This window comes from Pteropus medius, unplaced genomic scaffold (assembly GCF_902729225.1).
Source record: "Pteropus medius unplaced genomic scaffold, Ma_sr-lr_union100, whole genome shotgun sequence".
Classification (NCBI taxonomy): Eukaryota; Metazoa; Chordata; class Mammalia; order Chiroptera; family Pteropodidae; genus Pteropus; species Pteropus medius.
The window spans coordinates 6,024,939-6,146,869 of NW_024349519.1; the positions used below are offsets into that span (position 1 = coordinate 6,024,939).

General features: G+C 34.2%; 4 protein-coding genes and 1 pseudogene across 36 annotated transcripts in view; 2 read left to right on the top strand and 3 right to left on the bottom strand.

The window, feature by feature from the left end:
• Window positions 1–14,313, bottom strand: part of PPHLN1 (periphilin 1) — a 109,708-nt gene extending 95,395 nt beyond the window's left edge. For 3 of the 22 annotated variants that reach the window (XM_039882288.1, XM_039882284.1, XM_039882279.1), the window contains exons 1-3: window positions 8,541–8,627; window positions 5,893–5,935; window positions 3,052–3,143 (exon numbers count right to left, since the gene is read on the bottom strand). In XM_039882288.1, coding sequence (XP_039738222.1) covers window positions 3,052–3,143; window position 5,893 — 93 coding nt within the window. In that variant the 5' untranslated portion in view covers window positions 5,894–5,935; window positions 8,541–8,627. Of the gene's footprint in view, window positions 1–3,051; window positions 3,144–5,892; window positions 5,936–8,540; window positions 8,628–9,873; window positions 9,985–10,255; window positions 10,359–13,285; window positions 13,569–14,176 lie in introns of those variants that run through there. The other 19 variants (XM_039882285.1, XM_039882275.1, XM_039882268.1 and 16 more) reach the window with 15 other exon arrangements.
• Window positions 14,281–26,508, top strand: ZCRB1 (zinc finger CCHC-type and RNA binding motif containing 1). 2 transcript variants are annotated; one of them, XM_039882292.1, is made up of 8 exons: window positions 14,281–14,477; window positions 15,537–15,622; window positions 17,620–17,648; window positions 20,404–20,515; window positions 20,860–20,967; window positions 23,746–23,858; window positions 23,958–24,033; window positions 24,812–26,508. In XM_039882292.1, the coding sequence occupies exons 2-8, from the start codon at window positions 15,539–15,541 to the stop codon at window positions 24,941–24,943; spliced, it is 654 nt and encodes a 217-aa protein (XP_039738226.1). In that variant the 5' UTR covers window positions 14,281–14,477; window positions 15,537–15,538; the 3' UTR covers window positions 24,944–26,508. The 2 variants fall into 2 exon arrangements, with proteins under 2 accessions (XP_039738226.1, XP_039738227.1); XM_039882293.1 differs by lacking the exon at window positions 14,281–14,477 and adding an exon at window positions 19,919–20,009.
• A 10,374-nt stretch (window positions 26,509–36,882) lies between these two features.
• On the bottom strand, window positions 36,883–37,233 carry LOC120618605 (oocyte-expressed protein homolog). Its single transcript, XM_039882864.1, has one exon. The coding sequence runs from the start codon at window positions 37,231–37,233 to the stop codon at window positions 36,883–36,885; it is 351 nt and encodes a 116-aa protein (XP_039738798.1).
• A 20,129-nt stretch (window positions 37,234–57,362) lies between these two features.
• YAF2 (YY1 associated factor 2) lies at window positions 57,363–119,725 on the top strand. Of its 11 annotated transcripts, none has more exons than XR_005657203.1 (8): window positions 57,363–57,529; window positions 57,959–58,084; window positions 59,681–60,050; window positions 78,078–78,183; window positions 78,880–79,012; window positions 79,106–79,205; window positions 116,985–117,137; window positions 117,919–119,725. XR_005657203.1 is itself a non-coding variant. In XM_039882296.1 (5 exons), the coding sequence occupies exons 1-5, from the start codon at window positions 57,504–57,506 to the stop codon at window positions 118,154–118,156; spliced, it is 615 nt and encodes a 204-aa protein (XP_039738230.1). In that variant the 5' UTR covers window positions 57,369–57,503; the 3' UTR covers window positions 118,157–119,725. The 11 variants fall into 11 exon arrangements, 3 of the variants coding, with proteins under 3 accessions (XP_039738230.1, XP_039738232.1, XP_039738231.1); XR_005657205.1 differs by having other exon boundaries at window positions 78,941–79,012; XR_005657204.1 differs by lacking the exon at window positions 78,078–78,183.
• On the bottom strand, window positions 80,190–80,308 carry LOC120618756 (uncharacterized; annotated as a pseudogene).
• Window positions 119,726–121,931: the final 2,206 nt, after the last annotated feature.

A 121,931-nucleotide genomic window follows, 5' to 3' on the forward strand; every position in this document is an offset into this window, starting at 1 on the left:
GTTAACTGGGGGATGGAGAAACCAATCTAATTAAATTAAAAGAGGAAAACACAGAGAAATGAACCTGTACAAGGTCTGGGCATGTTCTATGCTCTCAAATGAAGAAAAGCAATCTAGGCTCCTATATCTCTAGGAGAAACAAAGCAGCCAGAGAACTGAAGTGAGATTTCCCTTTAACTGCTTAGTCTGATTTTAAAAGCAATTGCGATATAAAACATCTATCTTACTGCTGTTGAAATTATTTGTACGAAGGGAAAAGAGCATCTGTTTCACATTTACATACACAAAACTGGTATAAAATGAAAAAGTTTGAGTTCGTTTAGATTTCACCACAATATCTTCATTCATTAAGGGCTTCTATCACCTGTCATCTTTACCTCAACTCCTGTCGTCATCATCAGTGACTTCGGTGTTTACTTGCAATCTGCATTTCTTACTTGCATAGAAGAATCACTTGTTGTACTTTTAAACAGCACTAATGTCCAGATCCTACTTGCAGATAATTATGACTTAATTATCTGGAATGGGGCTCAAACATCAGTACATAAGTGCTCCCTAGGGGATTTCAATGTACAGCAAGGATTGAGATCCTCGCATCAAAATCATCCAAAAATCTAGCTTCAAAGTTTTCTGGACCTCAACTCCAATTATCTTGACCCACCCTCTATTCTCGCCACCTTATACTGAACTTTAATCACCCAGAACTGTTCCATCTTGGCAACTCTACATTCCAAAATACCAACTGCCTTTCTGCTGTACCTCAGCTTTCTGGTCTTTGAGCTCACTAAGCCTTTTCTGTCCCTCAGCCCCTTACTTCTTTCAATCCATTTTCACTCTGTCTTACTTCCTTTCTTAAACAGTCCATAACACATAATATAGTATCTCAATAATTCTCTGGGTCAGAACCTTCGATACTCTTATCTCCCTAGGTCTAGCACTCATCCTGCAATCTAAATCAACACAACTTGCTTTCCCCTCTCCTAAACTGGGCACCCAAGGTAATAAAGCACATAATCCTGCTGACTGTGCCTCTATAAAATTCATGGTTCACAAATTTACTGGCCTTCACCAAGTCTTTTTAAACATCCCTGGTCAGGAGATATCTGCAATGGCTATTCCAAAACTTCAATGCTGGCCTCAAGTGTCCCTCCACCTCCTCAACTTTGAACAGATGATCTTCCTACCTCGTACTCCAAAGAAAAACAAAGGCTATTAGACACGAACTTCTCAAATCTATTCTCACTCAAATAATGACCGAACATGATCTGGAGGATGCTTATTAGTCTTTATGACACTGATATTATATATAACTGATTATCCCATCTTAAAACACACTCTTCCCTAGCTTGTTTAAATAGCTCCCTTGCCTAGCATAGCCCCTTGGCAGGCTCTCTCTGCTTCCAGTCTTAACAGCTCTTTAAGCCAACTTCCACTGCAATATGGTCTATAATATAACATAGCATGCACACATAAGGCAGAATGGTGTAATAAAGACTTTATATTGCAACTTCTCCCATTTCATCATATTTCCCATCGTTGTCTGAAATTATATTTCTGTATATAAATCTGCCTACATTTTATGGTATCTAAAACATTTTACTAGGTTCTATAAATGTTGTACCTTTCAACAGTAAGTACTATTTTGAAGATTAGGAAATATATAAAATTCATCACTTGTAAGCAGGCAATAGTTAAATGTGTAAGTATAATAAATTAACATTTAAAGAAAGTCATCCCCTCTCTCAATTACCTTATTTTACAGTTAGGAACCATGTAAATGTGTTAAATTTCAAAAAAAAAAAAAACTAAAAAAGAAAAAAAGGCAATCCCCCAAATTTGAAAACTAAAACAAACCCAACTATATATCGAATTGGTGACATACCCACACTGAAACTTCTTTTAAGTATCTTTGAAAAACAAATTCCTAATGGGACATAAATTTGAGCAGATGGGGTTCTAAAAATTAAATTATTTTCTTGATGTCATCCCTTTTCTCATCTCTGCATTAGTCTTATATTTATCTACATCACTTGTTAGTCGTTCTAGGTATTACGATAAAGTAATTTTATCAAGTTGAAAAAAAATTTGAATTGAGATTTTGATTAGAACCAAAGTCTATAAATTAACCTGGAAATAAATGACGTAGTAATAAGTCTGCTCATTCTGAAATATGGTAGGCCTTTTCATTTTTTCCTTCTTAAGTCATTTTAGATCAACCCCAACTTAAGCTGTAACCTAGGTCAAATGACAACCTTGAAGATAACATCACCCATCTAAGGATTTACTTATAATATGTAAGTTAAAAAATAACCAATATATAAATAAATACTTGTTCTCTTTGACGGTGTATAATGAATCCATAATATATCCACATACCATGACCACAAATCCAATCCCCTGGTGCTTAGAATGGGCCTGTGCAAAACTGTAAGACTGATGGCTTCTTGACCTTCCCCAAACCCTCCTTTGGGTCTTTATAGAGGATTTTAGGGAGAAAGTGCACATACTCATTCAAAAAATACTGGGCTCCTATTATGTGCCAGGTACTAGATATAGTGCTGAGAATACAGTAATAAGCAAAATAGCACACTCCTTGAGAAAAGACCTGGTTCAAAATTCCCAAACTCCCAGAGTGACAAAAGAGACAAGCAGTAGGACTGCCTGCCGCCCCTGAGCTGCCCTTACTTCAGAATTTCATATCCAATTTGCAAACATTTTCAGGAATATAGAGAAATAGGTGACAGCCAACAAGTGCTCAAATACTTTAACTGATGGTCTGACCTTTATCAAATCTAAAATTTTCACTAATTAAATTCAATATAAACCTTCTATTTTAGAAATTTAAACAAGAAATATAAAATATGGATTTTCTACATAAATAGAATGTTGGCTTTCAAACTTTTAACTTTTAAAAGATAAACTTTATCTATCTACATTTCAACCTAGACTTGTATATTTTTGGCACTTGAAGATTTTATTAAGAAGCCTGGCTTTGGTGTACCAAATTCACTTAACACTCTAGGTTTTGAATTACATGTAGAAACAACTTACACCAGGGTGACTTCGAGGAGGTACTCGTTCTCTTGGAAGCCTTTCACAGTCATATCGTCCCCCAGACCACATTTCATCTCTTCTGTAAGCCACTAAAGAACAAAAAAGAAACCAAAGAATTATGTTTTTAGGAAGTGATAGAGAAGATAAAGAAGTAAATGATTACTTTCCAAAGCAAATCTTTTCCAGATACTAAAGAAAAAAAAAATCTAAGTGAGCAAAAGAAAAAAAGAATTAAGGCAAGTCTTCCAATTCTAAAATTTTCTTTAAAACAACACAAGCCCCACCTTCCTTGGATTTCCAAGGCTACATAAAGCTTCAACAAGATTGTTTCCATCAATTGTGGAGGGAGATCCATAAGACCACAAATATTTCTTCATTCTCATATAGTAAAATTTAGAAAAGATTCATTTTAGGAATAGTTAAAAAAGCTATTTTTAAAGTTATTTAAAATTGTCCTGGGGGTGGTTTATACAATATGATTTTTTTTTTGCTTTTCTATATTCTTAGATCTTACATATTATATTATGTTCAATAGTGATTTTAACTGAAAAAAGGTATTAAAAATTCCTATAAAAACAACAAACACTGAAACAAACTACTCAATTTTTGTTTTTAATGTTATAAATTTATCTTAATGCAAAGGCACCTCGTAATACTTGAAATTAAAAGTTCTGTCAGCATTTTTCACGTTTGGGATGCACAGAGAGGCCTCCTACTTTGAGAATTGACACATTCTGGGTAGAAGCTAATGCAGTACATTACAGGACCAGATGAAAACAGAATCTGTGAATAAGTAGAAGACAAGGCAAACAAGAGAGAAGATGAAAACAGGGTACAGGAAACAGCCAAAGGTCATTTATATGAAATGGCAAGACAATAGACCAGGGGTTGGCAAATTTTTTTGTAAAGGACCAGAAAATATTTTCAGCCCTGTAGGTCACAGGTTTCTGTCACAACTACTCAATTCTGCTGCTTTAATATTAAAGAAGCAATAAGCAATGTACATAAATGTATAGGTGTGGCCACATTCCAACAAAGTTTTATTTACCAAATAAATACAGGCAGTACCCTGACAACTCCTAGAGTAGGTGACATAAATGGTTAACAGGGTAGAACCAGGAGAGCATAAAATAATCATGGAACAGGTTCTGAGCCAAGAACTGTGAACCATCTTGTTGTGTAGAAGGATGATCATGAGCAAGAAGTAAATATGGGACTAAGTTAGCTAAGTTGGGTTCTTTTTGTACATTGAAAATAGGGCAACAAGTCCAAATGCATAGGCCAGAGATCTGTGAAGAAAAATATTTCAGAGAAGACATGTCAAAAGATTTTTGGTGGCTCTTTATGATGCAATACTAAGGGTGGGGGAAAAAGGATGGTCAACTCATTTTGGCAGTATAAAATTCTAATAGTTTGGGTTAATGTAGGCTGAGGAAAACATAAAGGCTAGAAGGTAAGAGAGTACTTTTTGACATTATCATAGTACAAACAATCTTAATTTTCTCTGTAAAGCAAATCTTTGATATTTTCTAATACAAACAGACTCCCTAAAATGAATTAACTAACCAAAGATGGCTAGGGAAATCTTAATTTCTTTAAGTTACAAATTAGCTTTTAACAGTATGCATAAATCAACCTGAATTCTAAGTCTGTCATCAGATATCATTAATGATGTTATTTCAAAGTAACCAGTCTATTAGGTACAATAATTGATGGAAGTTTAAAAGTTAAAGAGTTTGTCAACATTACTTCTCTCCCACCTTTACTGAACACATTGAAGGTTTCAGTCTAAAGTGTAAGGTTTATCCTACGTAAGACACAATGCAGAAAAATAGTAACAGCAGCAAATTGAAATTATATCACAGGAAAAAATCAACAACCCAAAAGAAAAATGGACATATGCTATGAAGACAGTTCACAAAAAAAAAAAAAAAAAATACAATGGCTCAATCTTTTGAGATGCTCAACTCTCTTCAAAATAAAGAAGATAAAAACTAAAACTACAATGCAGTACCAATTTTCGCCCAAAGCTCTGCAAAAATACGAAGTGCTTTGAAGAGAGTAAGAAAAGCAACACTCTTATACATTAATGAAGAAAGTATAATTTGGTACAACTGGGAACAATTTGGCAATATTTATTAAAAATGTTAAATGCACATACACTTTTACCAGGCAATTCCACTTCTATGTACAGTTGCATATGTGCACCACAAAGATAGAAAGCAACCTAAAATGTCCTTCAGGAGGACATAGATTGAATAAAGTGTTATATATTCATATAAAGAAATACTGAGCAAACCATTTCAAAGAAAAGTAACCCTATATATAACAATACAGAAAGAATGCCAAGATACACTGCTAAATAAAAAAGAGCAAAGGGCAAATTAACATGTAGAGTATGGTGTCACTTCTAGTGGAAAAAAAAGGCAGGGTATAAATATATATGCTTCTGCACAGACTTCTGGGAGTATAAACAAGAGAATGTCACATAGCCTGTCTCAGGGGAGTACTGAGTGGCTGGGGTATAGCAGGGCAAATATTTTCACTGCATAATATTTTATACATTCTATTGTCCATTATAAAAATAATTGTTTTTAAAGGTCCTGAAAATTATTTAATAAGCATATTGTGTCAAGTGATGGCAAAAATTATAAATATAAATTAATGAACTAATGGAGAACATAAGTAAAAATAAGATTTTGTAATTAATGAAAAAGAAAATTAAACTACAAGAATTCTAAAGAAGTACTACATAGTTTCTTAACTAGATATAACAATAAATTATTAAAATTTATTGGCTTGTCACAAAAATGTAAGAATAACTACTATACTACTTACTTGAGTCCTTTCAGGAGTCAAATTTAAAGTTTTCAACAATCTCCTGTAGGAGGGGAGGAAATACAGACATAAGGATTTGTGTCTGTATAAATCAACCAATGGAGAAAAATAATTAAATCTTCACTATTTGTATAAATAAAATTCACGAAATAAAAAATTGTGGGCATTAACAAGTAAATTCCCTTTAAATACACCTTTGAAAAAATAGAAAATAGAAGATATTATTTTGACCACTAGAGGCCACCTAGTTTTCATAAGAATAAAATTATGTTAGAAGAATTCTAGTCCGAATTTTGCCAGTTGAAAGCTGGGCAGGACATCTCTTATCCTTATCTCTGAAAGGAATGTACTAGATGTTTAAGACCATTTTTATCTAGAATATTAAAAACACTGGCTTTAAATACCACATATTTGAAAAAAAATGTCACCGTTAGTCTGGAAGTCTCTACAGTTTTATATTGGCAGTAAATGGTCCCATGTTTAAAAGTAATTAAGGTGACAATCACCAATTAATCATAGAATACTAACTTAAAAACAAACAAACAAACAAACAAAAACACTTAAACTTATTAGGTAAAAATTTGACAGTGGAAATTTTCCCCCAAATAAATAAAGTGCACTGAACTAGCTTAGGTAAAATAAAAAACAAAACAAAAAAATAGGCAATGTGTGATTCATGATGAAAATTGTGAATCTATGAAATAGTCTTACCTTTAAAAAAAAAAAAAAGTGAATCTAAATCTACTTGACTGTGTAGCTCTACCCAACATTTTATAAGAAATTCAAAGGACAGAGGAGTTTGGCTCTATTACTGAAAGAGTAAACTCACCTAAGCTCACCTAGCTGCTGCAGAGATTTTGTGAAGTGCCTCAGAAGGAGAGTACAGAAATAAAACTATATGTATAGTCTTAAATTTATAGGTCATTCCCAATCTTGTTGCCTTTTTCTGTCTGGCAGTTTGGAAGACAACAATTTTATTGTAATTACCTCAAAGTATTTCAACTCTAATTAATTAATCCACAATTTACAGCTTAAAAAAAAAGCAGCAATAAATTAAAAGTGTATAACTTTGATGAAAACCTAGCAATTGGAAACAAAGCAGCTAGAATAAGGTGAAATAATCATATAGGAATTCAAAATAGGATTGTCTAGAATATATATCGAGAGCCAAGTAACCAATTAAATTCATAGGTGGAAGAGCTAAATATTAACGATTAAAACAAAGAGCTAAAATTCTGAGCTGCTTCAACAAATGGAGGCAGAAAAAAACCTAAAGTAAATTTATCTGATGTGGATTTAAATGGGTATGTTGTTTCAGTTTGGGAAGATGCAACGTGTTGAATGGTGATTGTTGTACAATATGAATGTACTTAATACCACTGAACACTTAATGGTTAAAATGGTAAATTTTATGTACGTTTTACCAATAATTTTTTTAAGTGAACTTCTCTAGTATTAAACTCCTAACTAAATTTTCTAAATTTTCTATAATGAACTTAATTTCTACAAGAAACAAACAGTATCCACAAAACAGCTAGATACTGCACTATTGTTACCACATTTCCAAGTCCTACAGTTAATCCTATAACAACTTTGCATATTTGACTCCATACCTGATGATTTCCCAATGGAGTACTGATCTTACATGAGCTATGGAAATCACAGTTTCAAGTAGAAATGTTTAGTAAATTCTATTTACTTTAAAAAGCTGACAATTTTTAAAGATCTTAATTTAAATTTTCAATTACTGTATATATGGTGAATAATTTTATAAAGAGAAATTAGTCTCCTCTACAAATAACAATAAATGACTTAAATGTCTATAATAGTGATTAAATGTACACATTAGGCTATAAAGTAATCCTCTTTAATCAATTATTTCATTCTTTTAAGTTATCTCTTACTGGTGAGTATACTAAAATATTAATATCTTTACAGAATCTGCAGGTAGTTTCTAAATGTCCTCTCACCATACCTATGCTGTTTTTAAAAAATGGCAATATCAGAATATGATGCTTAACTGTTATATAAATTACTGTATTTTCACGGTAAAGAATATAAAAATAGAACACAATATAATGTTCTATTATTATAAATTAGAGAATGGTGTAGCAAAATAATTAGCATTCAAGAGTATAAAACACCAAAAAAAAACAAACAGCACTGGTGAGGTCCACATCAAATTATTAAACTTCCCTCATCCTTAACAAATCTATATAATTGGGTCAAGAATATAAATAGAAGATTCCATATCAACTTTGTATTGTTAGTGAAACAGAAGACACAGTTTGGGGATTGCATACAAAAGAAAGAACACTGGACTGTAAAGATGAGTATTAAGCTGGATCTTAAAATTAAGACAACAAAAGGGAAAAGGTATTAGATAGAGGAGGAGGATATGATGATGAAAGCACTGCAGAGTAATCAAGAGAGAGAATATGTTATATCATCTAAAATTCAAATAGCACCTAGTAATTTTTGAAGGATTTTAAAATAGCTGATGAGTACTGTAATCTTCTGATTAGTAGTACATGTTGTTTATGATATTATCCAGATTTAGGAAATTGACCCATCCTGCAACTAGAAGCCACATCAGCTAAATTTAAAAAAAGGTTTCCTATGTCCGGTGAAGTGATCATGTTACTTACCTTGTCATCACTTCACTAATTTCCTCCCATTAGTGGAGTCTCAGAAGTACTCCAGTAAAGTTGTCTGATCCAACAAGATATAAAAACTGAAGAATACAAGTGAAAAATGAAAGGACCCTCTACATCACAATTAGGTAGATAACAGATTTAGAATACAGTGTCCAGAATGTAAGCTTCATTTAGAAGTTTGCTAATAACTGGTTCTAGATTTTTAAAAAACCTCATTCTCTTATGTCATATTCAATAATACTTAATATACCATCATGGTATATTTAATCCAGAAAAAAAAAAATAAGTCTTTCTTAGAACACTCCATTGAGCTACTCAACCATTCTTATATTAAATTCAACTGAGGGCTCAGAGGATAGGGAGGACTTGAATTGTGAGATAAGCCTGGAAATCAAGAAAACAGTCACAGACAATATCTTTCTGTCAAACCAATCAATCACACTTTGAATCTACAGACAAGGCGACAGTGAAAGATCTGTCGTTCATTTTATCCAAACTAGTTATAGCAGCAGCTTAGACTATAGAGTAACTGCACATTGCTCTAGTCAGTTTCTAGTATTAAATACACTCAGGATCAATAGCTTTCCCTCCTCCCCAAACCCAATCCTTTCTCTCTTTATATTCACTCAAAAACTATTTTGATAGCCCATCATGGCTATCAAATAAATAGAAAGGTCACATTTGACTTCATACTTTAGATGAGCAACAGGCCATTGCAATGGCAATTCCCCACCAAAAATGCTTTCCTCCAGGTATCTGCATGGTTAATTCTTCACCCTTCAAGGTCACCTTAACATCTTTTTGATATAACCTACCTACCAGATTCAAAAATCTTGCTATTTTTTTTCATAGCACTAATCATCTAAGATATCATTTAATTTACATTTGATGTATATTATTGGTCCCTTACTACTAGTATTACTAGCTATATGAAAGCAGGTATCTCTATGTTGTTCATTAACATCAAGCAACTAGAACAACTTGCACAACCTATGTGCTCAGTACTCATGGAGTGAATTTATTAATGCTGGTAACATGCTCCCTTTAGATAAACTATTCCTACATCTCCACTTCCATCCTGAGTCCTTTCAAGAGTATGTCTCACAGACACATCTAACTCAAAATGCCAAAACAGTTCTTCACATCTCAGAAGCCTGCTTTATCTCCTGTCTTCCTCATTTTGGTCAATGACACCACCAAGTACCCAAAGGCCCAAATCAGAAACCGGAGTCATACGAGACCTAAAACTTTTCATATCTAACTATTCACTAAATCCAGTTATTTCTGTCATCTCAATACATAAAGCACGTGTATCCACACTTACCTATCCCTGCTGCCAATGTCTTTGTTCAGGTTCTCTTAACTTAGCCATTGGACACCCCAGTAGTGAAACACTGGTCTCCCTCCTTCTGGGGTCACCTTCCCACCCTGCAAGCTACAGCCAGAGTGTTCATTATGATAAGACATCTGATTTAAAAATCCATGGTTCTCCTTATCCTAAAGAATGAAGTCTCAATCCTAAAACTTGAAAAAGGCTTATTTATGACCTTGCTCCTGCCTTTCCAGCTTCAACTCCTACCACTTCCTCATCAGTCTCCAGAACCTCCAGACATATCACCTACTTCTTGTTCTGCAAGAGTGCCACGGTTTCTCACCACACCTTGGCATGTTTCTCCCCTATCTAGAATTATCTTTCTTCTACTTACCTGCCTTCATCCTCTAATCTTCCTCATTCAGCTCAAAGGTCAGTTCTTGTTATACTCTTTAGAAACAATAAAGTTGTTCCTTCCTTAGGCCTCTTAAAACACCCTGCAGTAATAGTACAATATAATATCATATTCAATTTACTTTTCTTCCTCTTTTCCTTCCCAAACTAAATACCACTTGCAAAGGCACATTCTGTGTACCTCTTACTCCTATTGCTTAGCAAAGGTACTTATTAAATGTTGTCCAAATAAATAAACATAATATTCATATGAGCGCCATTCTAGGAAACATCAATATTATGTACCTTTCAATTATTCAGAAAACTTCCAATGAGCACTATTAGATTATAGTTCCTGTCACACTTCTCATGACACTTGTCATTTCATTTTTGAGCAAAAGGTAGTAGTGAGACTCTTTTAGCTCTACCACCTAAAGCAGTAATTCTGAACCTTGGCTACACACCTAAAGAGCTATAAAAAATACTGATGCACAGGCTCTATCCTGACATTCCTATGTAATTGGCCTGGGGTAGGACCTTGTCACTTTTTAAAAATCTTATCTCATCTCAAGATGAGATCCAATGATCTATAAAGCAAGGTAAACAGATTCCTAACATATTAAATTGAAACAAGAAGCTTTTAAGGGCTGTCTTGAACCTAAAAACTACATAATTCTATTTCTATTGGAAAATGTTTAAAATTCCAGTCAACTAAATTAAAAATGAACTTTAGAACATAATTATTTAAAGTCTGTGGAAAAAACTAACATTGATGCCAATTAAAATGATCAGAACAGATCAAAGTATCGACTAGAATCACTGCTCAGTGCTCAGAGATAACTGTAGGCAATGGAAGTTAAGAAAGCCAAGAAAATTTAAATAGAATCTTGATAGATTGCTTAAATGTGGATAACAATAGCGAACAGCATCCAAGAAAAGGGAAAGGAATTAAGGAAGACAATGTGTACATAAGAAAGATGGAACTGACAAGAGAAGATTCTCATTGCAAAGAAGTAGGAAATAGATCTGCATAGGTATTCAACAAGCTTTCATTTCTTTCCCTAAAGTAGGTATTCTCTCTCTCACTCTAGATAAAACATGGAGGTTCTGAAAAACTCAAATCCCAGAACCAAATGGAGCCTGGAATCAGACTGAGGCCTGCATGACTTTAAAGTCTAAGCCCTTTCCAACATATCACATTGTTTTACAAATGACACAGGTAAGACCAGAGAGAACAAATTCCAGAGCATTAAATGATACAACATAGCAAAAAAAAAAAAAAAAAAAAAGCTAGAGGCGCTCTCTACAGGCTTTTAAGTTTAGAAATAAGGTATGAGGTGCACTATGTCATTCCAGAAGATTATCCTGGCAGTAAACAAGATGGATTAGAACAGAAAGAGGTTAGAGCAAAGGAGACCATTAACCGCTTCATAAGGAACCACATATCAGCACTGAAAGTACTGCATTCTCTACTAGTTTCACAAGTTACTTGAATTTTCAATGCTTTTTAATACTTCTAAGATCCACATTGCATTAAATACTTATAGTAGATTTTTGATTGTCTATTGTAAATGATCAAGTAACTAAAATTATACAAGTAGACAGAAATACCAGATGTTTGATTATAGATATTTACAAATCAAAATCTTATTTCACATCTAGATGGAGGCTGGTCTTAATTGGTCAGCCTCTTTCTAGTTTTTTACCCGCCATTTCACCCTTAAAAAGGATACTCAATTCACTTTGCTAATACATCGTTTATATCTGGTTTCCCTGATCGAGAATAACAAACCCAAACTTCTCTGCCCTCCATACGCCCCCTCTATTATTTCACTTAACCTCCTGTTTTCTCCAGAAGGATCATTCATATGAGCCTTCTCACTGTGCCACAAAGTAACACACAACTACCCTGGAGTTGTATGACTTATTTCCCAAACTAGAATATCTCTTTCCATTCTCTCATTCAACTTCCAATCATCTATCAAGGCCCAGTTCGAAATCTACTATTCTCTACAAAGCCTATTTCTAAACCCTGAAACACTTAAAAGATTCCAAACTGGTGACTGATAAACCATATGTGACTTGTGTTTGCCCCAAGTTTTTTTTTAATAAAATTTTATTACTCTGGCAAAACTTAAAAACTAGAAGGTATCACTTAAAATAAAAACTGTATTTCCAACTTTCCTTGAAAAAACTGGATGCCCTGCCAGTACTGGGATCATATACTCACATAGCTACAATGAGCTGTAAATGACTAGTAGCTGACCATTTCAAATGGTTTTTATATCTTAAAGTCAGGAGATGACACTCAACTGCCTAACTTCTGAGACTGTAACTGCAACATTACAATCACTCAAGAAATACCTGACTGCCTATTAAGCACTGGAGTTACAAAAATAAACAACAAAAATAAATAAAACAAATACGGTCCCTCCCCTACGTCCAGCTTCATAGGAAAAGGCAGAGACAAGCAATTAAGATACATGTGATAAGTGCTATGATGAGGGATATAGAGGGCACTTAGCACATGGCTAGGTTGCCTAACTCTGCCTACGGGAAGTCAGGGAACATCCCTGAGAGAAACTGACAGCTGCAGTGATCTTTAGCAGGCACAGGAATGATCCAGAAAGAGATAGGGGAGGTCAGGGAAAACAAATGCCACAGAGAGAGAAGCACCTTTGCAAAGACCCTGAGGGGAGACAAAAGTATTTTGAGGAAGTGAAATCAGTTCAGTATGGCTACAGCCATCACCTAACCTTCAATACAGGTGTCAGAGAGAGGCTCAATTGAAACGGCTGGAGGGAAAAGCCAAGTATTAAGGTCAGGAGATGAAAGACAATTTTAGTAAACTGGGTGAATTACTATGTAAGAGTTTGTCAAGCAGGGAATAGAGGTTTTGGAGAGCACAACTGTGTTGAAGGGTGAAATATGGAAGAAAAGGAGGGAGAAGCAGTGATAGCCTAGATCACGGAAAAGGGAAGCACAAAGCAGCATGGGGAAGAGTAAAGCATAGAAGACCAAAGGGGCTTACATCTTGGGCGGTAACCAAGGATAACAGGGATAGGTAGCATGGTAGTTTTGGCTCGCCACAAGTTTGCCAATTGAATTAGTTCCAGCGGTCCCCTTGTGGACGTGGAGGCATTCAGGCCTCTCAAAATTCAGCTGCACCCTGGCTGGATTGCACTTCCGTCTCTCTAGAAGACATCATCAGCTTCAGTCTGGATTGATTGTGCAGTCTCCAGGATAGGCTCTGGGTTCCAGGCCGCTGGCACGCAGGCTCCCTTGGAGTGGTTAGAGGCCTGGTCTGTAATGTGCTGGTGGGTAGAAGTTAAGTATAAACTACCTTGCATTATTTTCTGATTTTTCTTTAGGAATGATGGGCCTGTCTGTATACAGCCTCTTAAGGGAAAAAAAGCAGTGCGTGCCCATTATAGATTTACAGGAAGAAAAAGGGTGCCAAGAAGTTCAACATTTGTCCATACCAATACTTAAGATGAATCATTCCTGAATCCAAGTCTCCCTAACTAGATTAAGATATACACCGGAAAAAGGCCTGCTGTACACTTTTTTGTAACTCTCAAAGTGCCTAAAACCGAACTGGGTTACGTCGAACACATTCTGTGAATTTACCGACTTCCTAACTAATCTGGGGTCATTGAAGTTACCTAGTTAAGGCTTCTTTTTGCACAGTAAGGCGCTAAAGAGAAGTGAACCTAGATCTCAGACTTAACACTTTCCTTTATTCCAAACTCTACTGCACCTCTCCGCCCTCAACCGCAGGGGCAGAATTGTTACACGATTCAAATGCAGCGGGAGACTCCAGGTCCCACCGCGGGAGGCGCCCGCCTGCCCACCGCCACCCCCACTAGTCTCCCCTCACGCCTGTCACCGACAACCTGTCGCAAAGGTAAAACGCGCTCACCAACTCTAGGTTATGGGGAGACTCCGTAAAAGTGATAATCCGCTCGTCGCCGTTCTCCGGGCAGGCACTTCCGGCGCACAAAAAGACGTCAGCAAAAGCGCCCGCCTCTGGGCCCGCCTCCGGGGCCTGGGTCTAACGAGAGCCGGGAAGCGGTATGCTACCATTTCGTCTGCGGCGCATGACCCCTCCCAGTACCCGTGATGCCAAGGCCGATGCCAGGGGCGAGGAATAGTCGGGGTTGAGTCCCAACGGAGCGGAGGGTTCACGCTCTTCTGATCTCCCGGGCTCGCCCCACCTGAAGGTAAACGGCTCCTCAGCTGCGGCCTTTCCTCCTGCGGGCCCCTCTCCAGACCCAGCCACCGAAACGATGTGTCCTTTCTCGTGCCACCCTTTTTATTCCAGCACCTTTGCCGTTGGCTGCCCTCGCAGTTCTTCCTAAAAGGGCTAACGTGTAGAATTTCAAATGGGAAAATTTCAAAAACGACCTATCAATGTTGAGTTTCTGAAGTTGTCTAATTCCCCAAAAGCATCCCATGTATCAAGCAGTTTTCGCATTACTTTGCGAATTGGCACGCCTTAGACTCAATATTTTGCCTTTTGTGATAGACTGTACCCCTATCTTAAATAATATCACACACGCTTTTTAAATCGAAACTTTGAATTTGGTTGAACCAGATATAACTTTAAGATAATTTTCTGACTTTGTATAATTAGGTATGAAAATTACGGATTATATTTGTAAACTTAAATATACAGGTCAGTATCCTTCAAAGTATTGAAACCTATTCATATAACAAAATGTATAATTCCATAAATTAGGAATAATCTGCAAAATTAGTGATTTGAAAGAACTATGTGTAAATCAAAATGTGGGGCTAAAGTTTCCTCTTAACACCACGCCAGAGAAAAATATAAAGACAACCAAGAAGTTACCCAACCATCGTATTAGTGAAAATCATGGCTAAGGTTCTTTCTGAGGTTCCAGGCTCTTTCTGATGTGTATAGGCAAGGTATTATGCATATTTGAAAGCACTTTCCTGCTCTTAGCCTTAGAGGTTAAGAGTAACCTCGGAGTCTTCATCCGTTTAAATCTCATCCCTCTATTCATGCCATAGATCAGCACTGAAAAGGTTAGAGTGAAGAATCCACATGAAAGGACCAGAAAATTCTTTTAATTGGTGTCTGGAAAAAAGGAATTTCTTAATTCACCCAGCTGGAATCCTTGTTCTTAACTACTAGTAAGAAGTGAGGAAGGTGTGTGAATCTGGCATAATTAGAACGGTGACTGACTGTATTGATTTTATTTGAAATGAAGAATACCTGGCTTAGATTGCTACTGGGTCTGTTTTTTCTTTTTTAGAAATGAGTGGTGGATTGGCCCCAAGTAAAAGTACAGTGTATGTATCCAACTTACCCTTTTCTCTGACCAACAATGACTTATACCGGGTAAGTAAGTTTTAGTCTAAGTACTGTTATCTTCTGAAATCTCTATTTGAGAAACATATAATTTAAGCATACAGTTCTCCTTGGCAAAAATTCTTAATAAGTATATTCCAAAGCACTTAAACTGTTAATACCAAACACCTATATTGCAATCAGGAGTAAGTGAAAAAAAATTATATACTCATAATTTCCAGAGAAAATCTGCAGTGCTTTTAGAGGATAACAAGTTCTTTATAAACACAGAAGACACAGCTAACATAATAGAGTGGGAGCAACTTCTGATAGGTTGATTTTTCCTGATTGCTTACTTTTAAAATTCGTAGTGGGGTGGAGGTTTTGGAGGAAAAAGATGTTGAAAGCAAACATCCTTTTCCCAACCCTCAGATTTTGAAAGTGTATCTTAATTTCCATATGTGGCAGAAACTTAACAGTTTAATAAATTTTGTTTTCAAATTGGACAAGTGTGATTGAGAAGGAAAAAAATCCCTTCCAAAGTCTTTTTTCACTTCTTCACCTTAGAACAAAAATTCCTGTAAAGTCTGTCCTGCAGATTGGAGTTTGAGAGGAACTGGAAAGAATGACATGAATCCTTTCTTCAAAGTGTGTCCTCTTCTCTCTGCCGACATCTTTAGGTAGATGTTAAGTAGAGAGATGCTGCATAGTTGATCCATAGTACTTGATTAATTAAGAGAGATTGAGTCTCAAAGAACAGGAGAAAATGAACTTTAGTTTCCTTCCTTGTTACAAAATAGACATTTCTGTATTTTTTGAACATTTACTGTATCCTGAGCACTCTTACAGGTACTAGGAACTCATCAGTGAACAAAAAGATTAAAATCTTTGGCACTCACGATAAGCAAGATAGAGAAATAATGTGAACTATATAAAAGTCAAATGATGTTATTTGTTAGATACTCAGTTAATGTTAAGATGTTAGGTGCTAAGGAAGAAAAACAAAGCAGGAAAGGAGGGTTATTAAATGATAGGTTGAGAATGGAGGTAAAATTTTACATGGTGGTCTGAAGCCTTATTGAGAAGGTGACTTTGGAAGAAAGACCTGAAGGAAGTAAGATAGCTGCGCAGATGTCTAAGAGACAAGCATTTTAGACACAGAGTAAATCAAGTGGAGAGAAGAGGCAGGGTAGTCAGAGGTAAACCCATGCAGGGGTACCTTATAGGGCCTACATGGGTAATGGTAAGGACTGAGTGAAATGAGAGAAAGTGTAACATGGAAAGCAGTCTGTTACTGATTTTCAGAATTCAGTGTGGCTAACACTGTGATCTAGTTATACTACATTCCAGCATTATACAAGTTAATCAAAGAACTCAAAATTTATTATTGTATATATTGCATATATTAATGTATTCTAAAGACTTTTCTAAGAAGCATTATATAATAAATAGGAACTATTGGTATTTAGGTAGTGGTTGAAATGGAAGTAGATGAGATTGACAGTGCAGTGGTAAAAGAGAAGAAAGGGCCCACTATAAAGTTCCACTAACATATTAAGGGTAGGCAGAAGAAGGAAACTGATGGGAATGGGTTTTTCATTATAGAAGTTATTTATTTGTTTTATAAGCATTCTAATGATCTGTCTTCATGAGACAGTGATTGCTTGATGGGGATGGGAGGTAAGCTAGAAATAGTGATATTTGAAGCACAAGGTTTTGCTGTGCTGGAGCTATGACGAGGTCGATAGTTGCCACGAATATACCATAGGAGCACAGCAGTTGTGCAGTGCGTGTCCCTTTGATCTACCACACATGAAGTGTGTATGTGCATGTTATGCAATTTAAGAACTGAGGCAGATACTCTGATTCCAATAACAACAAAAAAAGAATAGTCACTAAAAAAAAATATATCTTCTAGGGCATGCCTTATAGAGTTAAGGCTAAAATTTTTCATAAACTAACAATATGGTGAGTGTATACAACCTGAAATTTTAATTTTTTATGATTTTAAACTAAATTGTGAATTACTATGTGGTATTTTGTTTCAGATATTTTCCAAGTATGGCAAAGTTGTAAAGTAAGTATTCACATCAAATTTTGAAACTTTAATTTAGTTTATCTTAATTTACTTCTCTATTATTTTTTAATGGAAGTAGAATTACTATTTTTTATAAAATAAATATTTGATATGACAAAGAAAAAAATACTCCTGTTAACATTTTTATGTATATTTCAGTCACTTTTCTATGCATATAAACATGTATAGACAATTTTTTTAAAGACTCAGTTCAATATGCATACAATTTTATTGTCTTTTTTTAACTTGACACATAAATATCATTCCTTGTACTATAAAGATACATCCTCATATTTAATTATTTCATGGTATTCATTTATATGCCATTATGTATTCAAACAATGCAATTTCTTACCACATTATTGAGAACTAAAACTGATTCTGTTATCCAATATAATATATAAGTTATGTATGTTGGTTACTACAAGATATGCTATCAATTATACTGTAAGTGAATTATCATTGGTCAAACAAATGTAAATAATATTTAGAATATCATTAGAATGTAAATTGTAACACTTCATATGGCTTGCAGAGTGTCTTATGAGACTGATAAATATATAGAAAACATATTCTCTGCCTTCATAGAAAGTTTTGATATTATTGGAAAGACTAGAATCATACAGAAATGGTAGAGATGATAATATCAATTGAGATTGAGAGTAAAGAAAGGATAAAGGGAACCTGAGGTTCTTATATTTAATCCACTAATCTAAATCAACCAAGTAACCATATATAGGGCAAAGAAGTAAAAGCAAGATACTGTCATTCTAACTATCTTATAATCAATATATATTCTGGTATAAATTTTAAGTCATATTTGAAATTCTAAGAATTTAGAAGACATGTATCTTAATTATTTTTTCTTATAGCTTTTGATAAATGGATGTTAAACACGAGGTTCATTCGCATCCTAAGGTTAACTTGTTTTAAACTTACTTCTTTATTAAAAATCATCAAAAATGCTTATAGGTAAATTTTTGGGTCTTCAGAATATCAAACAGTTGTCATTATCAATCAAGATACTAATAATGATGATATGTAACAAGGGGCACAGAAATGTGCTAGTCACTGTTTTAATACCTTTACCTATATTATATCATTAAATTCTGACAATAACGTAAATACTATTATTCTAATATTATAAATGACAAAACTCACAATGCAGTGTATATATGTGAGTGTACAGTTGAATTGTACACTCGAAACATTGGATTGTTAATGTCACCATAATACATAAAAATAATTATTAAAAAAATAACAGTAAGTTAAGTGACCAAACTGAAACACATGGTTAGCCTAAAATTTTATTGCCAGTTAGTGGTGGAGGCAATATTTAAATCCAACAGTTTGATTCCAGAGCCTACTCCCATAACCATATCACCTTTTCTTGTTTTTTTCCCCCATCAGAATCTCTGAATGAATTTCCATACAAATATAATTATAAACCATGAGAATGCTATGACATTAAAGACAGAGTTATTAGTACTTAAAAACAGGGAAGACCTGACCTAGTTTAGAAGGTCAGGGTAGATTTACCTAAGTCCTTTGTTGAAACCTAAAGTTGAGTAAGAGTTAATTAGGCAAAAAGAATGAGAGGAACATTTCAGGTACAGGAAATAGCTTGTGCAAAGGCCCTGTGGTAAGAGAAAATAAAATGAGATCATGAAACAGGCCAATATGACTAGAGATAAGTGAACAAGAGGGAGAAAGTCCAAAATGGGTCCAGAGATGGAAGCAGGTTCCTAATCTTGCTTCTTGGCCATGTTACAAGATACTTGGTTTTCATCCTAAGAACACGGGAATCCATTAAAGAATTTTAAATGAGGCAGTGACATTGTCCTACTGCCTTTATATTATTAGTGAGTCAATGACCACATGAATAAACAAAAAGATGCACTCTTTTGAGAAATTACTTTCCCATTTGCATCTCTTTTTTTTTTTTTTTTTTTTAACATATTGAGCTAGGCTTAATAGAGGTTACAGAGACACTCTTAAAGGGGTTTATATTAAAACGTATGTAATGAGGCATTGTTTATTCATAAGTAGATTTCAATAGAGACTCGCAGAAAGGAGGAGAAATTATTTCCACTTCACCTTGTACCTACCCTGTCCAACCTTGGAATCAGCCATTTCTCCAAAGAGCCCTGTTAAACATTATTTTTCAAACTATATTTAATGACAAATTATGAGCAAAGGCCAGGAGGGATGTTTAAGGGGTCAGGAGAAAGGGCAGGCTCTGTGTTCTTATCACCATCCCTATCACTTAGGTACCTTGAGTGGTATGACTAAGAACCACAGACCTGGAGATTCTTTAAAAGACTATCAAGAATATACTTAGATTCTAAAACCTAGAAAAAAGTAAGTGATTTAACTTTTTGTGTAGAAGAGAATACCTTAGTTTTGTTTTTCTGCAGAGTGAGAATTAGTAGGGAAAAGGAATTATGCTTACTCTTCAGGATTCCTTGTCTCTGTAATCCCTTCATCCTTCATCCTCTTATTAACGTTTGATTTATCACATCCTTCTAATTGTACCTGTGTTCACTATTGTTAAATCAGTATCACACTTTCTCATTTCCATTCTTCTTGATATCCCATGACTTTAAAGAGATAGGTACATGTCAAATGTATTGAATTATCTTACTGCAAATGTTTTATTAATCCTTTTTGAACATTTAGATTTTCCAAATTATTATTAATATCTGTTTCATTTATTGCTGCCTCATTATTTTGAACTATTTGTTTCTGCTTTAAGGGTTACTATAATGAAAGATAAAGATACCAGGAAGAGTAAAGGGGTTGCATTTATTTTATTTTTGGATAAAGACTCTGCACAAAACTGTACCAGAGCAATAAACAACAAACAGGTAAGCCATTCATTCCTAACAAGGTTTTTAACCCAAAAGCCTTTATGCTTATCCATGCAAAAAATGTGGAGAGGTAGGGGATGGATATCAGTAGATTCTGAGGGTATTTAACTCAGGAAAAAGAAAAGAGGTCAAAGTCGTACTGGGTTCCCAAAACATTTGTAGAATCTAAGGAATAAGAATCTATTTTACAGGATAGAATTTGTACATCTAAGTAGGCAATCGCTAAAATAATCTAAAAAAATAAAATGGAATTGAAGGTTTGAGGAAATACATTCAAATAACTGTAGTTTTGAGTTTCAATGAAATACATCTTTTTGCATTTACATTTTACTCTGGTTTAGCTATTTGGTAGAGTGATAAAAGCAAGCATTGCTATTGACAATGGAAGAGCAGCTGAGTTCATCCGAAGACGAAACTACTTTGATAAGTCTAAGTGTTATGAATGTGGGGTAAGTATACCTAAAACTTAATATAATTGTCATAGTTTACTTTAAGGTATTTTTCACATCAGTGTTTTATTTGTGCTCTCCAAATCTCCTGGCTGGCTAAAATCAGGTTATGAAAGTTGTTTTACTTTGGGACTCTAGACTCATCTAAGTAAACTCAATTGAAATGTATATAAAGATAAACTGAGTTGGGTAATATAAGAGTAGTATTTTCTCTAGTTTCTAAATCTCTGAAAATTGTTAGATTAAAGAGTGTTGACTAATATTATTGTCTTGAAAGGTTTCGATGACTCAAAAATATTTGTGTTAATAGGATATTGCCTGTTTCTATAATATTTTGCCAGTGTTTAAGCATCACAGTTCAGTGTAAACATCATATGACCTATCCTCTATGGAATATTATGTTTTAAAAGTTTTTGGTTGTTTTTTTACCATTAGTATTAATAATGTTTTGTAACTATCCCCAAATTTTATCTAGTTATCATCTATTGTTACCCATTTGAACTTTTGGTGATGTGTAGCCACAGAATAATTTTGCACAAGGCCCATATGATGCCAAGAGAATTTCAGTCTGGGTCTCATTGCTGTCCGTTCCCAAAATGTTGTCAATGTAAGAAACGTTGAGAATTTTTATAAGAGTTTATCTGAACCAAACTGAGGACATGCTGGGGAGCAAGATCTCAAATGCTCTGGAGAATAAGTTTTGCAGTTTCTTTTATGCATTTGAAATTAAGGAGGGAATGTAGGGAAGATTACATGAAGGTGAGAGAAAGCAAGGGGTAGGGGGGAATTGGAATACAGAACAGTTGAGATTATGTATTTTTATACTTTAGATAAGGGGTCCAAATGGGTGGTCATGTACTAGAAAAAAAAGTCCGAAAAGAGGCATTTCAAAGGTGTATTAACCTAGACACGGAAACAATGGACACAGCTTGCTTAAGACAAACATAACCTTTTACTAAAGAAGTTAAATGCCTGGGGCGTAACTACCCCCATGACCTGTCTAGTTAGGAATTTATGATCAGATAACCCTGTGAGGCTACTTTCCATACAATCCCTTTTTTCATCCACATGTATATATAAAATACTTAAAAAAAAACAGGGTCTAGAGCTATTAATGGAGAGCTGGGGAGAAGATTACTGAGAGACATTGCTCTGGCTATAAAATCATGCAGAAGATACAAGAAAATGGATTAGGGTCCTTTCCCCTCTGCCATTCCCTAATAACTCCCCCTCTCCCCCGCCACAAAAATAGATTTAAAAAAGGGAGGGAGGAAAGAAGGCCCTTGGGTACATTCTGTCAATTCCTGAGATTCTGTTACCTCTTAAATTAATGTTTCAGAAACTGTGTTCTAGAGTCCTGAATTTTATTAAAATAGGAGGAAATAAAGAAAAGAAAGGAAGGGAGGGATGAGCAGTTATAGTCAGATAGGTTAGTATATATCCTCATATTCACAGTAAATATTAAATAATCTGAGAAATCCTAGATGAATCTGTTAATCTATCTTTTTGGTTTATGGTTCCATAGATTTGTTATATTATACTTTGTACATTTTTATATTTCTTAAAAAATTTCCCCACCAAAAAATCCGTTTACATTTATTTAGCCTGGTTTTTCTCAGAGTTATTTCACAATTAAATCTTTTTTTTTTTAAATATGGGACATGTTTATTTTTTGGTATAGTTCTTTTTCAAAAACAGTTTGGAAAATGCTTCTCTAAATACATTCTGTCAGCAGTTCATTAACAATAACACCTCTTGGGTTCAGCCATGTCCCCAGGTATACAAAGTAAATAGTCTCATTAGGTGCTTTGTTTAAATATACTTGAAAAGCATGATTATTTTTCTTTTCCATTATTCTAATCCTGACTGAATCTCTCCTTACACCATTACTCTCACATATTACTTCTTAAATATATTTTAGTGAGCTAACGTACAGATTATAGTTCATATAGTTCATTGTTTTATGTTTACAACTCAGTGTTCTAGCTCATTATAATTTTTTGGCACTGTCAAATATAAATATAATACAAGCCACAAATGTAATTTTAAAGTTTCTAGTAGCCACATTAAAAAAAGAAACAGGTAAAATTTAATATCTTTTATTGAACCTTACATCTAAAATATTATCACTTGACCTATGTAATTAATATTTTTAAAAATTAAGATATTTTACATTCTTTTTTCATATTCAAAATCCAATGTGTATTTTACCCTTACAGTGCATATCGACTCAAACAGATCTCAGTAACCACAAGAGAATTAGGGCTATTGGCTACCACAATTGGACAGTGCAGGTATAATCTAGATATGAAAGGAACAAAATGAAATTAATAGGAAAAGTGAGGAAAACTTAAAATTTTCCACTTGATTTTAAAACAATATTAAGCAACATCTTGGAAGTTATAAATAGTTTTGTCCTAATTTTATCAAATAATAAGTTAAAATTTTTATATTTAAGGTAGATAATCCATTTAAATTTTGAATTGTTTTATATCTTGAATCTTGAGATTTAAAATGTGTGAAGGAAGAATACTTCTTTTACTTCTTTTATAAGTGAGCTACTAAAATACTCCCTTATTGTTAAAACAGCTTATTAGGAGTTCTAGTCTCTAATCTTCTCCTTCTGAATAATAAAGTAATGAGTTTGTTCATTTCTTCATGTATGTTCCCAGTGTGATAATATATTTTCTTCCTAAAATTTTAGTCTTAGGGTACCAGGCAAGTTTCTGTTAATAAATATAGTACTTTTTTCCTTTCCTTTTCAATGGGAAACAAAAGGAAAGTGGACACTTAAGTTATGCCTGTCCTAAAAATATGCTTGGAGAACGTGAACCTCCTAAGAAGAAAGAGAAAAAGAAAAAAAAGAAAATTCCTGAACCAGAAGAAGAAATGTATGTATATCCAGTCTTACTAAATACATTATTGTGTTGCTTCTGTCTTTTTACTGCTGGTTAAGGATGTTATGTTTTTTTGTTTTTGTTTTAATTTAGTGAGGAAGTAGAAGAAAGTGATGATGAAGGGGAAGATCCGGCTCTTGACAGCCTCAGTCAGGCCATAGCTTTCCAGGTACTAAATAGTTCTTTTAAAAGGCACCATGCCATAAATGCCTTGGGTTATTAGTTTTATATTCCTTGCTTACTTTATTGATCATCGTGGCAACCTGTCTTTCCCCTTCATCTCCTAAACTTTAGGAGACAGGCTATATCTCTAAGGTCTTTGGAGCAGTATGATAGAAAAGTTCTCATTAGTTCTTTCTAGATTTTAAGGGCCCCACAACATGTTTAATGTCTTAATTTTTTTTCATTATAGAATTGAACAGAACTATTTGCTAAAAATAAGTTTAGCCCAATAGAAAAAATTTTATTAAATCAAAGACATTGTTTTAAAAGAAGCCTTACTTCAAAACAAAACCAAAAACATATTTTTGACTGTTAAAGGCCTTAATACAAATATATGAAACTTTTTTTTATCTCTTAATTTTTATATAACCAGGTATTTTATTTTAATGTAGTTGGTATATACATACATCAATTTATTTTTCCTGTTAGGTAACTAATATATTTTAGGTAACATTCCCACCTCCAGCACGGATGGAAAGTAGGCCTCATTTTATGTGCCTGTTAATTAATAGAAATTTCCTATAATAATTTTGAGTAACATGGTGAGACTGGGTAATAACTCAGGAGTGAGGGAGGAATATCCTGATGGAGTAGAATTGTTTACACAGGCTGGGAGTGTACGGAGCATTGACACGTGTGTGTTTTTGCATTGTTTTAAATTAATATGCCATAAATAATATTAAACAGCTTCCTGGTTTTGTTTTGTTTTCTGACTCACATTACAGCAAGCCAAAATTGAAGAAGAACAAAAAAAATGGAAACCAAGTTCAGGGGGTCCCTCGACATCAGATGATTCAAGACGCCCAAGGATAAAGAAAAGCACATATTTCAGTGATGAAGAAGAACTTAGCGATTAAAATTATATTTATTATGTAAATATCATTAAAAACTTTTTTTATTTTGGAGTATCAAGTTTAGTTGGAACTAAAGATTACTTTTAGAATTTGGGCATAAGAATACTTAGTACCAAATAATTTTTTACTATAAAATAGTTAAGAGGAAATTGAAAAGAAGCTCTAAAGTATCATGTTTCTATTTTGCCTTAGCAGAGTAATAAAAATCAAAATTTTCTAATAACTGTTCATCTTGAAAACAGTTTATTTGAATAAAAAAAGATACAATCATAGTAATGCTATTATCATCCCAAGAAAAAAGTTTATTCATGTCTGATTGGTTTACAAAAGGACTTTTAAAATAAATTTCATCTTTAAAGCAAAAACTTTAGATAAAGACTGAAAAAGTTGAATGATTTGTTAGATGTTAATTTTTCAAGAGATTTGGTTTTAAATATGGATGTTTTGTCACCTTATTTCTCTTTATCCCAATCTAGATACATTGCAATTTCCCATTAAATATAAGTAAAGTAGCTCTAAAAAGCTTAAAACCAAACAGCATTAATTTGCCCTGCCTTTGGCACCAAGTTACATTCCCCAGAACCAGCTAACTTCTTTCCTATGTACATACATTTTGCTAAATAAAATACATATATTTTTACCACTTAATTCATAAAGGGATAAAGAAGGATTTTTCAGTCTCCTATTCTCCCCACTGCCCTTCTCCATCTTCTCAATATGGCTATGTTAAAACTTTTAGTTAAATCCATACTTATTGTTTTTATTTTATGACCATGTAAATACTGTTCACTTCTGAATTAACAATTGTGCTGTGATTACATTTTTCCTAGAGTTAATAATTGCCTCATTTTTTCGTGTATTATTTGTCTTTTTATTTATGAGTAAATTTTCCCATACCTTCTGCAGGTAGTTATAGGGGAATGGGATTGTGGAGCCTTTAATTTTCTACTTTGTATATTTTTATACTGTTTGAATGCTCTTAAAAAGAACATTTATTTATTTTTTAATTACTAAAAGCAAGAAAAGTATTTCCACTTTGAAAACTACAAAAGCAGTGAAAGTGTTAACCACTCACCAGCAAAGAATTTTTTAGATTTCAGTGAGGAAACCAGACAAATGATTGAGTGTTGGACTCTAGTTTCTATGTTCTACCCATTAATTCACCAAATTTAAAACAAAAAATAATTGGAGAAAAAAATTGCCATAAAATATAGAAAAGTTTATATGAATACATTCAAATATGAACAGACAGATCAACATCAACAAATATTTGAGGAAAAGCCTCCAACACAATAGAGACCCAAATGACCAGACCAAAAAAAGGGAGCTTAGTGGAGCTGAGGAATTTTGGCTTTAAAAATCTATCTGGCCTCATGGATTTCAGAGAAAGGGACTGTGAACCTGTAATAAATTTGGTACTTTCTAATATAAAAGCATTTGTCAAGCAGAATGCTTGTCTTGCTGAATGTAAGTTGTTTTCTTTTTCTCTGCAATCATTTATTTACCCATTGGATTTTTTTGACTAGATATCTATTCTGAAACTGCCAATTATAATTATTAAATTTTAATTCATTTTTTTGTTTTATATTTCTAAGTGCGTGTATGTGACACACAACAGCGATTGTGAAATATTTAGGAATTAAAATGTATAAAGAGTAAAACCTTGGCTACCATATCTAGAGAAGTTCAGCACTTGAAAGCTTTATATAGACTATACCATAGATAAGTCAATAATTTAGACAATCATTTATAGAGTGAAAGCATGATTTTAAAAGGTGACAGGAAGGGTCATTGGATTACATAACTGAGACATTCAGCTTCAGAAATGGGTGAAAGGGTTAAAATGTAATTAAAAATCTATTTTTCTTTGTCTCTTAAAACTATTTTCCTCTGTGCTACCTTCATTTTTTAGCGAGCTTTCTTTATATAATAGCAGAGATGACCACAAGTATCTCTAAAGCTAGGAGTCCTAATAATGAGAGCCTTCTTCCCCATTGGTTCCAGCAGAAGTCCCAAGACAAGCCCTGATTGTCCAAGACTGTGTCACATGAGGAGTAGAGTCAGTCCCACCCAACCCACATAGACTAAGGGTGTTCCTATACAATATATCTATTTTCGGTTTGGAGTCAAAATGGAAATTGCCAAAAAAAGTTTAAGCTCTCATTTCATCATGGTTAAAGACAAGACTGAGGCAGTTGAGCAGGATGCACAGAAAAAATGGAGATGCAGCACCAAACAAAAAGAAGCTATTTCCCATAAAAAGCAATTTTCACAGACTATTTGCAGAACATGCGAAAAAAGCGTAAAGCCTCTTCAGAAAGCTGTTTGATAAGCACTTTTACTTTAACAATGTAAGCAATTACAGTCAGTACTTTAAGTCCACAGAATGAGTTAGGCACTATTTTAAAAATTACTTTTATAAGACCCAAATTTTAAGAACCCTTAGGTTATATTATAGATAGAACCAATTAATAATTTCAGTTAAGATCTGAGACCTAGATTAAGCCAACCAGAAATAAAACAGCTTTTATAGATTATAGTCTTAAACAGATTCCTTTCTGGGAGAGTTGCAATTTTCAACAGGACATCTTTTCAGATGCATGGCTTTATGTGAAACAACCTTTTATAAAGAGACGGTACAGTCTGGTCAGAGCTTTATGTGTATGCTCAAAAGTTAAATACAAAACAGACTTTGAGCAAACTATCTGAAAGAATTTCTATCATATTTAGCGCTATGCATCAGGCACTGTTTTAAAACCACTACAAATATAAGCTAATCTCTTTTAAGTAGGCATTATTTGCATCATCATATAGATGACACAGTTGAGGCACAGAGAGGTGAAGAAATATACCCAAAATCACACAGTCAATAAGCACAAGGATTTAAATTCAGGGAAACTGGCTCTAGAATCTATACACTTAGGCTATGATGCTTCTCTCAACAAGCATTCAAACTATGTTACCACTTTATCAACGAGGAAGGTGGATTAAATTTCATAATATTTACATATGAATAATAGTTTGTCTTAGAACTATTCTTTCTAAATAACTTTTCTGAGGTGGAAATAGTCTTTGGGAGAGCCAGCAAATTTTACAGGTAAAGCTTAAAAGAGTAAATATATTATGTCCAAGGACCTTTAAATGTTTTAAATGTTTTCACTTGGAAGTCTCGTGAGATATCAAATTTACCTGTCCCAAACTGAACTCCTAGTCTTCCAGATTGACTACACTCACAGCCTTTTCCATCTCTTAATGTTAACTCCATTCTTTAGCTCAGGCCAAAAAATCTTGGCATTATCTTTGATTCTTTTCCTTATATCCCACATTCAAGACATAAGCTGTCAGCTTCATCTTTAAAATTATTCAGACATATAAAGCTAATCCAGTGCTATCACCTTGGCCCTGGACACCGTCATCAATAATTACTGCAACCGACAACTACGCTCCACAGAACCCTATGTATACTGTTTTTTTCCTATACATACATACCTTTTAACTTAAAGAAAGCACTTTACAGCTTCTCATTAGCATATCCAAATTGCACTTTGGGGACATTATTAAGAAGAATAAGAGTCACTTGAACTCAAGCACTGCAATACCATGACAGTCAATCTAATAGTCAAGACAGCTGCTAGGTGACAAACAGCATATACAGCATGGATATGCTAGACAAAGGGATGATTTACATCCTGGACAGGACAGAGTGAAACAACACAAGATTTCATTATACTACTCAGAACAGTGCACAATTTGAAACTTACGAATTGTTTATTTCTGGAATTTTTATTTAATATTTTCGGACCATGGTTGACTGCCGATAACTGAAAGCAGATATAGAGAAACCATGGATGAAAGCAGAACTATTGTATGTAAGGTATACAACGATAATAGCAGAAGGTGGGGAAAATGGAACTGTATTGGAGGAAATTACATAGATGGTAACAAATCACAGACAGAAATGAAGTACTGGAAATGATACATTTCCAGTAAAAAAAAATACTCTCTAAATATACTTTTCTCTTCCTAAATTCTTTAAAAGATATACCATTATATAAAGCAATAATTATAACACAATTGTTGAGTTTATAATATATATGTAATACCTATGACAATAGTGCAAATAGCAAAGTTTCTATATTCTAGTGGAATTTCATCTGAAATTGATTGTGATAACATGAATACTGTAATCCCTAAATCAACCACTAAAAATATTATTTTTAAAGTAAAAAAATGAAAAAATTAAAATGATATACCATAAAATACCTACATAAGACAAAAGAAGGCAGTAGAGGAAGAACAGAAGAACAAAAAAATAGATAAGTAATACAGAAAACAAATAGCGAATTGGCAGATGTAAATCCAATCATATTGATAATAATATTTAATGTGAATGGATTAAACACTCCAATCAAAAGTCAGAGATTGTCAGATTGGATAAAAAAATAAGATTTAATGCTAAGCTGTCTATAAGAGACAAACTTTACATTCAAAGACATAAATATACTGAAAATAAAAGTATAGAAAGATATCATGCCAACTAACCAAAAGAGAGCGGGAGTGTATATACTAATAGTCAACAAAATGGACTTTAGGACAAAATATATTACTAATGACAAAGAGAGACATTTTATAATGATAGAAAAATCAGTTTATCAGAAATATAAAACACTGCAAACAAACACATACTTATCAATAGAGCCCAAAACACATAAAGCAAAACTAGACAACTGAATTGAAGGAATAGACAATTCAACAATAATGTTGGATACTTCAATAACCCACTCTAAAAAATAGAACTAGACAAAAAATTCAAGGATATAAAAGAATCAATATCATCATCCAGCTTGACCTAATACAATGGAACAGTCCGTACAAAATTGGCAGAATGAATACACATCCTTTTTAAGCACACATGTATCATTCTCCCAGATAAAAAAGATGTTAGGACATAAAACAAGTCTCAATAAATTTACAGGATAGAAATCATGCAAAGTGTGTTCTCTAAACACAATGGTATTAAATTAGAAATCAATGACAAAAGAAAATGAGAAATCTACAAATATTTGGAAATTAAACAATATACTTCCAAATACCCCATGGGTCAAAGAAGAAATTATAAAAATTAGAAAATATTTTGACCTGAGATACCAAATTATGGGATGTAGCTAACAGTGCCTAGAGGCAAATTTACATATTTAAACACCCATATTAAAAAAGATGGAAAGGTGTCTTTCCATCTTAAGAAACCAGAAAAATAAGAACTGAACCAAAAGCGAGCAGAGGAAAAGAAAGAATTAAGATCAGAGTGGAAACTGATGAAATAGAAAACGGAAAAAGTAGTTGGAAAAAAAATCAATGAAAACAAAAGTTGGTCCTTTGAAACGATCAACAAATTGAGAAACTTTAAGATATACTAGGGGCGGGGGAAAGACAGAGAGACAGAGACAGAGAGACAGAGACAGAAGGCACGAGTGGGCGAAAGGGAAGGAAAACACAAATTACTAAAATCAGGAATGAAAGAGCAGACATCTCTACTGACATAAAAACTAAAATGATTGTTAAGGAATTCTGACCTCTTCATCTCCCTTTCTCTCTCACTTTTAAGAACCCTTGTCATTACATTGAGCCCAACTGGATAATCCAGGATATTCTCTCCATCTCAAAGTCCTTAACTTTATCACATTTGCAAATAATTTCAAAATTATTGATATAAAGTCATACATAATAACCTCGTATTAACTTTTTAAATCATTTAGAACAAATAATTATTTGTGTTTTCTCTCTTTTTTTTCAGTCTCACTAGAGATTTATCAATTTAATTTTAGCTTTGTTATTCTTTTCAACTATACATTTGTTATTTTTCAAATTTCTACTTTTATCTTTATTTTTTCCTACTTTGACCTTTTGGAGTTTATTTTATTGTACTTTTTCTAACTTCTGAAATGATGTTTAGATCACTGACATTCAAGCTTTCTCATTTTTAGCATAGAAATTAACCTCTGAGTACTATTTCTCTGCATTGCTCATTTTAATAAATTGTATTTTTATTATTCAGTTTTTTATATTATTAATTTCCATTGCGATTTCTTCTTTAATCTATGAGTTATTCGGTGATGTGTTTATAAATTTCTGAGTATATTTTTTACTCGTATAAGTTTCTAGCTTAATTTCATTCTGATCAGAAAACATACTATATATCCCTTCAAATGTGCTTAGGCTATATTGCTCAACAAATGGTCAATTTTAATAAATGTTCTTTTTAACTTTAAAATACATGGACTCTGCAGTTGCTGAATGCAATAAAATTCAGTTTGTTAATTTTATGTTCAAATCTAGGTCCTGATTTTTCTTTTCTATTCTATCAATCACTGAGAGAGAAGTTTTAAAATCTCCCACTATGATTATAGATTTATCTAATTATCCTTTTAATTCTGTGTCCATTTTGCTTCTTTTCTCGAAGCTCTTACCAGTCACCATAGAAATTTAGAATTTTTTATATTTTCCTGTGAATTAGACCTTTTTTTGTTTGGAAGTGCTCCTCTTTATCTCTGGTCATTATTTTTGCCCGAATAACTATATCAAGCTTTCCTTTGGTTAGTCATTCTGTACGATATATTTTTCATATTTTCACTTTCAATCTTTCTGTAGCCTTTTGTTCTAGTTATGCTTCCTGTATGAAAAAATATATTTGAGCAAAATATATTTGAGCATTTAGTTTCAATCTAGCTCTACTTGGGAGAGAGAAATCCCATGGTACTTGAAGGGAAAATGTAATATGAAGAATTATTAAGTATAGCAGGGCGTTAGGGTAATGAGGGATTGATTAGCTAGTAAAAAGCAAAGAGAATTCTAATGAATATAGCAGACGTAAGGAACAGCCTCTCCTCGAGGGCTGAGAATGTCCGAGGAAAAGTGCACTTCCCACCCTTGCCACCTCAGGGCTGAGGTAACAGCCATGGCTCACTGGATCTGCCCTCCGGAACTTACCAGAAATCCTCACTGTAGGGTGCTGGGCAATGCTGTTTCTGGGGAGGCATCTCGGGTTAGGCACTCTGCTACAAAGCCACCCAAGAAATGGAAAGCTGCTGGCCACTGGTTGCTGCTGGCTGCCACGCACTGCAGGAACCTGGTGCTGGAAAACGGGCAAGTGCCTGAGGCTGCAGAAGCCATGAGCATTGCAGGAGCCAGATCCTGGAAAGCGGAGCATGCTGCAGGATCTCCTGCAACGTGAGCACCGTAGTACTGGAAGTAAAAACTCTTTCATTCTGCAATGTTTCTCTAGCGCCCTCTACTGACAAAGCTTCGGCGCCATCTGGCAAAGAAAAAATATTTAAAAGGCCCAGAACCATTTTCACAGAACAGAAAAAAAGGGTAAATGTGGACCTGAGGCAAATGGATAAATAGCACACAGAGTCCATTTATATTTTAATGTTATTACTCATATCTCTGAGTTTAACTCTACCATCTCACAATGTGCTTGATATTTGTTCCACTTATGTTCCTCTTTACTCCCTTTCTTGTCTTTTTTTTTTTTTTTTGGTTAAGTATTTTTATTATTCTATTTTGACCCCTCTATCAGTTTGGAAAATTTACACGGTTTTGCTGCTGTTTTAGAGTTTATTCTCTGATTACAAAATACATTATTTTACTTAAAAATTCTTAATAGCTTTTTATTAAGGTATCATTTACATACCATAAAATCTACTTATTTTAAGTGTACAATTAAAATTTTTTAATTTTACACAATTGTGAAACTCTCACCACATTTTAATTTTAAGACATTTCTATCACCACCACCACCCCCAAAAAAATCTTGTGACGAATTTACACTTACTCCATTTCTATCCCTAGTCCCAGGCAACCACTAATCTGCTTTCTATCTCTATAATTTTGCCTTTCTAGAAATTCATCTACATAGGATCACACAAAATGTGGTATCTTGCGTTTGGCTTCTTTCGCTTAGCATAATGTTTTTGAGGTTCATCCATATTATAACATGTATCAGTACGTCAATTCTTTATATTGCCAAATAGTAGTCCATTTTATGTCCATACTACATTTTGTTTAGCCACCATCATTTGATGGTCATTTAAATTATTTCCACTTATTTGGCTATTACAAATAAGGCTTCTATGACCATCTGTGTTCAAGTCTTTGTGTGGACATATATTTTCATTTGGGAGGGAATAAAATATTCAAGAGAATTGCTGGGTTGTGTGGTAAATCTGTGTTTAACACTTTAATAAACTGAAAAACTATTTTCCAAAGTTGCCGCACAATTTTTCATTCCTGCTAGCAATGTATGAGGGTTCCAGTTTCTCTACATCCTCATCAACACTTATTACTATCTTTTCTATTATAGCCATTTTTGTGGATGTGAAGTGTTATCTCATAATTTTAATTTGCATTTTCTTAATAACTAAGGATATCAAGCATCTTTTCAAGCACTTACTGACCATTCATATCTTTTTTACTGAAATGTCTACTTAAATCTTTTGCACTTTTTTTGGTCTTATCATTAAGTTGTAAGAGCTCTTTATATATTGTGGATATAAGTCCCTTGTCGAATATATGATTTACAAATATTTTCCGAGTCATGGTTTGTCTTTTTATTTTCTTACTATGGCTTTTGAAGGGCAAATTTTTTAATTTTGATGAAGTCCAATTTATCGATTTTTTTCTTTCATTAGTTGTGCTTTCGATATCTTATTCAAGAAATCTTTGCCTAACCCAAGACCATGAAATTTACTCCTACGTTTTCTTATAGAATTTTCATAGTTCTAGCTCTTACAGTTATGTCTATGATCCACTTTGAGTTTATTTTTGTGTATTATATGAGGCAGGGGTCTAAACTCATCATTTTACTAGTGGATATCCAATTGTTCCAGCACTATTTGCTGAAAAACAAATTATCCTTTCCTTAATTGAATTACCTCAGCATTTTTGTGGAAAATCAATTTACAATATAAGGGTTTAATATTTGGACTCAAAAACACATTCTTGACTTGTCAAATTCTAGTGATAATTAGTACTTCTCCCCAGAGTACCTTAACTATATTTAACCTCCTTTATTGATTCATATTCTAGTGTTACAGTGTTTTAATTTCTCTATATTTTGAATTTCTGTCAAATATTATTATTTTATACAATTCATGTTTACTCAAGAGATTTATTCACATATTTAGTGTTTTTCTCTTTTTCATTTTCTTGTATCTGAGAGTTTCTACCCACGACCATTTTCTTATTTTGCCTAGAGTATTGCCCGTTAGTATTTCTTATAATATGGGTCTGCTGGTGATGAATTATTTTAATTTTTATTTGTGTGAAACATTCCTGAAGAATATTTTCATTAGGTATCATGGATGAAAAAGGGGTGCTGTAATAAATCATAAATTCCAAAATGGACAGGTCATGGTGAGTAGTCATGCCTTAGGCATATAACTTTTTAAGTAAAAGTATTTATCCATTGTTTAAGCAAGCCCTATCCATTGTTTTGCCCATCTAGGCTAACATACCTTTGAAATAAGCCATCACCACCTTCAAGAGAGCACATAATCTTAACTACCCTACAATCCAATCCCTGCCTTGCTTTCTCCAACCCCCAAGTAATCTTTACGCTCCCTTCTTAATCTCAAATGCATCAACGAAACTGTAAAACTGTTCTTTTCCGGAGCATTTGAGATCTTGCTCCCTAGTATGTCCTCAATTTAACTTAAATAAACCTTTATAAAAATTCTCTACAGATTTGGATGTTTCTTATTTGGACAGTACAGAATTTTAGTTTGGTAATTGTTTTTTTTTTCAGCTCCTTGAAAAAATTATTCCATTATCTTCTGGTTTCCGTTGTCTTTTTTTTAAGTATCTTTTATCTTTGGGTTTTTATATTCTGGATATTCTCTTCCAGTTCTATCTTCCAGATCAATAACTATTTCTTAAACTTTTCAAAAATTCTGTGAAACCCTTGCATTGAGTTCTTAATTGTTTCAGAATGATTTTTTTTTTTTTGGTTTAAACAAGATATTTATTTTCTCAAAGTTCGGGAGCCTAGAAGTCCAAGATCAAGGTATTAGCAGGCTTGGTTTTTTCTGAGGCCTCTCACCTTAGATTGCAGATGGCTGCCTTTTTGCTCTGTCTTCATATGGTCTTTCCTGTGTGCTTGCACCTATCTGTATCCATTCTTTCCTCCTCTTCTTATAAAGACACCAGTCATTGAGAAAAGGCCTGCCCATGACTTCATTTTACCTTAATAGCCTCTTTAAAGCCCCTATCTCCAAATACAGTCACATTCTGAGGTAGAAGGGATTAGGACTTCAACATGTCGATGTGTATAAAGGATAGAAGGAGAACAGAATCATTTAATACTTTAATTTTGAATTTGAGGGAAATTGGAATAAGTTTCCAGCATAACTCTCTTCTATTAAATAACAGTTTAAAATGTTCAGTGTATTTGGAAAAACCTGTAGGAATACTTATCGGATTTCTACATAATGAGAAAAAGTAGGAGTTCCTCAGCTTAAAAGTAAGGGGTGAGGATGAGGGGAAGTCACACAGAAAACAATAACTGGTTTAACTACATACAATAAAAATTTTTCATACGCAAAAAATTTGAGAAGCAAAGAAGTAAAAAATATTAGTTATAATGGATAATTATTTGTTATAAAACTTATACAGACATTAAAGTCCTTATATTCAGAATTGAAAGAAGCAATGATAAGAATGAATAAAAGGAAAATGTAAAATTATTTTTACAAAAATGTGAAGCAAAGTAGGAACACAATCAGTATCACTTGTAATCAGAGAAGCACATTCGAAAAGACCTTTTGCGTGTTTAAAATCCTTACAAATGGCTATAATCCATTAATGCTAAGAGGTGAAGAAACTGCATGAGTTAAATCAACTCCAACTTTATATCTGAAGCCAGAATTCTTGGCAACCTCTCCCCAGAAGAATCCTGCTTCCTGAAAGTGGAGGCAGCAAGGGTTGAGGCTGTTTAGCAGAAATTGGTCATAGTATTGTAACCAGTAAAGGAAAAACAACGCAGCCTGCAGCCCATGCAGGACACTTGTGCAGGCCTCAGGGGAAAAGAAGACAGACACTTTCCCTGGTACAAGCTCTCCTGGACCCCCAACTCTTCTCTAGTGAATCACAGCAGCCAGCAGAATGAGTGCCAATTGCCTCCTTTCAAATTGAAACATCCATCCATGTGAACAGAGGAAGGTTCCACTCTAAGAAGAAAACTCACACTTGGTGCTACTCAGGGGCCAAACCAGCAGCGTCAAAGTGAGAGCTTCAAAGAATCATCAACATTACCTATGAGCTTGTTAGAAATGCAAATTCATAGACCCAATGTACTGAACCAGAATCACTTAAGAAGGAGCCTAGGAAATTGTGTTTTAGCAAGTTCTCAAGGTGATTGTTCAACATGTAATGTTTGAGAACAAATGATGCAAAAAAAAAAAAAAAGCAGACTGACCCCGCATCTTGGGCCCCTGTGTTTGAAGGCCTGACTCTGACCATAAAATCGTAAAAGGGTTAGTAGATTCAGAAAGTAAGAAACAAACAAAAGTGGAGCGACTACCTTTTAGGCCTTCTACCCGCACTGTACATCAAGACATGAATGAACAGGGACAATCTTTTGTAAATCTGCTTAATTTTAAGTGAGCAAAGATCTTTATGTCATTGGACAAAAAGGAAATTCATTTCTTTACTAGACCAGAACTACAAACTCACATTCACATCAAAATAATCAAACCACTACCCATCAAGACAAAGGGAAAAAAAATGCAAAAATTCAAGGATACTCATTTTTCCTGAACTTTAGTAGCAGAAACAGGGCTGTTCTCATAGTGCTCCTGACAATGCTTATGCAACCAGATGCTGGGGAGTCTGGACACCTCATGCACGGCCTTCAAAAACTCTTCAAATTGTTTCATCTTCTCAACTCAGGCACGATGTTTCTGGTGCCTTGATGCCACTCTCAAGTGCACGACTTTCACTTGATTTTGTACACAGAGATGCCTGAAGATGGTGATTTTAGCCAAGTTCCTCGGGTTTACTAAGTCCACCTTCATCCACTCCATTTCCGGAATCATGGCTCTGTCTGAGCCGAAGAGCGACTCAGCAACCGTGCCTCCAGGTAAGACACCAATGGGGTCTCTCAGTTTTTGCACAGGAAACCGCCACTTCCAGGTATGAATCTGTGGCGGTGGAGGTGGTAACCTCAACAGCCTGTCCAGGGACCCAGCAGGCATGCATTCGTCTCCCTGGTCCACAGCACCTGCGTGGTCCGCCATGCTAACAACCCAAGAGCAAGGTCTAAGCCGCTCTCCAGAATGATTTTCATATCTAGAATTTGTATTTTTTTAATTTGCGGTTGACTAAGGATAACTACAAATTCTTTGTTACATGTCCTATTGAGAGATGGAGTCCAATTCCTCTCTCTCTGAGCTGACTTTAATGACTCGTTTGGTCAATAGAATGCATTGGAAGTGATATTCTGGGATTTTCAAGGCTAAAATATAAGAAGTTTTGATGCTTTTACCCAGGTATTTTGAAATGCTTGCTCTAGGGACATTTAGCACTCAAGAAGCTTCCCGTGGGAGCCCAGCCATCATGCTGTAAAATCAAGCCACATGGAGAATAAGTAGGCACTCCTTCTAAAGTTCTAGCTGAGCTCCCAACAGACAGCAAGCATCAACTTGTCTGCTGTTATCCAGGCAAATAAGTTATCTTGGCTATCTGACCCATTTAATTCTTCTGATAACTGTAGCCCAAAGACAATTCCAGAGTTTGAATTCAGACATGGAAACAGATTAAAATCACTGCTAGATTAGACTCAGTGCTTCTCTTTCACCTCTCTCTTTCATGACTTCCTTCTACCACCACCTTGTTGTTATTAATCCCCAGAGTTTTGGAAACTCTGTTTTTCAATCTCGTTTCCCGACACTCTTTTTTTCTTCTTTTTCTGGACATGAAAGCATCCATTTTAGCCTTATAAAGAGGAAATGGGAAATGGGGCTGAATGTATATTAATATAATTGGAATTTATGAGAGAAAACAATGTACATGAAATATGCAAAAGATTGAAAAGAGTGGTTTTATTTTTTTAAGACCAAATTTTATGAAGTTATCCTATAGAGCTAATGACCAGTGATACAGAACTTATACAAACATAGAAAAACAAGTATGCCAGTTATACTGCCATGATATGTTGGAAATTACTTGGCTTACTAAACACAAATATAAAGAAATCTTGATATCGGTGAGGAAAGTTGATGCCTTTTTTAGTCTAAGGCTATAATATTTGTTTTTCAAGGAAATACTATTTGACTCATAGCTTAAATAAGGTACTGAATTAATAAGATGTTTTAGGACAAGATATAATTTTCAGTGGAAATGATTTGACACAATATATAAATCTAGGTACTAACAAGCTATGTTATAATGAGTTTAACATACAAAAACCTACAATGGAATGTTTTCTAGGAAACCTCTGAATTCGGGGAAAACTTTTTTATGCAATAAAATGCATGATAATAATAAGCACTACTTTATGTATTATGCATAATATTTTAAGTTTATTTTGTTTCCTATGCTTAATGGGCAGTAATTATGTAATGTATTACTGAATGCTCACTAAATGTTAATTATGCATTAGGTATTTTTCAGAAATTTTATTTTTATTGATTAGGAAAAATAAAATGTTTTCTCTAAATTTTAGGTGAGTAAATTCTAAAATGGTATATCTTTTTATTATTTTCATATAACTACATATTAAGCCATCATTTCCCATATACAACTACTGCTACTGATATATCCTGTCAAATGCTTACTATGTACCAAGTACTATTCTAAGCGCTTTAAGTATATTTTCTAATTTAATCTTCTCAAGCATCCGAGGAGATATGCCCATATTACAGATGAAGAAGCCAAGTCAGAGAATTTAAATAACCTACATGTTTTATGGCTGTAATATTAGATGATGCTTCAGTTTATGCAGAGTATAAGTAACACATCTTACTTAAATTATATAACTTAGATTGGGCTTTATTTTACTATGCTCTTTTCCTAATACCTTTTTTAATGACTGTTAAGCACGTTAAATTAACACCAGTAGAATCCCTGACACTAATACCTAGAGATTATGATAACATTAAAGATTAAAGGTTAATTTGGCTTATTGTGAAAGCTTAAATTCCAGTGTAAATGGAAAAATAATACCTATTTACCCTGATAAAATCTTACTGTACTAGTCTTTTAAAACCCACATTTTCATTTTCATAGCAAATGTCAGGAATTCCAAAGTTGGACCTGAATGTTTTACAGCTGCAGTATTAGATGATGATCTCAGTAGGAGCACTTCCAACATTCTGCATTTGTCTTATACTGTCAAAAACCACGATAATTGGTTTTTAAAATCCTTGCTCACAAAGACATCTGTATTTCTATGTTCTATGTACTATAAATAATAGTTTAGCTTGGAAAATGTCAAGCCTCTTTTTAAATAGAACCTCTGTCTTCTTTTTAATAGAAAACAGAAAGCATATTTTGCATTCCTTCACTTAATTCTTATCTGATAAACCCAAACATGTAGCTTTAAATAATGCATGTCCTCTCCACCACACTATTTGAAATTAAAGAATCAAGTTGCAGATTTACATCAAATTATAAACTGCATTTGTTTTTTAAAAATCTTTTGAAAAAAAATCTTTACTTGAATAGACTAGAGAAACGATGATTCACACCATAATTTTATCTCATGAAACTATAGCAAATCTCTTTTTGGCTAACATCCCAGCCAAACTCTAAGTGTGACTTAAATTTAGATGGAACATAGCTGTCAGATTCTGTACTCATTTTAAGTTTCTTAAATCTATACCTAAGTGCTGTATTTGACCACCTGTAGCCGCCAATTATGGAGAAGACTGAAAATAAAAGCACTTATGATTTTAAGTCCTAAGTTGTCAATCACTTTTTGCTATAGTTCGGGGAGATGCAATAATTATATCAACCACTATATAATTTTTGCTTTTTCATTCAGTTCTGTGTGTTTCAGTACCTAGCATAAAAATTTTTCTTTAATATTAATAGTAGCAAAATGAAGAAAAATGGCTATAATTTGAGAACCTACTATGTGCCATCTACATTACATACATCATTGCCAATCATCTTCACAATCCTGGAAGACAGATGTTGCCCATAGACAAAGGTAGTACTCTTCGTTCTAGTCCTTTGAGCTCTAACTCAGTCCACAAGGGGGAGTTTCTATGGTTTGATTTGGTTTGGTTTAAGGAATATTGTAGTGGCCATGGCTAGTGGCTTAGTGTGTGGCCATTTATCAAATGTGTTACCAAGACTGGGATAGCAATAAGAACTAAGAGCTAGTGCTATACCTTCAACACTGAACCAGCTCTTTCTCTTCTTTTCAATTCTGCACCCATGAATTTTTGGAAGTCACACTTAGTACTTGGTAGAAGCCTAAACCACCTCCTCTTTCTCTGCTCTACCTTTGTCTCTCTTTTCCTAAGTGACACAATCAAGTTCAGTGTCTTGCCCTGGCATGAGAAGACCTGGGATGGATAGCTCAACACTCAGGAAACAATTTTTCTCTTGCTATTTGTCTCTCGTTAGAGACACCTACTTCTGGTAGGTGTCATTTCATACTACTGGAACGGCAAATTTCAAGACTTGGGTGTGAGTAGGGGATGAGGTAGGAAGGAGAGAAAATACTTGCCATCTGGTTTGCTTTGGCCATTGATTTCTAAGGCCTCCAACCTAAAGAAGTAGAATTTTATCCTTTTTCTGGTTCGGCAGTCTGGAGTTTTACATTGGAGCCAAAGATCTAGTTAACAATGAAGTAATATTTTGCCTCGTTTTGCTACTGTTGTGCGTACAGCTCCCTCAACACCAATACAAGAGAAGGAGCAACAGGCTCAAGACCAAATTCAGACATTCCTGGCTAAACACCATCTAGCGCCATCTTCATACTCATCCTTTATTATGTTATACTAGCAAACACCTGTACTATGTGCTAGGGTCTGTGCCAAATGAATTAATCCTCACAACAAATACATGGCCTCTGCAATGAAATAAACCAATAAAAATTGAAAAGCACTATATTCTAAATGTTGGAAATAAAAAAAAAGGAGTTAAAATGTACGAAATAGCAACTTGTAGGGGAGCAAAACTGCTTAGTGCTGGGTTGAACAATCTTAGCTCTTAGCTGAGAGTCAATATGAAAATTATAGTTACCACTTACAGTTACATATTATGTCATTAATTTCTTGAGGACAAAATATTGAGATTTACCTTTCATAAATTTTTATTTATTAATTAATGGGGCTGTCATTCTGTGTTCACTTTTATAGATTAATAACTCCAAATTATTCCTAAAATTATTATTTATGTAATAAACGAAGCCCTTTTTTCCAAGATATTCAGCATTCAGGTTATAGATATAAAAGATGGGAACTGAGAGAAGAAATGTTACTTTCTATCCATCTTCATCACAAGATTCTTACTTCTAGGTCATAATTCAAGGATGCCAGCCAGCTTCAACTAAAAAGTCTACAAATAAAATTATTTTAGAAGATGGGAGGTCATTGGGTCTGATAAGCCAGTTTACACTGTTCTAACGTGACTCTCCATATCTGGTATTGCATAATAAATCAAAGTCTCTACAGATCGTTAGGAAAGAGCTAAAACAAAAGCAGCGAGCAGTTGAAACCAGATACAGAGGAAGATACAAACAGGTCAATGAGACCTAGTAAGACAAAGCAAAAGTTGAATCAGAGATTGGGTAAGGACAGAAACCATGTTGCCGGAATGGCACAATAAAAACTAGAAGACATAAATAGAAAAAGGCAGAGAACTAAAATATACTTAAGATTTTAGACCTGCTTGAGCTAAAAGAATCAAATCAAGGGAGAGCCATACACACACAAAAATGTCTTTATGGAATCCATCAAAGACTGCTGTGGCAGCCTCTATTTTGGAATGTAAAGCCTTATTGATGTTTCTGAATTGGCTTTGAAGGCACAGGGCTCTCAATCTGGCATTTGACAAATGCTAAAGTCAGATTCCCATGGGTCAGATAGCTTGGTTTTGTTTCCTAAATATTAATGTCTCCCTTCTGTCTCTTAAGTGCATTCAGGTGTTTGTAAAAGGAACTGAGTCAGAAAGCAGGAGAATGGGTGTAATTCTATCTCTTCTAATAAGAAACAACTCAAGGCATATGACTCACCAGTATTAAATCAGAAGAGCCCTATTTGTATCATGTTACTAGGATCAGGAATTGACTCATATGAAAGGTTCTGCCAATTGGCTTTTTCTAAATGAGGAAAAACATTTATCACCATTCTTGGGATTATTGGCATTATTGGCTCTGACTTCAGATAAGTAGGATAAATAAACCTCAGCTCAAATGGAAGCTTCTTCTGTTACAGTCCACTCCAGACTCTCACAGCTTAGTCTAATTGAGAATTTCTAATGGATTACTCAAATTTGCTTATTTGCTTTTCTCGTGTGTCTTTATCTTCACATATATGTGGTCTAATGGACACCTCTTAAGAGTGTTGTCTTTTAAGATGTTTCCTAATGGCTAAATATTTGCCCGATTTTGGCAGTGATAATCAGCTCACTTGCAGATAGGGTTGTCCAGTGGCTTTAGTTTTTGCTTTTGTTTAGAGAAAGGGTCAAATAGCTTATGGACAGGTCCCTTTTTGAAAAGGATTAATGCTGTATTTATTTAAATAACAGTCCTATTTAAGTTACCTTATATGGGGACAGGAGTATCCATATGCCAGTGGATAGGCTGATTTCACATGATCTCTCCACTAAAATTTATGGTGTAAGAAATTAAAAACATTAACATATTTCTAGACTTCTCTCTTATGGTTCTATATATTGCCCTATACCTACTATCTATGATTGGGATTGAGATGACAGTAAAGTAGGATAAGAAAAGACTAAATGTAAAGTGCAAGAATATGGACTGAACAAGAGAGCCACATATAATTGGTTCAGATTTAAGCAGATTTGCAAGTAGGCTACTTCCCCCATATGGAAAATATATGCAAAGCTGACATAATTTTTATTTTTTTATTTGCTATATGTAACTATACTTCACTTGTCTAAAGACATTCATCTAAGAACCTCTTATCTCTTTAATATAACCAAGAAGTAGGAAATAAGGGGGAAAAGCTGTAATAACGTCAAATGAGAAATTATAATTTTTGCACTCCAATGCTCATGAACTTTACTCAGAATGCAATCCTCTTGAGGCTAAAGTCTATGCCTCTGTCGAGAGCTTTTGGCTTTGCTTGTATTCTAAATAGAACAGCGTAGGGGATGTGTTGTGAGCTCCTGAAAAGAGATCTGACTAGAGGAGAGTGACAAGGATCCTAAAGTGTTCTCCCACTGAGTGACTAAGAGGGAAGGAGGCAGGGAAATATGTCAAATCTAGGAATCGCACCTGTCTGTGTAGTTTGGGGCCCAATATGACTTGAAGGCTGCCGTTTCCATTTAAGAAAACTTTAAACTATCCAGTATGTAAGTAAACCCACATCCCTAAAGCCATCTCTCCACAAACAAACGTTAGTGGGTACTTGGCACTACTTCCATGTGTGGTAAGAAGTACTATTGCATTTAAGACATGACAATCTTTTTAATTCATTTACCTGTGTGTTGTCTTTTTTTAAAATGTCGGCAGTAGGTTCTAAATGAATAAGGACTTGTTTTTAAAATTCCTAGGATCTAGCGCAATGTTGGATAAATAAATAATAGTAATAAATAGTAATAAACATGGCTTAATAAGTAAACATTTGTTTTTTTTTGTAGTTTTTCTATCTTTTATTTGTTTCTCATAGAGTTTTAAAAACTGCATTCTGGTAAATTCTGTATGAAGCCATAAAATAGCTTATTAAAGAAATTATTAATTTTTTAAAAACCTGATAGAAAAGCTGTTTCCAGAACTAAGAAATTCGGAATGTCAGATTTTCTTTTTGCAAAGAAATAAAGTAAAATAATTTAAATCCACATTCTAAATATACCTCTGACGTTAGATTTTTAGAAAGCAAGTAACAATACTGTGAACATACTGCAGATCTCATAGTATTATAAATACAAGATGTCTGAGATTCTTCATTGAAGTATATTTCCTCTCAGTAGATTCTTCCTGACTCTCCCCACTAGCCACACTATTGTCCATTAATATTTAAAGTCTATTTTCTTTTCTAAATATTACTCATAAATCTGGCAATTATGCATAAAAAGCAATGTTAAGTAAATAAATCATTCTTTGACGACGTTAGCTTAATAATATGGCAGTTCCTCAAAAAAATTAAGCATAGAATCACCATGATCCAGCAATTCCACTTCTGGGGAGACACCCAAAATAATTGACAGCAGGACCTTGAATGGATATTAGCACATCCATGTCTGTAGGAGCTCTACTCATAATGGCCAAAAGAAGGAAGCAATCCAAGTGTCCACTGATGAATGAATAGATTTTTAAAATGTGACACACACAATTAAATATTATTCAGCCTTAAAAAGGAAGGACATTCTGATATATGCTACGACATGGATGAAACTTGAAGACATTATGCTAAGTGAAATAAGCCAGTCACAAAAGGGCAAATACTATGTGATTCTGCTTTATACAAGGCACCTGGAGTAGTCACATTCATAGAGACAGAAGGTAGAATGGTGGTTGCCAGAGGCTGTGGGGCAGGGGAAGTTATTATTTAATAGGTATAGAGTTTCAGTTTGGGAAGATGAAAAAGTTCTGGATGTGGGCGGACAGTCATGATTGTTGCCCAACAATGTGAATGTACTTAATGCCACTGAATTATACATTTAAAATGGTTACAATGATTCATTTTATGTTATGTATAGTTTACCACAATCAACCAATAAATAAAAGACATTAGCTCGTGTAAAAATCTAAATAGTTACAAAATCAAAGAAAAACCATCACCATTTTAATAATAATAACATAACAAAATAATAAACAAAAAATGACCATAGCTTTGTGTCACTAAAACTTAATGGCAGAGAGTAACCTCTTACAACATAAAATCACCTGGAAATGACTCAATTGCTACAGAAAGAACTTAATTTTAAATATCTGTATTAGGTTAGCCAAGATAAGACAATATCATGTTTTATTTAGTAAAACTGAAGGATTTGTTACAGAAATTTAGAATCAGACTGTTGCATCCAAAAATAATCACAAATGTTAAGATGTCAATTCTCATCAAATTGATCTGTAGATTCACCCCAATCCCAATAAAAATCTCAACAGAATTTCTTATTGATATCAACAACCTGACTCTAGAATTTATATGGAAAGCCAATGGACTAGGATAACCAAAACAATTTTGAAAAAGAAGTTGGAGGACTCATGCTTTCTGATTTCAAGACTTACTGTAAATCTTTAATAATTAAGACAGTGTGGTTTTAGCCAAAAGATAGACCTTCAGATAAATGAAAAATAATAGAGTTCAGAATTAATCCCTCAAAAATATGGTCAATTAATTTTTGACAATGGTGCAAAGGCAATTCAATGGAGAAAGATTAGTCTTTTCAACAAATTGTACTAGAACAGTTAGATCCACATGTAAAATATAAACTCAGTTCATATCTGTTACCTTATACAAAAATTTGCTCTAAATGGGTCATATACCTAATGTAAACTTTAAAACATTACAGAAATAGAAGAAATCTTTGTGATATTGGGTTAGGTAAAGAGTTCTTAGATGTGAAACCAAAATCATAGTCCTTAAAAGGAAAAATTGATACACTAGACTTCATGAAAATTAAAATATTTTCCTCTCTCAAAAACCTCAAAGAAAATAAAAAGACAAGCAACACACTGGGTGAAATATTTGCAAATTATATATCTGCTAAAGGATTTGTAAACAGAACACAAAAAGACCTCTTTAAACTCAATAATTAGATACAAGGACATATTATTCAGCCACAAAAATGAATGCAATTTTGATATATGATACAACATGGATAGACTTTGAAACATTACAGTTAAGAAAAATAAGTCAAACACAAAAGGACAAATATTGTATAATTCCATTTATATGAGGTACCCAGAGTAGAAAAATTAATTGAGATGAGAAGTAGAATTTGGGTTACCAGGGAATGGGAGGAGGAAGAGGGAGGAGAATATTAGTATTTAACGGGTACAGAGTTTTTGTTGGGGAAGTTTTGGGTATAGATAGTAATAATGACTACACAATACTGTGAAAGTATTTAATACCACTGAATTACATATTTACAAATGGTTAAGAAATTAAATATGATGTATATTTACTATAATTTTACAAATAACTTTAATAAGAGGAAAACAACCAAAATTTTTAAATGAGTAAAAGTTTTGAACTGACACTTCACAAAAGAAGATGTATGAATGGCTAATAAGCTCATGAAAAAATGCTCACATTGTTTATCATAAAGGAAATGCAAATTGAAACCACAGCTGATGCATACTCATAAGAACGGCTATAATAAAAAAAAATATATCTGACAATACCAAGTGCTGATGAGCATTTGGAGCACCTAAAACTTTCATATACAGCTGGTAGGAATGCAACATGATATGGAGACTTTGTGAAGAAGTTTGGCAATTTCTTACAAAGTTAAACATAAAATACATTGTGACCCAACAATTCTGGTCCTAAGTATTTACCCAGGAGACAAGAAAACTCATATTCACACAGAACCCTACCTACAAATATTTATACAGCTTTATTCATAATCACCAAAACTTGGAAACAACTCTTACGTCCTTATACTGGGGAATGGATAAATAAACTGGGGGATATATATGTGTGTGCGCGCGCGCGCGCGCGTGTGTGTGTGTGTGTGTGTGTGTGTGTGTGATATAAGGATGGACTTTGAAATATTACAGATATATATATACCTATGTAATACATATATAAATGAAATATGCATATATATTGAAATTATAGATACATAATGAAATATGTATATATATAATGAAATTCTGCTCAGCAATCAAAAGGAACAGATTACTGATAAAAGCAACAGCATCGACGAATCTCAAATGCATTATTCTAAGTGAAAGAAGCCAGACTCTAAAGGCCTCATACATCCATCTGTATGATTCTATGTATATGACATTATGGAAAAGATAACTCTGGGTTGAGAACAGATCAGTAGTTGCCAGGAGTTAGAGGTTGGGGGGAGCGTTAACTGCAAAGTGACAGCAGGAGGGAACTTTTTCGGGTGATGGAACTGTTCTACGTTTTGACTACTGAGATGGTAACGTGACTCTATGCATTAGTCAAAACTCATAGAAGAATGAATTTTACTGTATTAAATTGAAATATAAATAAAAATAATAATCACACATATGAGATAAAAAGTCTAGTTAATAATAATCCCGGAGATCTATTGAGGTGATTAGTGAAACAATGAATATATGATTAAGAAATGTATATTAAATAACGTATCAAAATGATGCTGTAGAGGGTGTGAAGAGAGTTAATGTTGTAAATATTATGCTAGGTATGATAATGAGGTTTTGCAGAAAGACCAGAAATTGTCTTTCAAATATGCGTTGGTAAATGGATCACTATATTACAACAAAGATAAACCCAAGCCAAATTTTAAAGAATATTGTAGAATTAACCACTACATGATATACTAAGAGCCATAAAAATAGATGAACAAATTTTGCCAACAGATTAGTCATTCCACTATATGATAAAAGGAAAAAGGCAGTGGGAAAAAAAAAAAAAGCCTTGCTATTAAAAACATCAGAGACAATTATCTGGGTTTGGGGAGCACAGAGTGGGAGGGATATGTGCCTCTGGCAGAGGAGCTGAAAGCAAATGTGGAAACTCAAAACCATCAGAGTAAAGCTGCTTATCCTCCTAGCAACTGGCATGACTTCATATATATGAAATCTAACTTGGACATCTTATCACGTAGAAATGCTTTGATGTCAGTTTAGAATCAATGACTTCTATATGCTTGCTAAATAATCAGAGGTTTCCATTATTATAAAGCTCTTCTGTTAAATAAGATCAGATAAATCTTAAAAATGATTATATTTTGCATTCGTAAAATGTATTAACTGTGTAAAGAACTTTTACATATACATATATTTCCTCATTTAAACTTAAAATTTATGCTTGGGTTCGTGAGGATTTTAGAAACTTTCAAACCTATAAAGCTCTGTTATTTCAAAGTAGGAGTTTTATAGCAATTTAGTCATAAAAATACATACCATTATAAACATTCCAATTTGTATTGGTCCTTTTTCTCCATAATAACAAGAAATAATAGGATTTATAGAAACCTACAGTTTAGGCAGCTGCCATCAGCAGTGAGTGGTATTTGAGGTATGGTCTTAATTCAAATAGCAAATAAGATTCCATCTGTCTTTCAGACCACAGCACACCAAATGTGGTAGAATGCTAGAGTTTTAGAATTGTATACTGGAAGGGATGTGCGAGATTTTGAGTACAATTCTTTCATTTTACAAGTGAAAATATTGAGGACCAGAGAAGATAAGGGATAAATATTTCAGTAAATATTTTGATACAAAAAAATACACAGACAAAAAACACTTCCAGAGTAGGACCAGAGCCAACTCAAATATATTACAAGTTTCAGCTGATTCTATACCTCTCTCCTTGTTTTAACCAAGAATAGAAATAATTATATGTAAACTTCTAGTTGCCTGGAAGGCCATAGGGAATTCTGGTGGTTGGCCTCATTGAGTATTCAGTGGGTCAGGGGAGGATAGGCTGCCTAAAAATCTACTAAGCTTTAGGGCTTTCAAGCTCACTGGCATTCAGGGAAAGCTAGGGCTGCTGATAAAAGCAAATGTTGTATAGAGCTTACTGTATACCAGCCATAATATTTTATGTATATCAACCTATAATAAATCTATGAGGCAAGTATTACTATCATTCCCATTTTACAGATGAGGAAACCAAGGTACAAAAAAGGTTAAATAACTTGTCCAGTGTTATGCAGGTAGTAAGCAATAGAGCTGAAATTAGAAACTGTGTCTGGCTCTAGCCACTCTTTTGAGCTACCTCAGAACAACAGCTAGGTCTTCAATATTACTTATAAGTGCTGAGCATTATTTCTGAGGACTTTACATATATTAACTTCTTAACCCTCATAATAATCCCACAAGTACACACTATTATTAGTCTCATTTCGTAGATGTGAAAGCTGAGGCACAGGTTAAGTAATTTGCCCAAGGTAGCACAGCTAGTAAGTTTCAGAGCCAGAATTTGAATACAGGCAATCAATCAATAATCTCTTAACCACTGGTTAAGCAAGCAATTTTGTTTTGCTAGTTGCCAAAATTTATTCATGTTAAAATTTAAAAATATATTTAATCTGATAAATGTTAAGTAATACATAATATGTAAAATATGTTACTTAAGTAAATAAGATGTGTTTGCTTCTAGAATATATTAATGAAATGTATTATTTAAATGACAATGTGTTTGCTGCAAAAAATTCTTGTAGGAATTGCTGGAGTTATATTTATATATTACTGCAAAAACTGACACTAGTTCAATCATTTTCCTATGAAGATAGATATGACAAAAGATTGAAGTTTCTCCTAAAATATCTGTTTCCAAGATTATATTTCAGGGAAATATTATTTTCACTACTGAGAAATATGATATTCAGCCGTGTTTGTGCTCTTGGCAGAAAGACTTTGGGTACTTAAAATTTTTTCAGATATGTTATAGCAGTTTTTTCTGGGTCAAACATTAGTATAAACATGTTTAAAATATGTGACTTTACTAGGGATTCTAAGTATAGTTGCAGTATTCATATTTTGTACTAAAAATCCATAGAATTAGTTAATATATGATTGAGGATGAAATTTTGCAACTGTGGAGTTTATTGCATAAAGAGTCCTTTAGCAGTGACTCTTCTTTTCCCTCAGTCCACATTGACCTTATGAAGAGTTTCTTATAACTGGTTGGTTGAGGGGGAAAACCTCAGGACTGGTTTGCAAATGGTTCTGCATGATACGCTGGTCCAAAGAGAAGTGGATGATTGCATCATTACAATCCCAATGAGAGGTGGCCCTGACGGCCATCATTAGTAAAGAAAAATTCTTCTAACAAGCATAGTTTGGAGAACACATTTGGTTGTCCACCTTATTTGGACTAAAACATGATCAGAAGTATGGATCCGCAGTGGTTCATGGGCACTTGCTAACATTTGGGCTAGATGGTAGGGACTCAGAGAGGATGAGATTGGAAGATTGATGCAGGAAGGACTGGGGAAAGAGGTATGTGGACGGACCTCTCAGAATGGACAGATTGTAAAGATATTTGTGTTCCATGCAAATACCCACTAAAAGGCATCATCTGAACAGGAGGCTTCAATAATCAGGTAGACAAAAAGACAGTTTCTTAATGTTTATCAGCCATGGTTCCAGCCACCCTAGCGCTTTCTCAATGGACCCATATGCAGAGTGGCCCTTTTGTCTGAAATGAAGACTTTATCTGGGTTCAGCAATACCATCTTCTCACCAAGGCTGACCTTGTAGCTTGCTACACTGCGACTCTTGAGTGCCTAACTAGCCAAGAGCACAGGTCAACACTGGGTCTCCTATTTGGCACTCTTCCTCGAAGGAATTAGCTCGCCACCTGTTGGTTTGTTGCTTATATTGGACTACTTCCCTCGTACAAAGGGACAGAGATCATTTTTACTGAGATAAACATATATCTTGGATATGGATTTGCCTTCCCTTCCTATAATGCTTCTGCTACCACTACCATTAGAGGACTCATAAAATGCGTTATCCGTTTTCACTACATTCTGTGCAACATTGCCTCTGATTAAGGAACTCATCTCAAAGCAAAAAAAAAAAAAAAAAAAAAAAAAAAAGCAATGGGTTTATGCCCATGAAATTCACTTCACTGGTTATATCACATACTCTGTCACCCAGAAGCATCTAGCCTAATAGAACAGTGGGAAAGTTTACTCAAGACTCAGTCAGTTTGGAGACAGTATCCTAAATAAATATGGTGCTATCTTACAAGATGGAATATATGCTTTGAATAAGAAACCAATCTGTGATGCTGTCTTTTCCATAGCCAGAATAAATATAGAAATTAAGAGATGGAAGCGGGAATGTCTCTTCTTGATATTATACCTAAAAATCTGCTTGCAGAATTTTTGTTTTCCACCCGCATAACATCAAACTCTACTGATTTGGGGATCTTGGTTTCCAGGGTAGGACTGCTTCCATGAGGGGTCACAATAGTGGTTCTTCTATTGAACTAGAAAATAAAACTGCCTTTGGACATTTAGTGTTCCTCATACCACTAAAACAACAGATAAATAAGGGAGTTGCTTTATTGGATGGAAAGATTGATCCTGATCACAAATGGAAAATTAGGTTGCCGATACACTGTGGGGGTAGGAAGGACTATGTCTTCAACTCAGGATACTCTTGAGAGCACCTTCTAGTATTTCAGTATCCAATAGTAAAAGTTAATGGAAGTTTCAGCAACCAATTGAGGCGGGACCTCAGAGTATTCAGGAATGAAGGTTTGGGTTACCTTACCAAGTAAAAAGTTAGGATTAGTTAAGTGCTTGACTGAGAAAAAGGAAACATAGAATGTAGAATGGTTAGAAGAAAAAAGTTATAAATATAAACAACTCTTACTTCATGACCAGCTACAAGAATGAGGATTGTAGTAGTTACATGTATTTTTTTCATTGCTTGTTGTGTATGTGTGTGTGCATTTGTATTTCTAAAAACAAACTATTTTACTTCTCTTCCTCCTTTTTAAAAATATGTTTTATTAGAAGTTAACTTTAAAATTAGTCTTTGGGTAACAGAAAATCAGAAAAGACTATGACAAAATTTAAGGAGTAACTAAAGTAGCACGTAGACAGATGATGTGATTGACTGTTGGGGATATGACTGTTGGGGCATCTCTTCGTTTTCAGGGGAACGTGAGAATGCCTTCAGACACAGGATAGTTGCATGTAACTAGATAGGGGAAAGAGAGAGAGGTCTTGCTATTGTATAGATGTTAAGATTGTTTAGAAGGTTTTGTGTGGATGTTGATAATCAAAGGGGTCATTGTGGCAGTTACTCGGTCATTATCTGTCAGCCCCGAACCCTCTATTTTATACTCACTTTGTGATGCTGGAGCTGGTACTCCACTATACTCTGGGACCACATTTCAGCTTTGTTAGCTGGCTCCAGCTGGCTCTGCCAGTAGCGGGGTGCCAGGAGGAGACTGAAAGGCAGGAGGAGGAAGAAGGGACTCCTTTCTTTTCTGTCAGCTTCTTGTTGCCTTTTTCTTGTCTTCCAGTCCACTTCCTGCTCCTCTGAGCATTACTCCAGCAGTGGCAGTTCCTTTCTTTGGTAGAAGTTGAATCTAGTTTACAGTTTTCCCAACATTTGCAGTACCAGCTTCACAGGATCCCATCAGAGGTACTACCTGCAGTAGTAGGCCAGTGGCCCCTCTTCAAAGGTGTGGATTAAAGTCTTGAAACATCTTCTAACCCCCTGTTCAAGATCGTCCCTTATTAATGTATCTTGTGTCCCCATCACACTACTTTCTGGATTTGGGGAAGGTGGATGATGGCCAATGAGTAGAAATAGGAGGTTATCTTGAAGCTAGTGCTGGGCTGGTTTGGAGTAAAGAGGAAACACAGGAGGAATGGAGCTCTGGTCCATGGGGCCTTTAGTCAAGGTAAGACCGTGAGATGAAATAGAGAGCTGTTAAAAGGGGTAGGATATAGGAAGAGAGAGAGTTGGAGAGTAGAGGAAACAAAAGGCCAGGAGCTGACTGTAGAAAAAGAGTTATACTGTGCTGAAGTGAAATTGAGAGACTGACAAGCCATCAGTAATATTTCGGTGTATTTCTTTCAGATCTTTTTTCTGTGCTTTTTATAAAGTTTAGACTTTATTGTATATTCGATTTTATAGTCTGCATTTTTCACTTAATATTACAACATAAGCATTGTGTTTTGTTACAAATTCTTCATCAACATCAACTTTTTTTTTTACTTGGCCAAGAAAGCAAAAGAGAATATAAAAATGATACACAGTGCAACAAACAATGCTTAATCTGAATTTATTTATTTATTTTTGAATCAATGCTCTTATTTTTTAAATGAGGTATAATTGACCTAACAACATTATATTGGTTTTATATGTTTAACATAAAGATTTGACACTTTTATATATAGCAAAATGATCACCACAATGTCTAGTTAACAGCCATCACTGTACATAGCCATCATGCTGTACATTATATCCCATGATTCATTTTATAACTAGAAATTTTTACCTTTGACTTTTTTCACCCATTTGCCCCAGGCCCCATCCCCTGCCTCTGGCAACCACCAATCTGTTCTCTGTATCTATAAGCTTTTTGTGTTTTTATTTTTATTTTTTTATTCTTTTTTGTAATTATTTTATTTATTTTTTTTATTATGGTGACATTGGTTAACAAAATCCAGTAAGTTTCAAGTGTACAATTCAACAGTAATCCATATGTATTGCATTGTGCGTTCACCGCCCATAGTTAGATTTCTTTCTTTCACTACATGTTTGACCCCTTATACCCCATCTCCTTCATCCTTTCCTCCCTCCCCTCTGGTAACCACTAGTCTATTGTCCATGTCCATGAGTCTTTGTTTGTTTGTTTGTTTTTTAAGATTCCACATATAAGTGAGACAACATGGTATTTATCTTTCTCTGTCTGAATTACCTCACTTAGCATAATGCCCTTAAGGTCCATCCATGCTGTCACGTATGGCGAGATTCATTCTTTTAATGGTTGAATTCTTTTAATGGTTGTTTATGCATACACCCCAATTTCATTATCCATTCATCCATCAGTGGACACTTAGGTTCTTTCCATATCTTGGCTTTTGTAAATGATACTTGAATGAACATGGGGATGCATATATCTTTCTGACCTAGTGTTTTTGTTTTCTTCTGATAAATACCTAGAATTGGAATTGCTGGATCATACGGTAGTTCTATTTTTAATTTTTTGAGAAACCTCCATATTGTTTTCCATTGTAGCTGCACCAATTTACATTTCCACCAACAGTGCATAAAGGTTCTTTTTTCACCACATTCTCACCAACACTTGTTATTTCTTATCTTTTTGATGACAGTCATTCTAATATGTGAGGTACTATCTCATTGCGGTTTTAATTTGCATTTCCCTGATGAAAAGTGATGTTGAGCCTCTTTTCATGTACCTGTTGACCATCAGTATGTCTTTGGAAAAATGTCTATTTAGATCATCAACATTGTTTTAATGATTCCTTAAAATCCAGTCCTTTAGTTAGATCATAATTTTTTCAACTATTCATCTTCTGATGGGCATTTAGATTATTTTCAATGTTTATTACAATAACCACAATGATTATCTCTGTGCAAAAACTTTTTATGCACTTCAGGTTGTACCCTCAGGATGTATTCCCCAAAATGGAATTGCTGTGTCAGAGAGCATGGATGTATTAAGCTTTGGTATTTTCATTTTTAGCCTTCAAGAATTAGAATCCTTTCAGATGAACAATCCTTTTTCCATAATCCTGTACACCAAAAAGTACTGAAAATTAAAAATATTTTCATATTTTACTTGACCTGTAATCACTCAGCAATAAAACTTGAGTAGAACTGATGTGAGGTGATTTACAGGTTTTATTTTCCCACATAGTGTGAATATTTATGTTTTGAAGAAATATTAATGTATTTGATTATGGGGTACTACTTCAGAATCCACTTAGATGGTTAGGTAATCATGCAGTATTTTACCATATTGCCTTTTGAAAATCCCAAGATATCTTATTTACAAAACATATCCAGGCTTCAGAGTTTCAGATGAGGATTGTGAACTTGTACTAGTAATGCTATAAGAATGTGCTGGATATGTTAATTAAAAAAAATATTTGCTGAAATTTTTATACTGGTGTTATGGGCTGAATCATGTTGAAGTCCTAGTCCCCAGTACCTCAGAATGTGACCATATTTGAAGATAGAGTTTTCAAAGAGGTGATTAAGATAAAATGAGGTCATTAGGGTAGGCACTAATCCAATATGATTGGTATCTTTATAAGAAGAGATTAGGGCACACTCAGAGGGAAGACCTTGTAAAGGCACAGAAAAAAGGCAGCCATCTAAAAGTCAAGGAGAGAGGCCTCAGAAGAAACCAACCTGTGGATAACCTTAATCTCAGGACGTATAGCCTCTAGAAACCTGTGGATAACCTTAATCTCAGGACGTCTAGCCTCTAGAATTGTAAGAATAAATTTCTGTAGTTTAGGCCACTCAGTCTGTGGTATTTGGTTTTGGCGCCCTAGAAATTAATACAATGGTAACATATAAATTTTTTAATCACTAAAATCAGTAAAGTGTCTCCATTATGCAAAACACCAACCAACTAAACAAAATCCCCAAAATCAATCTTTTAAAATATGATGGGTGGTAAAATTGTTGCAATTACTTTTGCAAGTAGGCCAGTTCTTGTTAAACTCCTTGATGATAGATCCTGTTGAGGAATTTAAAAACATCTCAGTACCTTAAGCTTGAAAGGGACCTTATTTGAGATAATAATTTTACCTCCTTTATTTTACATGAAAAAAGGAAGTGATTTACCTAAGTTTACCCATTGCATTACTGAGACATTGAAGACTAGGCCCTAGATCTCCTCTTGTATAATTTCCTCAATCATATTCCTCATGGTCTCTGGGCTTCTGAATCAAGGGTTCAGTTTCCAGAAGTGACATTTGCAAGAAGTACAGATGGTGCAGTGAGTTCAGAGACCACTGTAAATTGGGGTGATATAGTTAATCAGAGAGTGTGGGTTGGTGAAAGACTAATAGGATATCTGAGCTCTAATCCTGGCCTGTTCATTAAAGAAAAACCATTTAACCAGGACTCTAAATTCTTTGTCTTTCAAACAAAGGGATAGGCTAGTTGATGAGAATATTTGCATAGTACTTTGAGTCTACTTTACAAAATGCCTGGCATATAGTGCTAAAAATGTTATTTTATTACAAATCACACAACCTCATAAATATAGATGCCATTTTGCAGATGAAGATGAGAATTACAGAAATTAAGCACAATTTCCAAGGTCCATCAGCGAAGGAACAGGGAAAGTAGGTTCAGAACCTGAGACTTCTGACTATGCTCTTTTCACTGTAGTACATTAAGAACTGTTTAGCTGTGAGATTATTGTTTTACAAGAATTTGGACTTGCTATGAATCTAGAAAGATGAGTAGAAACAGTTCAAAGAGAAGAGGTAAATATTTTATGCAGAAGTAAGGTCTGTGTGTGAAGGAAGCGTCTGGGAAGGTAATGAATTTCATTTGCAGTCTTCACCAGGAGGCAGGTTTCCTGCTGGGGAGTGGGGTGGGGAGGTAGGAAGTGTAGAAATCTTAGAATGTCATGCTAAGGAGTCTGAGAGCCTTAGCAAAATTCTTGATCAGAGTAGTGGCAAAATGTTACCGGCATTTTATTACTCTGGTTGTGGGTTATTGAATAGACTGGATGTGGGGGTTGGGCTGGAGCTTCAGAGATAAGTTAGATGGCTGTTGCTACAGTCTAGTATGTACAAAGTGAGGGCATCCAGTATGGTGAGGTAATTAATGAGACCTGGGAGAAAGGTATTAGTCAAGAGATAGCGTTTAGGGCATATGTAAACCGTTATTTTGAAGGGCTTACGAGTACTTTTTTTTTCTTTAAGCAGATGTTGTAAAGGCCTGAGAAGCAAAAGCAGCGCATTTGGTGTTAAAACCAGGGTTAGATCCCTGCTTTTATCTTCTAAATATGTAATATAAAGGAAGTCACCTAACCTCACTTGAGCCTCGGTTTCGTTTCCTCTAAATTAAGGACGTCAATCTCTACTTGGTAAAGCATTTGCGTGCATTAAACCATTTTAAGGCAGCTAGCAATGGTGCTATGTTGGTTCCCCTGTCTGGGACGAGTCTGGGTAGCCAAGTGCGGCACAGGCCGAGAAAGCGGTTCTACCTGGAGACCGCAGCCGGGTACTCTCGTCCCGAGCTGGGCAAACCTCCGAACGCCCGCCCATCCTGGACCAGGCATCCCGCGGGATGACTGAGCATCCCCGCCAGCCCCCGGAACAGACAAAGGGGTTCCGGAGCGTGTGGCAGCACCTTTCAGCCGGGGATGCCACGGGGAGGCAGGGGAAACTGGGCCGAGAGGCGGCGGCGGCAGTGCCAGAGGCTGCAGCGGTACCCCCACGCCGCCCGCGCCCGAACTCGCCGCGGGTGCTGGGCCCCGCTGGCCGCGTTTGAAGTCTCCGGCGCAGCCGCTGGTTGGCTAGCGCGGGTCACGTGCGCCCAGGCAGGAGTTTCCCCGACAGCTGGAGGCTGCGTGGGATCCGGAGGCTGCTCCTGAGCTCGGCGGTGCGGCCTTCCCCGCCCCCTCCCTCCCTCCTCCCCCGCCGCTTCCGCCCGGCTTATTATCCTTCTTATTGACAAACAGAGCGGCCGCGCCGGCGACTCTTGGCGTGTATCTGTAGCTAAACCATGGGAGACAAGAAGAGCCCCACCAGGTAACAGCGCCCGGGCCCCCGGGCCCGGACTGTGCAGGCGGCAGGGCCCTCGCGCCGGGCTTCAGGCGGCCGCCTGGTTCACCGCTGGGGCAGCAGGGCGAGAACGGGGGCGGCGCCGCTCCCGCGCGAGCGCTGCCGCGTGAGGGGCCGGCTCCGGCCGCCCCACAATGGAGCCGCGATGGCGGCGGCCGGAGCGGCGGCCCGGGGTGTCAGAGCCGCGGCGGCAACAGCGACTGCGGCCTCGCTCGCGCCCTCCCCCTTCCTCATTCCCCTCCCCCTCCGATCTGGAGCGCTGCGCGCCCGGGGCCAGCGGGGCGGGGTTCGCGGAATTGGGTCGGGGGTCGGGGCGGGGGTGGCCGCAGGGCCCGGACGCTGGGCGCGGCCTGCTGGTGACCCCGCGCGGCGTCGTGTCCGGGTTGTGTCCTGCAGGCCGAAGCGGCAGCCGAAGCCGTCCTCGGATGAGGGTTACTGGGACTGTAGCGTCTGCACCTTCCGGAACAGCGCCGAGGCCTTCAAGTGCATGATGTGCGATGTGCGGAAGGGCACCTCCACCCGGTGAGTCCCGGGCCTGCCCCGCACGCCACCGGCTGGCCTGGTCGCGGCACAGAGAACGCCCCTGCGGCTGCCGCCCCCTCCCGACACTCGCAGACCCCGCGGGAGGAGACGAGACTGACGGGGTGGCCGCTATAGGAATTGGGTCACATTGATCGCGAACCAAGCGATGGTTTGCGGTGAGGGGTAATTGAAGAGACTAACGTTTTTTGCTGCCAAGAGAGAATAAATTATTTAAGGGAAGCATTAGCCCCTGCGATTTAATTCGTATTGCCACCCCTCTACCTCCCATTCCGGATATAATAATGTTGGCTGCATTATTGTGTTAGTTTGTAGGAATCAGAGAAGAACCAAGAAATCCTGTATAGGAGCAAAAGATGTAATTTAATTTTGTTCCTCAAAAAAGTGATTATAGAACACAATAGATTTAACTTCCTTTTTTTAATATAGACGTCTGGAAGGGTCTGATCAAGGTTTTGTTTAGTGTTTTTATAATTTTCTAATATTTTACAAATAGTTGGAGGTGAGCCCAGTCACAGGGGCACATTTTCACTGAAAGTGTCTGAATAATTTTAGTTTGATCAAATGGTAATCTGTTAGACTATACAAATGAGATTAAATGCTCTCTGCCTATTTTCAGTCTATTTTATTATAAGCTTACAGTATAATGACAGTCTTTAAAAAACCACTTAACTGAATTAAGTGGATTAAAAATATCATCCAGGAAATTAAAAGTCAGTGACATTCTTGATCTGCCAGCACTCAATAACAGAGGTCCTTCACCTTTATAGGTAGACTTTAAATTAATTCATTATAATCCTGTGATTTGTAGTTTAATATTTAGGTAACATTTCGATGTTACAAAGTCTCAGGAAATTATCACGAGTTCAAGTATATTAATGGGATATACTGTTGTTTTAAAAAAGGGCTACACAATATCGACATTAGATTTATATATTTAGTGGAAGTTAGATTTCAAAAAATTGATATCCAAATTTTTAAACACCACTTAGAGCATTTCATTAAAATTTTTAGATTGTAGAGATAGAAATGGTTGCCAGTAATTAAAAATTTTAAGATTTGCTTAGTGAAGCTAGCTGCTTTTGACATACCTGTCATTTTGTAAATCATAGTATGCTCCTTGTATGTTAATTTTCATGCACAATGGATAAAATATATTGAGCATTTTTCATGGTATCCTTTAAAAAGCAAACTTTCCAACATCTACTAAATTCAAGGGAATGTAAAAGAGTATTCTCAAAAAGAGGACCTATTTGCTAAAATGAATGTGATAACAATTTTTGGACCCGTGATTTAAGTATTTTGAAAAGCAGAGTATCTTTATTTTTTCATGTCTATATAAGGTTGGATTTGGTTTAGGTTATATTTGTATGTCTGTGTTAGTACTTTGTACTTTTTTTAATGCTCAATAAGCATTTTTCAAGAAATTTGGTTTTTGGAGGCAGTAACTTGAAAATAGAGACAATTATTATAATCTTGATCTCTGGTACGATATTGTTGCTTTTTGTTGTTCCCTCTATTTTCTTGTAGCTATTAGAAAAATACTGAAACTAGAAGAGCCTATATGTTTATTTGCAGGGACAGCAAGGAAGGGGGGAAGCTGGTGTCCTACTCCACAGCCAGTCTTGGGGTTAGAGGAACCCTGAGAAATAGAGTAGGTGGTGGCAGCTCAGAAGAGGAGAAACAGGCCGAATACCTGGCACCTGGAAGAAGAAGGAATATAGTGCACAGGGGAGTTGGCCCAGGACAGAGAAGTGGGCCTAGCTTAAAAGAGGCCTGAGGCCCACATGGGGGCCCTGACACTTTTTACCAGTACATCTGAGCTCTTGTAGATCCAGTTTTTAGTGGATTACTTGAGAAGGACTCAGAGAAGCATTGTCATTTGGATTGAAACTGAAGAGGCTCTGGGCAACTCACCAGAAGTCTAAGGGACACTCTTTTCCTAAAAGTAAGTGTTCTACACTACGACCCTCTCAGCTTCTTCCTTCCTCTCACTGAATTGTCTCTTCTCTTTTGATGGCCATAAGTTAAACCTAAGAGCTCTAATTTCTCTGTTACCTGTTATATTTCTACCACTGTTTCTGAAATTCAGAGTGGAATCCATATTTGGATAGAACAATGGAACAAGGCATTGTTAATAGAGCAGATATCAATTGCATCACAAAATATTCCTCTTTCTATTAATGTTAGAAAAACAAGATTAAAGGACTGCGGAACACTATTGAGAAGCAAAAGTTTCAGTAGTTGGCAGAAGTAATTCTCTACAACTGACATGTTAAATTAGCAGTTAAGGTAATTGGAAGGATAAGTTTAGCGATTATCAAAGCAGGGACTGGATAGCTGCAGAGCAGAAGGATGGTTTGCTAATGACTTGTTTGCATGAGGACCGACAGGACTTGAATCCCTTGGGTCAGAATGACCTTTGAACTGATTCTCAGTCACCGAATGTGAGGCCAAATCTAAGCCAGCCCAGACATTTGAAAAATCTTTTCTTTTTAAACCTCCAGAGAAGATAAATCCATAGTTTCTCTTTAAAGTCTTTACTGTTCATTTTTTTTTTCCTTTAAAGAATATTTAGTTCAGATCCTTTATATCGCAACAGAAGATCATTTTGGGGGGGGGGGCTGTATCCTTGGCAGATGATGTTTTTCTACAGAATAACTATGAAATGGAATGACGTTATATTCATGGCAGTATTTCAAAACGGACATGATTTTTGAAGTAGCTTCAGTTCCTGAATTGATAAATTGACATTTCTGTATTTGAATTTGTTTTGTACTTGTTAGCCTTAATTAGTTTAAATTTGATTAATCTTTCTCTCTTATTTTACCCAGAATCTAAATAACTAGCTAGATAGTTCCATGTACCTGAGGTTTTCTGCATTGTGCTTTTTTGTGAGTGAAAAATGATGAATGTCAGACTGACAGGAAAAATTTAAAAAAGAAAAAGCTACAGTGACAAATTGTTATCAAAGGTACTATATAGTCTCCATCTTTCTATCTCAAGTTCTTAGAAGGCAATAATTGTCTCACATATAAGCTGAAGAAACTAAGAAATTAACCATTCTGAATTGTTAGAAAGTGAAATATTTAATAATAGTATGTGTATGAGGGTAGTACAATCAATGTATGATTATTGAGTTAGACTAGTATCTTATTGCCACTTTTTCATACAGGATGAAATTACTGCTTAATTCAGATAACATTAAAAAATGATTATGATGAATTGTGATCTGAATGAGAAGCTATAAAACACCTAGTACATAGCAGCTTTCAAGCACGATTTAAGGTGTAACAGATAATGTTATATCTTCTCAGGGTAAATTGTAGTAGTTCCTTTAGGTTCCTCAGATATGTTAGAGAACGATGAAAAAGATTTTATATAGTAGAAAGAGCACTAGGTGTTGCACTAGGAGTCTGACCACCTGAGTTCTTATTTTAGCCACTTTAGTATTCAGCACTCAGCAATGTTTATTGAACATCTTATTTTATACAAGGGCTAAGTACTGGACAGTGGTGAGCAAAATAGATGTTTCTTCTTTAAAATTTTATGATTTTGTCAAGTCAGAAACACTGAATTGTACTAAATTCTGTACATTATTACAGAATTAGTAAATATGCGTGAGCTAAAGAGGTGACATTGTCTTTAAAAAAATAGTGTTTGTAACTAAACACAGTATTATGGTTAGAATCTGACTGTAAGAAGAATGAATTATTTCGTCTATAAAATTGTCTTAAAATACATAAAATTCATATTTTGAAGAAACAAACTAGTTATTTGATAAAAATTGTCTCAGTATCATCGTTGTCCTGTCTTACGTGATAGGACACAAATTTCCATCAAATTTCTATCTTAATTTGAGATTTGGCACAGATTCTAGACAATTGGTGTAGGAATGGGGAAAAAATTGAGGACCATCTGAGTCGGTCAATTCTTTAGATAGCGGAGTTTCTAAGCTTCCTTTACCTTGCTGAAGAGCCTTTCCAGTTACCACATAGTTGTTCAGACTCCTTGTTCTGCTTGTTGGTTGGTTGGTTTTCCTCCTTATATCTTGAGTTAGAGTGTTAAGAGTAGTTACATGGGTTCATTGTTTACAGAGAAATTTTGAAAACGATTAGTATTTGGTAGTCTAGAGTAGTAGTTTTCCAAGTGTGATCTGAGGAACCCTGCAGTGGGGTCCCTGAGATCCTTTTAGGGTACCTGTGAAGTCCAGATTATTTTAATAATCATACTAAGATGTTATTTGCCTTTTTTACTGTCTTGACCCTTGCACTGGTGGTGCAGAGGCAGTGGTGGGTAAAACTGCTGGCCCCTTAGCATGGATCAAAATAGTGACACCAAATCGTTATATTCATTGTAATCTTCACCACCCTGCATGCGTGCGTAATAAAAGCAATTTAAGAATATCTTTGATGATGCAGTAGAAGTCACTAATTTTATGACATCTCATGTTTTAGTACATGTAAAACACTTTTGCTGCATACCAAAGTACAGTGGTTGATTCAAGGGAAAGCATCTGTGTGGTTTGAGCTGCAAGCAGACTAGCTGCCTTTTCATAGAACATCATTTTAACTTGAAAGAATGCTTGGCAAGCTATGGTTATTCAGACTTGGATATTTAGCAGATATTTTCTCCAAAATGAACATAGTGAGTCTGTCACTTCCAGGAAAACTGATGATATTTGTTGCCAATGATAAAAATTGAGCTTTCAAGTGAAAATTAGAGATTTTGAAAACTTGTAACCACTAAAGTGAGCTTAAGAGCGTCCCAGAACTTTAAATGAGATCATGTGGTGATATCTATCATTGAATGTAGTTTCTGATATTTTATCATGAAATTGTCAGTATATAGATCTCTTTAACTCAGTAACCCAGTTTTCCCCCCAAACCAGTGTATGACGTTAGAAAACCATGTATGGATAATTCAGAGAACAAAATAAATTAATGGATTTTAAGGGAACACTATGAAAACTTCGTTGATGTGGTTTCAGATTTCACATGCAACTAACCTTTGGGAAACAACTACTTGTGTTCTTTATGTTACTATCAAAGAATATCCACAATAATCTGAATAGGCTATTAAAATACTCCTTTTTTAACTACTGTTGTTTGTGGGAGTCCAGATAGTCTTCATATTCTTGAACCAAAACAGCATGTTGCAACAAATTGAATGCAGAAGTAGATATGACAATTCATGTGTCTTCTATTACACCAAATGTTGGAGGTTTGCAAAACTATACAAGTGCACTCTTAAAACAAAATTATTTTTTCCCCCAAATTATTTTTGTTTTGGAAAATATAGGTTTTTTCCATAAAAAGGTTAATTATAGTATGTGATATACTTTTGTCAGTTTTTGAATGAATTAATATTTTTAAATTTTTTCTGTTTTTATTTCTAATGTAGTAACATCTCTCGACAGACTAGACCTACATTACAAAAAGCTCTTTTAACTTTTGAAAACGTAAAGAGATCATGAGACCAAAAAGTTTATGAACTGCTAGTCTAGAATTTTACTAACTTGAGTTTCTACATACAACAGATTTCCTTCAATAGCGTTCTTTTCCTTTCCTTTATCTTTTGTTGAGTAAGATCTCTCTGATAACCTAGTGGCCTAGTTATTAAACTCAGTGGCCTAATCTCAGTCTTCTTTCTGAGTCACCTCCACAATATTTGATGTTAGTAGCCCTTTTTTTAAAATCAAAAATTCTTCTTTCTTGACATCTGTAACACTACTTTTTCTTAGTTTTCTTCGTGTGTCTCTGAAATCAATTTCTGCCTACCCAGACTTGGCTTCTTCTCTTTGTATGTGGCATAAACTTTATGTAACCTTACCTAGAAACTAGAAATCATTGTCTCTACTTTGATTCCAAACCATGATCATCCCTCATGTCCAGTCTTTTTTCTGGATTGTCTCTCAGATCTGTCTTTTTTTCAGTTATGTAGATATAATTTAGAAGCTTATATCATTTTGCTCATGAGTTAATGAACAAATTATGCTTCTTCTTAGAATGCTGCTAGTGTTATCTTCAGCATTTTTTTTTTTTTGAAACCCATTTGATTATGTTGGTCCCTGTATTAAAAAAAAAACAAAACTTCCCAGTTGACTTCTCAATAAAGGTCAAGTTTCTGAGCATGGTATTTATGGCTATAATCTATCCCTAAACTACCTTCCTCGCTTCATTTCAAACTCCCCTCCCCTCATATTGATTCAGTCACTGTATATATGTATAATTATTCCTAGAGAACTGCCAGATTGTAGTGTAATCGTCTAGATGTTTCTCTGTCCTTTTAGGCAAGGACTGCCTTTCTCACTTTGGTATCCCCAGAAGCTAGTAAAGTACCTGGAACATTGTAGGCATTTAAACTTCCGTTAATTTTTTTTTTTTTTTAATTTGACTATTGCTATTTGATACTTGGCATTGCTTTTCCAGTAACTTTTAGATCCGTGTTTGCAAAAATATTATCAGATTATTTTGTCCATAATTTGTAGGTATATATTATTTTTTATTTTCAGAATTTTGCTTTAAATTTTGATGCATTATTTGATTAAAACAAATTCTGCAGTTAGACTAGTAACCGAGATAACTCTGAGTTTTAGTTTATCTTTAAACATTATTATGCACAATAATGTTACAACACAATATAATATGTGGTTATTTTTAAGATTAAATAAGAACATACTTAAAGAATTTAGCATATATCATTTTTTTCTATTACCATATTTTCTCATATTTTTTAAAAACTGCAAGTAGAAAATTTAATGTTCTCAATTTTGGAACATTTTTAGCTTTATTATTTTTTTTGTTAACATATAACATTAGTTTCATGTTTTAGCATTATTTCAAAAACGAATACCTTAGCATTTTTAAGGTATAACTTTGGAAAGTTTTGTTATTTTTATTATCTCATTTACACTGACTTGTTTAGGTCTTGTTATTTAGATTATTGAAATTTACATAGTATAGCTAAAAATTCTAAGTATTTCTTGACTAAACTACTGAAGTCATGAAAGAGTATAGCATATTATGAAATATATTTTATTTCTCAACTAAATTATAAGTTCTCTGTTGAATGATTTTTAAAGTTAACAGTTGACATGATGGGCCTATCAAAAAATAAAATATACAAACACTATAAGTAAACATAGATTTGTGGTATTTGAGATTGTTTTAATTGAAAAATAGTTTAGAATTCAGATTTTTCATTTGTTTGAACTGTACCAAGTTTAAATTAATGGAATGAATTAAATTTGTGTAATTAAAATGGAACTAATTTACCTTATGATTGAGATAGTATTTTCTATAAACTTGTTACTTTTAAAGTTTCAGTTATACAAATTAGCAGATACCTGACAACTATAGAAATTAAGCAGACATTAAGAAAATGATGGAATTGTCCTTCATCTTGTGCTTCTTTACTACAACTAATTGCCCAGAGTCAGACTAATAGGATTAGTAGCTGATCTCTTTCTAGAATTTCATTATTATTTTGCTTGTCTAGTTAAACTGCTTATTCTTCAAGACCTGGCTCACATGTCTATTTCCTGTGATATTCTCCTAGGCCCTTTCCAAACTTGCTTTCTTTTGTGTGTTTTTTGTGCATACTTCTGATTGTGTTCTCCATCTAGCTTCAGCATTTCCTCATAAATCCAATATTGATTGTGTCTTTTTCATGAAGCTGAGTATACTTTTTCAGAGGACAAATTAACCAGAAAGGGGAGGATGGCTCTTTGGTTAGTGCTATGAGAATAACTCTATTATTCTTTGAGTAGTCCCTCGAAATCAACTTATAATGCTTACCTTTATTATATCATTTAGCACTTTATTATATCATTTAGCACATTATAGTTGTGTTACACATGTGCATTTACTTGTTATGCTTTCGGTTTCTAAGAGAAATAATCTTTTTCATAATCCTTTTCAAAAGTGCTTGACGAAGTTCTTGGGAAGTAATAGGTGTTCAATAAAGCTTTGTCAAAAGAGGAATATAGGTATTAGAAAGGAATATAGGTATTGAAAAAGTTGGAATTCTGACACAGGTTGTATAAGTCATTACTTGGAAAAGAACCCTCCTGTATATATGTGTGAATTATTGGAAGTAAATGATAATGAACAAAATTCTAGAATTCTGCAAATACTTATTGGACACATACTGTGTGCCAGGTTTATACTAGGATCATAGAATTGTGGATGATACCCAGTTCTAGCCTTCTGAGAGTTTGAATTCTAGCAAAGAAGATAGATAATATTTGCTAATGAGTAAACAGAAAGTTTAAAATTAGTTTATTAGCATAGTCCTAGTTTTGGGAGAAGTCCTATGCTCAAATTAAGTATGAAATCAGTTATTGTGGCCATTATTAGGAAAGTACTTTTGATAAAATGTGTTTTAATATATTGGCTAATTTCTAATTTGATGGATTACCTTTCTCCTAAGAAATTTCAGCCAAATGAAGCTGTCACTTCATTGGTGGGTAAAACCTCTTTCTCTCTTTGTGTATGTGTATATGTATGTATATGTAGATATGTATGCTTTTAAAAGAAATTACTGTTAATAGTTACATAATTAAGATTTCAGAAGACAAGTGATTACTTATGATAAATTTACATAGGATGTAATAGACTGTTAAATGTGTGTGTATGTATGTGTATGTATGTATATATTTATAAATATATGTTTAGTACTTACTCATCTCAGAAACCACCTTTTTTGAGAATAAAATAGTTTTCTAATAGGACTTCATTATTAAATTTAATGCCTATTTCTTCAGCTATCTTATTAGTTATGTTGGCAGTGATCTTCAGTATGTCACTCAGGTTTTTTTTGTTTTTTTGTTTTTCTCTTCTTTAGAAAGCATTGGTGAAAAGACTAAATGAGTTAATTTCTGTAAAGCTCTTTTCACAGAGGCTGACATATAGAAAGAGCTCACTAAATGTTAGCCATTACTGTTAAGTATGTGTTTGGAAGAATACACTAAGAAAGAGTATACTGCCAAATTAATTTTTAGTTACTATTGGTGGTTTCTGGGGGTAAGAATTCAGTAAAAGCAATATCTTTATCATTCATGTAGTGCTGTACTATATTCAGAATACTTTACTATATATCCATCCATTTGCTCTTCATACCACCCTATATGGACGAAAGGTCATCAAAGATGGTCATCTAGTTATAGACTTAGTGTTATCACCTAGATTGAAACTCAGGTTGTTTGGTTGATCTTTTCACCCTTAACATCTCTGATGGAGGTTTATAAAACTATCCTATTTGGGTAAAATGTTTCTTTGCTTATTCCAATTTCCTTCAAGGTTAGATATAGGGCCAGCATACTTTAGTAGAAAGATGAACATTCTGTGGGGTATCAAGTTTTTATTCTAAGATTTAATGAAAAATTATGTTTTTTTTTTTTTTTTTTTGAAAGACATTTTCCTTAGATAATCATCTTTTATAGATTGTAATTTTAGTGGTATTACAAGTGTATAAAATATGTCAGTGACTTTGTAAATTATTCATTTAATATTTATTGAACACCTAAAATGTTTTGTTTATTGACTTTCATATTTGCTAAAATCTCTACCTTTTGAAATACGATCTGTGATAATCATTTGTTTTAAAAGATTTAGTAGGTGCTCCATTCTGTAACATTGTTTATTATGCGGAATTTCAGAGCTGGAAGGAACCTTTCAAGAACTTTCATAATGTTTAGTCATTTCCTGAGACGGGCTAGTTTTTATTCAAACTTTAATGGTTGAGGGATAAGATGGTCTTCAGAGGGCAGATCTTGTTGTGTTTCCAATTTTCAGCTCAGTTTGGAGGATTCTTGTGACACTGTCTCTGCCAGGTAACATATAGCAATCCGGTGGGTAGAGGTCTTTTCTATTTGTTGAGACTCATGGCTCTTGCCTAGCTAGTATCCTCTTGACAAGTGAGAAACAGGCCTGGAAAGATTGTGACTTGTTCAAGGTCGGTAGCTGGGTAGTGTCATATTCAGAGATTTGGATTTCCAGTTCTTTTTATTACCTTGTTGTGGTTGCAATTAAATTCGCTACCAAGTAACATCATAATGATTTCCTGTAAATTTCATCATATCTACATCTAGTGTTGTACATTTTGATTACTTCTAACATTAAACTTACTACTTATAATTAATATAAGAACTTAGGTTAATATCTGGGCTAATATAGTAAATGAAGAACAAAATACTGTCGATTATTTTATTTATGTTAACTAATATTTTTGAAGTACAAGTGTTAACAAACTTCATTTTGATGTCTTATAGTAACATTTATTTTGCTGTATACCCTGACTTCTTTGATATCACAGTATTTCTTAGAAAAATTCCAGTAAATAGCATTTCCCTCTTTTGTTTGTGATATAAATATGGAGAATCAATAACAGTATAATTAATAACCAACCTGATTATACATGTGTATTTGAATGTGTGTGTATGATAAAAAGTATATACAGCCCTCTGGCAATTTTTAAACATGAGTCATCTTTACATGTTTTAGAGTCTGATCAGGGCACTTTGCACAATATCTTTTTTTGTTGTTGTTAAAGATATTGCCAGTTTATTTTTATTTATTTATTTATTAACACCTACAGCATCTGGTATTCCTCGGTGGTCTCTTCCTAGGTGGTCTCCTATCCAAGTACTAACCAGGCCTGACCCTGCGTAGCTTCCAAGATCAGATGAGATGTTCATGTTCAGGGTGGCCTGGCCATAGAAACAATATCTTACTTTGACCAGCTCTACAAGGAACAGTCAACCTACAACAGCAGCAAGTAGATAATATTTGATGCCAGAGAAATAGTTGCTCAAGAAGTAGAGCTCCAAGTGCATTTGCAGAGTAGGCAAAGTTGTTTTGGTCTTCTTTCATTTTTTCCCCATCCCTGTTTGCTATTTATCTTTCATTTCCCCAGGGCTCAAAGTCTCTTCACAAATGTTCATTTCTAGCCTACATTCTAAAATGTTCTGATTGCTTTATTCACTCCACCAACAGTTCTCTCTTTCTTAGAAAAATCTTTTCTGCTTTATGTAAATCTGAATAAAGTAATTCTTTCAAATGTAAATGTAAATAACCTGAGCATGATGGATAATGTTATTTTTTTCTTTATGATAATAAGTCTCTGATGATAAAAGTACTAAATGCTCATTGAAGATAACAAGAAATAAAAAAGTATGAGGAGGAAAATAGCTCCAGCCAGAGATGATAGCTACTTCTAAAATGTGTTTCCTTTCTCTTTTTTTACATGTAGATATTGCCATTTAAAAGTGGAAGTTCAGGTATCTCTCTTTAGAAGAATGGGAGAAAGGAGACTTTTAAAATCAATGGCCTCTCACTTCCCATGACTGCTTTCAACTTGCCTTGATCCTCTCTCTGTTCCAGTGTGTTTCACAAACACTGATGTTAGGGAAGTAGTCCCCAACCTTTTCGACACCAGGGTCTGGTGCTTCTATGAGAATCTAATGCCTGATGATCTGAGATGGAGCCGAGGTGGTGATGCTAGTGCTGGGGAGTGGCTGCAGATAGAGATGAAGTTTTGCTTGCTTGCCAGCCGCTCACCTCCTGCTGTGAGGCCTGCTTCCTAACAGGCCACAGATTGGTACCGGTCTGTGGCCCAGAGGTTGGGGACCCCTGTCCTAGGGAAAGCTCTTTGAACACAAGAAGTCAGAGTTTTGAAAATACTGCATTTCATATCTTCTTGAAGTTTAATAAATTAATGGTTCTGAGAATCCTTCCCAGAGAACTTGTTTTAAGCTTATTTAATCGATCAGTTCTCAATCTTATTTGACTAGGGAATGTTTTTTCTATTATAATATAGAATATGCTGAGACATATTGTGTTGTATGCTCTTCCTTTTAAAGTGTGATCCAAAGACCAATGGCATTGCATTATCTGGGTGTTTGTTAGAAATACAGAATCTCAGGCCCCACCGAGGACATACTGAGTCAGAACCTGCATTTTAACAGGATCCCTGGATTATTCATATGCACTTTAAATTTGAGAAGCCCTGCTCTGTTTTTTTTCAGGATAAGATAACAAGGTGGGCAAAGTTCTGAGGTATTTATTTCACTTGATCTGCTTGTTCCAAAGTGCTTCCCCCCCCATTTTGTGTGTGTGCATGTACGTGTGTGCAGGCAGGCTGCGAGTATGAGTGTGGGTATACATGCATATACAGGCATGTGGGTATGTCTGTTTATGGTGTCCCTTCTCTGTTTGGCCAACACTTCCCCCATGAACTCTCATGTCCAAACATGCCTCCTCTATTAACACCTTCTAACTCTTATCCGTGCTTTTGCTATCCATATACAACCATACATTCCTTCAACCGTACAGCTCATTCAGGGCTGGCTTTGAGAGTCCTCTTGTGAGAGAGCAAGTTGCAGGAAGTAAGGGAGTAGGAGGAGATGAGTTTGCCAGTTAGAGCCAAGTAACAAGTTTCCTGAGGTAGAAGAGAGCTGGCCTTTTCTCAGAGGGGTCTTGAGGTTTTGAACTGTGTTGACTGGAACCCTGACGTCTAAGTGAATTGTTTCAGTGGCTGCCAGTAGGAGCAAACAGGTCGGGCCCCATGCTCCCTACTGCACTTCAGCCAGGTCATTTATGATCTTACACATTTTATTTATTAGGATGTGTCATGATTTTTATTTCCCAAAGGTGTTTTGCTTTCAAAACATTTTTTGGAAATCACTGCCCTGTTCCATCCATTTAGCCTTCTGCCACTCAGAATCTTCTCTTCAGCACCGTCTGGGTTAATTGTGACTGAACTTTTAGCCTCACATTTCAAGTGTAATTGCTGATAATGAGTTTTGAATTTTGGTGGGGGAGATTTGAAGCTTTCTCTCTTGAAAAGCCTTTTCTCCTTCCCTCCTTTTCTGTATCTTTACTTCCTTCTCACACATCTTCTTACTTTGCTCCTTTTTTTTTTAAGACTAAGACTGGTGAGGCCCAGAGTTACATAACCATTGATTAGATGAGTAATGAGCAATACAATTTACAGCTGAAAAATGTTAAGTTTATAATGTCATCAAATTGTGCTTTTTAATAAAGTTTACTAAGATTATTTCATTATATGAATGGTTGTCAAATTTGGTCAGTATTCCTTTGTCAGTATTCCAATTTTCCGTAAATAATGTCTCTGATCACACAGCATTTTTCTGTAACATTCTTTGGTAATTTACATTTTAACTCTAATCTTACCATCCTTTACATTTATAAGATTTCATTCATATTTTTAGTGCAGGAAAATATATCTAGTTTTATTTTTTCAGATACATAATTGTCTTATTAATTTTTTGTATATTCAGTATGATAAAGCAAAAAAAAAGGAAAGAACTTCAATATTTAAGCATTTTCTATAATTATGTAGGTCTGGTGGTGAAGAGTTTGGACTCTGGAGTTCGACAATTTGATTTTAAATATTGGTCCCAGGTCCCACCACTTACAGGCTTTGTGACTGTGAAAGTGACTCAACTTTTTGAGTAAATTTTTTTCATTTGTAAAATGGAGATGATAATAACACCTACCTCATTGGTTTGTTGTGAGGATTAAATGAGATAATTCTTGGAAAGTACTTGGCACAGTGCCTGGTATGTAGTAAATCCTCAAATAATGTTAGCTAAATAATGTTAACAAGTGTTAATATAATTCAGATAGGAGTATAACAGTCCTTGTTGTCAAAGTGCGAGTTCTTTTGGGGTAGCTAACGAAACCAGAGCTTAAGAATAAGTGTTTTCTCCTAAGAAAGTAACGTTTCCACTGACTGCTTTAGGGATAATTTCATGCCACCCCCCTTATTCATCACCCCTTCCTCTTCCCTTCCCTCCCCTCCCCTTATGTGAGAGGGTGTGTGTCCTAGTAATCTGATATGTATGCACTGTCATGTAAAACATTTAGGCCTTACCAGTAAAAGTTCTGATGTCTTAAAAGTACTTCAGTAATGTAATAGTGGTGAGCAGTGTATATAGTCTTGAGAATTGAACTGTTAGGCTGCATTTTTTTACTACTTCCTGTAGTTAAAGAGTAAGTCTATTTTCAGGATTGGATTATCCAGAGAGTGTGATCATTATCTTTTTTTAGGTGGTGTCATCTTTTATTTTATGCTGTTTCTTCTGCCTCACCCTCTCCCATCCTCCCCAACTTTATTCTAATTCTTTATGATTGCTCAAGCATTATTGCTCTCAAGAGGCATTCCTTTATCCCTAGGCCAGAATGAATGCCCTTTTAAATTATTCTTAAAGCATTCTGTGCAAAATGTGATGATCGTATTTATACAGTGTATTGAAAATATTTTGTTTTTGTTTCTCTTTCCTTCTCTGGACTGTATAATCTCCTTGGGTGTTGTACCATTGGTTCTGGAATCACATTTCAGTTTAAATCCCCACCTTGCCATTTATAGTTATATAACCATAGGGCTTTTTGGTGATGATTAAATGTGACAAACGATGTAAGGAACTTAGCATAGTTATTAATAATTAAGATAATAATTGTAAATAATATTAATAAAAATTCCCGGTGCTTGTCTGTATATCTTGCATAGGTATTGACAATGCTTAATTCAACTTCAAAGGCTCTTCGTCATTTATCTGATTCTGTTGCTGCTTTAAAGTGTTTTCTACTTCTTGATTTTAAGGAACATAAATATAATTTCATTTCATTTTATTTCATGAACCTGTGAGTTAGGTGGAGTATATTTAATTATGCTCATTTTACTTGATAGAAGAACTTATTTCAATTTAAGTTACCTTTACACTCAACTTTTTCAGCATTTTAAATGTTTTCTTTTGCCATCAATACAATGCGTAGCCGAAATCACAACCGATAGAATTTTATCTTATGTTCTGCTTACTTGTTTGTTGAGTCTTAACTAGAGGCAAAGAAACCAGTTAGTGGAAGCCATTGCAACAGTCTAGGTAAGATACAGTGGTGGCCAAACAAGGATAATATCAGTGGGAGAGAGAAAAATGAATGGATTTTAGATATGTTTAGAAGGCAATTTATGAGACTTGATGGAAGGTTGAGTATGGCTGTGACAGGTAGGAAGTAGAGTTGGAAAGAGGGTAGAATCAAAAATGAATCCCAGACTCTGGCTTAATTAAATAGCTAGGTAAATTATGATACTTCTCACTGACATAGGGAATAGGAAGGACAGGTTTGGGGGGAGGTAATAGTTCACTTTTAGATTTAATTTCAGCTATCTAAGGGAAATCTGAGAGAGGAGATCTATGAGGCAGTTGGATATGTGAGGCTTAAGTTTAAGAATGGGAACAAGGCTATAAATATTTATTGGGTAGTCATCAGTATACATGACCAAGTTGAAGACATGGGAGTGGTAAAACAGATCAGAGAGAGAATAGACTGCATAGCATGAGAAAAGAACCTAGGATAGAAACTTGAGAAAAATCACTACTTTTTTTGTGGTTGTAGAAGAAGAGCATCCCATAAAGAAAAAAATGGAGGAGAAATAAAAATGAAATATGGAGTAAGAAACCCAGGAAAGTGTAATGTTATAGAAACAGGGAAGAGAATGTTTTCAAAAGGATGGGATGTGATCAGCCATGTCACATGGCCTTTACTTTCATCAGACAATCTTAATTTTTCCCTTTTGTTCTATGTAATGTTTATTTTAACAACTGTGGCATTAAAATTTATATTTTAAGTTGTAACAAGATAATAATCTTGCATGGTTCTTACTGAGTTTTTTCATGATAGTTACAACAGGTTTGAATTATATCTATAGGTTAAATAGAAAGATTAATATTAGTAGTTCAGGAGATGAGTAAAATTAGGATAATATCTAACTTTGTCAAGTAAGAGAGCTTTAATTATCTAGTAGAATCTATCATTAAGCTTGTACTTCTACAGGCTGATAATAGCTACCCAATTAAAAATTGGGTCCATCTTGGTGTTAATAATTTCTTAGTGATAAGTAAATGTATTTGAAGTCTCTAGGTAATTGCATGGTTAATTCTGAGGGAAATGTATGGTTTGAAGAGGACTTTATCTTTTGTTTTTAGGAAGAATGAATCATAGCACTCTTTATTTGTCAGCTAACCAAGCAGATCATAGCATTTTCTATAAAACTCTTTGGTCTGTAAAGTGATAGTCATCTGTGGAGTACATTGGATTTGATATGATTCGTGATTCATATTTTATGAGTGTGGAAACAAAGTTATTAGAACATAGGCAGTATTTTGAAAACTCACTGTACTTGACTATTAAAATTTATTATATTAGAAAAATTTGTTATTTTATAAAATTGGTTTGTAATGAGAAATATGCATGTAATATCTTAGAAATGGTTATTAAGAATTGGTTTGAAAACCAGTGCAAGACTTAGAATCTGGTGAGATTAATTTTAATATTATAATCAGAAAATATCAGAAAAAGAATGTAATTAAAGGTTAGACTTCCTTATTATGTTGACAGATTTTGGCATTTTTGTGTAATAACTTGGATACTAACTATAGTTAGTGTATAAAGGGCTACATATAATGTTCCTGACATTTTAGAGTAAAATCAGGGAAATGTTTCCTTGCACGAGAAAATAATAAGAATACATATATGATTTTAAGATATATGATTTATAAAATGTGGTGCTTAATTAAGGGATCGGGCTATCTGTCACATTAGGATGATCAAATGTTGGAAGATCAATTAATATGATTAAGGTATCCTTAGGAAGAACGACTAGAATATAAAATTATATAAAGCAAAAACCACGTAGTATTATGACACTGGACAATTGGTTGATGTTTACGAAAGTACAAGAGGTGGTAGAAAGTGAGAAATGCTATTTGAAGACTCTTGGAAAATTGCATGGTTAATTCTGAGTATCACTAGAATGGGCTGTAATAATGTAGGCTTCTTTATATCTTTATTTAGCTATATCTTAAGACCATTCATTTTTAAAAAAGCTAGTAGATACAGCAACCAATTTCCAGGGCTGCTGCACACTTAGACTGTGTTCATTATGCAATTATTTGGCCCTGTCTGAGTACCTTGATATTGGGAAAGAAGTGTCCTAGAAGGTGGCATCTGATTTATCAATAAGTTTGGTGAGAGTGGTTAGTAAAATTTAGTCATTGAGTTTTACCTGCTTTAGTTTAAGATTGAATTTTTGGGTGTAAAAACCAAGAGCCAAGTTCAGAATTGGACCCCTACCCATTAACTCATAGATACTATTTTCCTGTGAGTTCCCCTTTCGGCAGCTAATTGACATTTGCTTTGCCACTTTTAGCTTAATACAAATTACTTTATATATTAGCTTTCTGTATTAGTTATCTATTGCTGTGTAACAGATGACCCCAAAACTTAGTGGCTGAAAACAATAAGTATTTTCTCTCTCTCTCTCTCTTTTTTTTTTGTCAAGTATTCAGAAGCAGCTTAGCAGGTAGTTCTGGCTAGGGTCTGTCAGGCACAACTGAGAGAGTATCCAAGCTCACTCATGTGGCTGTCAGCAGGCCTTAGAACATTGCTTCCAAGTTACTCACATGACTATCGGCAGGCTTCAGGACTGGCTGTTGGCCAGAGACATCTATTTCTTGGCTATGTGGGTCTCTCCAGGGGGCCTGCTGAAAACAAGGCAGTTTGCTTACCCCAAAGTGAAAGCCACCAAAACAAAAACTACAGTCTTTTTATAACTGAATGTAGGGAGTGACATCCTATTATTTTTGCCAAATTCTGTTCCTTAGAAATGAGTCACTAAATTCAGCCCATATTCAGAGGGAGGAGATTACAGAAGGGCATACATATCAGGAGGTGAGATCATTGTGGACCATCTTAGAGGCAGCCCATCACACTGTTTTTTAAAGTTTAAAACATTTTGTTGTTGCAGAATTCTTTCTTGAAAGTGAGGTGTATGGGGGAAACCCAAAATATACAATAGATAAAGGAGAGTTGTTCTTTCCAGAGCAAGGGTTCTAGGGAACTAGAGCTTACCTGCCAGCTATTAACAGTTCGACTGTTAATAGCTGGAATGTTTTATTAATTGTTTTCAAATTATTTGTATTTTTTTTTTAAATAATGAGTTTATAGCTCTTTGCAATTCAGTTTTGATACTAACTTGTTTTTATAGCTCTTTTCTTTTATGTTGCAAATCATGATTCCTAATCAGTAACATTAGTTATTTTCTTTATCTTGCAATATGAAGAATATAGTTTCAAGGTAATAGTACCAAAATTAGTACAAACGATAAAGCTGAGTGAAGTTTAGAATTTTTTTATAGTTCTTTAATCCTTAGACCATACCCTCTAAAGATGTTATAAATCATTTGAAAATAATTCCATTTCTGAGTGGTTATGTTAATAGTGATATATGGTTAGATTCAGGCATTATTTCTAGACAATTTACTTACATTAACTTAGTTAATCCTTACAAGTGTCCTGTGAAGTAGGTTCTGTCATTATCCTTATTTTACAGATGAATATAGTTTTTGCCATCTTTATTTAGGTTGATTTTGCATTAACAGGAAAATAGTACTGTTTTTGTTTGTTTCTTTATGGGTTGATGTAGGGAAAGTAGTATATAAAATTGAGGGGAAGGAAAATTTTGATTAGGAAATGGGATGGTATTTATAATTTGAGGACCGTGATGGTAGTATCTCATGGGACTGAAAAGGGAGATAAGGCACAATAGACCTCAAATTTTTATCAAATGTATTAAAAAAAAGATAAAGTACCAATCTTCTAATTTTTGTTTATAACTGCTAGTCAGTATAGAACCTTTTTCCCTTTGTATGATAATGAGAGGGAGGGTCTAGGAAAAAAAAGATAAAGTGAGAGTCTTAAATATGTGTGAATATGTGTATAATATTAAATTTTATTATACTGTTACAGGATTCCAACCCCAAGATTTACCCTGAACAACTCTCCATAACCATAATTCCTTACATTAGATTTTTAAATCTTAATGAAAATTAGAAAATAGCATACCTGGAATAATCACAACCAGTTGTAATTTAAGTTACTTCTTGCCAAAATATAATGTCCAAACCAGTAGGTAGTAGTGGAAGTGAGAGTTAGCTACCAAATTGTTTTCTGAGCAGTTTTTTCATAAATTCAGATTGATTTGATGGAATAGACTTTAATTAGTAAAATGCTTGATTTGGTTCTTGATTACTAAGGAGTATGGGTACCTTTTTGTGGATGAGTGTTATAATTACTAGAGTTTACACAGGATACTTTTGCTAATTTTTGGAATTTATTTTCTGAGGTATTCTAATAAAATTTATATTAGTTGAGCTTATGGCATGATAACAACAAACATGACTTTCAATGCTGGTCTCTAAGTGACCCTTTTGGTTACCTTAAAATATTTTTAAGGTATTTTAATTCATTTAAATTTAAAATTTTTTTTAAATGCATGTGATTCTCTTTTAAAATTGTAAGATGAGTTTAAACGGAGACTGCATTAGCTATAAATATTATTTGGTAATTATTACTTAATTCTTAATGACATCTTTTATACTAGCTTATACCATAAGGATAAAATAATTGCATTATTGTTCCTGTGTCTATTTTATCAATTCAAACATGTAGGACTTTTGTGCTATGTATTTGCTCACTCACTCTTCAGAGAATAGAAGTTAACTAGGAATTTAGTTAACTAGAAAAATTAACTAGAGGACCTTTTGGTATTTATCTCTGTATTACAGATAGAAATGGAGGTCTGTATCGTGCCCCTGTTTGAATGAATGAGTCATTTAAAAATGAATGCATTAATTACTGTTATTTTTTTAAAAAAACAAGATCGAAATGTAAGATTTTTGTTAGAAATACCTTTAAATTTGTTTTTATTGAATAATTATTTTATACATATTTTATCCTATTTACTCTTAAAGGAAAAGGTATACATTATTTTTGTTTCCATAGAGTGAAGAATCATGAAACTATAGTATTTTTTAAAGTAGAGGATGATTATTTAGTACTATTATGGTAAAAAGGAGGAGTATGACTGAAACATATTTTTATCTTTAACAGGAGCTAGTATTTGAAGTCATCACTGCCGTAGCACATTAAAATGAACATTTATCTAATTACTATGTATTAGTAATTAGTAATAGGATATTTTCATGTGAGCTTGAAGGTAAAGTTCTGTTGAGACTTTTTTCTTATGTTAGAAACCCCCCCTGTTTTTAAATGACAGGTCCATTTTTAGGCAATTATTTAAAAAGTATAATAGTTAATCAAAAATATTACTATACTACTTAAAGTATGTAAATTAAAATCAGCATTTTTACTTACTCATGGCCTGGCATACTTTTATATGTGTGTGGTTGGTTGGTTATAGGTGGTAAATGGTTATTTTAAAGACTGAGTGCTAAATGCAAATTGTGTTGACACTTTTTTTCTGAAGTCTTATAATCCGCTGTAGTGTTAATTGTTAATCCACTGTTGTGGCTTTTACACCAAAATTGAGTGAATGTTAATGACAATGGCAAGTTAAGAAATGACATATTTTGATCAACTATTGTCCTTGTACTAATATTGAAAATGATGGTGTTTTAGTGAAATGGAATAGTCTGATCGCTGATATTTTTGTATGTTCAAGTTAGCTGCCATTGTAGTGGAAAGTTAAAAATGAAATCTTTCAAATAATTTTCTCTTGCTTGTGTTTCTGATAATACCACAAGTTTTTGTTGACATTGTGGTTAGCACATTGTTTCTGTATTTACTTTGGTGTACACATATGTAGTTATCTGGTGAATTTACAACCCTTTCCCTATAGTTCTACATGTATTATAATCTCAAATAAAATTAAATAATCTTCTTATTCTGATAGAGAAGAAAAAGCTGGATCACTTACCAGTAACTGGAGTTCTCCTATTGGGTAATCTCCACAGATCCACATTCTTTGAAGTTATTGTGAATGCCTCGAGGACCAAGGAACCGTTGAAATTTCCAATTTCAGGAAGGTAAGCAAGTGCACTGAAGCATGTCTCTAGCATCTCCTAAATCCCCTCCCCTCAGCTTTCTTACATATACGTCTGTACTGCATGCCCCCTCAGTTCCAGTGGATGCCCATCAGGAAGAGTCTCATACTGGACAGAAGGGCAAGAGAGGTGGATCTGTGAGGGAAAAGACCCAATAGGATAACTCAAGTTACTGGTAAGTAATCTAGTTTTCGCAAATTTGCGATTTGTTTTTCACATTTCTTTAGAACGAGTTCATTTAATTACAAGAAAGGAAGTTGTTTGCAACAGCTTCTTTTAGTTTGTTTGACAAGGGTTATGGAATTTATTGTATGGATTATAAATACCTAGTTCTTAATCAGTGTATGAGTAAATGTGACATTAGTTTCAGTGTATCATTTACATAATAGCTGTTTATAAAAATTATGTTTATTTCCTTATGGTAAATAGTGTAAATGTCCCAAAGCAATTTAAGGAAGCTCTGTGTTGAATTATTTTTAAGTCCCTTTATTTGTGATGTTGCTTTTATTGAAGTAAATACTTGCACTATAAAATTTACGTTTATGCCAATTTTGGCCAAATTCTTTTGGCATAGTATTGAACAGCAAGAATATTATGTTAATTTTATATTAATTGACTAGCACTTCTTACTGACATAGTTTTCAGTGTACCTTTTAACTTCATTGAAGGTATATTTGGAAAATAATTCAGAGCGTGTTGCAATTATATTTACCACTTCTTTGTTTATACTGGATAGGCTTATTGGTATGAAGGGTGGCACAGTTGATTCAGTGTGTGCTCTCTGGTTCCTCAGGTACCAGATAATTTATTGAGCTGGCATGTAAATGTTAGAATTGGATAGAGTTCCTTGCTTCTGATTTCTCTCTCTCTCATTCTGCCTTGTTACCAAGTTATTTCTAACAGTGCACTTTTAGGCCATAAAGGGCCTGTAGTGGTGCCCTGATCTACTGTTCTATAAAGTTTTCATCCGTTTGCTGGATACTTAAGGCCTCATAATCCAATCTCATCCAATTTTCTAGCCCTAATTTCTTTATTTTGGAACTTTTATTTTGGTCTTACCTAAACACTTGTCATATTTATATTTTGGTTTGTGCTTTTCCATTTTCTTGAAATGACCTTCTTTCCATTCTACTTTTTAATTATTATTTTTTATTTTTAAAGCCTACAGCCCCAGGTATTCCTAGGTGGTATAAAATCCAAGTACTACCCAGGCCTGACCCTGCTTAGCTTTCGAGATCAGATGAGATCAGGCTTGTTCAGGGTGGCATGGCTGTAGCCTCAATTCTACTTTTCTATGCTTTAAGGTTGAAGTTAAGTTCTACTCCTTACATAAATCCTTTTATGCTAGTATCTCGTTGTTAACAATCTCTATTTCAATCAGTGGAAACATGTTGCTTTGAGGATTCAATTAATTAATTCATGGAATGTACTTAGTGCCTGGAGGCACATACTAGACACTTTTGTTAGCTATTATTTGATTGTAGATTTATCTTAAACATTTCTGTGATTAAATGTAATTCTTATCAGTATGACACAGTTTAGCCTCTAAATATAAACTTCAGGTTTTATTGCTATTTCTTTTGACATAAAACTGTTATGTTAAGCTGATTTGTTTGGTCTTTGAGAGTAGGGATAGGATTTTATTGTTCTTCATCTTATTCCTGACATCAGAGACTGAAATTAAATTGTGTTCACTGAAAAAATTTGTTTTTCATATAGATACACAAATATACTTATCATTTTTTACATTTATAAAACAGGTTTTTTTGGCTTATTAATCCTGTTTGTACTGTATGTTTTTCTTGAATAATTTTTTTCTTTAAGACTAGTGAAATTATAATTGTTTAGTACAGTATAAACTTCTATGGCACATTACTATGGAGTGTGTGGTTTTAATAGTGTTAATTAGATCGGCTTTACTTTAAGACTGCATAGTGTTAGAAAACAAACTGGAAATTCAGTGTACTTAATTTTTTGAGGTTTGACACTCTTAGAAGATCATTGCTTGATTTTTAGAAATGCTTGCATTTAAGTATACCTTTCTGATGAAGCAGTAAATGAAATCTATTTTCAAGGTCATCGAAGAAAGAAATCCCTTTGACAGATCTAGTGTCATTTATAAATAATCACCAGAGAACCAATTCAGATCCAATTAGACAAGCCAAGATAAAGAACATATAGTCAGTTGACTTAAGTACTTGTTTTCAGTCTGTTTTCACATGTCCATGTAAGAGACTGTTCAATCTCATGGTTTCTTTGATGTGATAATAATATGATGGTTATATTGAGAATGCCCTTATTCTTTAGAGATCTGTGCTGAAATATTTAGAAGGGATGTATCGTAATGGATTCAGGAATGGGCTCAGAAAAGAAAATATGGGTATTTGGATGTGATGTGTGTATGAATATGTAGAGAGATAAAAAGAAAGATAAAGCAAATGTGGCAAATGATAATTTGAACCTAGGCGAAGGATGTATAGGTGTACATTGACTTTCAACTTTTCTGTGACTTTGATATTTTTCAAAAACAAGGTTGGGGAGAAAGTATTTTAAAAAGAATTTTACTGTGCTTCACTTTCTCTAATTCTAAAATGGGAATAATAGAACTTGTTCTTTCCATGCCTTGATACAGGTCGGCACAGAGGGACAACATTTGGTAGATAGAATAGCAGTAAAGAGAATTTTTAAGAAGAGTTTTTTCTTTTTTCCTTCTTTTGACATTAAAGAAGAATTTTATAATGGTGAACTTTTCAAAGAACATTTCACCTAAAAGTGTATTAGTTTAAAATATGTCTATTCCCTTTTTTTTATTCAGAGCATATTGTATTATAAGTGAACAAGAACAATCAAGAAACAGGTATATATATATAGATATGTAACGTAACCAATTGAAATCCTGAAAATGAAATTATATCAAGTTATAACTCAATGGCCATAATAGAAGATTAGACTTAGCTGAAGAGAGAATTTATTAATTTAAGATAAAACTGATAATTCAGGACACAGCACAGGGAGATAAAGAGATGAAAAATATGAAACAAAAGCTAAGACACCTAGAAGGTAGATTAAAAAGCTCCAAACGAATGTCTCATTAAGAGTTCCAGAAGAGAGGACACAGAGAATGGTAGAAAAACAATATCGAAGAAAAAAATGACTAAGAATTTTCAATAATTAAAAAAATAGTGGAAATTATGAAATAATTAAAGCTGAATAACAATAAAACGTTGTACCAAAACTTGAGGTATACAAGAGAATTGGTGCTTAAGAATAAATTTACAACCATAATTGCACATATTAGGTTGAAAGAAAACAAATGAACCGCATATTTAACTCAAAAAAAATTAAAAAAAAGAAAGTAAAACTAAAGAAAGGAGATAAAAATAAAGAGAATTTGGTGAGATAGAAAATAATCAACAATAAAAACAATAGTGATATTCAAATCACAGCTGGTTCTTTTCAGTCGGGTAAGTTCTGAAAATACTCATCAAGAAACAGATGACAAACAAAACTTAAAAATGGAATATAATTACAAGTACACTTGTAATTTTAAAATATCACAGGAAATCACTGTTAATTTATATCTTTTTAAACTTTTAAAACCAGGTGAAATGGTCAGTTTTCCTGGAAGAAAATCATTCCAAAATAGACTGTGCAAGAAAAAGAAAATCCGAAGAAACTAAAAACCATTTAAGAAATTAAAGCTGTAATAAATTTCTCCAAGAAGAAATTTTTAATTATAAAATTTTAATTATAGCAATTTTCTTAAGCTATAAGTCACAAACCATGCCATTTACCCTTTTAAAATGTAGAATTTAGTAATTTCTGGTATTTTTACAGAGTTACGCAACTATTACCACAGTCAATTTTAGAATATTTCATCAACCCAGAAAGAAAGTCTGCACCGATTAGCACTCAATCCCAATTCTCCCCAAACTTTCCAGCCTTAGGGAACCACTAGTCCACTCTCTGTTTCTATTTATTTGCCTATTCTAGACATTTCATATAAATGGAATCATTCATTATGCGGCCTTTTGTGATTTACTTCTTTCACTTAGCATAATATTTTTTAAGGTCCAATCATGTTTTATATGTATCTGTATTCTTTTTTTTTTTTTAAGTTTATTAGGGTAACTTTGGTTAATACAATTATGTAATTTTTGGGTGTACATTAATATTTGATATCTATATATTCTATTGTGTGGTTACCACCCAGAGTCCAGTTTCCTTCAGCTACCATATATTTGATCCCCTTTACCCACTTCACCCTCCCCCAATCCCCCTATATTTGACCCCTTTTACCCTGTCTACCTCTTTCCTCCTTTCCTTCCCACTACCCTCTGGTAACCACTAGTCCATTGTCCATGTCCCTGAGTCTCTGTCCTGTTCATTTGTGGCTTTTAGGTTTATATCCCACATGTAAGTGATATGATGTGATTGTCAACCTTTTTCAGTCTGGCTTATTTTGCTTAGCATAATTATCTCGAGGTCTATCCATGTTGTTGCAAATGGCAGTATTTCATCTCTTCTTATGGCTGAGTAATAGTTCATTGTATATATGTACCACAGCTTCTTTAGCCAGTCATCTGTTGTAGGACACTTTGGTTGCTTCCATGTCCTGGCCACTGTGAATAGTGCTCCTGTCAACATCGGTGTGCAAGTATCTTTTTGGATATGGGTTTTCAAGTCTTTGGGGTAAATACCCAGTAGAGGGATTGCTAGATCATATGGTAGATCAATTCTTAGTTTTTTGAGGAACCTCTATAACTGTTTTCCATAGTAGCTGTACCAATTTGCAGTCCCACCAGCAGTGTATGAGGGTTCTTTTTCTCCGCATCCTCTCCAACATTTGTTACTACTTGTTCTGTTGATTAGAGCTATTCTAACAAGTGTGAGATGGTATCTCATTGTGGTTTTGATTTGTATTTCTCTAATAGCTAGTGATGTTGAGCATCTTTTCAAATGTTTTTGGCCATTTGTATGTCCTCTAGGGAGAAGTGTCTATTCAGGTCCTCTGCCCATTTTTGATTGGATCGTTTGTTTTTTGTTATTATTGAGTTGTACACTTCATTCTTTTTTATGGCCAAATAATATTTCATTGTATGGATAATACCATATTTTGTTTATCCATTCAGTAGCTGATGGATATTTGGATTATTTTCCATGTTTTGCCTATTATGAATAGTCCTATCAACGTGTATGTACAAGTTTTTGTGAGGATGTATGTTTTCATTTCTCTTGGGTATATACGTAGGAGTGGAATTTCCAGGTCACATGGTAACTTTATATTTAAGCTTTTGAGGAACTGCCAGCCTGTTTTCTAAAGTGGCTGCACCATTTTATTTTACCAGCATCAATGTGTGAGTGCTCCAGTTTTTCCACATTCTCACCAACACTTTCATTATCGACTGTAGATAGCCATCCTCAATGGTGTGAAGTGGTTTAAGAAGGAATAGTATTAATTGTGATATTTATAACCATAATTTCAGATATACTTTTGGGGAACAGATAATCCCAATTTTATACAAACTGAGCCAGATAATAGAAAAAAAAGGGAAAGCTACTTTGCTCGTTTCCTGGGCAAGTTTAGCCTCAAAACCTCAATTGGCACGAATATACAAGGGAAAATATATTGCATTCAATCTCATTTATGAATAGAGTCATAAAGATTATAATTACGATGAGAATGTAAGGATAGTTCAGTATTTGAAAATCATGTCAATGTAATTTGATAATGTAATAAGATTTAAGGAATAAAAAATCTTGAAAGATTCAGTGAAAGTATGTAGTAAAACTCAATACCCACTGATGTCTTTTTTGAAAAGTAACCCTCAAACCATTAAGAAAATTGAACTTGTTTCTTCCAGTAAAGGCTGTCTTTCAAACAAGAAGCATCACGCTTAGCAGTGAAACCTGAGAAACATTCCCATTAAAATTAAGAACAGAAAAATATATCTGTACAAGTAGGATAAGAAAAAAAGAAATAAAATCCAAAAGTATTGGAAAGGAAGAAAAATGAGATGAACATATCCCTGTGAAGTTTTTTAAAAAATCAACTGACTATTAATAAGAAAATTCAGTGTTTCTGGATTTAAAAATTACTTCTTTGCAATTTATATGTAGTTTCAGACAGATATCTCCATAGGATTTTTTAATGTATGTTGAAAATGACTTTCACATATAAAAGTAAAGAAAGACACAAGAATAACTGAGACAGTTCTAAAAGAAGAAAAAGAATGAGGAGGGACTTGTGTTGATGGATATCAAGACATTTTTAAATTATGGTATTTAGAATGGAATATTACATAGCAATGAAAAAAAATTGCTGCACACAACATGGAGTGAATCTGCCAGACTTAATGTTGACCAAAAGAAGTGAGACAAAAGATTATATATTGTATAATTTCATTTATAGGAAGCTCAAAAACAGGTGGAACTAATCTATGGTGATAGAGATCAGAACAGTGGTTATCTTGGAAGCATGGTACTAATTGGCAAGAGGTATTAACATTCTGGAGCATGAGAAATGTTAATTTCTTGGTTTGGATTGGATCACAAAGGGGTATTATACATATGTAAAACTTGAGCCGTCTATAGTATTTTCATACTTTATATAAATTGTACCTCAATAAAAATAAAATAAAAACTTATGGCATTTAAAGACTATAGTCAATATAGAAGACAGATAAATATAATAGAATAGAGAGTTCAGAAGTGGATCCATATTTGAGAACTTGGTAGTACTAGAGATGGTATTTTCTGTTAGCAGGGAAAGAAAGTGTGTACTACTGAATTGGTTTTCTATATGGAGTGGGGTGGGGGGATTAGATCTGTATTTCACACCATATGCAGAAATAAATTCCAGTTGAATTAAACACTGAAAGAGGAAAACTTTTTTTAAAAAAGGAAAATATAGAAGAATACATGTCTTTAGGATATGTAAGGCCTTCTTTAACAAGTCAAGAAGATTGAACCATTTGAATAACTCAAAAAGAAAAACTCAGATGTAATAAATACTACATAAACCAAACTAAAAGTGGCACAACTGGGAGATATATGCACTGTCTGTATATCTAGTGGATTTGTGTCCAGAATATATAAATACCAAAAGAAGAAGAAGACAACACAAATACAAATACAATGAACAGTGGATATTAGCAGTTTGCAGCAGAGGAAACTGGAAATTGGAATGGCTAATGAACTGAGAAGATGCTTTAGTCTCATTTGCAAGGAAATGCAGTTAAAAACTTACAAGCCATCAGTTTTCACTCATTAGATTGCAAAACTCAGGATTGGGTAAGTGTTGCACAATTGAAAATGTGTATACCCTAGTATCCATCAATTACTATTCAGGGTATTAGTGTAGGGAAATTTACGCATATGCCCAGCAGGATTTGTACAGGGATATTCGTTTAGAATATCCCTGTACAAATGTCTAAATGTCTCTCAATAGGAAGCAGAGATAAATAAGATATAAAATAGTTCTATAATGGAGAATTACCTAGATCTGTGTTCCAATGATTATCATTGGTGATTTTTTCTTTTTTTACTTTAAGAAACAAATTGTACTGTCTATACTCCGAGATTATTTTAAGTATTTTATAAATGTTAACTATTTTAGTCCTCCTAAAAACTCAGAAATAAGCACTATCATTATCATTATCTCCATTTTACATATGAGAATAATGAACCATAGAGGGTTAAATAACCTGCCTACTCTCATAGGTAGAAAATAGCAGAGCTGGGATTCAAAGCTAGAATCTGAATCTCAGTTGCCTGGCTCCAGAATCCACTATGTTGCTTTTTGATACATATAAATATGGAGAGATTTCATAGATGTAAGGAAGTTTGTTGCAGAATGATGTGTACAATGTGATCTCATTTACACCAAATTCATGGTAGTGGTTACCTTGGGTGGGGGTGGGAGGTGAGGGAGATCTAGTGATAGTAGTGAAAGGAAACTAGTTTATGGAACTGCATATTCCTTAAAGAATATGTATATTACTTTGTAGCTTTTAAACACCTACATTTAATGTATGTGTATGCTTATTTTTGCAAAAAGAAACACTGGAAATTGACCTTTATTGTTTTAATCTTTATTTATTCGTGATACTATTTTATAGTAGAAAAAGAAAGTAGCAGTTGCCCTAGCACAATGGCTGTAATCTAATCTAGCTTTGAGATAATAGCAGATGAGCACCAGGCACTGATTCAGGTGCTGGGTATAGGGAGGCGAATAGGTTTAATCTTCTGTCTTTAAGGAGTTTAGAGTTTTACAAGGAAAGAGATAAGAAACATAATTTTAATTCAGTATATTAAGTGCAGATTTCTTCCCTGTTTCTCTATCCTTACCCCTTTCCCTCCAAATACAATAGGAGAAAGAGAAATATCTTGATTTGAGCATGGGGAACAGGCAATGAAATAGCACTTATTGCTTATTCTTTTACAAAACTATTGGAGAATAAACCTATAATGGTCAGAGGTTGTAGCTTGTTCACCATTTTATCTCCAAAACCTAAACTAAGTATAATGCCTTGTGCTTAGTATTACTAAACTCCTAGATGTTTGAAAGAATAACTGCACTTTCACACTTCACTCTCAAATTAACTAGCACCTGAACCCAAAGTTCTCTATAAGCCATCTGGGATATCTTTTGTTGGTTCCATTTCTTCCATTGGTTACCAAAGTCTAAAGTAATTTGGGAACACTAATAAAGCCTTGAATAGTTTTGTACTAAAGAACTCTGCCTAGAGAAATACTTTAATCTGTAGGAAGTTTTAGTCTAAGTCTAATTTTATTTTCGTTGTGGTGAATCCAGTACATTTTTTTTTCAACTAGTAGTCTTCTAATATTGGAATAGTACAGTTGTTTTTCTGAGTTAATGTATTCTGTCTTTGAGTCAGTGCTATTTTATAAAGTTTTTATATTCTACATCTTATTTGTGAAATTCTTAACTTACTAAAACCACATTCTCTTAAAGTTTCCAGATAGACCATGGACTGTTTCTAGATTATATTAATGTTTATTATATGAGAAGGCCAGTGTCTTTTAAAATTTGTCATGGTATCTCATAAAAAGTAGTTACTGTTCTTTTCTTTCACCCTAATGAGAGAGGTATATTTCCCTTGGTAGCAAAATGGAGTACTGTTAGGTGAGATCTTTCCCAAAAGGGCAAATTTGAATATCTAAAAATTGCTGAGTATGGCTAAACTTGAATAAATCATAGTGAAAGATGTTTATCTTACTTTGTAAGTTTAACAGTTGGATTGTAATTGATAAAATCTTATGAAAGCATATTATTATGCTGGATGGTTTATAATTAAACTATTGGTCAAATCCTGTTCCATGTGTTCATAGTGCTTCTTTCTTACTATGTAACCCTTTTGTCAGAGATAATATGAAGAGAGCCTGGTTACTATTTGGTGAAACAACCCTGCTGGCTCAAGTCCCTGCCCGGAAATTCGATTAAATCTCTTTTCTGGACAGTTTGGTAAAATCATCTAATTCATGTACCCAAGAGGAATTTAATACTAAAGAAAGAACAATATTAAATTCAAAATGTTAAAAAATAGTCATTTAGGGCTTCACATTAAACATAACTAATTTGTAACAGTGCTGTTCAATAGAAATGTAATGCAAGCCACAAAAGAGAACCATATATGTAATTAAAAAATTTCTTGTCAAATTAGAAAAGCAAATTGTAACAGGTGAATTTACTTTTAATACTATATTTAACTCAAAATATCGAAAACATTATTCTTTTAATTTTTAGTGAGATATTTTAGTCTTTTTCATACTAAGTCTTCAAAATCTGGGGTTATTTTATACTTAGAGCAAATCCATTTTGGACTAGCACATTGCAGGTGCTCAGCATCATCGTGCAGCTTCTGCATTGTATAGCACAGACTTAGAACATCTAAAAAACATTTGGTTTTATATAATTCTCCTATTACTTCTGATAAAAAGGTGCTTTGAGTATCTTTTTCTTTCATTGCTTCACCTGTTCGTGTGTGCTCAGCTTTACTATTGATCATTGGTAACATGAAGCCCTACTATTCATTCCTAAATTTGACAGAGCATTTAGATTTTTCTGCAGTGTTGCCTTATACCTAGGTCTACTTTTTTTTAGATGCGAAGTGTTAAGTTTCCTTCCTGTAAGCTTTTAATCAGAGTATTGGCTCCTGCTTTTTATCATAATATCTAACTGGACACTTTGATAGACTGTCGATTTCATCTTCCCTAGATGAGGAATATTTAAGACAATTATTCTCAGTGAATGAATTTATAACTTCTGATACTGATTATCCATATTTCTCAATAAGAGTAGAATCTCCTACGATTTATATCAAACATTGCCAGGCTTTGCTCTTCGAGATTACTTAAACTCTCAATATATAAATGCTCAGATTCTGGGGATTTGGGGGTCCTCTTTTTTTTTTGTCTTATTGTTAATTACTGTTTAACTTTCATACCTGTTCTGAGTTTCTAGTCTTTCTCAACCTACCTCTTTGTTACTCCATCTCCCTTCTAGCAGAATCCTGATCTCATTCTATTTATTTCCTAACCGTACTATCTAGGCATACTACTCATTATTTTTGATAGGTGTTTCCCAGGAGAGTTAGTGCAATATTTGACTGTTACTTTATCCCTGATGTTTAGGTAGCAGTTTTAGCCTTAGAGTAGGGTATAGAGTTAGCATTAGAGGTCCTGGCCTAATGTCGAAGTTGAAGTAGTCATTTATCCTATTTAATTTCATTGCCCTTAGCCAGGTGAAAGCTGATAGTTGCTAATTGTGGTCAAATTTCTGAGTTATATAGCCAAAGAAAAAACACTGAGCAGCCCATGGTAGCTGCTGTGAACAAAACTAAAAACTGGTAGAAGAGTGGGCCAGGACTGGAGCAAAGAAGCACTGTGTATGTGTATGAAATACATATCTATATATAAAATACATATTACATGTGTATTATATATAACATACATGTAACATACATATGTAATATATATTTTATATACATATATTCTGACCTCCAGTTTGTCTTATCTACTTCCATGACACATTTTTCAAAATTTCCAGTTTCAACTTCATCTCTAAATATTTACTGAAACCAACAAAGCATTAGGTACTTTTTCAGCAGTGAACAAGAAAGACACTGCGTTCTCAATTGGTAGTTACTTGTCTGTCATTCCTCTTTAAATGTCCAGTAATTCTTGGCTGCCTTTAAGTCCAAGTCAAAGGCCTCAGCTTAGTCTTTGTAGTTCTGCAGTAGAGACTGGAAACTGGTGACTGGTTTGATTCTGCCTTGTTTCGTTTGGTTCTCTCAATGCTGATCTGCACCATGTTTCAAGGAAATTTAATTGCCATTACTAAAAATCAGGATATTTCTTTTGAAATTTCAAATTTCCAGCCTCTTTTTAAAAATTGGAAGATCTAGCAGCACTGAGCCACATTGTTCATTGCAACAGTTTGCCCTATTTAGAGGGGACTTTTGCTCTCCACAGTTCTCGTCACTCCTTGTCTCTTGAGTTTTTCTTATACCTTATCTTCTTTACTCATTTTTATTACTTATTTTGTCTTTGTAAACAAGTGAGCTTGTAACCTTTGTTGTAGATAATCTAGTCCCACATTACTCTTAACTTTTCTTTGATATGAACCCTTTAGTACGGCCAAGAGGATATCCTTAGCTAAAGTCTATACTCTTTGACATGGCTTACAAATCCTTTTGTGGTCTGGTTTCTGTTTATTCCTTCAGCCTTAGCTCTTGCCATTCACCCCAGTAACATTATGCCCCAGCTATGTCCACCATCTACCTACCAGTGTTATGTTCTCTTGTTTTGGGCTTTGCACACTCTAATCTCTGGATGCTGTTTTGCCTGTCCTCCCATTCTCTGTTTCCACTGCTTCCTGTCCCGCACCTCAGATTTGGTTAATTCTTATTAATGTCTTTGTTTAGATGTCCCGTCCTTCAGAAAGCCTTCCCTGCTTCCATAGGATCTGCCTATGTATTTGCATAACTGCCTGAATTTAACCTAGTTTTAACACTTATTACAATTGCTTTTGATAGTGTGCTCTCCATACCAGTCAGCAGAATTTTTATGTGTGTCTTCTTTACCTTTGATTCCAAAGGCCTGTCATAAAATAGGTGTATAGCAAATATTACTTGAATGGATGACTTTCTCTTGTAGTAATTCCTAGTTCTGAATATTTGCTTATGTAGTTTCTGTTGTATGGAATGTTCTCTTTACTCTTCCAATTTCATTTATCCTCTGAACTTCAACTTGAGAGCTGTCTTAAGTTTTTCTTGTTTTTGTTTTTTTTTAGCGGAGGGGGGCTTATTTCAGTATCTATTTACCTTTCACTTTAAGTTCTGGTAATATGTTTTAGAAATCTCTCTTTAACACTTGACATTGTTCCATGTATGTTACTTTAAATTGAAGTTGTATTTAATGTCACAATTTCATTCATAAGGTGGTATTTGCCAGTAACCTGTGCTTTAGAGTATATTGCTAGCTAAAATAATTTATCTGTTGATTATATTCATTCATGAGTCAAACCTCTACTACTTTTCTGTATATTCTCCCTCATTTATTGAAAACAATGACATCTAGCAAGAAGTTTTTATCTCTACCTAAATTTCTTAATTTTGGATTTCTTCCATAATAATGCTTAGTGCATATATTTTAATTGCTTGAGTATTTTTCTGTTTCTCATACTAAACTGTAAAATGAGTAAGGACTGAAACCATATCTATTTGTTTTAACCATCTGTTGGTATAATATTTTAACTACTGTAAGAATTTAGAAGATCTCGATATTTACCATATGCATGTTTAAGATGTGGCTAAAACAATGACTTTTTGATAAGCTAGTCATGAACATCTCTCATGTCTTTACATGTAAATTGTTAGGCAATTATTTAGGCAACTCCATGTGTTTGTCTTCTAGGTATCAAATTTAACATGTGTAAAATGGAACTTACATTTCTGTCCCCAAATTTCTCCTCCTTTCTTGATGACACAACCTGTCTTATCTTTCTCTCTCTCCCACACACTTCCTGTTCATCTATAAACTGTATATGCTGTACCTCTAAAATATGTTAAGAATTTTATCACTTTTTCCACCTTTTGTTGTTGCCATCCTAATATGAGACACCATCATCTCCTGCCTGCTGATTATCTTAAGTTTCTTATTGGTTCTCTGATTACACCCATTCCCTTACCATCTGGTCTCTAAATATCAGCCAGGCAATTTTTTTTTAAGTTTCCAAAGCTCATTTTCATCTGACCCTCTCAAATTTTTTTGTAGAATGACTATTTTTACTGTAATAAGTTTACCAAGAAAGCAGAGTCCAGAAAGGTTAAGTGACTTAAATAAGAACTGAAGCTATTCAGTAGTAGAGCCAGAATTTAATTATAAATCTTCATGTCTCAAAGCTTTGTCTTTTGGACCACAATTCTGAATGTGATTGATGTGGGAAACCATAAGAAGGGACATTACCTTAAAGTCTCCGCCAGACTGTTTTTCAAAGGGATATGTCATACCATTTATAGTTATTCTTTTATAGCCATCAGTGTTTTTTTTTCAATAGACTTTTTAAGAGCAGTTTTAGGTTCACAGCAAAATTGAGCGGAAGGTACAGAGATTTCTCATATAACTTCAGTCCCTACATTTTCATAGCCTCCCCTGTTTTCAGCATCCCAACCAGAGGGGTACATTAATTATAACTGATGAACCTATCTTGAAACATCATTATCCTCCAAAGTCCATAGTTTACATTAGGGTTCAGTCTTGGTGATGTACGTTCTATGGGTTTGGACAAATATTTAATGACATGTATCCACAATTATGATATCATACAAAATAGTTTCACTGCCCTAAAAATCTTCAGTGCCCTGCCTCTTTATCTCTCCCTTCCGCCAGCCCTTGGCACCACTGATCTTTTCATTGTCTCTAAGTTTTACCTTTTCCAGAATGTAATATAGTTGGTATCATACAAGATGTAGCCTTTTCAGATTGGCTTCTTTTACTTAGTAATATGCAATTAAGGTTCCTCCATTCCTTTTGATGGCTTTTTTGTGTGTATGTGTGCTGAAAAATATTCTGTTGTCTGGCTGTACTGCAGTTTATTCATCCATTCACCATTTTGCATTCTCACCAACAAAGAATGAGATGCTCCACATCTACACCAGCATTTGGTATTGGCTGTTTTCTGGATTTTTAACCATTCTAGTAAGGCAGCCAGGTAATTTTTATTTTAACTTTAGTCAGATCATGTTATTCTCCTGCTCAGAACTTTGCCATCCTTAGTTTCCCATCCTCCTTAGAATAATACAGTTCCAAGTTATTTCTATTGTATGAAGGGAAGGCCTTCCATGATCTGGTCTTTGGCTACCTCTTTAAACTAGTTTTATTATATTCTACACACTCCTTACAATTCAGGCATTTTAGTCACTTTAGTATTCTTTGAACATGCCAGCCTTCTGCCTCAGGGCCTTTGCAGTTGGTCTTGTCTTTCCTAGAATATTTCACATCTCGATACCTGCATGACTTACTACTTCACTTCATTCAGGACTGTGCTTAAGAATAACCTCATCAGAGGTGCTTCCCTAATCTCCCTGTAGAAAAATAGCTCTTCTGTGTAACTCTTTTCATATCCTGCTGTAGCTTTTTTCTGCTGCTACCTAATACTTCATACATATATATGTTTGATTGCCTGTCTTTAATAGAATGCATATATGCTCCATGAAAAGATACTTCTGTATACCTATAGATTAGGACCTGGTATATAGATGGTGTTTTTAGTAAGTATCTGTTGAGTCAATGAATGATTGTATTACACGAAAAAATGTTTTAATGTTGCGGTAGGACATAATTATGTATCTAATTATGTCCTACCATAATATTAAAACATTTTTAATATTATGGTAGGACATAATTAGATACATAAGGAAGGCTTAGTTTTATTTTATTTCACAGCTTACAAGCTTTGTGAGGCTAGAGAGTTTTCTCTTCTGTATTCCCATGCCTAGCATGATACCTGGCAGTAAAATAGGTTTAATAAATATTTACTGAATGGATGAGTTTATGTAAAGGAACAGGGATGTCTTTATTATAAAAACAACCAAATTATACTATATATAAAAATAATCTTGAAAGGAGAGGAGGAAGAGTGATAGTACTACCTTGAGTAAAATCTTTGGATCCATTCATTTCCATCTATCTTCACTATTTACCAACTACTTAAGCTACCACCATCTCTCGTATGTGCTACTTTAATAGTGTACTCAGTCTCTTCGATTCCATGTGTGTCGTGTGTTAGTCCATTCTCTACACAACAGTTTTAAAATGGAAATATAATAAAAGTCACTTTTATGCTGAAAAGTATTTTAGGATATCTGTTGCACTTAGAATAAAATCTGTGTTCTCTAACTTGGCCTTTTTGTAGACTTGATCTGGCCTGCCTACCTCTTTTCCCCCTCACTCAAAATTCTTCAACCTAACTCTCTTTCACTTTCCATAGTGCACCAAGTTCTTTGTCTTTTTACACTCAGTACTTTCTACCTGAGATAATCTTTCTCCTACTCTTCCATTCGGGCAACTCGTTTATCTTATTTAAATCTGAGCGTGTCAGTTCTTATGAGCAATCTTCCTTGAAAGCCTTGTCTATCCCCTCTTATTAGAAATGCTCATGGTATTGGAGTGAAGTGGGGAAGAACAGAACCACAGTTTGTCATTATACATATGTAGCTAACTTTTGGTTTGCCATTTTATTCTTAACAAAATATGGTGTTTCGCACATAATAGGCACTTAAAAAACATTTGTTTAATATGTGAAATAACTGTACAGCAGAAGATGGGAAACAAAAAGAATGAGCCTTTAAGGGGGAAAAAAGACTCAGAAAACATTAAAACAAGAGCAACTATGCTTATTAAAACAATAATTGTCTGTGACATAAGCTCACATATTAAGTAAGACTTGGATTAGATGAAATACAAAACCCAATTATACACTTGATGTTAGCAACACATCTAGAACAAAATTACTAAGAGGGTTGGAAATAAATGGATAGTCAACCAAGATACTAAGTAAATATAAACAAAATTATCAGTGATTTGGTATTATTGCTAAATGAATTTGAATTAAAAGCAGTGAAAATCAGGTGAGAAAAGATGCTGTGAAGCTTAAACAGGTTATTACAAACACAATTCTTAGAACAATGCCTGACATATAGAAGGCATTCAATAAATTTTAGTGCCGCAAAATAGAGCAGGAGAGCAGGCATAATACTGATAGCACCTGATAGAGATATCATAATAAAACTACAGATCAGTTTTGTCTAAGAATGTTAATGTAGAAATCCAATAGTATGTTCAAAGTATAATATGCTATGACTAAATAGAATTTATTCCAGGACCACAAAGATGTATTGGAATGCTGTTAATATAATTCAACGTACTAGTAGATAGAGGAAAAGCTGTATGATCACCTCAGTAGATCTTGAACTCCAGATAATAAAATCAGACATTTATTCTTGATGTTATCTTTAGTAAACTTTAACATAATTAAAATATACATCTCAAAAAGATATCAGGAAAAGTAATGGAGATATATGTGTAATTAATATTAAAAAGACAAGAAAATTCTCTTATCACTACTACTTAACTTTGTTCTAGACGCGCTAAAAGTTATAGAAATTAGAGAAGCATGAGTCTCAAGCCCTTTGGGTAACTTCCAGTGCTTTGTTCTGGGCATTTAGTTACTGTGTGTTCAAAATCTATTTGCCTTGTTGAATTTTCAGCCATTTCCTGTTAACATCCACCCAATGCAGTCTTAACGGTGCTTTTGGCTAGCTTATTTTAATAGTTTTCACTTTTTATTTGGAACTCCAATTAGTAAAGCAAAAGCAGAGCTGCTTTGGTTGCAGAAGGATTAGTCACCTCTTCCTTATCATACATCCCTCCTCCACTAGGTCCTGGGAATACTATACGCAGTTTTAAATATTAAAACTATTTGGCTTTATGCAGTTTTTTATGCATAGTCTTTAATAGTGACATAAAACAGTTTTATAAAATATGATCCCTAATTTGATAAGATCTTATTCTTGGCATCTTTCAATTCTTCTTTGGTTATGATGGATATTAAATTAGATGTAGTTCAGGGTTGGAGTTGTGAATGGAATGACTAAGGTTGCTGAAAGCAGATAACCAAGAAGTGGTAACTGACAGCAAGACAGGAGACAAAAGAATTACCAACTATAATGATTCATATTTCTGGAACTGCCATGTTAGATAAGGACAAATGGCCCAGAACATCTTGATAGCTCCAGAGAGAGGTGTTATATGAGGTTCTAAATGGTGGTTTTGTCAAGACAGCATAGCATTGTGGCATCTAGAAAGTTTGAGCAATAGAAAGACAAATACTGCACAATCTCATGCATATGTGGATTTTAAAAAGTTGAACTCAGAAACAGAGTAGAGCAGTGGCTGTGAGGGGTTGAGGAGTATAAGACATGTCAAGATATTGGTCAAAGGGTACAAAGTTTCTGCTATGCGAGATGGTTAAATTCTGGGGGGTCCCAATGTACAGAATGGTGACTATAGTTAATATTGTTGTATGCTTGAAATTTGCTCAGGGAGTATATCTAATGTTCTCACCACAACAAAACAAAAAAGGTAATGTGAAGTGATGGATTTGTTAATTAGCTTGATTGTGGTAACCATTTTACAATGTACATATATATGAAAACATCGCTTATACACCTTAATATATACAATTTTTATTTGTCAATTGAACTATAATAAACCTGGGGAACAAATAAAGTACCAGCTTTAGAATCAGGCAGACCTGGAGTTGAGCATGAATGTAATTATGACAGGTTTCTTAAACATTTCAAGTCTTGGTCTCCTCATTATGTGAAAAGGAATTTAAAATCAAACGAGTTGGTGAATGTGAAGAGCTTAGTATTATCCTTGGCACACATAAGACACCTTTTAAAAAATTAGTAGCTTTTATATGTTATACTAGTTACTAAGGCAGGGAAGCATGTACACATTTTAGGAACAAAATAAAAGATTTGGTTATTTAAAATGTATACTTTAGTCAGCTGGAAAATCAGTTTTATCTAAATACTCAGTTACTCATAACTAAAGACTTGCTGTGTTTAATTTTTGACTAAAGTATAATTAACATACAATAAAATGCGGAGGTCTTTTCTGCTTGATTACATTTAACTTTGAATATTAATGTGATAATATCTTTTATTTTCACTGCACTACTTACTAGTGAATTTCTAAATTTAGTTGATAACTGTGGTAACTTTGTAATTTCTATGTTAGGAAAGCTCTTTTATAGGAAGTTAATGTTATTTCAAAAAACTGAGTTGATTTGTAGTTACTGTTGTTAACTCAGTGGTAGTGTTTTAGTGTATAATACATGTTAACTGGTGTGATCCAGTTAACATGTATTATACAAAGTTTGTCTTCTCAAGTTCCTTTTTTATTTCGTTTGGGGATCCTAATATACTTCTCTTTTCCCTTCGATCAAAAAGCAAAGATCTGAAATAGTCATTTATGCTTGCTAGTTGGTTGGCTCATTACTCGTATGTGTTTATAAATTTGTCAGTTCATCCATACATTTGTGTTTTAGCTGTGTGTGCTAAAGTAAGCTTTGGCTAGCATGAGCAGATGGGGAACTATGCGATGGAAGAGAAAATTACATCTATTTTTCTCAGCTGATCTGGATGGTAAACTTGATTTAAATTTCTTAGAATCGTTAGGGATAGAGGATCCTGAAGTAGTTTCTTATTGTCTTTGGAAAGAGAAGCTTTAAGTTCTCTTGTGTTTGGCTAAGAAGTGCTGAGAATAGCAGGACATTTGTCCTTCTTAATTTAGGACTTTGTCCATCAACAGAAATCCTTTCCCTAGTCTTTTCCTCCCCTCTTTTACTTTAGGTAGTCCTCTTATTTGTTGTATATTTCTTTATATTTGATGTTATTGTTATGCTTTAACTTCCCCTTTTCAGTTACTTTGGAATATATCATTATGACCCATTCATTCTAAATTTAGTTAGTTTACTTCTGTACAACGTCAGTTGGTCATTACTTCTGTACAACATCAGTTGGTCACTTAATATTTTGTGATATAACTTAACTGAATAGAGCTAAATCTATCTTAGCAAACATGAGTGTTTATTTAGAATAATGTTTTTATTCTAAGAAATATGGCATTCTGTAATAAACTTAATACATAGTCAAATTTTGGATCCAATTTTTGGAGAACTTAATGAAGGCTGAATTAAATCTTCTGTTAGGAGGTAGACAGTAATAACATTCATTGATTTCTTATGACTTTAATTGTGAAAAATTAATATGAAGTATAATCAAAAGGAAATGGACTAGCTGTGATTGGTATTAGTAGGCTCATTTTTTTTAATCTTTCTAATTATAGGATAGGTATCTTTATAAGAACATTCTTTTAAAATAGAACAAAATCTTTTATTACGGGTATCTTGAATTAAGTAGAAAAATATATAAAAAATGGTATGGCATTGTATAGTATATTAAAACAGGCAATTTTTATCAATATTTGTGTTTAACACATTCTGCTTTTATTATTAGAAAGTTTATGCTATAGTGATGCATACATTATTAGACCTGTTTGTCTTGAACTGATTATTTGTGTATGAATCATCATCAACAAGATGTGTTAATACTAGGGTAATTTTCCTCTGATACTTAGTGTGGGTTTGTTAACCTTCCCTGTCTATCTGTAGCATATACCACCAATTAGTACTTATGAAATTTCATCTAATAGTAGTATTAACCTAAGAAACATAAGCAGAAATGTAAAATTTCTAAGGATTTTACATCTGCAAATTTGTTATATACAATTTTTGTGGCATGTTTATAACATTTAGACATCAGATTATATCTAGATAATATGTATATGTGTATACATATACATACTAAATACAATTCTATTGTGGCGTCATTATGCTCTTAGACACTTAGATTTAAACCGTGAAGTCATTATTTATTCCTCCTCTCTGTCTCAGCACCCTCAAATCTAGTTAGACTTTTGAGTATTTTTTTCACATGCTCTCTCTCAGCTAGCCCATCTAACTCCTAAAGCCCTACTTTAGACCCTTATCACCTCTCTCAACTATTGTAATAATTATATAATACTTCAAACATAAAATAAAAAAGTAGAATAACATGGATTGAACTTGTGATCAATAGCTCCCTATTCCTTTAGAAGGAAATTCAGACATCAAACCATATAATATATCAATCAGAACTCTCCATAGCCTGCTTCTAACTTGACCAGCTTTGTCTCTTTTTATAATTTCAATTTTCCAGCTGTACTGGGTTACTTACTAATTATTGGTTTTCTGAAAATGCTCTGGAAATTCCACACATTTTCTTGACCTTGTGACTGCTCATTGTGCTCCCTCTGTCTTAATTTCAACTCCAACCATTGAAATTCTACATATTACTTAAGGCTCAGTTTAAATACCAGCTCTTCAGGAAGGCTTCCCTGACATTTCTTTTCCACTCCTACTCTCCCAATTGTAGATGTGCTCTTTTAATATTCCCTACCAATCGTATTTATTCAACAAATATTTATTGAGAATATTCTATATGCTAGACCATATTAGATTCTTCATATCTGTTTCTCCTACTAAATTGAGGCTAAATTGTTTCTCTTCCTAAATTGAACCATGTTATCTTCAGCTTTTAGTGTTCTCCTTGCATTTAGCATAGCGATTGATTGCATATAGGTTTGAAGTGAATAGTGAATAGTGATCTCAACAGTTGATCTTCAGAAAATCCTTTTAAGTAGATTATTACATAATAAAATTATACATGCGAATACTTAGAAGTTTTTAATTAAAGTATATTTTTATTTTTATTTTGAAAAGTAAAATATATTGTTAAAATTTGAAAGATGTAGATAAGGACAAAGAAGAAAATTAAAATGATCTTAGGAAGTTAGAAATGACAGCATAAAATATTTCTGAATACTTCACATTGATTTATTCTGTTCACTTTGATTAGCTAGCTCTATTCCCATTTCTTTGTCTTTCTCCTGTGTTCCCCTTTCCTACATCAGAAAACCCCTGTCTTTTCACACAGCACAGATTTTTGGCAAACAGATTTATTATATATTTCTGCACAACAAATTATTGCAAAGCATTTCTTTGCTAAGTTTCTATGAATCAAGAATTTGGGAGCAGCTTAGCTTGGTAGTTCTGTCTCTGGGTTTATCATGAGGTTGCAATTAAGATGTCAAGTGAGGCTACAGGCATCTTGAAGGCTTGCAGCTGTAGCATCTGCTTCCAAGATGGTGCACCCACACTGGCTATCGTTGGCAGGAAGCCTCAGTTCCTTGCCATGTGTACCTTCCCAGAGGCCTGCTTCAGTGTCCTGATGACCTGCCAGCTGGCTACCTTCAGGGTAAGTTATCCAAGAGTGAGCAAGATGGAAGTCACTGTATTTTTTGTGAACGTAGGCCCAAAAGTTCCACTAAGCCATTTCTGCAGGATCCTTCTGTTTACACAGTTCAGCATTGTTCAGTGTGGGAAGAGACTGTACAAGGGCAAGAATGCCAAGAGACGTGAGGCTCATCGGGAATCATCCTGGAAGCTAGTATTAGTAGCCTAACTCTACTCTGGAATTGAGAAATACAGGGGTGAAATGAAGAAGTCAGATAGCCTTTAGTTTTGTTTGAAAATGACAAAGTATGAAAGACTTCAACTCTGTAAGGATGCATTCCTATATCAAATTTTAGCAGTACCTTCACATATTAGCTTTCAGATTTTTTATATTCTCAATTGTCTGAATAACCTTAAAGAATAAGAAGAGTTTATTATTAATTTTTATTAATACTTATTATGTATAAGACAATGTGTTAAGGTATTTTCATGTTAATATTCACTCCTCACAATTACTATTTTATAACTGAAAAATGAGATTTTAAGTATTAGAGTAGGATTAGACTCCAGGCAATTTTACTTCAGAGCGAAGCACTTAAACATTATGCCATTGAATCTCAGTCTCAGTATTTTTGGAACACAGAGGATATTCACTGTATACACATACCACTAATATTTGGTAAGTGTAAAAAAATTATCACACCTAAAGTAATAAAAAAAAGTACTTTAAAAAATAATATTATTTATAATAAGTCACATCTGTGAAAGAGATATTGTTTACTAGGTTTTCTGTAGGGCTCATGAACTTAAACTATGATCATGTTCCCCAAATTGTATGTTTCTTTTCCTGCTCTTAATTTCTGCTAACTTAAAATTGTAGATTGCTGAAATGGTAATGAGCAATGGCTTGCTCAAGTAATTCTGTATATTGAGATTAAACATGACCTGAAAATTATGAATAATTTCTTAAGCTGTTTCTTGTACTCTCAGACTCTTGGTGAACCTTGTCCCACTAAAGCTTGGATATTTCAAATCGAGGCAGTGGCAAATGTAATATTAATTAGCTTCCTGGTTATCAGTGGGAAAGTCAGTTTCTTGGTGATCAGTTCTATGCACCATATTTAGTATGTCATTAAACTAAAAATTAAATTTATTTTGTTGTACCCTAAATCAACATATTCATGATAGTAAAGATTTAAACATGTTGCTCAGAAATAAATAAATTTTAAAAAATAAAATAAATTTAAAAAAATAATAAAATAAATAAACATGTTGCTCAGATATGCATACCACTTGAACAAGTCTCTAGAAAACATAGAAACGATTATTTTTGACCTTATCAGCGCCTTAAAGAAATGTAAAGATTATTTTCTGCAACAGTTTATGTTAAGGTAGAAAATACAGTATACAAGGTGACTTTTTTCTTTTATAGAAAAGACGTGACCATTTTGATCACGTTGAATTAAAATTGAGAGGTGTATTTTAAATTGCCAGTTAAACACTGAGAAATAAAGTGACATGTAGATTAGACAATCACTTGCAACCTCTGTTATTGCTTCGTATGTACACAAATACCTGGTGTTCTATCAATATTGATCCCAACCAACCTTTCACAGCAGACATTGTAGTTCACAGTTTTTACTGTAGTTTCCCTCTACTAGAAATAACTTTTCTGTGTAGCTTGGGATGTCAGTGATAAATCAAATAAAAAGTCATTGATTACTTCTCTCTCAAATGGGTTGTCTATAATAATATAACAAGAACTGATTGATATTTTTTCACATTTGTGGTTTGTTCCTACTGTAAACAAAAATATCTGCTAAGCTACCCATGTAACAGTATTAACTCTTCTACATTATATACCGTTAATATTATACAATGCTCAACTACATCATATATTAAATGAATTTTGTGCCTTTTGCTTTATCTTCAAATATATGTCATCAACTATGAGTTTCTTTTAAAAGCTCTTTATGTTTTTACTGTTATGAGCACAACTATGAATAATGCCTTTGTAGTTTTAGACTTCTGTTTTTGGTGACAAAATTCATCAATTTTACCTGAAGAGCATATTTTGCTTGGTTTGTAAAAACCTACTTGGTTTGTCAGGGAGGTACTATATAGAAAATTATTCAAAAGCTTTGATACTTCATGCCACTATTTGACTAAGGATTATAATATAGTCACTAGAGGCAAAAGGATACTGATTTGTTAAAAAATAGTTTTCAGATATTTATCTGTACACTTCTTATTCATACTTTTCCAGGTACTTGTGTGTGCACATCAACACTTGCAGATTCACTTACCTCAGACATAGTGACTGACATTGTATATTCTGTTGAAGCCCTGTTCAGTGTTTAGTTTGCATCATTATTCTGAGTTCTGGTATTTCTAGAATTATTTTCATATCTATATTTATGAGTTAAAACAATTTTTATGAGTTTAGATTATACATTACAAAATAACAACGGGGTTTCTGTGAAAAATCATAATCGACCTTACCTTTTAAATTTATGATTATACCAGGCTGCCTGTGGAACACTTGATAATCAACTGACAGGGCCCACTACTGGAATACAGACCATGCTTTGAGAACATTGCACTCAGCTGTTCTAGTAGCAGTTATTAAAACAACTACAAATCTGATTATTAGACAAGAAGTAACAAGTCTGGCTGGTAATAGGAAAGGGAGAAATAAAATAAAAGGAGCAATACTACTACATGGTGATCACAGTGAAAACAAGTATCTTACCCACATTGTGCCAAGAAGCAGAGGAAAAGCAATAGGGTAAGGAGTAAGGAGAGACAATACAAAATAAATGCTATAACAGGAATAACCGACAGCACAGAGTAAAGGTGGAAATTGCAAAAGAGTGAAAGGAAACACCACCAAAATAGAACAGCTATATGAAAATATTAAATGAAGGACAAATCAAGTATTTATTTACTTCAGTAACCTCAAACAAAGGACAAACAACTTGTCCTCCACTGAAGGTGCTGTAATCTGATGGGTGATTGTTGTAGTCTAGTGGTGAGCTAAGTCAGTATTGTAACTTATGTGTAATGTATAAAGATTAAGGGGATCAGAGCTAGGTGTTTCAAACAAGCCATCCTGCAGTATGGGTACTAGATTTCCTGTAACGTACAGTGGCATCTCAGTTCTTGTAATATAATAGGTGTTTGTAAGCATCTTAGTTATCTATTGCTGTATCACAAATTACCTCACAGTTTAGTTGCTTAAAACAAAAATATTAATTACCTCACAGTTTCTTTGGGTCAGGAAATCTGGGGAGAGTTTAGCTAAGTCCTGTGATTCAGGGTCTCACGGGCTACAGTCGTCTCTAGGCATCAGTAGAGGGAGAATTACTTCCAGGCAGGCCTTAGTTCCTCACTGGCTGTTATACAGAGTATCTCAGCTCCTCACTGACCTGTTGACCAGAGGCTTCCCCCAGTTCTTTGTCACGTGAGCCACTCTGTAGCATAGCTCACAACAAGGTAAGAGAGGATGAGCAAGATGGAAGCTAGAGTCTTTTAGTAACCTAATTTTGGAAGTGGCATCAATCAGTTTTTCTGTATTGTTTGTTAAAGGACTTTACTAGATTTAGCCCACTCACAAGGAAGAGATTAGAAAGAACATGACTATTGGGAGGCAGGGATTATTGGCATCTCAGAAGACTGCCTGCCATAATAAATGTTTTCATGAATGAGTGAATGAACAAAAGGAGAGAAACTGAGGGAAATAGCTTGTACAAGTATACCTCAATTTATTGTGCTTCATTTCATTGTGCTTCACAGATTTTTTTTGTTTGTTTGTTTGTTTGTTTTGTTTTTTTTACAAATTGAAAGCAAGACCTTCCACCAGCAAAAAGATTATGACTTGCTATATTGTGATGATCTGGAACCGAACCCGCAGTATCTCCGGGGTATGCATATACTAGTAAATCATCCATATGTATAGGTTGTAAGAATGGAAACTGAACCATAAAAGAAAATTAATCTCTGGGTAAGATTTGTTTTAGCTAAAAGTAGACATATTTTGATCAGTAAGTACACTATCAGGTCGTTCATATCACAAAAGAAAAGCTTAGAAAATATAAGTGCTGTTTTCTGCAGATTTTAAATCAAATAACATCTTTTAATATTGCCAATCTCTATATTTAGAAAAGATAGAGCATCCAAATTTGATATATTTCAGTCATTGGTTTTCAACCCTCCCTGCACATTGGTATTACCTTGGAAACTGAAAAACTAAACCAAAAAGGATATTTGGACTCTGTCTCATGCTAAATAAATGAGAGCCCCTAAAGGTGGGGTCCAGACAAGCATACATTTTTATTTTATTTTATTTTATTTTATTTTATTTTTTTTATAAAACACCTCAGGTGGTTCCAGTGTGTATCAGGTTTAGGAACTGCTGATTTAAGTAGTTCTTAATGGAAAGATTCAAGACGGGGTGCACCCTTTCTTTGGTTTAGTACAAATTGAAAAAGGAAATAATTTTATGAACAAGCTTTCTTTATTCAGCATGTATTTATTCAGTGTCTAGTAAGTGCATAACACTTTCTGTGGGGTAAAAAAAATAAGTTTAAAATCGGGCATAAGCTATACTTCATGAAATAGTTATGTATGTATTTATCTGACATAGTCCACATGTGCTGTAGGGTTTCAAATGGGATCTGGGGTGAAATGTAGTATCTTGTTTCACTTGACAGATCCAGATCCTGGGGTCTGATTTTGAGAGGATGACAGTTTAGCCAGCACTTTGACCGTATTCTGTAGATCAGTGGCTGCAACTGAGGAACTTTGAAAAATACCAGGTTTCACTCCTAGAGAATTTTACTCAGTTGGTCTGGGTGGGGCCCAAGTATTGTACTTTTAAAAAGACTTTCTGTGATGTTCATGTGTAGCCAGGATTGGAAAACTGTTAGAGAATCATTTATGGTCCCGGGAAACTTTTGAATAGGAGGGTTTAATGTTCACCCATCCATTAAAAACACTCTAGGTATTTTTTATGTCATAGGTACAGGGCAAACAGTAGTGAACAAAATAAAACAGGAAAAAGTCCCTATTTACACTTATGGTGGTGATAGGGATCTTATATTCTTTTCTAATAGGGAAGACAGGCAGTGAACCAATAATATATAATGTGGTAAGTAGAAACAGGTGCTTTGAAGAAAATAAAGCATAGTGAAGGAGACAGTAATAAGTAGAGTGGAGAATGTCATTGGAGGGGAGATGCTATTTTATGTCAGGTTAGGAAAGACTTCCCTGACAATTGGCATTTGAGCAGAGACCTGGAAGAAGTGAGGAAGCGAGTAGGTGGAGGAGATAGCAGGGGAAACTCCATGCCAGAGTAGAAGGCCAGTGAGGTTGGATGCTATGGACTGAATCCCTCTGTCCCCAGTTTTTATGCTGAAGCCCTAATCCTCAGTGTGACTATTTGGAGATAGGGCTTTTAGGAGGTAATTCAGGTAAAATGAGGTCACAAGGGTGAAATCCTAATGCGATAGGATTGGTGACCTTCTAAGAAAGGAAATAGAAATCTCTTTCTCTACCATGCGAAGACACAGAAGGAGACTCTGCAAGCCAAGAGGAGAGCACTCACCAGAAGCCGAACCCTACTGGACCTTCATCTTGGACTTTCTAGCCTCCAGAATTGTGAGAAAATAAATTTCTGTTGTTTAAGCCACCCAGTCTACAGTATTTTTTCATGGCGGCTCAAGCTGACTTGACAAAGGAACAGAGGATGCCAGAGGGTAGAGTATAGAAAATGAGATGGGGAAAGAGACTAAATCTGGTAGGGTTGTGAACTAGAGCAAGAAGTTTGGATTTTATTCTCAATTGCCATATATTCTGGTTGCCAGAGTATATATAACAAAGAAGGGGTTTGGGTGAGGAGGAGGAACCCATTGAACTGTTTTAAGCAGAGGAGTGTTATAATTTGATTGACATCTGGAAGGATCAACTGACTGCTTTGTAGGAGAATAATCTATAGCAAAGTAGTTGAGGAATCAGGGATATTAGTTATGAGAATATTACAAGATATGAGGGCAGTGAGAAATCCAATTCTAGATATATTTTGTAGGTAGAATAGAAAGGATTTGCTGTTGAATTAATGTGGGTGTGAGAGAAAGTGGGAAGGAATAATGCTTCTCTGTGTTTAGTCTGAGCAACTGGAAAAATGGAATGCTGTTTTCTAAGATAGGAAGACTGTCAAAGAATAGAAGAGTGGGAAAAGGGAAGAATCAAAGGTATATTGTTGAGTGAACTTAAGTTATTTTTGAGTTGCTACTAGACATCCAAGTGAAAATGTTAAGTAGATAGTTGCTTATGTAAGTCTGGAGTTTAGGGGAGACATGAGAGCTGGTGAAATAAATTTTGGAGTATCATAGTATAGCTCGGTTCTTAACCTTGGATGCACTTTAGAATTAGCTCGGGAACTTTCAAATTTCTGAGCCTGTCCCCACTCCTAAAGATTCTTATTAAACTTGGGAGCAGGGCTCATTCATTCCTACTTTTAGTTGATTAGTGGTTAGGTTAAACATTTATTAAACAGCTTTTATTGAGGTATTATTGACATACAATATACAGCACACAATTAAAGTGTATAACTTGATGTTTCAACATATAAATATGCCTGTGAAACTATCACAATAGTGAACATATCCATCATCACCAGAAAGTTTCTTTTCTCCTGTACATACCTCATTCCTGTTTCAGTTGCTAGGCAACAACTGATCTGCTGTGTAGGTTAGTTTGCATTTTCTAGAATTTTATAAATGGAATCAATCAAATAGTATGTACTCTTAGTGGCTTCTTTGAGCATAATTGTTTTGATACTCATTTATGTTTTTGCATGTATCAGTGGTTCATTCCTTTTTGTTGCTGAGTAGTATTCCAATGTATGAATGTACCACAATTTCTTTATTCAGCTGTTGATGGACATTTGATGGACATTTGTGTTGTTTTCAGTTTCCAGTTTCAGGCCATTACAAATAAAGCTGCTGTGAACATTTGTGTACAAGTCTTTGTGTGGATATATATTTCTAGATAAGTATCTTGGCGTGGAATAGCTGGATGATATGGATCACATTTTTTCCCCATATTTCAACGTGAGGAGTTGTATGTGTGCATGTTTGTATGTGTGCATGTGTGTGTCCTTGAGAAAAATTTTTATTCCCAGAAAAGATTATTTAAGAATTACTTTCATTATTAAAGTTAATGTTCAATTTATTAGTTTCAGTTTAAAAATGTAGTTTTTAAAGCAATGTTAATTTTTATAAATATTATTCTCCTTATAAAATTTAACAAAATTTAACTTTTTTCCCCCTTAGCATAATTATTTTAAAAAAGCATTGCAGGTTAATTCTAATTAGAATCAGTGCTGAGAACCATTGTGTGGATGATATTTACAGCTAAGGACTGAATGAGGTCACCTAGAACAGCATTTCTCAAGCTTTTGTGTGCATAGAAATACCCACAGTTCTGGGACAAGGTCTGAGAATCTGCATTTCTAGAAGGGTCCCAGGTGCTGATGCTGCTGGTTGGGCTGGTGGATCATACTTTGAGTAGCAGCATCTTATAGGGTTTAGTATAGATAGGAGAGAGATCTCAAGACTGATTCCTGGGGTACCCCACAGTTTAGAAATTGGGAAAGAAGGGAAGAAACCAGTAAATATGACTGTGAAAAGGTAGCTAGTGAGGCAGAAAAATAATTGGAAGAATGTAGTGTTCTAGAGACTTGTGAAGAAAGTTTTGCTGGAAGTGAAACAGTGGAAAACTCAGTTAAATGCCGCTTGAAAAAACAAAGGTGAGAGCTACAGTTGACCAATGGATATCATAAAGTGATTGTTGATGACCTTGAAAGAACTAATTTCTGTAAATCGAAAGCCTGACTGAGGTGAGCCCATGGGAGAATGGAGGAAAGAAGTGTGGAGAGTAAGTATAGACAAATCATTTGATGCTTGCAGCAGAAAACAACAGAGAAGTTGTGCAGTGGCTAAAAGGAATGTGGACTTAGGGAAAGTTTTTTGTTGTTGTTCGTCTGTTTTTTTAAGGCAAGAACTATAATGTGTTTGTATGCTGACAGGAATAACCTGTTAGAAAAGGATATATTTTTGTAGGAGGAGGGAAAGGCGATAATAGCAAGAATGGTGTCTTGGAGAAGTGGTGTCTTGGAGTGGTGTCTTGGTGGGCAGGTAGAGGCATGGCCTTCATAAGACTGGATAAGGAAGTTAGAGTATATGGGCACAGATGGGAGCTTGTAGAAATGTTAACAATTTTAATCTGTTTTCTCTGTGAAATAAGAATCAGGGTCACCCCATAATAATAAAAAGAAAAGGCATGCAGTAAAATAAGTTTTGTTCAGTGCTTTATCCCCAGTACTTGGAACGGTCATTTGAATATTGTGTTTAATAAATATTCGTTAAATAATCGAATGTAAGGAAGAGTAATCTTGGATTGGAGGGGAGAGTGCAAGGAGTCAGGTAGTGTAGGAGGCTGCTGTGGGGTTAGGCTAGTGTTGTGTTCATGGAAATGATAACAAGAAATTGTTCCAATAATATAGAAGAAAAATTGAAAGGACTCAATGTTTATTTGGCTAAAGGGGAGGAAAAGTTGAGGATGACCTGTTTGCATCTCTGGAGAATGTCCTTGGTCTTTCAAATTAAGTGAACTGTGATGATGTATAATGATTTGAGGAATTTTTCAGAGACTTAATTGCTGAACACTCTAACCTAGTTTTTATAGCAGATGTAGTCATCTCTTTTATCTGTGCTTACCAAGGACTATCTTAGTAGTTGCCAAGAGATCAAGTCTCCCCTGCTGCCACTTCCCAAGAATTTAGGGAATATTATGTTCTGGAGTTCTGCAGAAGGGTTCGATATTGAAAATCAAATATATATAGAACTTCGAGTAAAGACCGTTTAGAATACTCTGCATAGATTCTTGAAATGGTGAAGAATATTATACCTTGCATTCTATAAGCACACTTAGGCAAGTGACAAGAAGAAAGAGTACATTGAATCTGAGGTGTAAATATAATTGGTGTAGTGTGAATACGTGGTTTTCTAATTGTATTCCTCACAGCTACACCTCAGAGATAAATAATTGGAAGATTTGAGGGTGAGCACTGAGCACATGGGATTTCCACATCAACTTCATATATATAGGTTGGTTTTTTTAGTTTTATATGTTGAGAGTCCTTGTAAGATTTTGTTGGTGTGATGATTCTGCTGCAAAAACAGTAATAAAACATTTGAATATCATTACTATAGGTAATATTTGAATTTTGCTGGTAAGTCAGATAGTGCCTGGTATTAGCAGAGTAGATAATTCCATTATTTGGAGATGGAGAATACCACTTAGAAAGGACTCTTTTATCCTTTGATTTAATAATAAATTTTTATAGAAAAACATGTACATTAAGCCCTTCATCCCATTTCTATGGAAAAGAAGTAAATGTCTCAAAAGCAAAGTGGCATCAGAAGTTTTTTCAAGAAAACAAATCCTTAGAAGTTGGCACCTAATTAAACCAGTATTCACATGATTGATAAATAGTTTTTAATGCATTGTATTTAACTTGTTTTTATAATATTGTTAATATCTAGAGATGTTTGTTGAGCATGTAATACATGTAAGAGCTACTTTACAAGGTGCTGGGGATATAGAAAATAGGTAAGATGCGATCTTTTCTCATGTAGGGATTAGAGTCCATTTGGTGGGGCGATAGAACACAGCCATGAAGGGATCAATTGCATTACAGAGGAGTGTGGAAGACCATGTTTCTGCAAATGTGCTTCGAGGATTCCACAAATATTTGATAGCACATTTCTTTTAAAAATATTTTAACCATTTAAAAAGTAACATGTTATTTCATTGTGTTCTATGCACCAAATATTAATATGCACAGACCACTAAAGCTAATTAATTTTTCAGATTAATTCTTTTTTTTATAACTTCAAAATAGAAGTAGCATATCCTTTATTTGTATTCCTCAAACACTGAAAAAAGACACATAGCCCTAGCAACATTTTTTAGTTATTATTTTCCCTCTTCCACCTCTGCCATCATGTAATAATTTCGCTCCCAAGTTACAGTCCTCAACACCTCTCTAACTCCCTCAACAAAGCAAAACTTCTTTAGCACTTTCTTTCTAACTTCATTTCCTTCTGATTCTCCTTCACAAAATTTCCAAAACTGATCTGTCAAGTAAGATCTTCCTCAGAAAGCCTGGGAAGGGAAGAGTCATTGAGCAAGCCAGGCTACAAAATGCTCTTTTGAGGGCCTGGGGAGGAGAAATCCAGGAATTGGACATGAAGTCATTTTCATCCCTTTATGCTTGCGTATCCTTGGTAGGCTGCATGGAGCTAGTGCTCTATGACTGAGTCTTCAAATGACAATATCCTAGATGACTTTTTCACAAACTCAAGAATTGTTATGTGAACAATATACTTTTAAGGACAAAAAAGAAATAAGGTTTCTCACATGAGTAGTCATTCAACATAGAAAGGATTTTATCATGCAGTACTTTGCAGCAATGAACCTGAACCGTTTTGTTTTGCTATAAGGACATGTGATGGTATTCTTTCATCCTCTATGTTTTTTGACTCCAAAATTTACTTGATATTCATTCATAAGTGGATAGACATTGGAGGATAGTGTGTGTACCTAGTCAAAAAATGAAAGTGGTAATTAATTTTGGAGTAAAGAAAATTACTGCCTTCAAAAAAATATAAACTGTCAGTATTTTTAAAGTAAAATGTTTTAACAATGCAAGTATAAGAAGAAGTAGAAGATAAGCCAAAAATCTGTCAGAGATGTACTTGAAAGCAAGAAACCAGTGTTTACAAGATAGATATGTTTCTAGGATTAGGCCTAACAGCTGATGAGGATTTAGTTACATTAAAAGAACTTTGCCTAGTTTAGGTCTATATACTTTCAAAACCATGTTATGGAATGAAAATCTGGGTTTACTATACTTCAAAATGTTACTTAAAATTTTAATATTCATTGTTCTTTTCTATAAATTATTCATGAAATGACAAAAATATATTTAAAAAAGGGGTCCATGGTCATGGCTGTTTTTCCTGGTGTACTTATGGTTAAAACATGAACTAAAGGTCTTTCCACCCTGTCTAAAATAAGTCCTCTGTCTATTTTCTCTATGGGAGCACACTTATTTTTCTTATTCTTCTTAGTGCTTTTAAGAAAATTTACTGTTATTTAATTGGTTTACTTTGGTATGGTGTCTACCTCATCTGCTAAGTAAACTATATGAGGGCATGGACCATGTCTGTCTTGTTTATGCTGAATCTCCACCTTACCTAGTACCCAGCTGTGTAAGGGTGCAATAAATTTGTCAGCTTGGATGCTTATAAAATCTTCCTTGGTTAGATTTTTGTTGACAGTGTATCAGCAGACTCACAGCAGGTTTAGGGTTTAGTTCAGCCTTTTTTACTCATTGAGATTTATTAAATTGCTTCAATTTACCATATATTTTAGCAGATTTCTTCTTTCTGAGCTGTAATGCTGTCTCTTTTAGAAAAGAACCAGTAATTGTTTTATATCTTGCTTGCTTTGTTTGTTTTACCTGTCCAGTTTGACAAAGCTAAATTGTGATGAGGTCGATGAAGCTTAAAGCATTTTTCTTAAAATATTTAGCACATAGAATTTGTGTTGCTATTGTTGGGCGGGGAGGGAAGATAAAGTTAGAAATGGCATTTATTAAGTCAACATGTACCAGCTTCCTACTTCATGGGAGGTCATACAGCTCCTACAGACATTTTATTTTGACGAATAGTAAATATCCATTAAATGGTTATGGAAATGTTATCCTTTTTCTTATGTTACAGTAAATCAACAGACCTACCAAACTTTACACAGTCTATTTGTGCTATTTATGAAGGATACATAGAAACACATAGGGATTCCCAAGTTTCTGAATACCATATTTCACAAGTTATAGCCTAATCTTATAGCAAGAAGATAACAGTAGAGCGCATTTGGGATGTGGCTGGATGGCACTTATTTTACTAATTAGATGACCTTTTTGTCTTCTTTATACATAATCTTTAGCATTACAGGTTATTGTCAAAACTACGAATGATAAATTCCTGAACATAAAAAGACGTACCTTATAAATGATACCCTGCCCCTTATTTTATGAGTTAACTGTCTCTTACCTCTAAAATTCCCTACTATCTTCCTTATTTTTCTCATAAGTAGAAAAAGGATCACAGTTAAACTTTATAAGCTCCCTACAGATAAGACGGCTTTTTTTTTAATAGGGCATAGTGAAGATGAGTCATTTTATCATATGATGAAAAGATTGTCATAAGCTTTGTCTCCCTTTCCTTCAGTGAAAGATCTTCTTTTTTAAAATCTATTTTATTATTATGACATTGGTTAATGAAATCCAGTACAGTTCAATATATATATATATTGCATTGTGTGTTCACTGCCCGTAGTTAGATTTCCCTTTGAAGGATCTTTGAGCTCATATAGCTGTAGGGAGCAGCAGCAAATTTTATTTCAGTAATTCAGCTATATATATATTTATAATGATTCTTTTCTTCCAAAGATAAACCAGTTCAAATAAACCAGTATTAGAGGAGCAAAGTTACAATCTTTAAGTGAAAATCAACCATCATTGGTTGAATAAAAAGATGAACAATGAAAACAATGAAATAGTACACATTTAGTAAACATTTAGGATAAAAAGAGAAAGGGATATAACTATTCAAGAATAAATAAATAACATTTTTCTTAAGGCAAAAGAGAACTACTTTAGAAAATTTGTTGGTGATTAAAAAATAAAATCAGTAACAACATTAGGTACAGAGGTTACATGGTTGCTTATCAGACCACTAGTCTCACATTTCCACCCGCCCTAAGGACAGCTTTGCTTATATTTTATAAAATCTACAAACCCAACATGTCCAGTATCAAGTTCATCAGTCCCTCCTCTTTGGAATAGTCCTGTTCTTGGCTTCCTGCAACTGCTTGTTTTAGTCCATTTGAGCTGCTATAACAAAAATACCATAGAGTGGGTGAGATATAATAATTTATACAATAATTTATTTCTCACAGTTTTGGAGGCTGGGATATCTAAGATCTTGGCACTGGCAGTTTCAGTGTCTGGTGAGGACATACTTTTTCATTGACAGCCGTTTTCTCACTGTATCCTCACATAGCAGAAGGGCCAGGGATCTCTCTGGGGTGTCTTTTATAAGAGCACTAATCCCATTCATTAGGGCTCCACCTGCATGACCCAATCACCTCCCAAAGGTCCCACTTCTACTGTCATCACCTTGGGGGAGTAGGATTTCAACATTTGAATTTTGAGAGGATACGAAAATTCAGTCTATAGCTCTATCCTTCCTAATTCTCCCATTTCTTTCAGTTTTACCCCCATTTGGGGGGGAGTTCTTTATCCCTCTTATTCAGGCACACATTAGGTTGTGTTATCCTTCTGAAATGCATCAGATTCACTGCTTCAGTTCCATTTCCCAGACTACACCATAGAATAGATCCTTATTACCATTACTTCATTTCTAGTTTGATGTGGTGGTCTTCTAGCTTGTCTCCTGATTTCGTCTTTCACCTGACCAGTTCAATTATTCTTTCTCTGTTGGTTTCGCCCTGCAGGAGAGTGTACATTTATTGAGTATTTTGTTATTACCACTGAGAGTTTAACACAGTAGAATTCTAGATTCATAACTCATTTAGAAATAAATGATTAATTTAACTCAACCTCACGATTTTATGAAGCAAATCATGCTCTACTGAGTAAATTATATATCTTAAGTTAGTGATAATGGCTACTATATAACTAACATCAATTTACTGATTGCTTAAAACTTCAGTATTTTACTCTAGGTTCAAAAGAATTAAATTTATTTTAATGTTTGCAATTTCATTGTAATTCAGTTTAATTCATTAACATTTTTGTAAATTTATTTTGCATTAAATTTTGGGGTGGAGGGAGCAACAATGCAAAATGTAATAAAGAAGTTGTTGAATCTTCATTTATTATAGAAGGAATAGACTCAGATCAATAATACCTCAGAGACCATATGGTAACTACACTTCATTGGCATTTTATATCTTGGAGTGACTCATTTTTCGGTGACTCACTGTTCACTAGGCGCTAGTCTAAACAGATCTTTTCTCAACCATACCACACCTTTGAGCTTCTTTCTCTTTCCATATTCTACTATAATTAAAAAGGAAATTAATTCTTGCTGCTCTTATTTTTCATTACTTGTTTACTTCTGTGTAGTGGGTAGTTGATCTTGGCCAATGAGTAAGCTTAGAGACATACTGTACTACTTTTCTTTAAAAAAATCTACCTCGCTCATTAAACCTGATTATCATTTATTCATTCTTTAACAAATATTAAGTATCTAGTATTTTTCAATACTATGCTAGGTACTACAGTAGTACATAAAGGTAGTACCATCTCTTTCCTTGTGGATTTATATTCTAGAAGAGGAAACAGACAAAATATATTTCAGCTTCTTCCTCAACATTCCCTATATTCATTACTTTATTTTTTCATAGCATTTATTAATATTTAACTCATGGAATGTTGGCTATATGAGGGCAAGGATTTCTACATATTTTGCTAAAAGAATATTTGTGGGCGGAGAAGTGATTAGCCATCATGAAGTGACATCTTATTAGTCACCATGTCTCCTGATTCTGCTTCTTCAGTCTGTCTTAAATAACTCCACTGTTGCTTCCTTAGTTCAAGTCCTTTTTATTTTTGTCTGATCTATTAAAGTAGCTTCTTTGTAGTTTACCTACATCTATATAGTATCTTTCCCCTTAAGACTACTGCCAGCAATATCTTTGTAAAATTTAAAGTTGAATTACTTCAGCGATCTATCTTTTAAGGGTAAATCAGGTTCCTTAGCTTTAACTTTTCATTATTGGGTTCCTTCCGATCCACCCAGCCTTGCTTTTTTTATTTCTCTGCTACTCCCTGCTCTCCATCTCAGACTTTATGCTGCAGTATCAATATATTGCACTTCTTTAAGCTACTTCGAAAAATGTGGTAGCTAAACCAGAGGTATCAGCATAACTTGAAAACTAGTTAAAAATACAAATTATTGGGTTCTATCCTAGGGCCTACTGAATCAGAAACACCGGGCATAGGGCTGAGCTTTTAGGATGGTCCTGATGTACCTTAAATTTGAGAGCCACTCTTTTAATCCTTTCTTTTTTATTTTTAAACTTCATTTCTTGAATAAGCTCAGCCATTAATTACCATGCTTTCAAAAGCACTTTCATTTGTGAGACTCTTAATCTACATCACTAACCTTGATTTCTTTGTCAGTCCTACTTTTTAAATTGTGTAGTGGGCATCTTTCCTGGATATCCTTCCTGTATTTCAGACTCTTTAGATTCTAAACAAAATTCATTACCCATCTACTGAAATCTTTTTTATATACTATATTTCCTATTTCCTCCTTCAAAAGATTCTTCCTTACAGCTCTGAATAATAGATTGTGCAGTATCTTCTTATTGGTTTCTATTTTGTCTTGCTCTAGAAGAACAACAACAAAAAAAGATTTTTAAAATAACTGCTGACTAAAATAGGGTTAGGATTTTCCAGGCAATAAAATACTATCATTTTTAGACAGTCTGTTAAAATGTATTTTTATCTTTTCCACCCTTTTCCTCTTTGTCTTTTCCCCTCCTCAGTCTTCTTTCTCTCATTTTAAGAATTTAGAGGCTACTTACTTTGAAATTTGACTTTATTGTCCAAGTTCTGCATAAAGCTGCAGAAATCCTTGACCCTGGGCCAATAGAGTGACAACTTGTACTGGCACCAAAGATTAGAGCCAGGCAACATTTCAGATATCTCTGTGCAGTTCCTGTAGTAGCTTCTCAATGTATATTTTTTAAATGAATAAGTGAGTAAGTAGGCATTTCTCAAAGGACTGGGCAGATCTCCAGAGTCAAAAGACAGGGTGAGATTGTGGCTAGAGACGTAAGGAAATTCAAGGATTTGAGGAATAAGGACTGAGAAATTTTGACACTCAAATATTGATTAAATGAATAAATGAAAGATTTTAACGGAAAAAACAAATACTTATTGTCAGAGATGGTTAGATATTTCCTTCTCTGAGAGAGGAGGGATAAATTTAAACATTATTTTAGTGTAAACTTTCAGGTTTAATTTTTAAATTTTATATGTGTGCTTCCCTATGAGCATTCAGTTTTATATACATATTTAATAATTTTCATGTTGATTTATGTAACAGTTATATTCTAATGGTTTTATCATATATCTTGGACTATAACTTTTAACTATTATTTTATGTTTGTTAGTAAGGAAAGACAATAATGTATATGTGAATGTATTTTTTAAATTGCACATCTGAATTACCTTACATATGAGGAATTTTTATACCTGAAAATTATAATATATCCTAATAATTTGAGTTAGTCCCTCATAAAGATCATATATTCTTGTTATAATAATTTAAAAAAAAACCTTTCTTTTTAACATGCATACAGGAAACCTCGACCTGTCTCCCAGTTGGTTGCACAGCAGGTTACTCAGCAGTTTGTGCCCCCTACACAGTCAAAGAAAGAGAAAAAAGATAAAGTAGAAAAAGAAAAAAGTGAAAAGGAAACAACTAGCAAAAAGAACAGTCATAAGAAAACCAGGTAAATTTGAAGTGTATTTTATGGCACTTTTTAAGTAATAAAATTAACTAGTTAATATTCTCTCTTAATGTTGATACACTCATATACAAAGTGGTAGTAAAAGATTTCATCTCCTTTATTATAAACTATTATAAAACTGTTTTTCTGAGTTTGAAAGGTATATTAGAAATTAAACACAGAGGCCACAAATACAAGCTTAAATGTGAGGTCGCTTTTTTTTAAAACTAGATTAAAAGACATTTGTGTTTGAGCTATTTCTTTTTCACTCATAAAGCCAGAAGTGATATTCACAATATTCACAGATACTTGCATGGGCTTTAATAAGTCAGAATGGCTGTGAGTCCCTACAGAACAGTGTTAATGCCTGTACCCATGCACATAAGCTTAGTAGCAGCCCCACATGTAACTCAGCCGAAGATATTACCAACTTCCTCTGTGATGCAACTATGTCATTGCTTTTCTGAGACATTTATTTTAATGAAATTGATAATCTGTTGGCAAAATTATGATAAAGCTATAAAAGCACAATTAAGAAACCATTACTTATAGGTATTACAGTTTTTTTTGTCATGTTGAAGAGGATTCATTAGTGATTGGTTTGATTAATGGTAATGAGTCAGAACATTTTATGATATTTTTGTGGTTAGTTATACATTAATCTAGAGCTTTAAACATAGATGTGTTCATTTTGTTATTTTTACCTGATTGATTATTCATTATATGCACAGAAAGTTGGTAGACAGAAAAGCTAGTTTAAAATTTTATCATCTTTTGCATTTAGGCCAAGATTGAAAAATGTGGATCGGAGTAGTGCTCAGCATTTGGAAGTTACCGTTGGAGATCTGACAGTCATTATTACAGACTTTAAGGAGAAAACAAAGTCACCGCCTGCATCTAGTGCTGCTTCTGCAGATCAGCACAGTCAGAGTGGCTCTAGCTCTGATAACACAGAGAGGGGAATGTCCAGGTCATCTTCACCCAGAGGAGAAGCCTCATCATTGAATGGAGAATCTCATTAAAGTTTATTTTCTCCAGTTTCTTAGTCACTCTGTCATATCATGCAAATAAACAGATTATGCCAAGTACCACATTTTCATGACAAACGTATTCATGCACAATCCATAATTTGCGTTTTACATAAAATAAAAATTTGTTAGAATTTGTTAGATTTTACTGCAGTCTCTGCGTACCAGACGCTTCCAGACGTTAACATTTTGGTCTTCACAGTTAAAGGTGCCATGAAAATGTGGTTGAATTATTCATTATGCAGTGTTATTGGTAAGTCTATTTTCACTTTTAGTTTAGTGAATTCTAACACATAATTCTTGAATTCTCTACTATTGGCATGTAACGAATTTAAATTTTTATAACATAGTGCAAGCTGCCTAAATATGTATTATTTGAGAATTGTGAAACAAATAGTTATATGTATACAAGTCAAAGATCAACTTAATCAACTATCGCTGCAACAGAATTTTCTTAATGGTTATCCTCTTAAATACACCTGCTGGTACTTGGTGTGGTTAAATAGGAAAATTGTTATTAAATAAAGAATTTGTATGAACCGTTGCCAATGTTTTTGACACACTTTACTAAATTATTGCTCCTGAATTATGTTTCTGGTTTTACCTGTTTTTTATTTTTTGTTTTTTTTGCTTGTCTTTCAAAATATTCATTTATTGTAATGTTTACTATCAGACTAGTAAACAATAAAACATTGATTATTTAGCTTTATAATTCAGGTTTAGTGTTATTGTCATTGAACACTGGTATTTTCTGTATTATATAGAAAGTTAAAATTCAAATTATTGTAAGCATTTGGCAAAAGCAGAAGAGAAAGGAAGGAAACCTGCCATATTTTAAAAGCTGCAGTTTTGGAAAAGCTTTAACTTAATAGTTTTATCACTGTTTCCTTGCCCCAAACTTAATCCAGGGTCATAGAAGTATGAATCTAATTAATACAGAAATGGAAACTGTTGCACAGAACTGAGAAATAACTAATCTTAAATCAGTTTAATTGGCTTATTAAATATAACAATTCTTATGAAAATCACAGTGCCCTATTTTCAGACACAACTGCCAGTTTATGCATTTATCAATATTCTGAAATAAAAAAAGTATTTACAGCCCCACTTACTATTATGTAAAATTATGAATAAAATATTTTTATGACTACAGATTTTGCATTTTTGTTTACAACTAATAAAGTGTTTTATGTTATATTTAAAAATCCAACCTAGAAACCACACAGTACTTCTTAAATTCTCTTAGGGTCTCCTGCTTTCTCTTAGTCATTTGCTTAACATATATCCACCTGTAGGAGACTTCTGCAATATAAATGAACTTAAAAACACACATAACTTGGATACAAAATATCACATAAAGACATCATGATAGCATTTGAAGAAAAAAAACTGTAGACCCTGACAGTTGTGATATTTGGTGGTTTCACGTGGCAATGTAATTTTCTGTTTCATGCAGTACTTTTTACAGGCACAATGGTACTGTCTTTTTTGTAAGATGCTAGTTGTGAAATACAGTTAATTGCATACAGTAAAAGTCTGTGATTAAAACATTGATATACCTCATTCTTTAGTGTTGTTAAATGAAAAATTAAAATTTGTTTTTATTATATGATACTTTCAGTGGAACCCCAACTAACTGGTTAAGTTATGCTCTTTTAAATAATTCCTTTTTTTTTTTGTCTTTTCTGTTTTTTACATGTTTCAAATGCTTTTTTACATACTCATTTTTAGGCATAGTAAAATTTAAAAATAATAGTAACAGGGAAAATATTCTAAACCTTAAGTTAAAACTGTGCTTTTGGAGGTACTGGGTCTTTTGATGACAAAATCCTTTCAGGATGTGTTTTAAATAGACTGTAAAAGAGAGAAAATCTGACAGAAGATGGGATTTTACCTAACTGGGCATAGTCATCTTTCTATATTGGTGGGGAAAGAGTATAGAATGGAAAGTAAGAGTGCTAACTGTTGTGTGGCATTTGAATCCTTGTAGAACCTAAGTGAGCCTGAGTAAATAAGGTCACTTCCTACTTGTTAAATAGGATAATAATAATTATATCTAACTCATAGTGTTGGGAGCATTAAATGTCAATCCATATAAAATTCTTAACAATTGCCTGACACTGGATGCTCAGTAAATGTGAGCTTTTACTAACTTAATAGGTAAAATCCCATTAAAAAAAGCAAGTGGTGGTGCTTTATTTCTTTTTTTTTGGTGACAAAAATCATTTTCATGCTCTCTTGGATGACTGAAAGGAATTGTGTTCTGTAGGTTATACTGAATTTTCTGCATCAGATGTTTGCTCTGATCCCAGACCAGCCATAATTAAAGAACCTGATGGTGTGCACTATGTGACAGGAGAAATGAACCAAGTTGGCTAGTTTTCCTTTCATCAATCACAATTATCTTCACCTGCCTTCATTTCACCCTACCTCAGATACTTCTAAAAGTAAAGAGACCCAAATCCCATTAATACTTACACTTAATGTTAAAATATGCAAAACAATTCAGAGCCTGGTCTTAGAGTACATTTTTAGCTGTTTCATCAATTTACCCTGTGGTTTTAGCAGTGCATTCTTTTAACCAAATTCCATACAAGAAGAGAATTTGGATGTTTTTCAGAGTTTATTTATTTTGATATAAATAAGAGTGAAAATATAATTTGAGGCATACAAGAATACATACTCAAAACCTTTTGTATTACACAGTAGAAATAGTTGGCTTAATAACTTAAAAGTTTTATTTTTATTAAATGCTTTCTTAAAATTATAGTGATGATAGTAGACAAAGTGAAAACATTAAAAAAGGAAGAAGAACCTCAGATTTTCTAAGTTGATTGCATATTACTATTCTTTTAGACAAAAATCCTTTTTGCCTAAAAAGAATGTAGTTTCTACAAATTATATGCATTAATGCTAAATGATCCAGAGGTTTTAGTTTCCACTTAGGCCTTCTTTTTTACTTATTTTCTTGGTCTGTGACTTAGCTCTTCCATAAAATCTTTTAAAGACTTGATGTTGGAACTGGGCCATTCACAGCAATTTCCATACTGTACTTTGAAAATTAAATGAAAACAAAAGTGAATGTAATGATAAGGATGACCATAAAATAATACTTTGACTTAATAGCACTGGCCCCCACCTTTTTAATCACAGGCACCTTCAGTTGTCTGGAAAAATGAATGTAGAAAATGAAGTATAGAAATGTCATCAGTGATAAAAATAGCTGAGCAGAATCAAGAGACAAGGTTATAGAAATACAGGATGTCATTGATCATTTTGAGAAAGCAGAAGGAAAAGAATGCCCTCACTGGTTATCGACAGCAATGAAAAATAAGCCCCACTAATATCAAAGGCAAGGAAGGGAAAAAAAATCAAGAGGGAAAGGTAGCACAAATAGCAGAAAAGAAAATGGGATGTTGGGATGCAATCTGGATAACAGGATCCTTAGAAAGGGAGAGAACAAATAGAACAGCATGTCAGTCTCAGAACATTTGAAAAACACGCTATGATAAATCATCTCAATGACTCAAAAGTTTCAGATGTGTTTAGTAGACTTTACTAGAGCAGCAGCACTATGTGTAATAACTTCGGAACGATATTCAAAACCAGTTCATTTTAAAAAGCTGTGTTAGAGCTAAGTTTTACCTTGAATTACATGAACACTTTACTTTCCTGAATGCACATCCCCTCTAGGTCAGGTAATTTAAATGTTTTGTTTTCATTGTGGCATCTTAAACCAGTGCAGATATTCCTGCCTTTATGGAATGGG

What these genes read in the sequence shown, in the direction of transcription:
- ZCRB1 (XM_039882292.1), top strand. Translation starts at nt 15,539, where the DNA reads ATGAGTGGTGGATTGGCCCCAAGTAAAAGTACAGTGTATGTATCCAAC. An exon ending in AAGTATGGCAAAGTTGTAAA is followed by an intron (nt 17,649 to 20,403) that starts GTAAGTATTCAC and finishes TTCTGCTTTAAG; the next exon opens with GGTTACTATAATGAAAGATA. An exon ending in GTCAGGCCATAGCTTTCCAG is followed by an intron (nt 24,034 to 24,811) that starts GTACTAAATAGT and finishes CTCACATTACAG; the next exon opens with CAAGCCAAAATTGAAGAAGA.
- LOC120618605 (XM_039882864.1), bottom strand. Translation starts at nt 37,233, where the DNA reads ATGGCGGACCACGCAGGTGCTGTGGACCAGGGAGACGAATGCATGCCT.
- YAF2 (XM_039882296.1), top strand. Translation starts at nt 57,504, where the DNA reads ATGGGAGACAAGAAGAGCCCCACCAG. An exon ending in GACAAGAAGAGCCCCACCAG is followed by an intron (nt 57,530 to 57,958) that starts GTAACAGCGCCC and finishes TGTGTCCTGCAG; the next exon opens with GCCGAAGCGGCAGCCGAAGC. An exon ending in AAATTTCCAATTTCAGGAAG is followed by an intron (nt 79,013 to 116,984) that starts GTAAGCAAGTGC and finishes ACATGCATACAG; the next exon opens with GAAACCTCGACCTGTCTCCC.